Here is a 144179-nt window from a genome sequence, read left to right on the forward strand (position 1 = left end):
GAAACTTTTCTAACAACTTTTCTTTTTAAAATGATATGTCTTTTTTTCCTCTATCATCTACAGCATCTTATCATTATCACATCTGGACACAAGGATATAAATTGGTCAATGTGTAAACCCAGCCATTCCATTGGACCTTGTTAATCCAATCTACGAATGAACACATGGTCTTGGTTTCAACATTAAATGGAAATGCTAATCCAAACTGCTGATATCCTGACATCATGGAGAGGTTTTTAATGAAAACTGCAGGAATTTTCACTGAAAGTTTACAGTAAGCAGTAGGTGAATGGTGTTTTAGAAACCAGTAAGCCGTGCTGCTTGTGGACAGGCTTTTAAAAATATATCCCCCTTCACAAATGCTCAAATGGACCATTTCTCCAAGGTCAAGAGGTGAACGCCTGGAGGTGTAGAGAAACAAGCAGAGCCTGCAATAATATTGAGACTTTCACTTAAGTCACTGTTATTCTTCGCAGTTGTGGGGTCTTGGGCAACTTTCCTAATTTCCATTTTGTCCAGTATTTTTCATTGGAATGTCAAGGGTAAAAGAATTTTTGTCTCATGTTTTAGAGAATAAATAAGGAATCTTTTGTTTGGAATCTTACAATATAGCAGTGCATGATATAACTGCAAAGGAAGACATGGAGAAATAAAACACCTTTCAATTGTCCTCCTGGTCAGTAATAGCTGGCCTGCACACTCGCATGAATCTGATTTGTGTCCAGGAGAGATGTCAAGCATGGGGGAATCAGGCCTGATCTATGGGTATGTATGTTAGTTTAAGGCTCTGCTGCTGAGGCAAGGAGGCACCATGAAGGCCAGAAGCTACACATGAAATTCCTTTTAACCTCGCAAACCATAACAGACACCGCCATTACAGGTTCAATTTCTAATGTAATGTATATATCCATTATTCTGGAGGCCTATTACATTGTACAAAACTCAATAGAGACATTAGCCCCAGGCCTGCATCTAACCAGTGCTGCTAATGAGTAGGGTAGTACAGTGAAGGCCATTACATTTGACGAGCTGAGGAAGTCCTAAATTCGTTAATTAGCCCCTTCCACTGTGTTCATGCACATGCCTAAAAAAACACTGGGAGTTGAGAATCCCCTGCCCACCATAACGGCTTCGCTAATGAATGGTGCTAGAGCCAAATCAAATACAGGGCAGCCTGAGAAAACACACATATCATTTGTGCACACGTGCACCCCCCCCAACACACACACCTCTCTCTCACTCTCTAAAGGAATTATTGGACCTGATGTGGATCTGGTCATCAGGCTTTTGTAACTGTTCTTAACACATGCTTGCTGCTTCACTGTGTTATTTCATGTGAGGTTTTCGGTTTCAAAATGTCCTGTTATTTCCGAAAAAAGTAATTAGAAATGAGTACAACTCAACCAGGACATGCATAACAGGATTCTGTCCAAGGTGCATGGTTTGTGTCCACAGCTTTTTTTTAAAAGCCTCTGAAGAGAAGGAGTATGATGAAATCTGCATGGCAGGGTGGGGTGTGCATACTGTTAATAAGAAACAAGGATGTCACGTCTTTATTATACTTAAAGTTCATTTTTTACAGTGAAATATATTTTACAGACAGGAGACTTATGTACTCATCCTTCTTAAATGCAATGACCTGTTATCTGTGTTAAAACAAAACATAATGAACATCTGGAGTTAAACGTGATTTTTATGCATTATTATATTAGCCATTATATCCCACTGGTAAATTTAAATTTAAAAATAGTAATAATGTTAAAATATTTTCTCTCTGCTATGAACAGATTACAATACACCAATAATACGCCAACATTTTATATACAATGTAGCATATTTGTAATGTTGTGAATAGTCACAATTCATATTCATATTCATATGCACTGTAAAAAAAAAAGAACTCAAAAAATTAAGGCAATACATTTTAAGTTCATAAACTCAAATGTCAGAAATACGCATACAAATGTACTTTAAGTGTCTAAAACTTATGAAAAAATATGAATTTCTGGTAGTCAATACTATAATCTAATTTAACCATAAATTTATTGTAACCAAGGTACACCACACACCCACTCTTGCACTGCCAGTCAACCTACCAACTCCTCAATGCAGTGACCCAATGTGGGTCTCAAACCCATGACCCCAGGGCTCCTGAGCTATGTGGCAGTGATTCTACCTGTTGCGCCACAGTCCCTCGCACTGACGTTAAAACATGACACTGTTCAAATTAATTAAAGCAGTGAATCCCAAACCATCCGCCACCTCGGGCGAAAACTGCTGCACTGGTCCTATGTCTGTGACTTCAGACGTTTAAGTTCAATTAAATCTCTCATATCCATCTATTTATACTTAAAACCAAAAATGGGACTTGGCTAAATCAAAATTGTACAGTTTCACAAAATCAAAAAGTTTTTGAAAATAATTGTATTGTTTAATTGAGTGAAACCTTTCAACATATTTTAAGTTTGAATCACTCAATCCAGTTATTACTTTGAACATTAGTTTTTCCAATGCAGTATGTTTATAACCTCTTTCTTTTAATAGCCTTATCTGTAACCACTTTTCCAGTTCAGGGTCGCGGTTCTTTTAATAGCCATTTGAGAAAATTGTTAGAACAGGAATGTCTAAGCTTTATTTATTTATTTATTTATTTGTTTGTTTGTTTGTTTGTTTGTGTGTGTGGGTGGGTGTGTTTTTGAGATGAGATGTCACACAGAAGGGCGGCACGGTGGTGCAGCAGGTAGTGTCGCAGTCGCACAGCTCCAGGGGCCTGGAGGTTGTGGGTTTGATTCCCTCTCCGGGTGACTGTCTGTGAGGAGTTGATGTGTTCTCCCCGTGGCCGCATGGGTTTCACCCGGGTGCTCCGGTTTCCTCCCACAGTCCAAATACACTTGTTGCTAGGTGGATTGGCGACTCAAAATTGTCCGTAGGTGTGAGTGAATGTCTGTGTGTGCCCTCCAGGGTGTATTCCTGCCTTGCGCCCAATGATTCCAGGTAGGTTCTGGACCCACCGCAACCCTGAACTGGATAAGGGTTACATATAATGAATGAATGTCACAGAATATACATACAGCTGAACTATCAATTTCTTTTCCAGGCTTGCTCTGTGGAGTAAGAGCTAATGATCAGAAGGCAATGCAAAAAAATGTTCAATCCCCATGCTGGATTCCTCCATAGGCCTGAAGATGAAACTGGGGGACTGAAATAAATAAATTATATATTGATATACAAATAACAATTTGCAGGTCATAGTGGAGATTAAAGCTGAAGTGCCCACCTTGCTATATGTCTTCTTTATGTCAGGGTCAAGAGGTCATATATCAGAAACACACTCAAGTACATAATGGTTCCTCTGCCCTACTCCTCGCTCTCTCGTTCCTTCTGTGTCCAGCTCTGAACATAACTCTACCGAGCTTTATTGGAAGACATTCTGCAAACAGCATGTGAACACTTGCTATATTTGTAGTCTGCATGTTATAATTGCCAATTAGTGATTTTGCAATGATGGTCTGCTTAAATTACACATGGGAAAGTGTCGAAAAAAAAAACATAGCTGGGCCAGCTGTTGGTACATGCAGTTCAGTACATACACAGCCAAAAGCCATGAGATATAATGGCAAAGACATGATGACATTTAAACAGTTGGGGCCAATAACAAGATTCACGTTTTCTTGTTTCTTGACAGATGTATGTGGAGCAGTATTTCAAAAGGAATTAAACCATGGACTTATTCAGCACAGCTGCTATATACATAGCCTCAGTCTACAGCTAGTTTTCCCAAAGCACTATGGGATTAATATTTTGAAGTATTCTAATAGTAAGTCAACATAAGAGCTGGGAGGGGAAGCTGACGGCACCTTAAGAAATGCCCTTCTGGCAATGCTCTGTTTTTCTGGAAACCAGAAATATATTGGATTAAGCAATGTGCTGGGCAGTAGTATTGCATTAAGCCCATAAAAAAAACAAGTCTTGTGGTTTCTGTATTTACAATACTGCACTAGAAATAGGGACAGATCAAGTTGTCACAGGGTGGTATAAATCAACATTTTGTATCATGTTTTTTACAAAAATACAGTTTTTCTTTTTTGATTTATGTATTAATTTTTCATGGGTGTGCAAATATAATATTATCTTTGATGAAACGGGTGTTTTTTACTGAATCTCCCAAGCACAGAGATATAATATGTTTCTGTGGACAGTTGTTTAATGAACCATTGTGTTATAGTAATGAGGAATAAACAGCAATACATCACTATTTAATCTCTCTGTAACTTTTTTGAATGCTGTTCATTTTGTATTTATGAAGTGCTGGTGACTCCTGTTCATAATAAATAGCATGGCTACAGCCTAACTACCATAGGTTAATTATTAAGAATGTCATAATATATCACATCTTTATAATCACAACTCAACGTCAAGCCCAAGCCTTAGTTGTGGCAACAATTTAATAACTCTCACTGATATCATGCCTTAGAACGTTCTGGATATGCATTATTGTTATTAATAAGGACCGTGACCCTGGACTGGATAAGCGGTTACAGGCAATGAATGAATGAATGTTAATAAGGGCTGTTACCAGTGAGGCACTGTAAATCTCACTGATTCGGAGGTGGCAGTTGCAATTGTCTTGCATTACCAGACGAGTGGGCAGAGCGTCTTTGGCTGAGACTACTGTAACAAACCTAAACATTTCTTTTAAGCGAAGACGTTATGACTGGTGACACTAGGATCCATTTTCTTCCCCCCCTCCCCCTGATATTATTGTGATACCAAGCTTCAGTGTTTCAACACTCTGTAGCTAATCTGTCTGATTATATATTACTAGGTGCACTACAGAGGATGGACTTTTCATTATGTCCGCATTATCTGAAAAGAAATTTGCCTTATATTGTTCAAGCTGTTTTTTTCTTGTATATTAATTTTCTGTTTACTCTGAATTTCTTTACTAAAAGACTCTCTCCAGAGAAAATCAAGATATTGACCCTGGCAGCATATCTGTATTGTGCTGATATATGTAGGTATGTTTAATGTATCATAAACTAAATAAGCAATGCCATACTGTTAAAAAAGGTGCTACAAAATGTTCTTTGGATGATGCCATAGAAGAACCACTTTTGGTTTCATAAAGAACCATTTTTGTTTAAGAAATGCTGGTGTGAAAAAACTTTTAAAGGTTTCAAAATCCAAATTCCATTTGTCTTGAGGTTCTTTACCTTTTAAACATATTAGCAAAAATGGTTCTTTATGAAACCAAAAGTGGTTCTATGGCATCACTCAAAAAACCTTTTGTAGCACCTTAATTTGTAAGAGTATGGCATTGCTTATTTAGTTTCTGATACATTAAACAGGGTCAATATCTTGATTTTCTCTGAAGAGGGTCTTTAGAGAAGAAATTCAGAAATTTTAAGAATTTCAAAGGGGTGAATTTAGACAACCAGGGTTTCTGATGTCATATACCTAAGGAACCAATCATCTCAACCACTTGTGGGGTGGGGCTTTCAAGCTGCAGGCAAGTGGCAGAAGGTCAGGTGTGGATAGATTAAGGGGCTAATTGGATATTCATACATCCTTGAATATGGAATGAAGGTGAAGATTCAGAATCCCACCTAAACCACTTTTGAGGAGTAATGGTCTAAATATGTAACTCTGATAAACAGATATCAGAGAGGCTTGTTGGGTGTTTTGTCCATTACTGGAGTTTACTTTAACCTTCGGGTATTATTGTTTTCATAGACACTTCATTTAAGGCATTTAAGAAGAAATGAGCACCTCGCAGGGGTTTATCCTGAGTTCATCCTGTGGGAAGTTGAGGAGGAGACTCCTAACCTAAAGGTCCGAATCTGAGCCACTGCCCCCAAGCATTTTATGAACGAAAGGGGTGGGTGAGCAAGTCAGTCACGGGAGGAAAAGGAAATGATTGTAAATCCATTCAGATCTCGGTGAATTTTGTCTTTCTCTGTCTTTTTTTACAAAGGAAAAAAGTGTCCCCAGTCGGTGCTGGTCGTCGCCCTGTAGCCCTAGTTTTCCCGCGCTGATGAGAGAGAGGCGCGCGAGCCACCTGAAGACTCTGAGGACTTTAGGTCGCTGCTGTAAATGACTCCAGAAACAGTTCGGCACCAAATCTGAAACTTTCGAGGACTGGAGAGCTGGAGATGAAGAGAGAGTGTTCACTCTTCTGTGGGATTTGGATCGGGATTGCCTCTTTCTCAGGTGAGCTGCTGTTTTTGGAGCCCGCACTCTCGGGAAAGTTGTCCTCGCATAGAGAAAGTTTAATCGGTTGTTCAACTCTGGGCTGAGTGTGTGGGTGGGTGTCATGGTCCATGTGGTTGTTGTTGTTCTGCGGCGGATTTTCGCCTTATTGTAGCTGTTTCCAAGTTTACATTAAGTGTGTACTGTGCAAAAGCCAAGCTGTTCATTTTTCACCATCAGGATAAAAACAGAAGGCAGATGTTTAAGAAAAAAGGCACAAAAGACTGCAATGTAATATTAGAATGTACATTTTTTAGTTTGTCCAACTTTCACCTTGATTAAAGTTTGCATTCTTTTCAGGAAAGGTTTCTGTTTCTCAAACTCCTTCAGAATTCAAATAAGTTGGTTACATGTTCAGAGTTGAGCAAATTTCATATTGAAGCACACTTTTTAAATGTGTTTAACATTCTTCACTCTTTGGAATCACAAAGTAGACCTAGTGTTTATCTGTCAGATACGTTCATTTGGGAAACTTGTAACGTACCACTTTTTAATTATGTCAATTATCTCATTGTCTCCTTAAAAACAGACTACTTTCCAGGAGAAGAAATGCTTTGAAATAAATGAAGGATACTTCATTATTCCTGCACTAAGACAGGATGTTTATAGCCTATAATTTTCTCTCTCTTACACTTTCCTAATTTCCCTTAATCTGTCAAATTTTGTCACATTGTTTTACCTCACCAGAATGAAGCGATCCAACTGGTCTACGTTAGAAAGTACGTCAAGTTTTCAGTAGCAATAGACAGCTATAACTGTGAGTGGTAACAGTTTATGAGATGTCACTAAAAGTATTTAAGGTTATTTGGGATTGAAGACTTCTCTCCCACACTGAGCAAGCTCCATCTTCAGCTGCCATGAAAAATATATCACTTCATAGACCACAGCCTTTGCCTGCACCATTGCTGGCATATATATGTTCAAAGTCAGTGAGCCTAGCCAACTGTGTGATGGTCTACAGAAGAAGTTGAAAGAATATTTCAGAGCAGAGAGCATCTTCTCACACTTTCAGTGTCACTAGAGGGAGCCTGGTCTTTAATTTAGTCAGCTGAGGATGGAAATCATCCAAAAATGTATTAAGATGATTAATGGTGGTTGAATAGAGTTTAATCAGGACATAAAATCCAACACATGAAAGCGTGAAATACAATGCACAATCCAAATGCCTGTCTGAATACACATTGGTCAAGTGCCCATCCCTGTTGACTGTATTTGACATTGCTAGTGGTGCTTTAACTCAGGTTTACACCGCTTCATTATTGTGATGGTCTGCTAAAAACATCAGCTTGTAACAACAGGAAATTATTTGTTGGCGGCTTGACATACGACCTTTATTTACTTAGCCGCCCGCTTTTGTCACTTTATTGTTCACTCATGAAGTGATAATCTGCTTCTGGTAGATAAAAGGTCACTCTATTTGTGCTTACTTCCTACTAGATGCTTTAGTCCATTATCGTTACCATGCAGGAAAGATTTGCTCTGGTACTCTGTACTCAACCATGTCAGAAATTAAACACTCAGTAAGGGGTATACTGTTCACCAGTCATAATACCTAGTGGCTGTTTAATAAAACAACAAAAGCCTCATTTCTTCACTTGCATCTGAGGAATCAGAGCATGCGCTTAAGGGAACGTTCCTCTGCGCTCTAGCTCATATGACTGAGACTGTGGAGCATGTGGAGAGCTGTGGAGGGCTCTAGTGTCTGGTGTGAAAGGTTCTCCTTGTTGAATTCCAAATAAAAGTTGAATTGAGAGAGAGTCTGTCATCGCAGGTGTCAGTTGCTGACACCCAGGAGGGTTCAGAGGAGAACTTGCTGCTTAAGTAATTTACCAGGTTATACACACATCCCTACACCTTGGGTGGAGGCTTCTGAGGAATGATGGTCTCTCTCAACGTCAAGAATCCACAACCACAGCAAAACCAGATATATATGTCTCCTTTAAATATCTCCACAAATGAAAACCACATGGAGGCTTGGTGGCCTAGGGAGTTTTGCAGTTTTGTTGTAGGATCCAATTATTGGAAATGGTTCCCATTTACTTAAGCGAACACAAACTTTAACTGAAGCAAAAATGTGAAAATTGTTGACCTGGAGGCACAAAAGAAATTACTGTTATTTAATCAGAAACAAAGCTTGTTCTATAAACAAGTGCCTAGAAGAGCAGAAGAAAGCTGTCCATTTTTATTGATTTCAGTTAGCGCCTGTTGGCTGTTAACGTAATTACCCCAAACTGAAGACGATTAGATTTTGAGTTAGATGTTTTTAACATTACCGCTATTTCACTTTTGGGATCTCTCACTCTCTCCTCTTTCGCATGTGTCCTAAAGTTTAAATGACATTGCACCAGTTCTGTGGTCTTGTTATATCAAAAGGATATTGCTTAGGTCAGAACAAACCCTTTTATATCCATTTTTTGTAGTTTTTCTTTTTTGACATTTGAAAATAGCAGCTGCCCTTTACATTGTGTGAAAAGTCCTTGATGATGAATGGGCCAACAGAAATGGACTGGAAATTCTTGGAATAAAGTCCCTTTATTTGAACTTACATTAAACTCTACGTTGAATGAAAGCTATGAAAGTTATGAGATTTTGATCAGACAGTGATATGTAAAAGCACTCCCAGCAATGAAGTACTTGCTTGTCCCTCTCCCACAGTAAAGCTGGCGTTCACATTTATCTTGAGCCTCCACTTGTCCCTTTCATCAAACATCGAACACTGACTGCAATATGTTTCATGTTACCATTCTGGTGATTAAAAACAGCTTTAGACGAGCTCATTGATGTTTCACCAGGCGTACAGGGTGTGTTTAACGTTAGAATGTCTTTATCAGAGTGGAGAACAGTGGAATCTCCTAGAGTTTAGAGTTAATGTACTGTAGTCTGCTTTGAGTGGTGAGCTAATGCTTGTTTCTGCTTTAATTACCTCCAGGGGAGAGAAGATTCAACACACACACAGACACACAGCCTCATGCTGATATTTATTCCCACAGAGTCTTTTCCCTTCTGTAAACTTTGTTCAGAATTTATGTTGAGATTCTCCTTGCAGCTGTAAGCGGGGTATAGAAAAGCACCCCTTGGTGGTAAACATAAAAGGCAGATGTTCTTTCTGAATGCAGACCATAGTGATCTGTAAATGTTGCTTTCTTGACTAAAGAGGAGCAGTGGGATTGTTCTCTATTGTTCAACAACTGCTCTCTATTGGAAGAGCTCAGTCTCAGTGCAATTACATTTAATTAACTAATGACGGAAGAGAGTCCTAATTAGTAAATGGCTGAGGAATGTCCTTAATTTGTTTATTTCATCCCAATTGCAATCTAAACATTAGCATGATTCAATAAGCTCAGAGCTAATGTTTATTTTTTAACAATATAATATCAGACCATGAATGTATGCAGCAAACTTTGTAAATTGTGAGTGCTGATTTAGGCTCAGTTTTGATTTTTCAAGTTCTATTGAATTAACGTCTCGGATACATGAAAGCTGATCTCAGATGAGCTTGTTTAAAACTACAGATTTTTAATTTTCTCTGCCTTTCATCTACTCTAATGATGCTTATGGCAGCCTGTTTCCCCTCACATAAAGTAATAATAAAAAAGCACCATTTTTTATTAATAACTAAGTTTCTATCTGAGTATTTCAAGATACTTTCTCATTATTCTAAGATACTAAGTCAATATATTGAGATAATTATTTATTATTTTGAGATACCGAAAACAAAATATTGAGAGCTGGAACTTGAGGTTGTGGGTTCAAGTCCCGCTCCGGGTGACTATCTGTGAGGAGCTTGGTGTGTTCACTCCGTGTCCGCATGTTGGTAGGTGGATTGGCGACATGTTGGTAGGTGGATTGGCGACATGTTGGTAGGTGGCTTGGCGACATGTTGGTAGGTGGATTGGCGACATGTTGGTAGGTGGATTGGCGACATGTTGGTAGGTGGATTGGCGAAATGTTGCTAGGTGGATTGGCGACATGTTGGTAGGTGGATTGGCGACATGTTGGTAGGTGGATTGGCGACATGTTGGTAGGTGGCTTGGCGACATGTTGGTAGGTGGATTGGCGACATGTTGGTAGGTGGCTTAGCGACATGTTGGTAGGTGGATTGGCGACATGTTGGTAGGTGGATTGGCGACATGTTGGTAGGTGGATTGGCGACATGTTGGTAGGTGGATTGGCGACATGTTGGTAGGTGGATTGGCGACATGTTGGTAGGTGGCTTGGTGACATGTTGGTAGGTGGATTGGCGACATGTTGGTAGGTGGATTGGCGACATGTTGGTAGGTGGATTGGCGACATGTTGGTAGGTGGATTGGTGTGAGTGAATGTGTGAGTGTGTGTTGCCCTGTGAAAGACTGGTGCCCCTCCAGGCTGTGATCCCACCTTGTAGCCAGTGATTCCGGGTACCCACTGGACCCACCGCAACCCTGAACTGAATAAGCAGTTACAATGAATGAATGAATGAGATAGTATCTCATTATTTTGAGATACTAAGTCAATATACCGAGATACTCTCTAATTGGTTTGAGATACTAAGTCAATATATTGAGTGTTTTCGGTGTGTGTACACGCACTGTCTGAAATACTATCACAGTAGTGGTACCTTTTGCTGTCACTGTGGTGGTACAATTAAGGGTACATATCCAGTACCTTTATTTAGGGAACATAACTGTAGGATATTCTATTATAATATTTAAGGACTTATATTGTTCTTTTATTTTTATTTTTATTTTAATAGTCACCTCTCCTTCTGGAGAAGAGAATGTAATGTGCCTTTAGGGAAAACTGGACTTTAACACCACTGTTATACCTTTAAAAGTACATTTTCAATGTTTGTACTTTTAGACAAACAAAAATAATGTACCTCTACGATACCTTGTTTTCTGAGACTGCAGCTTGGCGTCATAGTTTAGAGTGTTATTTTTGATACAGATTTTTCTATATTGATATAAACTGAATTTCTGTACATTTTCAAGGCCTTGAGAAATTGCAAATCGAAGCTTATTAGTTCCAGTCTCCATGGTCTGGCGTGGTATTACGCATCATAAGTGTTAGGTTTCTCTAGTCACCAATATGACATGACCTGTCATTGAGGTCAATAAGGGTTCATGGGAAAGCGAATATTTGGTGGGCTGTGAGGAAACCGCCAGTTTCCTCATGACCTTCCATGCCCGTTCTATTATCCATCCCCTTACCTCCTTCCGACCTTTCTGTCTGTTCTTTTCTGTGGCTACATCAGCACCGCCATGCCTCATCAGATTTATTTACTCCACAGGGAATCCCTTGTTATTTGACATGTGAGGCAATGACTTGGAATCTTGCCATTTTAAATTCCTGCTAAATTAATGGGAGTGTCGTTACAATATATTTCTCCTATCTTTGCCTAGTGTAAGGATGACATAACATTCCCACTGGCTCACACCAAGGAATTATCTCTGCTTTAGGTCAACAGGAGACCTGCGTGCAAATTGGGCCCAGGCGTGTGTATATAGTTTTGGCTCAGGACCCAAGGTGCCTGAGAATCTTCCGTCCTGCCTCAGTCGCAAGTGGAAAACACTCTTCCTTCTAACCTCGCAGGAGGAAGTAATTTCAAGCCAAATGTGATGACAATTGAAATGGCGCAGTGGAAAGCGGAGTGTGTCCTGTGTGGCCGCCGGCACAGGTACAGGAAACTGTAGTCAGGGGACAAGCGCCACACGTAGGAAACACACACTGATGTCTCCCACCAGCACCCCCCCCCTCAAAACATCCTCCCTTCAAGTCCAGCCAGGAAATAGGAAGGGCACTAGCAAGCAGATAAATGTGCATAAAAAGGACGTACAGCTTCTCTTTGGCATCCATCCTCCGTGAACAACAAAGGAATCAAAGTCAGTGCTGGCCTTGTGTGCAGAGGAAAGAGGAATTAGGCCCAAAATCTTTAGTCTTGCTCTGTTTTGCTGTGAAGTGTGTGTGTGTTGTACATCCCCACCCCTGTGTTGACTAAGCTCCTCTACAGGGAGCAGGGGATGCTGACTCTTCAGTCCCGGGAAGAGGTCTGTTCCATGGCCTAGCTGCCCCTCTTGCTGACCGGACACACGGCTATTTCAGCGCATGGCGATGCTGGCTCTTATCCCCATTGTCTGATGGAGAAGTGGGATTTGGCCTTGTCAGAGAGTGCCCTTACTTTATAAAAAGCACAGTGTTCTTCTCTATGCATCTCCTTCCTGATACCTTTGTTATCTGAAAAAAAAAGTACTCACGTACGTATAGACTATAAAAGTGTGCACTTTTAGCTCAAGAATCTAAAGCTATTTAAGGTACACAGTTGGGACTAATGTCTGTCGTTGTTTTGTACCCTGATGAAAAACAGCCTACCTCTGTTTCTGAGAGTCTTCCCTTTGACACCTTTTATGTGAAGTGGGCCTCACTAATATCTCTGGCTATTCATGTTCAAGCAAATATGTTGTTCTCCCAGAAATCGTTCTCCATGTTTTGCTGTTCTGCTCCAAATCTGTGGCTGTGCCCGGAGTACATTTACAGAAAAGCCATTTCATTTTAAAAGGTCTTTTCCACTTTCTTTCATCGTTCTTTCCAAGACCCCAGACTGAACTGTGATTGGATGGCATTTCTAAAGACATTTGTGCTGATCTTCAAAGTTTGAACGTAACTAAAATATATTGGACTTAACTATGAACTTTGTCCCCACCTGTCAGAGTAAAGGGGTAAACGTGGGCGAGTGAAATTCTGAAAAATATGTGAACCTTCCATTGACTGTGAAAGGGAAAATGCAGAGAATAGAGGAAAAGCTAATCAAAAAAATGTCACTGTCTCCCTCAAACGGAAATTGTGAAGTGAGAACTGAGGCAGGAAAACAGGAAATTTACTGGAATTGACAAAAAATAAATAAAAAATCATGGCCTATCGAAGCTGCCATGTTTCCGTTCATGTAGCACGAAGAGAAACCCTTTCACTTTGTTTACTGGCAAAGGTCTAAAAGGGCTTACTGCTGTATATCTTTAGGAGATAAGCAGTGCAAACATGTCTTCAAAGGGTGAAAAAATGGCAAACTGTCCATTGCTCAGGAGTGCATCTGATTTATCTCTTTTCCCCAGGACTCTTTGCTGTCAGAATAGACGACAGCTTGACTTAGGCTTTTTTGAACTATGACAAATTGATGCTGCCAGCCGTTTGTTTTAGTCAGCTAAAAGAATGATGGGCCAACCACACAGCTGTTGCATGACTAGTTTTGTTTGGGGCAAGGTTGGGGAAACCTCCAGAAATGTGGCCCCTTTAGAGATACAAAGCTCTTTCCCTACCACAGATTTAGATCCATGTAACTTCTCATTAGATTTTATCTTGCAAAACATGCTTATGAATATGCAATGGTATTGCTTCAGTAATTTTTTTTTGTTGTTTTCTTGAAGACTTGCCTTAAATTAGGGCAACTTGTGCCTTGAGACTTGGAAAGGTGCTCCCTCTGAGTCATTTGCTTCATCTTAATGAAACATATCCTGATAGCACAGTCTGTGTCAAGCTCTTATTGAGCATTAAATAAACACTAATCTACTGAGAGAAATGCTTAGTTAATGTCTGTGCAACCCACACATCTTGCAAAACAGGCAGTAAAGTTAGCTCAGGGAGTATTAAATGCTCATATTCAAATAGAACCAGTGTAGGGTCTTCCAGCAGTGGGACTATCACATTCAGCATGTTCTTAGATCTGAATCTGATAGACATGTTATGGTCATGATCAGGAATTCTTTGTTTCATCCAAAAGGAACTTGTGTGTGCTTAAACATTGTGCTAACGCATAATGATGTCCACATAACTGACATGAACCCAGATACATCTGTACAGGCATAATCAGCTTGTCATAACTCTTTCTGAAGTGAATTGACATCAAACTTGACAAAAGCAGGATTGTCAAAATAAGCCTATATTCTTATATAGGCGAGGAGCTTTATGAATGATGCCCCTCAGTTAATTGTCGCCCTATATTTCTAACTACAGATTATTAGTATTCAAAACTGCCTGTATTAAAAGTTAAAAACTGAACACAAAAAGGGTTGCATGTGTTTAAGAGTTCAAGCCATTTGCTTGTAATGCTCTACATGTCATATAGGGAATCCATTTGGATTTGTTCAAGGCTTAGCTCAAGTGAACTTTCTCCATGGTAAGCATTCCTTTGAACACTGTTCATGAACGCTCTCTAGGCCAGAACAAATTAAAGGCTTCACAGCCTTTAAATATTTATTCTAAAATTTGTGTCATTAGCGAGAGGAAGCTTCAGGCCGACGCTTGCTTTATATAATCTGGAAAATGACTGGATTTAATTTATTGCATCATTTGCTGACTATGACAGATTAAGTATTTAACATAGAGCACAGTGAGTGAATAGAACCAGCACAATATATATGCAGCTTTCAGCGCTTTTTAAATATATGGTATACCCTTTGAACTGGAATGAGTCCAAGGGTAGGCATGGTTCCCTTTGCCATATGCTTTCAATTACAGTAAAACCATGCAGCCTTCAGCTGCCACTACCTGTCAGTTAGCCTCTTAATCGCTTATGTATTAGTTTGATTATGTATCTCATTCGAATCAGCTGTGAATGTACTCCAGGCTGCAGACACATATAGCCTCTTTGTGTGGTGGGGGGAGGTATAGTCATATGGAAGAGATTGACATCTGGCACACAAGACATCCATAACTGTCCCACTCTGAGACTAAAATCCCATTCCTGATGGAGGATCCTAAGCATGCTAAGCCCCATCTGTATCTGGGCTCAGATATCCCACATTTCCCAAATGCCTGCGATTTGCTTCATGCCTCACTGGAGTCCAAATGAATCTATAGTCCTTGTTTTGGCACGAGACAAACTTTCAGGAGTCTGACATTCTCTCAGGGTCAGCACTAGAGAGTTCAGCCATGGAGCTTTTTCAGCACAACCTTCACATCTGGGAGGAAAACTATAAAGGAGGTCTGCAGGGAAGGAGATGTGACAGTTCACACTGAGGGCTTCTTATTGTTCACCATAAATCATCTCCAGTCACCATACTGGGCCCAGCACGAGCTCTTTTTTTTAACAGCATGGGCTCAGGTTCGGATCTATATGTGGATATAGATCATCCTAAATCACATGGAGCCACACCAGCGCAGTGTGAAATGGCACAATGCCCACTTTCTTTAGCCTGGGTTCCTGCATAAATAAATGTTTGAGGCACAAGGATGTGTGAAAAGGTAGTTCCAATGTACCTCATGCCTCACCCCAGATGTCAAATAGAGACGCATTCTAAGATATATAATGGCTTATGTCTCGTGTGGAGGGTGAGGCATGCACAGATGAATTTTATTTATGATGCCTGCACAGTACTTCCATCTAGGTAGCAGCACCACCTCATGTTATGAAAAGATGTGGTGAAGCTCTTAGAACAGCAACAGACACTCTCCGACCAAAACGTTGGCACTGAAATTTGAAACATTCTGTGGTGAGCAGCAAGGCTGGTATGTCTGTACAGCAGCAGCTGAGCGATTTGAAAAATCCATCAGCAGGCTTTGGCTGCTGCCTGCTCGACATTATCAGCAATCATTCAACACTGCCCTCGGGGTGGACTCCCTCTCCACCGCCACATTGGAGAGCAAAGTCTCATTCCCTTCATTTCCCCGCTCCTGTTAATCCTCGCTCGTTCGTAATGTGCATTATCATTGTTTGTCTGTGTGTGTGTGTCTGAGTAATGTGTGCCGCGGTCAGACAACATCATGAGCCTGCTGGGAGCATAAATAGCCTTTGATGATATTTCATAAATCGAGAGTGCATCATCATCACAAACATCTGTAGTGCTCCTCAGGAGGCAAAAATGAACTGTACCTAAGCCCCTGGCTTGTGTTCATCACCAGCAGTGCTTTAGTGAGAGTTTTCAAATGAACCGCATGAATCAATTTGTAAATTAATAATGAATAATGCAGCTATTACGCACTGCTGGCTAAGAAGTCATCATTGTTTTTGCATACTTTATGGAGCCACAGAGGGAGGATTTTCATGATATTATTGTTTGGTTTTATTAGACAGCGTAACCTCCACACCCTTGATGCCTTCATATTGTATAGAAAAACAGCTACCATTTTTCTTTCAACAGAGACGAAGCCCTTATTGTGTTGGCACACTCCTCTAAACTTGGCCCTGCTTCAACAAACACGAACCCCCACAAGAACCGCTTCCTGCCCATGCTTCATAAAAATCAATTAGAGCGGTTTGGGCTGGAGAAAGGTCCCGGCTTCCACTGCGAGTGCTTTGGTGTTCAGACAATTGAAAGGAAGATGTGAAGCTTAAGAGGTCAAGGTGGTGACTGCAGACAGTGGGGCCTGTCCTTTTCTCTGCAGGAAAGGTGTCCTCTCTCTGTCTCTCTGGTAGAGTTTTGAAAATTGTCCGTTCCCAAAATAGTGGAGGAGAGAGTCTGTGAGGAGGGGGTTTCCTCTGACTTATTGGCCTCTGTATGGCTCTGTTTGTTTGAACAACCACAAATGAGTGAAAAGTCCCTGAGACAGAAGGAGACACTTGGGTCCTATATTCCCATCCTAGAACAGTTACAGCACGGCTGTCTGCAGCGAGGCATGTCACTAGGCTTTTGAAAAGGAATGATGACAGTTGGTGCCCTCTGGGAATAAGGTTTGGACTCAGCAGGCCTTCGTCGCAGTTACAGTTTGGGCTGTGTCAATAAGCAGAATGCATCTAGGTATAGCTTCTCATTTTTAAACACAGCACATCACACTGCCCATATGCTTGGTTCCTGGTGCTGGATGAAAGTCCATATTTCGGAGAAGAAAATAGTCTGTTCATTGATGAGTTAAATGTAAAAGTGTAACAGCTTTAATATGAAACAGAGTGGTATTTAAATATTGTGTTGCAATTCAAACTTTGTTCTTTTCTGAGGGTTACTCATGTATCTTCTTCCATGGAAACCACTGCAATTCAAGCAGCTGGGAGCACCCTATCACATTAAATTGGACAAGGAGGGTGAGGGGATTAAATTATTTATGCACTCATTCTGAATTTAGGGAGCATGGGCTTGTAGACCAATGATCACGTCTGGGGGTTGTGATTTATGGGAATTATGTTAATAGTGGGTGGAGTAGCCTGCACTGTAAAAGTTCTCTAACCTTTCATATAATTAGAGCACTGTAAAGCCTTCAAATAAACATGAATCTTCAAGGAGTCTTCAGTAAAGACAGTGGTTCTAGGTAAAAATATGAACCTACAAAAGCAGTTAGCATGCTTAAATCATTCCTTGCATTATGCCAGACCATATTGACAGCGATTCTATTTAGCACCAAATAGGTTCTCCTACTGTTTCAAGCACTGTAGCAACAAAAGGAGCTATATATAAAACTACTTTATATACATTTTCTATCAAGCTGAAGAACTCTTTCCCAACGTAAAGAATCCTTAAACATTGAAATGGTTCTTTGAAAATTTCTTTGAAGTATTTGTGGTTCTATTTAGAACCATTTTGTTTATTGAAGAACCATTGAAGAGTGCAGCCTTATTTCTTATATCTTTCTAATAATAAATATAAAATATTATACATTGTGCTCCAGAGTGTTAGTCCTAAAATTGTAAGATTTTGAGTTTGATCCCTGATGATGCCTCAGCCATCCAAATCCGGAAGTCGATTATAGCATAGATCTCACTCTTTGGGTGGGTAGGCTGGCCTTCGTCTCTCCCTTCTCTGCTCATAGTACCAGTGAGCATGGGTGGCTCTCAGCTGCTGTGAGAGATCTGGTCAGTTTGCATTCTCCTCCAGCATGTTAAACTGTTCAGTGGCGCTATGTGAGCAACAGTTTCAAAAGCAGCTGTGGTTTGACCACAGCTTTTTTTCAGGTTTTTTTCTTTTTGAATACCCACCAGATAGGTCCATCAGTCCACCATATCTTTTAACTTTATGGCCAAATGTTTAGTGATTCACAGCATTCCAAAGAGAAAACTAAGTCCCAAAACGTATTAAAAGGTACTGACCACAGCATTAGCTTGGGTAGTGAGTAATGAGAGAAAGCTTTTTTACTTTCTGTACCAGTGATACTGTGGCCAGCTGCATTCATCCATTCTTCTATGGTTGGGGCAATGACTCAAACATAAATTTTGGTTATCTCTGGAGCCAAGAAGTTTACAGAACAGTCTCCATCATCATTTGTGTCATGATCATCATGGTAGCAAGTGATTATGCTGACATATCATTACTGTAAACCTGTACTTTATTCAAAAGTATGTCAACACACAATAGACTGGCTTTATATGAAAAAAGATTATATGAATAAACCTTTGTGCTAGTGTTATTTTCACTCAATTGATGTTCAAGAATAAATATTCAGAGCTTGAAATATCTGCAGCAAGAAAAACTCCCAGCTGCCAAGAGGCTCAAGTTGAGCTATAAACAGGTAATGGGCCCAATGTTGAATATTTACAAAATCCTATTGTGGTCTCTGGAGGCAGGATGCATCTGAAGAACTTGGATTGTGTACACGAAACACAGTGCTCCAGAAATGTAGCTTCTGATTGACATGTGTGCTGCTGACCTGTCAGGAAGAAGGCAGCAGTAGACAATTTGCTTTGCTTTGCTCAGCACATGGAGAATCTACTTCCCCATTTTTCTTCCTGTGTCTTATCTCTGATCGAGGGCACTTGTGAATTTCAATTCCAGCAGCACTCTATGCATAAAGTGCACATGTAATTTCCAGAAAAGTATGAATTATTCTGCTTGTCTAAACACCTACAGTGAAAAGCTGCATATCCCCTCAGTTCCCTTGAAGAAAAGTTCTGCTTTGTTAATCAACTAAGCCAGTTTAAAGTGATTTCTCTAACACCCCCTGATAATTCCTCTTCCTGGTTGGATTTAGATGATAAGACTGTGGGTGTTAGTCATTACTGAGAGGGTCTAGGCTATTAGCACAACTGAGAAGATGTGGTATAGAGTTCTGCAGTATCTTTTCTTCAAATTAAATTAAAGAATCTAATGCTGGAAGGCTATGAGTAATGTGTCCATTATGTAAAAATATTCAATTAGTGGTTAAAAGTTTGTTTATTTTCTGGTGATTTTTCAGGTGTTTTATGTACTCCATCGAGATCCACTGGTCACATTTGTGTGGTTTCATTTAGCAAAACCAGAAATTCGTTTTTATTAGATCATTTTACACAACCAACCACTCTTTATCTCTTAGAATGGTAATGGCAATGTTCATCACTCTGCTTTTTAAGACTGATATATGTAACAGCTCTGTTCTGATTGGCTGCCATGTATAGCATCCTCTTCAAGAACCAAAATAGGATGAAAAACACCTTATAAATACAACATGAATGTGCAAGTCTAAAGTGTTGTAGGTCCATTACACAAACATGTTGTGTATCGTGTATATCATGCAGATATGCGTATGTTATCAAACATATTTCAATATTATTACATAGTAAGGCTGGGCAGTTAATCGAAAATTAATTGAAATTAATGTTCAGAACATCTAATCAACATTATCTTGCCTATATCGTTTATATCGACTTATATATACGTTTTTTTAAACTTTTTTTTTAATTCTGTTATGTCCCCACTGTGTGTTCATATAATGCCCCTTTAAAACCACACAACCATGCTGTAGTCACGTGATTCTGCCCCTATCTGCAACACCTAAACCCTGAGGCCGACTTGAGCAGCGTCTGTGGTCTGGCTGTGTTGTGTTTTGACTTTTATTAAGACAACATTACAACAGTAACAATAATATCCCAGCTTTAATACTGGAGAATATTTACAGTACAGGCCTCATCACTGAACTATGAGGGTCATAAATACAAAAAAAAAAGAATTGTTCATTATTTGTAATCATGGTAAAATATACAATGAATTGGATATTGGTTTGTGCTCATATCGCCCAGCACTGTTACATAGTATTAATCTTTAATATTACTAGATTTTTAGCTTAAAAAATTACCTTTGAAAGTAGTGATATGTGTTCACATTTTAATTTAAGAAGGGCTTGGCTTTTTATATCTCTAGCTATTTCCAGGAGTTCCAGGAGACATCCCATGGCATTTTTATCAGTTTCATGCCTTTATATTGCAACTGTGAAGATGCTAATACTGGTCAAAGGTCACTTGACAAGTATGCAGTGACCTTGTGCATTGTCCTGCTAAACCCGTCTGAGACATGCCTGCCAGTAGAAAAGCTTTAATAGGATCTTGGAACATCAAGCACCACCAGCAGTAAAAAAATCAAAATCACTGTCTTGATTTAAACACAAGACTACATCTGTTAATGTTTGCTCAGGTAATCCCACATATTACTTTGGATTACCTAGCGGATTGATAGCAAATCTCTGGTAATGAGAAATAGCATCTAAATTTTCTCCACGACTGATGATGGGTGCCCATATTATGTCACAGACATTATGTGTAAAAAAAAAAGGTAAATCCCCTTAAAAACTTAAAAAATCTCTCTTGTCTTCCTCCAGGTCTGGTGGCTGGGTATTATATGACCCCACCTACCCTCGACAGCACCAAAGACCAACTGGTGATTGACTCCAATGACACACTGACTATTACATGCAGGTAGGGTCCAAGTTATCACACAATGAAGGCCATCAATGACAGTTTTGAAGTGTGTTATCATTGTGAAGGCACGTGTTTAAATATTAAAGGGTCATGTTGATTAATTGGATTATTGCCTGAAAGTTCTTTGCACATACAGGGAATATTATATCTGTATGAGAACAGTGGAGGGAGGATTAAATTCATTTTCAGGAAATGCCACTTTCATTGTGTGTCTAAGAACATATGTGAAGAAAAAGGCAATCCAACTCCATTTATCTCTGATCCTTCCTCAGCTGCCTTGGCAAAGAATTCAGTGGATAAATTGTTTTCCAGCAGTAGCAAACATGCGCCTAGGGAAGGAAAATATCTATTTTGGCCACATCCCAGTGTGATTAATGAGCAGCATTATGTATTATATATAGCCGTGGCTCAAGTTCAGAACATCATTGTTCTTCTTAATCTTGTTAGGAAAGAAATCAATGTTATTCCTTCGGCTTTCACCATATGCAACCTAGCAATCAGACTCTTTGCCAGGGGAGTCAAAGATAAGGGAATGAAGCCATATAATACATTATTAGACAGGAAATGGGTCATTTGAGAATTATTACTCTATGCTGCTGATATATATTAATATTTACAGCCTCAGGAGGTATAGTTCAGGCAATGTATGCATACATTGTCTTTGGGAGGACAGAAATGGGCTGAAGGGATTGCCGTGAAATTTATGATACTCTAGAGTTATGGAGCAAGTGTGAACGGCGTACAGAATTTCAATGAGTGCTGTGCAAATAGTGACGCCAGTATGTCAATAGGTCAGTAGGTCATTATGATGCATGCTTAAAGTCTGAAGCAGATGTGTCTCAAGAGGCTTGCTGTAAATAAACTTTGTGGATGTCAGTGACCTGTGCTTGACCTCTGCCAATCCCTTGACCCAGGGGAGAGCGCATTCTGGACTGGGACTGGCCTGAGCAGTCTCTCAGCAAAATTGAACTTAGCGAGCGAGAGGGGCAGCAGCCGGACACCCACAGCCCAGCCAAGAGCCAAAGAGCATTGTGGGTAAGAGAGTGCCAGGGAGAGTCTGGAAAACCTTACTGCAAAACCCTTGTGCTGACTAAAACCCACAGCAATGACACTGGCTACTACCGCTGCTTCTACCATGACATTAAAGCCATCATCGACGGAGCCACAGCCACCAGCGTGTATGTCTTTGTACGAGGTAAACTGTGAGGTTTTTTTTATTTATTTATTTGTTTAAATATAAATACCTTGCTCTGACAATGTAACACTGTAGAGATACATGTCCAGCTCATTGTGTTTACTTGAATGGGTTTAGGTAATGACCACAAATATTTTTCTTTCTTCATATCACATTTAATGGTTCAGAGGCCAGTTGTCATACCCAGCCCATTTCCGATCCAAAACAGTTTTGCCAAATTAAGTCACTGACATCATTGTAACTGAATGCCCATTTCTGGTCCCTGCGAGAAATTTATGGCTCCATCCTAGAACAAACAACACTATTAGGGCATACAGATCTAAGATTGTGCTTTTATTTGTCTTACCCCCGACAAGTCAATGTTCTGTGCTTGAATACCACCTCATCCTACGCTTTCTCTTTTCTTTGGGAGTCAGACAAAGACACACAAGACATTTTATTCTAAAGTCATGCCCTTTTTCAAACCATCAAAGGAGGCAGCGTGGTATTACAGCTTGAATTTGTTTGCTTTGCTTCAGAGATAGATCCAAAAGAGACCTAATATTGAATAAACGAAAAGATAAAAATGTAATAAAGCAAAGCAAGCCAGGGCCAAATCTGCTGAAATTGCCATAATGCAGATAGTGCCATTCTTTGTTTTTGGCTTTGTGTCTTGAGAGGTATTAAGAACTGTTTTCTTTATTTCTTAGTTTTCCCTCATTGCATAGTTGTGATAAAAACTCGCCTTCCCTTCATTTCTCTAGTTTTAAAGAAAACTCCCATCTGCATTATTTTGGCAGGTAGAAGAGTGTACTTCATAATTTAAACATTTGACTGAGATTCAGTGTTTTATATTTTTAAGAGATCTAATTACTCCACATTCTCTAACTGAACAGGAACAGATTTATGATATGCAAACCACAGTATGAAGATTTAAAGGAACTGAGTGGGTGATTTCAGTGAAAGCCTGAGCTACTCATTAGACAATGCACACAGTTGAAGGGCTATTGCAGATGCATATGGTGCTAATTTGACTCCTGGTGAACCAATTTGGACCAATATTCGTAACCAATTGTTTCATGAGCGGCTGATATGAGCACTGCTCCAGGTTCAGGTGGACGCCGACAGAGGCCTGTCTGGTTCTGCACTCTTGCCTGCCGTCAGGGCTTTAGGAGCGTAGGTGCAAAGGAGCCGGTGAGAGTCATATTAAGACGCCCCACTGGCTCGTCCACTTGTGTGAAATGGTCAGTGATTTTTCTTGACAAGGTGCCGAAACACTTTTCATAGATCTTACCAGGGGGCTGATTAGAAGCAGCTGAAATTGCAGCTATAAATTAGGAAGGAGCGTGAAGCAGGTCGGGGCGAGCCGCATGTGGCTTTGGTTAGTGTCCCGTACCTCCCCTCATGCTCCCATCATACTTCACACTCTCAACTTCCATCGTTTATGCCATAAGGGCAGATATGAGTGCCCATGCTTAGTAAGGAGAGCCCTTGAGAAGACACTTCTCCTGCTATGCCCTAATTAGTTGTGAAGCAACAGAGCTCTGCAGATTTGTGTATTTTTCCTGTTACGCCTGCGTATGTGGGCCAGAAATATAAGCCTCCAGATCGGGGCATTTGCTTGGACCCCGACAGACTGGAGTGATTGCTTCAAAAGCCATGAGGAAAGTATAGCGGGCTCGAAGAATAACAGAACCTTGTAGAGAACACCACCAGGTGATATTCTAATAATTCAGGCCTGATCCCCCCCTGAGGAAACAAAAGCTGGGGCTGGTTGTTTTAGCAGTCCACCACATTTGGCCTCTGACTAACACAAGACCATGTCATTAAGAGGTTTGAAATGGGTGATGTAAAATGTTGACAGAGCTGTAATAAGCCCTTCTCTCTGATATTTAATGAAAAGATGAGTCACAGGTTAATCCGCTCCAGGAGTCAACAGCTTCGTACAAGCACTCTGTATATTCAGCTGGAGACAGAATTGCTGGACAGTGTCATTTTTAATAGCTTTTATAGACATAAGTTTGAGTGACACCAAGCATGGTTTTGGAATTTACAGCACCGCACAAAAAATCTGAGATCACACTTCATTTATTCAGTTTCCCATCGCAACTGCCATTAAATTCAAGTTAATGGTTTTTCATAAGGATGCAGAAGAAAACAGCAGGAACACACGGAATGAGCTGAAAATTATCCCGAAGTCTCAGCGACTACATATAATATCAGTACTTTCTGTGTTTAGTGTCCCCATCATTTGCTTCCATTATAGCTTCCATTATTTTTGTGAGAGAACAAAATTTTTCTGTTTTCAAAGAAGGGACATTTAAATCTTGTCGTCTTAGAAGCTGGTTACTTTTTACAGTTTTGGTGTTCTATCAGGATTTCACAAGCTGTCAGGATTTTCATTTTTAAAAAATATTTTAATTCATTCAAAATGTTTACTTATTTGACTGATTGTTTCTCCTTATTCACGTACTTCATGCAAAATTAATAACTTGTACTAAATATCTGTTCTACCTGAAAACCAAATAACTGAAAGGGTGTTTCTAAACAGCATTGTATTATAGAAGATGTTATGTCTCAAACTGTATAAAATTTATACACTATTCATGTGAGAATGACCTTTGGTACTAACTTTTCTGTTTTCAATAGACCCTAATCGGCCATTTGTCAAGAGAAAGGATGACATGAATACCATCTTTGTGAGATCCTCAGACACACACATTGAAGTCCCATGTCTGGTCTCTGATCCTGACCTGAATGTCACCCTCTTTTCCGTGAGTATGGCAGTATGTTACAGCAAGCAAACAGAGATCAGGGGTTGGCAAAAAATGTAAATTTAGAGACCAGATCCGGACCACATTTCACACAGTATAAAGGGGCAGCAGGTATTGTCAATTTATGACAACAGTTGTGTTAAAAACACAAAAATAGAGATACAAGCTTGTGTTCTGACAGCAATGACATCAAAGTCTTAATGAAATGAAATAAAGAAGTGAAATATATTTGACCAAAAAACAGCTTCATGACAACTGACACGTATAGGAATAAACATTTATAGATGTTAATGTACTAATATATCAGTAATATTATAGCATTATGATTGCTGAGCTAATAACACATTACCTACAGCAAATGCAAATCAATCTGGCTGTTTATAATAAGGTTCCACTTAGATTACTACTTTACTCATATAGTTCCCTAGAATGGGGTCAAAGTATCATTGTGTAGAATGAGAAGCCAATTCAAATGAGAGTGCCAGGGCAAATGTAATAGGCTTTAATATACAGGTTATTAAAAGCGAGTTTCAGTCTGGCACTGATAGCTACTCTCCGTTCATCTTCACAGAGTTTAGGTTTTGCTAGAAAAGATATTACACATAGATTATTTCACTGTCCTCCATCAAACCCGACAGCTAGGACGTTTCCGGCCGCCTGCTGTTCTCACCCTTTGCGTCCTGAGGACATGTGCTGTGATATGAGAAATGTAATAAATCCATGGCACCAAAAATCTTTGTCCTGAGGCAAAGTCTGTCCCTCATTGTTTCACAGCCATCTGCCAGACTTTTATTTTAGATTAAACTTTTTTTTGAGTCCCTGTGTTTATAATAAAACAATGCAGTCTCTCTCTAATCAGTTTGAATGATATAGTTGTAAGATGTTGAAATTATAATACAATGGACATAAAAATATATATTTGAGCTCTCTGGGGTGAAGTACTAGAAGAACCAATTAGTTGTAACAGTCCATTGCACAAACATGATTTTCTTTCATTAGATAATGTTTAGTTATTTTATATTTATTTATTTATTTTGTTTAATTGAACAGGAGCCCCTTACATCTTTGGAAATTAGAGACATTAGATGGAGCAACAGGAGAGGATGGTCCATCCCCAGATACGTTGTGGACCAAAATTCCCTGTTGTTTGGCTTCTACTGTTCAGTGAATTTATCCGGCAAAGAGTACAAGTCTAATGTCTACTTCATCCTAGATATTGGTAAGACTCCATTTGGACTTTTGAACAGGTTTCTCTTCAGGATTCATGTTCCTTGTTCATGTGCAAGAAATAATTGGCATGTTTTATATTGACATATTTCTACTTCAATAAATGTGTGAAGTTTTTCTGCTTATGAAAGTTGGCCCTGGGTTTTTTCCCATCCCACTTTACCAAAGCACTCAAAAACATTCATTATATTGCGATTGTAAATGAAGTCAGCCCTTATTCTCTTTTGATCCGAACAGTAACGTATACATACAGAATGCCAAGATCAACAGCGTTATCTGTTGTGGGGAAAAAATGAAAATGCCCCTGAGACATGATGGCGTAAAGCTAACGGAGCCTAACGCTAAATACTGGCTCACTCCATGCATAAATATTGAATCCAACATATCAGATAATAGTATTTTAAAGTGTAGCTCAAGTTCTACAATATGGGCTTGAACTCAAACAAGCAAATTGCCAGTGCCCAAAATATTGTCTTAACACATTTTTATTCAGTTCAGTGTGATTACTAAATTGGCTTGACTTGTAAAGCGTCACAGGCAAACAGACCATGTAATTAAACTCATCAGTCACTGTCGGCCCTCTGAAATTAGCCATAATTAAAATATCCGTGGAAACGTGTCTAGATGGATCCCTGCCCTAGGAGAATCTATTGACATGTAGTCCCTGTGAAAAAACAAAAAACCTGCACTGGATGCTTCTGTGCCTCCTTGGGTCAGACAAAAGTGTTGACTGTCCATGTGATGATCCACAGGAGCGAAGTTTTATGAGCTCAAGATGTTTCCTGAAGAACCAACCCTTGAGCTGATGCAAGGCGATGTCCTAGTCCTCAATTGCACAGCTCTGGTGGAGTTCAATACTGCAGTGGAATTCAAATGGTCCTATCCAGGCCAAAAGGTAAATAAGAGGCATGAGTGACTATTGCAAAATTCCTGTATTGTGAAATCTCTTTTGTGTATTGCAAGAAATAGAGTCATATTGACTAAATCATGATGAATTAGCTTCATGTGAGATGGAGCTGAGAAAGTTGTTTGATTAATATATCGAATATGAGACTGAGTATTGATCTTTAAATAATACACGCCCAGAAGCCATATTGCAATTGCATTTAGAAGTCATAAGCCCTCAGTGTGATTATTTTTATATCCCCGACCCTGTGCTGGGCCTGTGGTTGTCACAGTGATGGCTTTAATATGTCATTAATATATTGTCTTATTATTTTTTCTTTCATTGATGTAATTTATCATTCCTTCTGAAAAAAATGGAAGAAATACATGCATAGTTCTAATATTATAAATGTGACATCTCTGTTTACCTGGTGTCCAGAGTGATCAACTTGTCTGTGAAAATGTGTAGCATCTGATGAAGCGCAAAGTATGGCAATCAATAACAGATAGGTGTTCTTAAAATATGTTGAAAAATAACCCAAAATATTTTAAGGTAGAGCATCAAAAATCTCTCTTTGATTCTATTAGCACTAAACAAAATGTCCTTTTAGGACTGAAGTATGCAGAAAAACAACTAAGGAGATTATGGCCACAGTTATGCTTATTTGGAAAGTACATCATAGCTCCTACATATTTAGTGCAATATTTCATCATCTAAATGCAATCTTTCATCATCTTGTAGCAGCATAGTTGTGTAGTAAATATATACAGACTCTCATGATTAACTGAAGCCATGTTTTGCTTCATTACTCCCAAAATACTGTAGATCACTGTTAAGAAATAAATGAAAGCATTTGAAACATTAAGGACTCAATCATTTTACACAACCTGCATGAAAAGTAGTACTGCAGGTAACTGCACTGTGTGGTTATGACTGTGTTCACAGGATAACAGGGCAGTGAGCTTTCAGTCTGGTCGCCAAACCATGGAACAAGCCACAGAGGCTAGTAGTGTTCTGACCATACGCAACATCAATGTCAATGACTCTGGCTACTACATCTGCTCTGCTAGCAGTGTGGACGGGAGTATGGAACGCATTATGCGAGTCACAGTGCATGGTAAGTCTATAGGGACCAAATTTAGGGATGGACTGAAATTCATGGAAGACCTTCATTATACCTCGTTATGGCTAATAAAGATACCAATAATTGATATTTCTCATATATTAGCATGAAACTACTATGTTTAATTTCAGCTGTATTTCAAGTGTATAACAATCAAAAGATCAAACAGCCATTTTCATCACCAGAAGTAACAAATAATAGTTTCTAAAGTGATTATACTCACGTATTCCGTAACCTTCACGTGAGATTAAGAATCAAATTGCTTTGTAGTGCCCGAATGGCTCAGTTAATTCTCTTTAGGGCAGGCCCCTCCCATGGAAGCAACCATGCTTAAAATAGGTTTAGTATTAAATCATTGGAGAAAATAGCTGGCTGCTGCTTTAAATTTTTATGTGGGAATTATTTCCATATGTATATACTATGCATCATTCATTTAAACAGTGTTTTATTCTGTCCTTAATCCCTCAAATTTTAGAGAATCCTTTCATTAGTTTGGACTACAGAAATGGTTCCATGGTGGAAGCTACAGTTGGACAAAAGTCAGTCAAGTTGTCTGTTAGAGTGTCTGCATACCCCACCCCAGTAACCCACTGGTAAGATTGTGATCTTTTTTTCTTTTTAAAGTTTAAAATTTATTTAAACCAGTGGGGGAAAATATATATATAAAATATTTTATATTTAAACATGACCAGTGCTAAGAGAAGAAGAAAATACAGTTTCTGCCACTAAGTACTAGAGGTGTTTACTAGAAGTGTAGAAGTATATCTTTGAAGATTTCTTTGAAAAACTGTAACAATGTCTCCCAAAAAATGGAAGCTGTAATAAAGCCAACATATTGATACATTAATTACAGAACAGTTATTAGTTGTTGATGCTTCTCTGTCAATTTATGTTATTACAATTTAATTTTAATGCATTTTTTAAAATAATAATTCAGAATTTTCAAGGCAACTGAAAACTGAATGACACGTTTTATAATACTGCAGATAGCCGAAAATTACTCTGTAACATTATAAGAATTATCTTATATTGCATGTATCGAGATGTGGCAAAGCAAAGCAGAGTGGAAAAATTAAAGTGGCAGCATGTGTGCAGGTATAAAAACATGACGTTGATAACGAGACGGCCGGAGTTCAGCAGATTTAAGTCTCAGGATCTTCACCTCGAGATCAGAGATGTGCGTAAAGAGGATGCAGGCAAATACACTCTGCTTCTGAAGAACAGTGCTGCTGGCATAGAGAAAAAACTCCACTTCGTTCTCATAGTCAATGGTAATTCTCTTTCCTTTCAGCTTCTTTAAGATGCACCCACCATTAACTGAACGTTGATGTACAAACACCTTAGAAAAGCTTTTTCAATATAATGGGATGCCTTGGAGTAGTCTTTCATGAGCAACATTCACCATGTGAGGAGATGGCTAGAGGGGTGTAAAACCTCTCAGCATTGTGCTGTAGATCAATGGAACTTTAAGAATGAGCTGGAGTGGTGTTTATGATCCAGAACTGATCGTCTGACATCAGAAATGTACCTCATTAATGTTCCTGTGACTAAATGCAAATTGTCACAGCAATTACAAAATCAAGTTTAAAGGCATTCCATATGAATAAGGGCTGTTGCTTCAGTATTTGTAAATATTGTGCATGGGCAAACTGGTCATTAATGATGGCCTGCATTATGTTGTTAGAATATCTGCACCTAATTATGGGCATTAACCATGACATTTCTCACTTTGTCTGCAAAGCGCCACCTCAGATCCATGAGAAGGAGTCAGCAGCACCTACAAATCCCTACAGAAGAGGCAGCCGACAGACTCTCACCTGTACCGCCACTGGTTACCCTCCACCTACATCCATCACCTGGCAGTGGAGACCGTGGAGCCCCTGTGGCATGAACTCCACCCAGAGAACAGCGTAAGTAAGGCTGTACTAATATTTTGGTTGCTTAATAGTACTGGCTGATAATCTGTATGTGAAGAAATATTGAAGCATATGAATATAATCAGAATAATATGTTATAACAAAAAAACTACAAAAAAATATGAGCTGCTGAAAATCGAATACTAGGGTATTCTTCTTGTTTTAAAATAATTTTTATAAATAGTAAAAAAATGTGACCATTAAGTATAGGACTTTCCAATTTCAAAATGGAAAACAAAGTGTAAACAAAATGATCTCATAATATTGTGTAGTATTACAGTAAGTGCAATTCACAGTATTCATTCATTATAACTAAGATTTCAAGTCTGTGTGTCCTGGACTTAAGGCATGTACAAATAAATATTACTATGCCAACTGTATTAGATTTGATAGTTTGTAACCCTTCACTTTCAAACCTTCAATATCGGACTATTTATTCAGAGAAGCAGACATAGGTACAGCCTTTTGTGGACATCTTGTCTGTTGAACATCATGAAGCTTCAGTCCTTCTCCTCTTTGCTGAACACGTGCCTGTCGAGGCTGAAAGAGCTGGAGGTTAAGATGTACTCAAAACAAGTCTAAGTCTCAGGATATTGCTGCACTGAAGGGATTTTCGCCCTCTACCACAGGCCTGTGTTGATGGGAGTATTAAGTTCGTTCACAAAGCTGTCAGAATCATTTACACATTAAATGCAAGACCTCTGCAGTTCACTTTAAGTTCAGGGCAGATAGTCTTTGTCCCTTTTGGAGCTTGGCCAGCCTTCACCCGCCCAGAGGGGACGCTCTTGCCCCTGCAATTTTTTAGAGTGCACCGTTTATTTTCTCTGTACTAAGAGAATATGCTTCTCAAACATTCCAGTGATGCGGTAGCCTCAGACAGAGGCAAGGCAAAAACCTTGGCAAATTGCGTTATATAAACTGCTCCATCCCTGCCAAGAATCCATAGATCTCAAGTTGTGTCCTGACCTCATTTTTTAACATGACCAAAGAATTTTCAGTGGGCTATCAATATATCTGTCTCTATGATGACGAAACACAGCTTTACGAAACACTACTTTAAGTTGCACAAAGCTCCATTTTTTTAGTTGGAAAGCATAAAAACGGGATGCTCTGGAGCAGGTGCTTATGATATTAAGGCCACCAGTGCAAAGTGCAGGCCAGAGGGGTATAACATTTTGTTGTACAGTTATCTACAACATGTGAAAGTACAGTGCAACCTACATAGTAATAGTTAAGTTGGTGCTGAGGAAATCAAAGCATTTCCAGGATAATAAGCTTTATGATAACTAACTGAATAATTAGTTTATTGTTTAATGGGTATACCACTGTATACACCAGCAAATCTAGAGTCAATGCAATACAAATTACACTTCTTTATGAGTTAATCATAGTACTGAGAAATGGAAGCCATGACCTAACAGATGCCTAACCTTAATAGTTCCAAAGGCAACAATGAGGGTTGTGAAGCAACAGAATAATGAGGGATAAAACAGAAGTGGAATAGGTGACCGTGACAACCAGCGATGAGGGACTTGTCATGTCTGACATCGAAGCTGTTGACCTCACCAGGTCCAGTGGGCTCCACCTGTCAAAATCACGCTCCCCAACCCATGCAAAGAGCAAAAGGGCATCTAAAAAACACAAATCACAGCAGTGGGGGGCATAGTCTTCCTTTTTCCACGTTTCACACGTCTTTGCTGTGACAAGTCGACCTCATGCAAACTCAAGGACATTTCTCTAATTATCGTAGAGAATCAGGCTACTCCCTGACCACAGTGTCACAGCTGCCTAAATCTGAGTTCATCTGGGACATCAGGTGCCTGATTTTTGTAGATAATAACTAGCTATTGTGCACGTGTAACAATTCAGAGCATTTAAAAGATATTTATCCAACTTCCCAACATTTGCCCAAGTAGCAAACAGACACTGACTTTGTCCAGATGGGAGTTATTTTTGCAACAAAATGTGGAAATATCTTTCAGCGTTTATAGTGGCTTTGCTGAAGTGTCTTGTCATGAAGGTGCCTGATTATTTATCTTTAAGCTTTATAATATTGTGGATGGATGGGCATTTTTGCTTGGCTTTATTCATTGAGGAACATTTTGCCTTAATTGTTGGCTTATTGACTGATTTTTTCATTATTTTTCATAAAACACCAATACAGATTCTGTCCCAGTTGGTCTCAAATTTCCCATCTTCACACCTTTTTGAAGCTGTTTTGCATATTTGCTGCTCTCTGCATTTTACAAACCATCCCCGCATTTTTGTAACTGAGTAAATCCACAGCCTGAAAAGAGAAGTGGTAGGGAGCAGGCTGAGTCTAGCCATTTCCTCCGGTGGGCTTTGTCCATGACTTTGTGGCCTGCTGAGTGGTCACGCTGCGCTGCTGCAGTTGCTCCCAGAGCCTGCTTTGGCTAAATACAAGTCTGGACGCAGCTGAGCATTGTGGGTCGTTGTGGGGTGAGCCTCAGGCGAGCCACAGCCTTCCTCATCATCCACATCACGCCCACACACTCACAGCTGAGGCCCAGAGTACCTGCTCTCTGTGCATCCACCTACACACATACACTTAAGTATTCCATCATACACAAAGACACACACACTCACACACAGACACACACAAATATGCCTGTGAAGCACATGCCTGGAAGGCTTTTCCACACCTATCCTGACCAGTCTCATCAGCCCTTTATGCATTTATCTCAAGTCACTACATTTCCATTCCCCAGTCTATATTCCCCTCACCCCTCTTCCTTTATGCTGTCACATAAGGATGAGATTTCTGATGTGGCCCAGCCCTGATTTACAAATGATTCAGGCGCCAAAGTTTGCATGTGGCCTTCACGCGAGTCCTTCATTAGTCCTCATCATCCACAGGAAGACAGAAGTGTTGCAAAGCACTTCCTTCATCCATCTGCACATCCTCTCTACCTCCTACCCACACACACTCACGTGCACACACACACAGACAGACAGACGCACACGCACAATGGCAATGCCGGATGTTGGGATCATCACCAGAAAACCACATTTCCTCTCCTTGCCTTCGAAATCCACAAATATTCCTGCTAGTGTCTTGGATTTAAGAAGTTTTATACTTAGATTTCCTCACTAATGATTACCATCTGGTATCTGGGTTTAAAACTGTAAAAGCTTTAAATAGCACCAGACTGTTCAAGGACCCTCATATTAGGAAACTGAAGTTGCCTCACTATTTTCATTGTTTCAAATCACTCTGTTCACTTCCCAAATGGAACCTAAGCTGGAAATCCAGCCTTCTCTGAGTACTATTTTGTGGAACCCTGTTGGTGCTCTCCCTTCACAATAAAAGAAAGTTAGCACATTATACGTGTGCTTAGCAATGCAATGAGATCTCATTCCCACAGCTTATTAAATTATTCCCATGATTTATTATGTTGTTTGCACACCTTAATATATTTATGAAGTGATATCGCCAGCAGGGCTCTGTGCTAACACACTGATGATACATCACGAAATACATCCGATGAAATATACACTCAAGCTCAGACTGGAATAATTTAGCCCTATCATTTTATGCTGAATCTAAAAGAAGTGTCAGTCCAGACACTTTTAATCTGATTTAGCCTAGATTTAACAAAAAGATTCTGAAAAAATGGTCATGTAAAACTTTTTAAATGTTGACACACAAATGTTGTAAATATTAGGATGTTAACCTTGGAAAAATAAAAGACAAATTTTGGAAACTGATCCTTTAATTATCACTCAATGCTCTCTCTAGTGTTATCTCGGTTATACATATTTTTACTGTAGAATATAAAAATATTTTTCTTATATAAAACAGATTATTATTGTTGTATGATCTTTTTCCTATAATTTCATTTCCAATATTATTAAGAGGCACTTGAGAGAGGACAGACCTGCTTCAGAAATGTTATCCAGCAAAGCTAGACTAAAAATGCTTGGATTTCATAAGGCGGTTTCAAATGAGGAACATTTGGAAGAATGCCAAATACGGGGGCTGACTACAGAGTATTCAAGTGACTAACTGAATTTTAACCCTGTGAAATGTTTTCAGAGCTCGAAGAGGACAGCGAGACAAAGTCCCTGTGTGTCAGGACTGGATTGATCTGGACCTTAACCACACCGTGAACGCCATTGACAGCATGGTCACTTGGCTGGAGCCGGTGGATGGCAAACAAAAGGTTTGTGTTTGTGATTCCATCTACTTTGTTTTAGTATTACACAACAGTACCTCAGTGACAAAGACAGAGCCCACAAACCTCTGAGCCTGAGCACTTATGTAAGTATCCCCAAACCCGACCCCTCCCCCCACCACACCTTATTTTTTATGTAAGTGACCCAAATTTCTGAACCCTGACAGTGCTTGTCAGTCATGAGATGCGAGTGAGGGGGCAATCTTTGCTGTTTCCACATTCGAAATATTTAAACCCTTCTTCCTCTCCACACTTCCTGGAGGGAGTGGGAATAAACATGCATGCTCTGAACACTCACTTCCTGTTTTCTGTCACACGTGTGAGGTCATCTCCTGTGTGTTGGGGTGAGAAAAGGTTTGTGTGTTGTTGGTGGTGCTGGGCCACAAAGGAAATGTTGACCATGGACCTCATCAACATATGTGATCCCAGCGCCTGGAAGAGCAGTGCAAATCCTGAGTTAACCTGCTTTCTGTTTTACCCTGCAGACAGTGGGCCGTGTGGTCATTCGGAACGCCAACGTGTCGGCCATGTACAAATGCTCGGCTGAGAACAAAGTGGGCAAAGATGAGCGGCTCATTTACTTCTACGTGACCAGTGAGTCTCGCCCACGCTGTGGGAAAGCACTTGTCCCTACATCAAATGTGCATTTTTAATCATTCAGTTGCAGTCATTAACAAGGTCATTGATCCTGCTTCGGGAGTACCCCCTTAGTGTGCACATGATTCTACTCATCAGTTAATTATTAAACCATTCATAAGATGAATAACATGTGTTAGAACAGGGAACAGGGCTGAAATTTTCAGAGCCAGGATTAGGAATTGCTGATGTAAAATATTATGTAAGGTTATTACAAAAAGCATGTCTCTGTGTATTTAGTATTTCATATCCACTTTTCTATTTCCTTTAACCTAATCTGTCATAACACAGTATAACAGACAGGCGAGAAGAGATTAAGACGAGTTGCAGATTTTCCGGATGTCCTCACTGACACTCTGGTTCACCCAAGCTTAAATTTGTACCAACCTCTTGTTCTTATTGCTACACCAAATCCAAACGGTCTCTGCTCTGACTCTTTCTTTCAAACCTTTATTTATTTACCCAGCCATTCCAGAAGGCTTTGGAATTGATATGGAGCCCACCGAGGAGCCCCTGGAGCAGGAGCCAGTGCGTCTGAAATGCAGTGCTGATAACTACACATATGAAAACCTCCGCTGGTACCGGCTGGACCCCCAGGCGGTGCCCCCAGAGGACTGCAAGAGCCTACACCTGTATGCCGAAGCTCTGGGAGGAGAGCTCTCTTTCCAGGCTTCCACTAACAACTGGGTCTTAGAGCTCACCTTCCCCAGCCTTCAGCTCCAGGACGAGGGCAACTACGTGTGTGAGGTGCAAAACCGGCGAAGTGGGGAGAAGCATTGCCACCGAAAATACATCCCTGTGAAGGGTGAGGGGCATTTTAAGGATCTAGACTAGTGGTGGTTCACATCCCTGGTCCTGTAGTACCCCTACCTTGTACATTTGACCATTTTCCTTATTTAAACACTAGGGCTGCACAATATATAATATGTTAAATGGCATCATATTATTGGCTAGTGCAGTACTGATATCGCAGAGGCATGCACTATGAAATCAGTCCCCTAACTAAACAGAAAGTATTTTATTGTGTACTCTCTGTTGTGACACTATATCTTCATCCAGATTTCTTTTGAAATCAATGGTAATAAAAGGGAGCTTGGTGCCCATTTACTTTTCTGAAAAGGCTGTACTCTAGTTGGAACATTGTTGTGAGAATGTAATAGTAGCAACAAGAACTGGTGCTCCATTACTCCAGAAAGCACAGTTCCAATTCTCTATGGTCCAATTCTCTATGGTCCAATTCTCAACTTTATAACCCTCAAGCCAATGCTTAGCATTGGGAACTTAGCTTCATGTTTCCCACTCTGCTAGCAATGCATTTCTGTGAACATTATACAAGCCGTGAACACAGATGTGAGAACATGATCATTTGTACATATTGTGCGGCCCTACAACACACATATGAAAGTACTTAATTAGTTGGTTAGTTAAATCAGATGTGTTAGAGAAGTGAAACCATCAAAACATTCTGCTCTTGATCAGTCATGCTGAAGGAATGTAGGAATGTGTATGTATGAGCTGGACTTGAGATAATAAAATCTGGACCTTGAATGACACTTTGCTTCTTACCAGTGTGTTCCAGTATGAGCTCATGGACTAGTGTAACATCAGCCTCTAGGGAAATCTTTCAGATGAGCTCATGTCTTACAACTGTTTTTGAAACCAAAATATGTTTCTCTTCATCTTTCATATCTGTGATGTTGGTGTGGTTAATGGACAACAAAATAATTCATCTCTAACAAACTCCCCATTTCACATTTCAAATTGTAATAGGTTTATTTTTTATCACGTCCTCGAAAAAGGCATTTCACTGCACATCATTTTCACTTCTATATTACTCTGTAAAACCCACAGCTCTACACTAGGCACACCCACAGAAACAGTCGCAGTAAACACCATTTAAATAGCCTTTCACGCTCCCAGATTTGGACCTTAACAACATGTTATGTTTAACCAATATCAAGAAGTGATAATGCTGTTTTGGAACCCTGAAATAATCAACAGAAACTGTCCAACATCAGCAGCTTCAAATTCAAATTTGAAAGCTTACAGAGGCTGCTCCAGAATGGAAGTGGAGCCAGGTCGGTTTAAATGAGATTGTGACGTACTCTTCTTGAGATTAGAAACCATCTGTCTAGAATAAACGCTTTAACAATTGCTTGCCAAATTTATGGTACTTCCCATGCTTGTGCTGCTTGGCTCATATTCCAGAGATGTGCAATCTGCTGACCCAGGTAGCACACACACCCACAAGTTATGTATGAGGAAATGTATGTTTTAAATGCATCATATGCATTTAATATTTTTACACTTAGAGACATATGAGTAACACAATAATGCGCCCAATGATTCCAGGTAGGCTCTGGACCCACCGCGACCCTGAATTGGATAAGCGGTTACAGATAATGAATGAATGAATGATGTGCCATGCTACTAAAAGAAATAAAGTAATCACATTACTGTAATGCCTTATCTTTCCCTCAACACTGTGTATGTGGTAATAGAAAATTGATTTTCACTTCTTTGCCCAGTATACTTATCATTCACATAGCTCACTCATTCTTCAGTATGTCAGTGATTTTCTAACAGCTTCCCGCCTCGCCAAGATACTTTTGATGTAAGTGGAACTTTTCATGCCCTTTTAATCCCCTGAGGTCACACATGAAGAAGAACAGGGCTAAGACATTAACTGTCTTAACTGTGAATGCGCATCGATTTGTTGTAAATGCTGACCATAGAGTGATGACCCTTTCTCTCTGCATGTCTTCCTCCATCTCTCTATCTGTCAATTTGTCATTCACTCTCTCTTTCCCTCCACTCTCCCAATTCTCTCCCCCCTTCTCTCTCCAGCCCTAGAGGCCCCAAGGTACCGGCACAACCCCACCAACCAGACAGTGAATGTCAGCGCGTCTCTGCAAATGGAGTGTGATGTGGAGGGCACTCCTTCTCCGAAGCTTTCTTGGTTTAAAGACCACCAGCCCCTCCACCAAGTATCAGGTTAGTCTTCCTTTTCCTTCATTAGAGATCAGAACTGATGCAAGGTTATGATGCAAAAATGACTTCCAAGTCAGGTATATATTTATATATAGAGTGCTGCAGTGTTTCTGCATCAGCGATTGTTTATAGCTTTTGGTGACATTAGTTCCATTTAATACATGTTCTCTCTCCTTTCCAATTTCCTATTTTCACACTCCTATCCTTGTCCTATTCAGCAGAGTTCAAATGATCGCAAATATTACAATTTTCCAGCCTAAAAAATTACTCCATTAGAGCTTTCTACACTTGAATTCTATCAGTGCTAGCCAACACGCTCGCACATTCATTCAGCGAGCAAAAGGCTCATATCCTGCTCACTCTAATGTAGCTCTGCTTCGCATTCAAGTGGTTACTAGAGTTTCATTTGGCAGCTTGATTGGCAGATGCTGGGCAGGCCACTGGAGCGAGGCTTTGGGGGCTGTGGCTGAGGAATAACGCAGAAAAGGGTGCTCTGCATGAGTGATGGCTGGTGGCTCAGAGAATGCAGGTGCTGTAGGAATATGAGTCTGTATCCCCTGTTATGGAATATTTAATGCTTTGGGAATATAGGGCTTACTGTTTATATCCGTCCACCATATACAGTATATACATATATATGCCTATACTCTCTCTCTCTCTCTCTCTCTCTCTCTCTCTCTCTCTATCTGTCTTTCTCTCAACACCTCTTCCAGAAGTGTTGGAGCATTTTTAAAATGCAATAAAAAATAAAATGAATTTTTGTTCATTCTTTTTAACATTTATTTAACAGACCGGCACAAGGAAGAGATTTCCAAAGTGTTTGCTGACCAAGTAGTTTGTACTGTGTAAATATAAACAAATTTGTGTTTGATGCCTGCAAAAAGACACAAGCAAGTTTACGAATGTGTTACATCATTTTTCCTTCTATTGGCACTTTATAATCTATTGGGAATTAAGAAAAAAAATTAATAGCAGTCTGTGGTCTCCACTGTCTGATTCCTCCCTTCATGATGCACCATAGGACACAGAACTGGCTAAGCACATGCATTCGTTGTTTTGAAACTTGCTTTCGTATAATGTGAAAAAATAGGCCTTGCACTCTCTTGCTGAAATAACCATGGACTTCCCAGGAAATATATCACTTTGCCCAAGTCCCAATATATATACATCCACATCAATAAGTCCGTCACAAATACTGTCGCTGTCCAATTAAAAATATGTATTTCCCAAAATAGCAACTTTACAGGAGAAGGGAAAGACCTTCTTAACTTTCAATGGAAGTCAATGTAAAAAGATCTAATTCCAAGTTATTTTGGACTGTTTCTATTGGTTCATTCATCATGGGATTTTCACACAGTGTGAAGGAAAGCTACTGTGTTCAGATTTTGTAATAAACTAAAAATCCACAAAATGGAGACACGTGTTTTTAATTGGCCACTGACGATATGCCATGCTGTGGGGACAGGTGAGACCCTATACCAAGCTGAGATACTGTGTTTCGCACCAGTCGCTGATAACATTCTGCATGGTCCTTTTCATCTGTGTCCATTATTCCCAAAAACAAGCAGAAAAATGGACTTAACTACAGCACAACTTTCCAAAGTCTTTCAGATCATTTGAGATGAGCTTGTGCTCCAAGAACTCAACAGTGTTTCTGTATTGGAGAGATGCATGCTTTTCTTCCTGCAAAATAGAATTTCAGGTACCACTTCCTGATGAAGTAGTGGACTGTTAAGTGGCAACTGAAGTACTCTCTGAAGTTCTCTGAAGTACTCTCAAGCCCAGGTGGCTATATTTATCACAGTACCTTATTACAGTTTCTCATGAAATGCCATCTTTGGGCTTAAGCACAGTTTTTTACTTTTATATATTTTATATTCTCCGGCTTATTGTGCAAAATACTGTAACATGAATACTGTATAAAAGTTTTATTCTGAGGAGTTTTTTGTGTTCTCCTTGTGTCCACGTGGGTTTCCTCCGAGTGCTCCAGTTTCCTCCTAAGGGGCAAAAACACACGTTGGTAGGTGGATTGGCGACTCAAAAGTGTCCCTAGGTGTGAGTGTGTGAGTAAATGTTTTCAAGTTTTGTGCCCAGTGATTCCGGGTAGGCTCCAGATCCACCGCGACCCTGAAGTTCAATTCTTCCATTTTTACTTTAAATTGCAGCTTCATAATCATTGTGATGCTTCGGTGACTTGTAATATGTAGAATGTAGTTCAGCCTTGCAGAAACTGCACTATTTAACTTCTGGAAGATGATGTGAAACCACCCCCTCTCCCTCCCACATCTTTGTTGATTTCAGGACAGTGCTGTAAAAAGGAATCACACGCCCTCAACTGTAGGGGAAGCCCACGAGCAAACGTAACAAATCTTACTTAGTGTTCTTTTAAATCAAGTGTGTTGGTAACAAATTCATACGATCAAACCAACCAGTTTGGAAATAAACTTTGTACTTCACATTAGCTCACTCACACTCACACTCACACACACATACACACACACACAAGCATACACAATCACACACACATGAGAGAGAGAGAGAGTTGTATTTTGAGCCAATTGGAGGGAGAGAAATTGCTGCCAGTGTGCACTGCTTTAATGTGTACTGAATCTAATTTTACTTCTGATTAATTACACTTTATTGCGGGATCATATTCATTTTTATAGAATTTTTATCTCGTGAACCTGTCCTGACCCTCTGGTTCTCATTAACCTAATTGGACACATAAACACATAAACACTCTGGCATGGTAGTCATTAAAATCGTCGACTATTTGTAGGTGAAGGGTTAAGCTCCTCCAGGGGCCCTAGCCTGCCTATCTGAGTGCTTTCCATGTTTTAACACCACCTGACCAGCTAATTAGATAATTAACAAGCCATCCCTGAGCTAAAGTGGGAATGTTAGAGCAGAAAAACACTGCATTGCTCAAAGGTTGGTCAAGGACCTCACAGAAACCACTTTGCTACATTGATTCTCTGTTGCTACAACTTACAATTAGTAATAACTGGGAGAGTGGTTACTGGGGATGTAGCTGTGTGTTGTCTATGTATTGTACTTAATTGCAGTGTAAAAAATCAGAGAGCATTTTTAATTTATTTTGTTTTCCAGTCAAAATGGCAGGTCATTTGGAAATCTTGGTTGCGATTAATCTTTCAGCATCAGACAAAAGGCAGAGACGTTTATTTATCTAAAGCCACAATAACTTGCTTTCATATATCATATGTGATTCACATTTACTGTGTTCGCCTTTGTCTTTATCACAGCTTCTGTTTTTGTTTGGTATTCACTTCCTTGCTCTTGGCCCAAGTAATCCCAAGTACATTCATTATAGTCCAGGTCTAACATCGTTTCTAAGAACACCAGGAGTTCCTTAATTTAATTAGCACTTCCTTCTATCCACTTTAGTACAATTCTTAAGGATGTGCTTTGAAAATTATGACATAATTCCAATGGTTCAAAGGCATTTTCTGAACATAGTCTTAGACAACTCTACAAGCATGTTGACTGATTAACGCTAATGGTTACTAGGGTTGTTTGGGTGTTTAGGGTTGTTAGGTTACTATGGTTGTTAGGGTGCTTTGTGTTAAAATGTTTTGTGTAAAAATCTAAAGAGGCAGGAGTTCAGCATCAACTGCTGCCTCTTGAAATACACACAAAGACAGACCCCTGGGGGTTAAGAATTAAAGATAGCCTTCATGCAGTCATGGTGAGAGCTGAACAAGAGACAGACCAACACAAGGACATCCAGTCTTATCTTCACAGAGCTGGTGTGGCAGTAGTTTTTATTTCCAACAAAGAAGGGCACATGATCAATTGTTTGACCGACTGAGACAGAATGAATAAACAAGCAGAATGAGGTGTGCTCCAGCTTGGTTGGAATGAAAGCCTACAGCCACACCAGCCCTTTGTGGATAAGATTGAATACCCCTGGATTAAAGGTACGTTCTGAGCATAAAGAATAAACTGATGCCCCCTGGTGGTACCCTTGTGTGTGGTGCTAGTTTAAGTATCTTTATAAGGTTCCAGATCAGGAGCATTGGTGCAGGTGTTCATGTTGAAAACCTTTATTACATCTGTGCATATTTTCACACAAAATTACCATGTTTGAAAGGGCTGTTTTTTTACACATTTGAAGGATGCACAAAAACGACTTCAACAAGAATTGAGCTTGATATTTGTCCACATACATATAGACATATGGACGTACATACACATTTGTACATCCTTTATAAATGAGCCCCTTGTACCAGAAATCATGTTTACCATTTTATAACTTTTAGTTGGCTTGTTTAAGAATATTTGGTACTCTAATACGTGTCGTGGCTGAAGATTTATTTGTAATGACGCTGCATTATTTTCCAAACAGTCTGGAACAGCTCAGGGGACTGGACAGAGAGCCAGCTCATTAGCAGACAGGCCACTAGACAAAGTGGCACAGCTGGCGGGCAGCGTGGGGTTGTCTGGTGTGTAAATATGACTGGCAGCTTTGTGGTTGTGTGCAGGGATTCTGCTGCAGGACTCCAACAGGACACTTAGCATTCAGCGTGTCCGTGAGGAAGATGCCGGTCTGTACACTTGTAAGGCCTGTAACCAGAGAGGCTGCATCAACTCCTCGGCAACTGTGTCTGTTATTGGTGAGAGACTTTACACCATATAAATAAGTCATGTTGAATGATGATGGTTAAGGGAAAGCCATTCTATTCACCCAGAGAGAGAAAGAGAAAGAGAGATGCCCATTATGTTATCTTGGACTCCCAGCTTTCGAATGGCTGAATTATCCCCGCTGCTTAAACCTGCAATTTTTCAAAGCCAAAGCTTGCATAGTTGCTCTATTCTGGAGATTTGGATATTTATTTATTTATACAGATGATGAACTATTAAGCTTTCTATGTACATACATTTAAATAAGCTTCATTTCATTTGCACAAACAAGATAGTAGGACTATTCAAAATGCCCAAAGGCTATAAAACACCAAAGACAAATTCAAGATATTTATCTCTATCATCTCAGTATGACCTCCCACAGTTCAAAAACACACGTTAGTAGGTGGATTGGCGACTCAAATGTGTCTGTAGGTGTGAGTGTGTGAGTGAATGTGTGTGTGTCTGTGTTGCCCTGTGAAGGACTGGCGCCCCCTCCAGGGGGTAATCCGCCTTGTGCCCAATGATTCCAGGTAGGCTCTGGACCTACCGCGACCCTGAATTATATAAGCGGTTACAGATAATGAATGAATGAATGAATGAATGAATGAATGAATCTCAGTATGACATCACAATATTAGAGCTGGATTTAGGGTAAACATTATTTTTATGAATACACAATAATATTCAATTTCAATGACTTATTCAATGACTTCTTTAACAAAGATCTTTTATTTGCACCAGGTTCTGACGACAGCACAAACGTAGAGATTGTTATCCTCATTGGCACCGGGGTTATTGCCATCTTCTTCTGGGTGCTCCTCATCCTCATCTTCTGCAATGTGAAGCGGGTCAGTAAAGATTTGCATTCAAATCTCTGGTGCATGTTCAGTTTTCTTCTGCATCACAGGTATTTGGATTGCACTTTACTGCTGTGAACTGACCTGGACTCAGGAAACCTCTCACCATTTCGCCAAGCTCTACCTTTTAGATCAGCCTGTGCTGCCTTCAGCTTTAAGCTGTCCATAACTTTTACAGGAATGAACTATTGATAGCCAGACCCAGGTAGAGATAACATGCCTCGAGCAAAACGAATCAGCAGCACCATCCGTGTTTTGCTGAGCAGATTTGAGCAGAACACTGCCGTTTGTAAGCAATTCCTCAAGAAGCAGCTGCTGTGGAGCTCATCCTGTTGCTGGCTGACCTCAGGCTGGCTGTTTCTGAGCTACAGAGCCTTGTATCTCATACCTGCAGTAATGATGTGATAATGTCCCACAGTTGAACCCGGCTGATATCAAGACCAGCTACCTGTCCATCATCATGGACCCTGGGGAGGTGCCTCTGGAGGAACAGTGCGAATACCTGCCCTATGATTCCAACCAGTGGGAAATCCCACGGGACCGTCTACGCCTTGGTATGTTAGGAAGACATAAATAAACAATACTTCAATACAGAATACAGAGATGAAGGAGAATTAAAGGCCTGGAATGGTTCACTTGTGAACATTAGAAGAATGTAAAAAAAATGTTTTTCTAGAACATAGTAATTTGACTTACTCTACTCAATAAAACCTCTTCGAAACATATAGCAGAGTGTAAAACAAGCACATGCCGTATTGTGAAAAATTTGATGTGTGTTTGGGATTACTTAGATAAGGAGAAACAGGATATGCCAAGAACAAATAAGACAGAACTTTAAAATATTGCCAGTAAACTGCAAGCAAATGGACACATTCAAAAGGAAATGCTAGTCACATTAAATACAAAAATATTTTTTGATAATATTTAGATGATTAGGCTTCTTTTCACTGTAAAATTCCGAGTGCTTTTATTGACTGGATTATTACACTTTTGTTGCTGATTATTACACTCTACTGTATACAATGTGTTTGTTTTAACAGGAGAAAAGACAGACTAGTAGTAAAGCTTCTTTGTTTTAAACATTTGCAGGTTTGAAATATTGCTTGTTTTTTCTTTTTTTTTTTGCTACATCTGCAGGGAAAGTGCTTGGTCATGGAGCTTTTGGGAAAGTGGTGGAGGCCTCCATTTATGGGAATGACAAAAAGAGCAATTTAGGCACTGTGGCTGTCAAGATGCTCAAAGGTTAGATCCTAATCTTATGCTTATCCCCTGCAGGCAGCAATTGTAAAGATGATAGTGTTTATTCAAAGAGCCTTGATACTGTGTATTACAGAGGGAGCCACAGCCAGTGAACACAAAGCCCTGATGTCAGAGCTTAAAATCCTCATCCACATAGGGAACCATCTCAATGTGGTCAATCTGCTAGGAGCTTGCACCAAAGCCCACGGTCAGTACAGCTGCTGTATTAAAACAGTCACAGCTAATGTTATTGCTTAGCATACCTTCAGAGACTTTGGCAGAGCCAGGTGCATATCAATTTAGAATGCAGTTTGTGCTACGATATTCTCTGTCACTATGTAAAGAAAGTATAATATTGCCTTTATAGTTATGTGCATTATGATATTTACAAGATTAAACATTCAGAACAGAAATCTACATATAAATGCTTAGAATTCATTATTATGACATGCTTTTTCTGCACCTTTCTTTATAACCACCTCTAATTTTTTTCAGGCCCTCTCATGGTTGTGGTGGAGTTCTGCAAATATGGAAATCTATCCAACTACTTAAGGGCTAAGAGGGAATTCTTCTTGCCATATAGGGTAAGGTTTGACTTCTGCAGCTACTTCCCAATAGCCAAGTAAACCCTGTTGCTCATATATTAGTGGTGGTAAAATTCCAGCCTCAATGCCAAACCTTAGTGTATTCCGCCTCACCTTTATTATATGCTGTAGAAACATATGAAATATTTTACTGGGCCATTTAATGATAACATTCCCATTTGTCAAGGAGAACATGGAAGTTTCTACATAGTGCTTGGAAAACCCATTAGGAAACATGAGAACTATGCATTGAAAAAGGGTCAAAGTGCCCTGTAACATGGTACATGATAATGGGAAATGTTGCACTCACAATGTCATGTGTTTTCAATCCTATTTTTCCATCACAGAGCTTTAATAAATGAATGTAAAGTAGTTGCTGACAGCAGCACTAACTGAATTTGTTTGGACTTGGTGCTAGCTGGCGAAGGATTGTTGTCACTTCGAGCAAGGTCGGATTTGTTCTTAATAAATGCGCTGGCACAGGACAAGACGATTACATAATTGTCCTCAGGATATCAAAAACAAATTAATTTATTCCACTAATAAATTCGCCCTGATATTTAGAACTGAATTAGGCTGTATCTGCTATCTAACAGACAGCTAACCTAATGTAACTTTCCACATGTTCATGTTCAGTGTCAGCCAGACAGCTCTCTATATGATACTCTTTTTTTTTTCCAATGGAAATGTTAAGCCTTTCCTTTTGGCAGGCCATATGTAGTAGGCGTCCAGGGAATTCAACCAGAAAAGCATTTCAGCTAGTTAGGGGTTAATACAGCAAATTCTGTCCTAATTACAGTCGTCTCAGTAAATGTGTTATAACTGTGTGGGCAGTGACCTGTCTGTTGGTGTGTGTGTACTGTATAAGTGCTTGTGAGTGTGAGAGACTATGTATAAACAGATCTAGTTTGATGTATATAGGACTGCACAGTGCAGGCACGGTCACTGCTACACAGCTCCAAGGTCCTGGGCATGTGGGTTCAATCTCCATAATGGGTGACTATCTTTGAAGAATTCCCTGTGTCCTCCAGCTGCTCCGGATTCATCCCATAATCCCAAAACACATAATGATTGGTCAATGATCAATATGGGATAAACAGTACCTAAATCCTCCAGCTTTGTTTTAAGATCTTCCCACTACAGCATATTAGGAATGTAATTCTATAATATGTAACTGTATTGTATGAAAGGATTTGTAGGACATCAGTGTCAGTAACAGAGTAGCTCTATTAGACCCCCTGTCAGTCTCGCTGATTAATAGCAGGCTTGCCTGTTTTCATTGTAGCTGAAAATACCCTCAAAATATCTGGCGTTAATAAGAGAGTGCTATATATATATATAATGGCATGGCTTTGGATGCCTGGAGGCATGCTGTGTTTCATGACCCACTATTTCTTTTTCTACAGGATCGTTCTCCGAAAACACAAAGCCAGGTGAGGAGGATGATGGAGGCTGTGCAGATGGAGCAGAGAAGCCGGCAACATTCAAACCAATCTCCACCATCCAATATTAGCTCCCCGGCCCAGCTCAGAGGCAAAGCCAGTCCAAGCAGCTCCCCCTCAGTAGAGAAAAGTACGTTTATAATGGCTTCTGCTAATGTATATATTCAAAATGCCTGGCAGATTGAAACATGACCTGGTCTGAATATCTGCAGACTTACAACCTGTATAATTTACTATACACTGCCAGAAAAAAAGAGCTCTGTACAATCACATTTTATTTCACTAAAAGTATAAACAGTTAAAATATACCCTCAGTGGCAGAGCAACAGTGGTCATAAGGTCCAGCTGTACGATTGAAATTAATCGTTATATTCATATTTTTTTTCAAATACAGGATGAGTCAAAATTCGCAGGAGACCCTTTATTTATTTATTTATTTATGTGGGTTTTTTTTTTTGGGAATATGCTACATGACCACCTTCCTATTCGAAAAACATGTCTTGCTCTGGGCGGCACGGTGGTGCAGCAGGTAGTGTCATAGTCACACAGCTCCAGGGACCTGGAGGTTGTGGGTTTGATTCCCACTCCGGGTGACTGTCTGTGAGGAGTTGGTGTGTTATCCCCGTGTCCGCGTGGGTTTCCTCTGGGTGCTCCGGTTTCCTCCCACATTCCAAAAAAAACACACGTTTGTAGGTGAATTGGCTGGTAGGTATATATATTGTGCGTGTGTGTGTTGTCCTGTGAAGGACTGGTGTATTCACGCCTTGCGCCCAATGATTCCAGGTAGACTCTGGACCCACCACGACCCTGACCTGGATAAGGGTTACAGATAATGAATGAATGAATGTCCTTGATCCAACATGGTGGCTTTCAAGATGGCGGCCATGTTCTTGACATAGACTAAAATATAGGTCCCCTCACCCATTACTTGCTGGAGTATGGAGTAAAAGGGTGTCCTGTAACATTTGACTCACCCTGTAGTTTTCATGACATCATATTTTAAAAGAAAAATATCTAGGAAGATTAAATAGCCGCAACATAAAATGATAAAATGTTGAAGAGTAAGTGATACCATACTGTTTCCTCACTGAAGGAGTTCGGTTCGGTTCCTTTGCTTTGAGAGTCTGAGAAGGTGCAACTTCTGATCAGAGTTGTTTGGCTGTATAAGATATCTAAATGTTTTTTGTTCCTTTTTCTCTCCCTTAAGCTGATGACCTCTGGAAGACCCCTCTTACAATAGAAGATCTGATATGTTACAGTTTCCAGGTAGCACGAGGGATGGAGTTCCTGGCGTCCCGCAAGGTAAGCCCCGGGCAGTTTTCAGAAAATCTGCCTTTGCTTTTGCCTTGATTTCAGAAATCCAACTCTTAGATTCTGGAGTCCCATAACATGAGTTATAGACGTTATTGACTGGAAGGAATAAAGTCCTGTCTGGAACCCATGAGAATTAAAACAGGGAACAGGGAAACCATACTAAGCTCAAAATTTAGGTTGTTATCTGGGACATAGATAAAAGAGTTATAAAAAAAATCTGTAGATTCTCAGTGCAGAAACATAATCCACACGACACAAATGTCTGCTGTTTTTTCTCCTGGCAGTGCATTCATAGAGACTTGGCAGCTCGGAACATTCTACTGTCGGAGAACAACGTGGTAAAGATCTGTGATTTCGGGCTGGCTCGGGACATCTACAAGGACCCAGACTATGTGCGGAAAGGCAATGTAAGAAAAAAAAAAACAATTGAGGTGAAACCATTTGATTCTAATTGCCCCCTTTATAGGCTTTTACCACAGCAGGTTTAACTCCAAACAGATGAGCACACCCCAGCTTCAAGGTGAAATCCATTTCAAATCAAAATGGTGCTTCAGATGGAGCAAATGATATAGGAGAAGAGTGAAGATCATCAGCCTTTGACGTGAAGTGTCATGCTATTCCTTGTCAGATGAAAAAGTCAGTTGGCTTCAGGCTTTGGTACAATCTGTGATCAATCTCTGTGTAATGTGTGCTTACTTCTGCAGGCCAGACTGCCACTCAAGTGGATGGCTCCTGAGAGCATTTTCGACAAAGTGTACACCAGCCAGAGTGACGTCTGGTCCTTTGGCGTGCTGCTTTGGGAGATCTTCTCATTAGGTAAAGTCAATGCATTTTATGCACATCGGTCTGAATAAAAGCTGATTGACATACAAACTACTCAATTATTTTTCATGGAAATGTCATATCATATGGAAATGAGCCACAGTGTAAGTGCAGTTGATGAATGGCATAGAAACAAGTACTTCAGCTAGTCCAGTTTTTACATATCCTTTCCAAACGATAATGATATACTTCAATTTATCCATTTACATGGAATACCCCTTAATTCATGCAGATGTGAATCAATATAAGGAAACAATTTAGCCCACTAGTTGATCTCCATAGAAAAACAGTAGTATGTTTGAAGAACCCCCAGATATACAAATTTCAGTCCAAATGATCTAATCATTCAACCCCGAATGAGCAAGTGATTTACTGATTCCAGAGCCAACAAATGGTTATATTTGCATATATAATTATAATTATATATATGACTTTGATGTATATGCGGCTGTTAAATGGCTGCTGGTTTTGTGTGTGTGTGTGTGGTTTTTTTTTTTTATATAACCTCCTTAACCATGAAGACAGCTTTTATATATTCTTGTGTATGTTTTTCCCTCTTAGGAGCATCCCCTTACCCCGGCGTTCAGATCGATGAGGATTTCTGCACGCAGCTAAAGGACGGCACCAGAATGAGAGCTCCTGACACCGCCTCCCCTGAAATGTGAGAATGATTACACTTAAAAGGCAATTTTACTGTTTAAAATATGAGTTAACTTCCTAATTAAATTCGAAAAAAATTGAAAAAAAAAATAAAATAAAAATAAAAGAAATCAGTGGAAACAGTGCTGTGATACTGTGTGTGTGTGTGTGTGTGTGTGTGTGTTTCTATCTCCCTCTGCTGGTAGTTATGGAATCATGCTGGCCTGCTGGCAGGGCGAGCCCAGGGATAGGCCCACGTTTCCTGCTCTAGTGGAGATACTGGGAGACCTTCTGCAGGACAACAGTTTACCGGTGAGAGGTCTTAATGAAAGGAAAGCTCAGTGGTGTATACTGTTAGGATGATTAGGATTACTCAAACATCATATCCTCTTAGCATTCATTAGCCAGTGAGTTTGTTTTAAAGTATTAGGTTTTAGCTTTGACAGGTATTGTCTGTTTCCTTTCACAGGACATTCCCCTCAATGTCTCACAGAGTTCCTCAGATGATGGCTTCTCCCAGGTCTCATCAAGACCTCCGTCAGAGGAGGAGCTGAGACTGGCCTGCAACACTATGCCGGCCAGGTACGACACATACACAGAGTGTGTCGCCAGTGAGATATTTTAAAATGTGAAACAAAGTACTTGTGTCTGAATGTAGGAGATATGCAGTAAAAACTAATGAGTACTATGGGGTGGTTTTCCATACAGGTATTAAGCCTAGTCCTGGATTACACAGCATTTAGAATTGTGATTTTCTATTGGGGTGGCACAGTGGTGCAGCAGGTAGTGTCGCAGTCACACAGCTTTGGGGACCTGGAGGTTGTGGGTTCGATTCCCGCTCTGGGTGACTGTCTGTGAGGAGTTAGTGTGTTCTCCCTGTGTCCGCGTGGGTTTCCTCCGGGGGCTCCGGTTTCCTCCCACAGTCCAAAAAATACTCGTTGGTAGGTGGATTGGCGACTCAAAAGTGTCTGAGTGTTTGAGTGAATGTTTGAGTGTGTGTTGCCCTGTGAAGGACTGGCGCCCCCTCCAGGGTGTATTCCCGCCTTGCGCCCAATGATTCCAGGTAGGCTCTGGACCCACCACGACCCTGAACTGGATAAGGGTTACAGATAATGGATGGATGGATTTTCTATTGAAAAGAGGATACTATAGACAGCGGTACTAATTAGAAAATTCAGCTACTTTAATCTGAACAGTTTGTGTTTGTGTCTTAGACCAAACTAGTAATGGGTTGTGGAGCATTCAGTACTTTTGGATGAGAAAGAGTAGCAGAACTAATCATCCAACATCAGAACTAAAATTCACCATTACTTTTCCTGCAAATCAAATTCTTCAGTTATGGCCCAACATCTAATGTCATTCTTAACAGCTGAATTTGAATTGAAATTTATTTAAACACTGAACCTGAATTTAAATCTGAATTTTCAGGTTAAAATATTTACAACAATAAATGTTACTGTGTAGTCTGTTCCCCTCATGCCACAGTCTTTTACTCAGATACTACAACTGTGTCCCGTTCTCTGGGTGTGTGATGGTGAGCCCTTCTAAGACATGTCACTCACGTGTGAAGACGTTCGAGGAGCTCCCGATGGAGATGACCTCCCACAAGTCACATCATGTAAGAGCCTTCCTTGAACCACAAAACAAAACACTTCAGAAAGCTGCTAATGTTACTAATGGTACATTAAATTAAAAACAGAGCAAGCAGAATTATGCTAATGGGGCATGATAATTGGTTTGCACTTGCTTTTAGTGATTATTAACTAAATTAACATATCTAAGAGCATGGCTTCTCCCAGGCCTCATCCAGACCTCCGTCAGAGGAGGAGCTGAGACTGGCCTGCAACACTATGCCGGCCAGGTACGACACCTACACATTAGGACAGAGTGTGTCGCCAGTGAGATATTTTAAAATATAAAACAAAGTACTTGCGTCTGAATGTAGATGAGATATGAAGTAATTAGGAAATAGGAACTAATGGGTACTATGGGGTGCCCTTTCAGGACAGTCATAAAACATTTCATTTCATGTATGCATTGTAATGTACACTTACATGAAGGTTTTTTGGCACAATCTGATCACAGTTTACAGGGCAAAGTACTGTTCATTTACAAATCATTACTAACAGTTTGGACATAATTTGAAATCACCAGCTGTTCTTTATATTGTGTCAAATGTTCATAAGTAATAGACCAAAAGAAATGGTTCAAAGTGATGAATAAATCATATTTACATTCATTTCCATTCAAAGTTATTATTGTCAAGATATGAATTTGGCAGTAATAAAATATAGCTAAAGAATATTGTTCCCTTATAAGCCAAGTCTCCTTTTAGACTGCTTTATACTCCACACGTTTATTTTTCCTCTCTGATAATGTACGGCACTGGCATGAGTCTGAGGCATCATTATCTTTGGTTTGCACCTGTACTGTAAATGTTTTTAGGTATTTATATACTCATAAACAAAATATACAGCTTGTGTCTGCTCTTTTGTCAGAGGCAGGTCACGTTTGATGGAGGCCATTGAAAAACACCAGCCAGTTAGTGCATAGTAAAAGACCTGCATACCTTCTAAAGTGGTCAGTAAGTGTACAGTGTTTACAGTAGTTTTAATACAGTGCTGTATCCCTGCAGGACAGCCAAACGGACAGTGGGATGGTGTTGGCCTCTGAAGAGCTGGAGAGGCTTGAGCACAAGCACAGAGGAGCCATGCTTAAGAAGTGAGTTTAAATGTGTCTGTACATGTGGGTTAAGAACATTAAAGGAACACTATGTTATACAGTGGAACCTCTACCTACGAACTTGATCCGTTCCGTGACCCGGTTCGAGTTCATTTCTCGAGTCAATTTTCCCCATTTAAAATAATGGAAAAGCAATTAATGCGTTCCAGCCCCCACCCCGAAAGTCACCCTTTTTGCACCGATACATGTTTACAACACTCTCAAATTAGTAAAAAAAAATATATGTAGAGTTACTAAAAATAAAAAAGAAATACAGTGGTAACAGTAATAAAAAAGAAATAATAAAGTTTTAAGTGGTTACATATCGCTACTTTGAAGACGTGACGACTGGCTGGAGGAGTAACACAGTCATGGTTCGCTGGTGGAGGCAAAAAATATTCAAATCTTGGAAAGTTCGTTAGTAGAGGTTCCACTGTATTTTACATTAATATTGCGGCTTCAAAATCATTGTGATGCTTCTCTGGCCTGTAAAATGGAGAACAGGGATTCTGTCACTGCTACTCTGGGCTCAGCACTGCAAAAACTGCAATATGTAATACGGAGAGTAGGAAAACACCACCTTTCCTCACTCTCCCCATTGATTTCAATACATTACTGTAAAAAATGAATTACACTAGGGGGAGCCCTAGGAGCAAAAACACAAATCTTACCTAGTGTTCTTTTAAATGTATTGACTACTAAGGCTGGGGTCACCAATCTTATCTGCAAAATGGGCCCATTTTCATTCCATCCAACCAATGGCTTTTAGTAAAATCATTTTAAGTGTCTTCTTCTACCACTGAACTTCTGAATATTTGTCTAAACAAAGAAATCCAACCTCATGGGACGCCCCCCCAGGCCTCTTGTGGGTTATTAGATTTGAAAATAACCAGAGAACTGGAAAACAAAAGGTTAAATTGATTTATCATGTCACAAAATCAGTGTACAGCCCTGGATTTCTTCACCCAAATTATAATTTAATTTTCTGTGTGTCTGTGTAGTTCATTAGCAGGCACAAGTACAGAGCGCCTCTTCAGCGGTTCAAGCCAAAGCAGCTGCAGCAGCAGCAGGCACCGGCCGACCTTTTTCAGCCAGCTCTCCGGTCAAACCTTCTACAACAACGAGTACGGTCAGCTCTCTGAGGAAGGCATGTGTGACTTCTTCTCCACTCCAGACCTGGCTGTGACTGAGGGTTCGTGCCCAGCCACCTCCAACCTGTAATATCACCCAAATGGTCCACATGCGTCCATCACAGCCCCCAGCCCCCTGGACACCCAAGCCCTTCAACCCTGCCTCACAAACCGAACTGATCTTCCCTCTTCCCTGATTCTGTGTTCTGTCAGCTGCCACTGGGTGGCACCATTATGTCAGTTGCAAGTAAAAAAGTATTTTAACGCCATTGTTACATTAATCTTAATATGAAGTCAAAGCTTCTTTTGTTTATTTGTACAAAAAATTGCCCAACACTGGGAAAAATAAAGCAATATATCTTCTTTTACACTGACTCACTCATTGAGAATACAACACAAAGAAAAAAAATAAACAAACGTGAAACCATTGTCAGAAAGCATTCAGATATTTTAACAAAGGTGTATGCAACAGTAACCAGTCCAGTTTTATTTTATGCTGCACATTCTGGCCAGATACAAGGTTTGTTTGTACCTGATTCAAAAACAGAAGTGGTTGAGAGACAGCAATAACCTAAAGGAATTGAGGTCAAGTTTACGAAATACAACAGTGGCAGGTTGTTTGTGTGATTTTTATCTGACCGAAGTGGAAAAAAGCAGTGGCAGACACCAGTGCAAAGTCTACGTGGCAATATAACTAAGCAACAAATCAGTTTTATACATCTGAATTTCCTGTTAACGTATAGATTTGTGTTTCTGTCTGTACCATCATGTTTTAGGCTACTTTAAAAAAATAAATAAACACTGTAGATTTTGTCTTAACTGGAGAAATATCAATGTTGCCATGTATAACTGAGGCAAACACTGCAATATGTCATTTGGAAATGACTATGCCACACACAACAAGTTTTGTCTGGTTTCACAAGTTCCACTGGAATCTTTAGAGACAGTGATTGGAAATGGTATAATTGCAGCATTGACAAAAAGTAAACACAACACACAAGCTACTTCTCAAACTCCATGGACTGAGGATGAAATAATGACCAAATCCATCAAGTGAAAGTATGCTTTTGCAAAGTAAAAATACACTTAAAAATACCTTCATTCAAAAATGCAAGTTAGGCAAAACATAATAAATTCCCTTGACACAGTATCAAATATACGTATGTTACTTAAAAAAAAATAACAATGAAAAGAAAAAAAGACTGGCAAGCTGGTTTTGTCCTCTTTAAGTAAAAGGGCTTGAATGATTTTACCTTCAGTGACAAGAATATCATTTTAAGGCACATGAGACCAATTGTGGAACCAAGCTCTCAGTTTCCTTGCATTAAAGAGTTGAGCATTTCATCTCATTCAAAATAATATCCAGCAATGAATCTCAATCTTTGTACAATTCATGAAGGAATAAACCCTGTTTTACGTTATAATCAAATCTACACTAAGTTGCTGAAGACTGCAAATCTTGAAGAGACATCGATGTACTGCCAAGTCATGGTAAAGTCATGAATAAAAATGACCAATATTGTGTGGTGCTACAGACTGCCTTTTGTAACTTATTTAAGGGAGGGAACACTGAATTTTACAAAAATACAAGAACACAATATCCAAAAAAAAAACAGTAAGTTCTGACCTTTGCAGCAGATGAACTGAGAACTGCTGCAAGCCTTTTCACACAAAATAAGTAACTGGAATCTTCCTAAAGGGAACATTGGGCTTGTAGTGTGATACAATTGAAATATATAGACAGTCAATGTGGTATAAATAAGATGTGTCTTGGCCAGTGAGGCAGCTCTCAGGACATCTTGCCTATCTGGATTTTCTTCCAGGCCTCAGAGGCTGTGAATATACAGGAATCGATAATGCCAGCTACAGTAAAGGTTCCGCCAATAATGGCACAGATCTAAAAACACACAAAAACAGGCATTAGGATAATGCAATTACTAAAATTAAACTCGTAATATATATATATATATATTAGCCCTAAATCGTGTAGGGTGAAACACAAAGTTATGAAGCTGTTGGAAATTATTGACAAATTTTTCAAATTGTTCACTCCAGAGCTCATCCACTAAATATCTTAACTGCCAAAACTTAATTGACTATTCAGCATATAAACAATTATAAACAACACTTTGTTTGTGCACTCACTGTCAATTCTTTTAGTTCCAGTGACCAAACAGGAGCATGGTGTAGTTCTACAATTAAAGACTGTAGTTCACCTGTTGTACTGCATACTTTGTTTGCCCCCTTTCACCCTGTTCTTCAATTATTGGGACACAACAGGATCACAACAGAGCAGGTATGACTTTGAAGGTTTGATTCTCATCACTACAGTGGTGGTGCTGTGCTAGTGTGTGTTGTGCTGGTACAAGCAGTTGGAGCAACGGATGGACTACAGTCGGTTATTGTAGAACTACAAAGGGCACCTTTATGAACAGAGGAGCAGAGAGATCGGAGAGTGAGTGTTGAAACAGGGAGGTAGTGACAATGTTATGGCTGAGTGAGAGACTCACTGTTGTAATAAAGCGGTAGATCGGCTGTCTCCTCTCTGTGTATTTCACTGTGATAGGACTCAGATCGTAGCGGAACCAAATGGCAGGGATAATGCGTCCTGTGTGACTGTAAGCCACATACTCCTGAAAATGAAAAACAACAGGCAAGGTTTCTGGTTTATGATACTAATCTGGGCTCAGTTGGGCACTTTTTTCACATTACTTTGGCATCACTGACGCTGGTGGAATCATGCTGTAATTCAGGTTTGAAGCCCATTCACTTTATCTGGTCATTTCATTCGAGTACAACACGCTTTTACGGCCAGTCACAGCTAACACTTTTCCGGTCACGTATCTGTCCCCAGCCTCCAGCTGTCACTGGGGTACATGTCCTCTGGATTCCCAGAGCCCTGTGACAAATGTTTGTCAGCACTTCATAAACACAGCGCCGTAATTCCAAACCACTCTCAGTGAACAGGTTGTGTCTATAGTAACCACTAGAGGTTTTAGGAGCCCATAACTCAGCACGCTGGCTGGAAATACATGTATGTTTATAGAACCACGTTTTACAACTGTGTTATATAAGGCTTTCTCAATAACACTGAGCTCAGTGCCTTGGGTTACCTTGTTGGCCACAGTGTACTGATAGGAGAACCTCTGCTTTCCTGATAAGTCCTCGTACACTGTAGGAACGATCTTCAGAATGTAATCATGGGAGGCCAGAGCTGTGAGAGAGAGAGATATGAAACAGTGAAGAGAAAAACAGTGAGAGGAAAATACTGTCATGGTTTGTTTATATGAGAATTTTTACATTTATGATATTTGGTATATGTTCTTTTCCAGAGCAGCTTACAGTTTTAAACCTTGGTCTGCTGAAGGCTGTAGTGTTACCCACTACACTATAAAATCACAGTTGTGGGAACTGGATTATAACTATTTCCACGGTTACATGGTTAATGCATAAAAAGCAGCAAACAGAATATCAGTCCACTACACGTATCTTATTTGTATTCATTTTTTTTAAATACATTTTTGTGATTTCTGGTTTCCGTTTTTTCTTTGTACCTTTGCAACACTTGTGTTCAAACTAAAAACAATTCCAATGGAATAAGTTAGTCTCAGTAGATAAGACAGAGCTATAAAGGGATTATAATCTTTGCTGTGACAGCAAACTCTCAGATATAAATTTCCACAAGATCATAAACGTTAAATCCAAGCACTGAGCTCAGTTTTCTCATGTAAATATGGAAAAAACAACTGCCTGGTTTTATTAATGACTAAAAAAAGTTATGTAAAACTATTTGGAAAAGGACATTCTTAATGGACGCTTTTTGGTCAGGCAGTTGTATAAAACTGGCCACTAGATGGCCTACAACTACACAATTTATTGTAGCAGGACATCCTAAAACTAAAAGAAAAGCTCTTTCCTCCTTAAGCTACTACACAAAACTAGTTTGAAATTGTTTATAAATTGGTCGCAGCCTCTGCATTGCTTTGTAAAGAAGATTGGAAAAGGCTCTCTGTCTGTTTGCATTTGTGATTCAAGGTGTGGCTGTTGTCATTTAAACTTTCTATTTTGTCATTGTGGTTTTACCACATTATGTGTCATGGAATGTAAGCGAATCATTATATCACTGATGAATTATAGCATTATAACTTAAAATAATGTATTAAGGCACATTTATGTAGCTTTAAATATTTTCGAACTGAATAATACATTTAAATATAATATTTTATATGGAGTTGTAAAGCTCTACGATTATAAAAGGTCAAGAAGGATCCCTTGTCTTCTAGATTGTAGCAGATTATAAAACAGGAAAATAACATATCGTTTTCTGCACTAGATTGGAGTGTCCAGGAAAAACAACACATATCAGGGCTAATCATTCTGTCACTGCTTACAGTCAGCTGACTCAAGACGTAAGATAAACAGGAGCGTTAATCCTATTGCTTATGTGTGAAATCTATTTCCAAATTTAAACGTAAGAAATCGAGGAGGAGAAAAGGGCCTGTCATGGCAAGTAGAACCATCTTAAAAAGCAACACTATCTGTTTTAACCAGACCTCCTCCTCCATGCTTTTTCAAGATTCTGGGTTAACTTCCACTGGTTGTTGTGATGTAAGCACGAGAGGCACACTTTCTGATACATCCAATGTTCATACCTCAAAGGCTGTTTTGAGAGATTTGGAGGACAGTCCCGATGTATCCTTTTCTTACTCATGACTGATGGTACATGCAGATCACAGAGTGAATAATGTACTGTACACTTGAGAAGACACAGCCTCCAATTTGGAATTCATCCCTTTCAAATGGCTCCTGCATTTTTGTGAGGAATTTTTTGTTGTTGTTTTTTTAGTTTCTTGCCTTAGCCATGAAAGTACAACCTTCCAATAACGGCACCATGCAATCTCATTACAGCTTTTCGTTTCAGTAGAGAACTGTGCTACTGAGAACCGCTCATTCAGAGAGATCAGGCAAGACTTCAGTCAGACGAGGACTCCATGACAAAGGCGTTTTTGCATTTTTAGATCTAGCCACCACTGATGTAATTACATTCGTTTTAAACCTAAAGCTACCTAGTAAATTCATTCAGAGATTACTTAGATTAGATATTTCTCTAGTCAAAAAATCCTGTATTTACAAAAACCTCTCAATGAGAAAAATGAAACATGGCTACCTTTAACATTTTCACACAAACATTATAAAGCAGACAGTTTTAATTTAAACCCAAAAAAATAGTTTTCAATTCATTCTTTATGTTAAGAAAGTTGGACCAAAATAATAACATCATAAATATACCGCGTGTCTAATAATATTTGCCTTAGACATGTTTCAGCCAATCGGCTGCTTTATGAAGTAGACTCTATGAAGTTTGGACTCGCACATTACATCATCCCTTCCTGAGGCACCAGCCAATCACTGATGTCACGTACCATTAGACTCGAGTCTGTTTGCTCCAGCAAGGGCGTTGAAGGCTCCTTGGACGTGTTGAACCTGCAATATATCAAGTTTACATTGACATCTAAATGAGCTACATTATCTTTTTCTGTGGTCTCATAAAATGAATGTTATGTAATAAATCAAAGGGCCACCTGAAGCTTCTCTCCAAAGGCGAGCTTATGAATGATGTGGGTCATGTCGGGGTTCTGGGGCTGTGCTGTGGCACTGTGCGTGGAGACATGGAAATTTCCAGGAACCTGAAATGAATGGAACGCACACACTAACGTCAGTTAACCAGATACTTATTTAACAAAGCTTTATTTATTAATTATTTTTTTAAGTCTGAAAAGGACAGCAACCTCTATACAAGTTTAACTTAAAAAAGCTCAAATTGCAATCTAAAGCATTCTTTCTTTTCATTTTATATAACAAAATGACTGAAAACAACACTTTCATTACGTTTTAAGAGCGAACCTCTGTTTAGAATACTGACATTTGTGACAGACCACAACTGTCAAAAAGATTTCCTTTCACCCAATTACAGCTGCGTTCAACATGACTTTATTTGCATAATGCAGTCTGGGGAGAGATTAACTAAATTTGGTAGGTGGTTTTCAATTTGAAGGGTCATTACTATGCTGCCCCCACACTGATGATGTTTCCTTCTATGTCATTATAACCATTAAGTTCCTTATGCATTATATCCAGTGCTGTGTTCTCTATGATTACGCCAGTGGTCTGTGTCTATGTAAAACATCAAGGTGCGAGTTTCTTACTTTATTAATACTGAATTCACCCTCAAAGCGGCAGCCGTAACCGTTGTTGAGTGGAACCTTCATAGAGTTATCTATGTGACCCACTTCATGTCGTCCCATTTCATCTTGGATATCCAAACCCACCACTAAGAAAATATAGAGAGATAGAGAAAAGAAAAAGAGGGTGCATTGCTTAGTAAAAATCAATAATCAAATCTCATATAATAAAATATTAAACAACGTTAAAAACCAAATAGTTTTGTATTTTTCCTCCAAAATATCAACTGTGCTTAGATTATGTGAATATTTTATGCACGAGGACAGACCCAAGAAAAGTGGTCCAAAATAACCTGGTATGAACATTTGTCACATTAAAATACATATTTTTGTATCTTCATTCTTCACACAATGGGTTTTATAAAGACAAAAATGCATCTCTAAAGCAAATTATACTTTTGTTTCCATAGTAACTGCCATCATATAGAGCCCAATGTATTCAGACTACGTCAACTGTAGGGAAAATAATCTAACACTTAACACTAATCTTCATCGACACGACATTAACCAGCACTTACTACGTGTAAATGAGTTAAGCCAGGTCTATGTCAGAATGCTGACAAGACACTATAAAAAGACCTTTCTAAAGGGGTCACAAGGCTGTGATGGGGCAACACTGACCTTTTGCTCAGATGAAGGCAGGTTCCAGCACAACACTTAAGCTAATAAAGGGAAGAATGACTGAGAAGACCTTTTCTAAGTCTTCCATATAAACCTTTCCATGAAATGGAGTAGTTTCCATTGCATCAAGATCCCTCCTATCGAGAAGAACACTTGCGGTGTATACAAATCGAATATGAAATAATTTTAAATCTTTTAATATAATGACATCTATCTAACAAGTTTCCGTAACAAGTATCCAAATAAAACGATAAAAAAACCTCAGTTTTCAAAGGGTTAATAGCACAATGGAAAGCAACCACTTTCTGCTGTTTATGTACAGTCAGACGTGTGCCCAGAATACTAAATCTTAATCCAAAGCATTTACAGCAAGTGCGCAAAGGAAAAAAGCTCTTCATGCCACTTTTTCCAGTCAAGCATAAACTAAGTGGTGAAGCCTTAGCAAAGGTCAGCGGCGGCAAAAATGAGTACGTCACAAACAGCAGAATTAGGACCCGGGCATTGCTTATTGAAATGGTGTTGACGGAAAATATTGTCAAAAATGAAATACTATTTTATTCTTGGCAAAAGGAAGAAGCAAAAAGATATATGAAAGTAGACAGTATGACCTTCACATCCAACAATGTGCATGGAATTTACAGTCTCTAATGTCACCGTAATAATTCTTTAAAAAACATTTTGGAACATTTCTGTGAAGATTTGAAGGCATTTAGCCAGACAAAGTTCAGTAAGTTCAGGCAAATGGATCTTTGTAAAGAGGAGAGAAAAATAAACAGGTAAATAAAGAAAACACTCTTTAAGGCAAGGTTTATATTATAATACTGGTTTATATCGCAGCACAAAATCTAAAATCTAAATGTTTAATTACATTATAAAATGAAATATAACTGACGTAGGCCTTTTTGTTTCTCTACACCACTATTAAAAACATTCAGAATTAAGGTGAATCCAATTTCTCTGTTCGTATAGGTGTAGGGGGTCTCAGTTCTTGTTCTTCATAACAAGCAAAAGTCATCAGTAGTACTAATGTCTTGATCCGTAACTACTTAATTTCCAGTTCCACGTTAATTGGTGACAATTACATTCTAGCACCTGACGTTACTGAGAAATTTAAGGTAGAACTGGAAGTTTTAAAAAGGAGAAAAAAATTGAGGTAAATTTCATATCACAGAACAGTTTAATTTAGGATTGTTGAACACGCCTGAAGGTGTAGGATGCCTTAAATTTACTTAAAAGTGCATCAGTGCTCTGATATCACTGCAGACCAGTGTGCAACTACCTTAAGAGCACCACTAGAAGACTGGATGACGTATAAGGCTCTTGAAGGATCGTCCTGTTACAGTGCTGGTTATACTATTCAGGTGAATGATTAGCGTTGGATATAACAAAGTTAAGCTCATGTGCAGCTACTTCAGATAATCCCATTTCACATCATGCTCTTCCAAGGAGATTAAAATACAAGAAGTGTCAAAAACTGGTGTTAAATATTGTAAGATTGAATCAAGAAGATACAACTCCAGATGAACCAATCCAAAAATATCTTAGAGTTATAATTCATGGATCAAGTAATTTTATCATCTAGACAATGTAAATCCCCGCAAGCGCCATTAGAAGCATACAGATGTGCAATGAGATCACTATTTAGAACTGATACTACATTTTCTATAGCGAAACTTTTGTAGACAACTGAAAATTTCAGAATGTCACCAAGATTTTTCGCAAATGTCGTCAACATATACGTTAGCTAACAGACACGTTTCAGTGTGCTTTTTCTGGGATGTAGTTACAGTATATGAGGTCATAGTTGCGCAGTGAATTTTGTGATTATGACTCATCATCAAAACTAAAAAGCCAGAAGTTCCGTATGCTATTATTGTAAAAGGAGGGAAAAAGTGCTTATTACGGTATTTAGAATGAGCACATTTCTACTTTTGGAAACCGAGTCCTGCACAGATTTGTCACTGGTCATAGTTTATGTGCTGTGTAATGTGTAAGAAATAGCCAGTTACTTTTAAGACATGGCCAAAAGCCACAGAAGGTAACAGGTTTTTTAGTTTGTAAAAAAATTATAATAATAAAGTAATCAGTTCTTGGCTTTTAGAATTAAACTAGGAGCCAGAGTATTTTGCTATACACATTAAAGACCTAGCACCACAAAACAACTGCATGTATCCTGAAGAAGACAATAAGTAATTTCATATCAAGACTATTTTCATCATAACAACATTAACCCAACACAAACAACTGTCTGTAATATTTAAATTTAACTTTACATATTTAAAAATAAAGATTCCTGAGTAAATCAAAATTGTTTCAGATGAATATTAAATGTATAAAAGGAACACGTTTCAATCTTTGCAACCAAAGATAGGTCTTGGTAACAAACATTGTGAGAGAAAAATGGCAACATCTGCCTTGGTATGTGGGTGCATCAGTATCCACTACAGCATAGGTGACTTATGTGTGTGTGTGTGTGAGCACTAGGGCTATGCCATATCTTATTGTTCGCAATAATATCTTCATAATTTTTAAACCCATTTTAAAAAGTCAGTATCGTGATATTCTAACATGTTTACCTAACGACGTTATGCAATTAGCCATGATATAGCATACGTCCTTTACATGAGTCAATTAGGCACAGTGAAGTACAGTGGAACGTGGCCCTGAATGATTGAAATAACATTTGTAATAAAATTAAACTTTTTAATAAATAAAACCATTTAATGCTTTCAAAATATATTACATATATTTAATATAATTAATATTAATACAACTTTGCAATAGTGTGTTCTTGAAATTAATAAAAGTATTTTTCATTGTTTCATCATAATCGCCAAGCATATCCTTATCGTGAAAATACTGCAAAATATCGTGGTATTATTTTAGGCCCATATCGCCCACCCCTAGTGACCACACTTCAGAGGTTCTTTTTTGTCGTTATTGAGCCAGCAACTGGTAAACAAGTGTGAACAACAACTGATGACATTGAAGTTCAGAACGGCATCATGAAAACATACACTATTTGCTCAAGCTCTGGGTGAAACATGATTATTAGCAGTAAAGTTTCCATATAGATGTGGAAAAACTGCTCACCTAGAGAAACTCTGAAGCATGAACAACAAAACCATTAAAAAAATTCACAGAGGGCTATGGTAAATGTAACCGCCCTTGGTTTAGAGAAGGAAACCTTAGTCCAGTAATCTGTAAACAACAGACCTTGGACCTGACACTACCAAAAGGAAAGTAATACTCAAACCAGATGAAGAAGTTGTGGGTAGAGCAGAAAAAAAATATTTTAAATAAAGACTCTCTCACACAGTAACAGACAACCAAGTCACAAGGAGAATATTGATGTATTTTATGTATATACTCACAATCACAGTGTAAGTTTGGCAAACTGATGTTTAAACTCACTTCAATCTTCCCTCCACTGTCCTTATCTGGATCATCAACATAGAGTTCATTTACTCTGCAAACAAGAAGGTATGTCACACATTGGCAAATTCATTCAATGAACTATACGACTTGAAATTTTAAAACATTATCTGCGTGATTGTGGAAATAGCACATAATACAATTAACAGAACTAAAGAGCCCACAAAAGCCACTTTATTGTATTAAGGTCTATTCATCATCTATGACAAGTTGCTGATTAATAATTGAGACAGAATTGCAAAATGACAGACGAGCATGAGATATTTGACTGTTTGTGTGTTCATTTCCTCTCTTTCTCTTCCCTCCCCTGCTAAGCAAATGTAAAGAGGCTGACACAAGTGGCCAAGTCAGTATCCTGTGTGAAAATCAACTTCAATTGTCACAAAGGTTACAACACTACGGTGGCAGCCAGGCACTTTGCTACATGGACATCTACAACTACATCCTTAAAATTCCTATTTTAAACATGGCAATTTTAGAAATCTGCTTCAGTCCTACATATTAACTGCATTATATTCTTCTCCTCACCATGGTACACAAGTCTTCTAAGCTTGTTTATGAGGCCGCTGCAAATGTGACCTCAATGAGTCATAACTAACTGTTACATTTTGTTCTTATACACTTTTAACAGTCACATGGTGTAAGCGAGGACCAAATGGCAGCAATACGTACATTTCTGTAGCAATAAATCCCGTCAGCTCAGAGAGGAAGAGGAAGAGCATGAAAACACAGCAGCAGATTGAGACTAGAGAAAGAAGGACAGTAAGAGGTCATAGACAAAGTCAGGAACTCTGGTTTAATATTCACAATCACATGAGCTACTCATATGTAAATGTACAAATAGGACGGTCACTGCTAATTATATTTAATAATCTCCTATTATCAAATTTTTTTACACTTCATCCGAGGCCACATATTAAAAATTACTTAAGCAATTGTACACATCCTCAAATGAGTCAAAATAAGAAAAATAAGGCTTCACTTTAAAGAAAATGTTATACACATATACACACAGTTGAATCCTTGTATAGATGTGTATATTTTATTTTTTACTGTAAAATGGAAAAACAGGGTTTTAGAAATTACTTTGTTGATATTATAATTACTGTTGATTCATAAATATGACAGAGAATAATCTATATTCCTGCAAGCTCTATATTACAAAGAAAAAATAACTTTTCACAAATAGCTACTTTGTAATTGTCCAAAAGCATAGTAAAAATAATTCTTCAAATCATATTAACAACAGTTGTTACTGTTCACCAGGAAAAAAAAGCATACCAAAGACATTCAATTGTTTTGTTCTGGAAGTGATGTGACACTGCATATTTCACAGCTGATTAACTTTAATTTCACATTAACAGTTCACATATCAGCTTTCCTACGGTACTCTGATTATATTCTAAGAGGAACCTCAAGATTCTTAGACTTTGAGATCTCAATAAATTTACTTATCATATTCTATAATTGCTAGCCTATTTTCCTACCCTATTTCACACTTTTTTCAAGTAAAGTCTGTTGCAATTAATACATGTCAAGACACTGATTTGATCTTTTCTGACGTGGTTTCATGTAGGCAACACATCTAAAAAAAACACAGATAATACAAAATTAAACTGTCACATTTGTTCATGACACAAATCTAGAGGTGAAAGATACGTGTGTGTGGTTGTGCTACCCATATTTTTTTTAACGTGTCATTAGTCATGTGATCAAATGAGTAAAAAAAACAAGAAAAAAAAACAGCCTGAATAAGCAGGTAGAGTAGGATCTATTTACATGGAGACGGTCTCCACTGACTCAGAGATCACATGACTTTATGGTAACCACGTCATGCTCTGGCCAGTGGTTTCTTCCAGTTTACACAAGCTAATGTTTAGCTACATCACAAACAATAGGGAGTGTCGCTATGACACATACGCCACCAATTTAGGTTCAGTGGTATATACATCAATACTTACATTTAGACAGAAAACAAGGTCTTTAAATCAAATTTGTAAGAAACATTTTGCAGTTGGGTAAATAAATTAAAACAAAACTATACAAACCATTTCTTTTCATACTCTAGAGTATTCCAACATCAAACCTGATATTAACTTTATAACTGATATAGACTTATTAACTTTTTTCATTTTATGATGTAAACCAGGCTAATGTTGAAATCTACTGGAACTGTCCTAGTTGTTGATGTCATGAATACTCATTTATTAAATCACATGCTAATGACACTTCTTAATCATAAAACCCGTCAGCTTGTCCAAATATTTGTTTTTTGGGGTGGCTTCACTGGTATGGGTTTCAGGCCATATGACTAAACATGACCTAATCCAACTTAGGACTCACCAACAATGGAGCAGGCCACAGGAACGCAAGTTTAAATGACATGAGCATAAGTAAGCTCCTCACTTCACTAGTCAAAGAGTATAATCTATGATTACATAAAGCTATCTCATTCCAACTGCTGCCACGTCATAAGTGTTGGAACAATGAGCAATCAGCAAGGAAGTAGCTGGAAACTTGGAACAGTGACAACATATGAAATAGATCGCAGGAGCACAAACTGATCAATCACTGTGAAGAACACATTGAAATCATTGGGGGATGGTGGCGAGGGCAGACGGCAAAAGCCACACATACATAGGCCTCGCAGCCAAAGTCCTGTAAAGGAATTACCATCTTCTCTAATTGGCTTAGGTCTCTGTGTTAGACCTGTTTCATCTCAAGTCAATTTGTGCTGCATCTGTTAAGTCTGGCGTATTACCTTGTTTTGGTGACTTTTGTCATTCATTTACACATTGTTTTAGTGCTATTTTACAAGACAGACATTCCTTACACTTTACTATTTTTACTATATTTGTTTACATTTTTGTTTGCCTCTTTGTTGGTTTAAATATGCTTCATAAATATTTTTTTTGGCTTGGCTTGATGTCAAAAGATGTAAATGACCATACTTACTGAAGGCTCCAGTGTATGTGGGCTGGGTGAGGTCTTTAGGTACTTTCCTGTAGATATCGAACCTGGAAGGAAGAAAGAGAGAAAGGAAAGGGGGAAGAAAAAAGAGGAAGAATGGTCAGAGGAAGCTTGAAGAGAGAAAACGTAAACACAAGAAGCGCATGGGAAGCAGACATGTGAAGGCACATTCTGTTCCCATAATGGTGAAGGCTATGACAAGAGGCCTGAGGAATGTTAACTATGGCAGCGGGCCACAAAAAACTCAGACACAGAGCGGAGCAGTGCATCGCCTTCGGCCTCTGGAACTACACCTCTTCCTCTGCATTCCGGACCTCGGCCTGCGACCTCCGCCTTAACCCCTCAGACCTGGGGCCAGTTCTCATAACAGTGTGACTGAGGTCATTGCAGAGTTTGTCTACACTGTCTGAATGGCCCCACTCTCACATAAAAGAAAGTAAACAATCACAATGGCCCCCCAATTCTCTACAAAGTAAACTTCAGAAAGAATGGGTTCCTCTTAAAAGGGCTGCTCTTAAAAGTAAGAAGAGGTGAAAGCCAGTTTATTTATTTTGACTAGCCAGACCTGCACTAGCAAATTCCAGAGTAATAGCTCTGAGTGGCCACAGCGCACATGATTTGCGAGACAAATATGCACTTAGGTCTGTCCTTTGCCAAAAGGAAAGCATTCAGAATCTCATACATGAAATAAGTTGCAAGATTAACTTCAGCTAAACACCAACGTTTTAATTTAAAAACATACATGTATACACATATACATACCATTGAATATATATAAATTATTTTATTTATCTTGTTTAAAATGAGTTAATTTATCCTGCAACACAAAACCTGCATTGTGCAAAATCTCTTTATTTCAGTCTCTAATTGCTTATAACTTATTAAGAAGCATTATAACAGTTTGTCTTATGTCACATCATGTATTTAAAGAAAAAAAATCAAGCAAATGCCACTTAGAATCCTTGTCAACATTTCAGTATTTCTTAAAAAAAATAAAGGTTCAGAAATTGTGTTGAAAGTTGTATTTAATAGGTGTGAAAAACTTAATCTAACTCAAATGTATCTCTGAAGTAAACAAAAACATACAAAGATAGAGTGAACATGTATCTGAAACATCAGTGAGGCCGTTTATATGCAAAACCTGCATGCAAAATAGATGACTTCATTTTTGATAGTGGAGAAGCTGATAAAAACGAGTTTCAAGATCACACACCCATTCATTTCTGAGGATTATATCCTTGGCAAAATGTTCCTGTTCTATTTGGTTTACCTCCCTTAAAACTAAATAATAGATAAAAAGTTTGGAAATGGGGACCTGAAGGAAACAGGATACAGCCTCAGCTCTCTACGAAAAATACAATCTCCCCTGCAGCGAAAGCATGAGCATTGCCTTTTTTAGGATCTTTCTTGAGCGCTGTTGCTCCGCAGCCAAACTATTCTGCTTGTGGAGCTTGCAAACAGTATCCAAAGCCAGAGTCAGGCCTTTTTCGGCATCAGACCCTTTCTCCACACCTCCATCGCGGTCTTGGCCCAGCCCTCTTGCTCGTCAGCCCTGCAAAAACACGAACATCTGGGTGCATTTCTCCACCCACCACGAAAATCACAACTGACGCAATGCAAGGGGGCTGACTTCCTGCCGTATAAAATAACCTGATGTGTCTATGTAACTCCATCAGCCCATCTCACATTCCAACTTCAGTAGTCTCTACTCTGTTCTAGTAGCATGTAGAAAACATCCAACCTCGCAAGAGGAAATTCTGGATAGAGGTACACTGTCATTACATGATTGACGGCAGAGTCTCATTTCCTGTCCTTGAGTAATCTATGGGGTTAAGAACATGTTATTTGTAGCTGGAAGGTATCTCAGAATAAAAACTTGTTAACTTAAAAAGAAAAAAATAGGTTTTTATCATCAGAAATGCCACTTTTATTTAAACTATAAATACATAAAATATTTCTAGCACCTATTACCTCATTCATTTATTAACTGATTAACCTACTGATCAAGTAAACTACTGAGTTTGTTGTTTAGCCTGCTTTTGGGAAGGCACATAAAGTGCAGATAAGCACTTACTATCATGATGTGACTGAAATAACTATGTTATTATACCCATACTGAAAAAAGGGGATGGGTAAATACTGATCTTGGAAATCATGGATTTAGGCGGAATGGAAACAGAGCAGGTCACAGGTGTGTGTGGTTTTATTGCCCCCTTTCTATTTGGCTTAAAATCCAAGTTAAGCATACCTCATTAATGGCACATGTATCATCACGTCACTGATTCATCAAAAGACCCATTACCTTCCTTCTCTTTATACAATGCAAATGGGCATTTCCCTGAATTTGCCTGCCAGAGCAAATAGGACATATGACTCCATTTGCTCAGCAGTCATTAGTGTTGTACGTGCGGTACGTGTCCAAATCATTCATTCAAGAGTCAAGATTAGTCGAACCTGTAAACAACATAAGCGCTATACTACAGCCCATTTACCTGTTTACTTACAAAAGCGACTGTTCCAGCTGATTACATCTTTTCGTCTCAGCTGACTGTCCTCTCTTTGTTACCACTATCCCCAATAATGAGTCATGCTTTAGATCAGCTGTTGACACTGTAACACAAAACTCTGACCCAGTATACAAAATGAGCACATTCCATGTAGAAAGGCTTCCCACAGCACATTCCGTACCAACACTAAAACCTATGAAGCGTAATATTTACATTTGCTTTAGCTGGTTCAAGAGCAGAGCACTTCCAATTTCCTGTACTTTAACATAAAATTAACATCCCTAGCTGTTCTCAGAAGTGTTTTAGTCCAGGAACCAATGAGCATTTACTGCTAATGGCTACGTGTCATAAACAAGGTGATCTAAGAAACAAACATAGAAAAAACTTTTGCAGTAAGTTACAATTAATCCTAATATAGATTGCAATTAATATTAACAGCTCTTTTCAGGAGTTCACTGAGTACTGAAAAAATATTAAAGGTAACATATACGGTATGATTTTGATATGATTAAATCAGTTATGGTGCTTTTCCACAGCATGGGTCTGGCTCTACACGACTCGGCTCGACGTGCTTAAAGCTTGTCACTTTTCCACTGGCAGGGCTCCCCCGCAAAATGGAGCAGGTGATGCCGAAAAGTTAGGCGCTGTTTACTCATCATGTATTCGCGTGTTGTACATGGCAAGTTTGTGCTGATTGACATTGCTCTGGTCAGTCAGCGCTCTGCAGGGTTTACACATCACAATTTAGTACCTACTCGGCATGGTTGGAACCCGAAGCATGCTGGGACTGAAAACTTACCCGGTTCCAGGGACCAGGCACCAGTTTTGGCCTGTGGAAAAGCAAAAGAGCCGTGCCAAGTCGAGTTGAGTTGTGTAGGTTCCATGCGGTGGAAAAGCACCATTAGATGTAATCACTGTATGTCGAAACATTTTACATTTTATCTATAAAGCCACTTTTTTAATGGCAATTAATATGTTGTAAGATTACACAGACTTTGCTTTAGGTTAATATTAAAATAAAGATTTGCCCTAAAATTCTATTATTTTGAAAACACTGAACAGCAGAGATGGCAACATGTTTGCCCAAAATTACATTATTGGCATCTGATGTGACTCATTTACCTTCCAAATAACAAAGTGCTTTAAGGTTCTAGGAAAGTATATATATATTTTCTGTTATACAGCCTATATTCTGACACAAGAAACCCACAAGAATTTTCCCTACATTACTTGAAAAGCTTTATTTGGAAAGAATAAATAATTCTAGAATAATCAGGATGATTTTATAGGAAATGCATCTGCACAAAAAGGTAATAAAAAATAACTAACTAACTAAATAACTATAAATATATAGTAATATTGAAGGACACTTCCGGGATGTGTTCCTGCCTTGTGCCCAGTGATTCTAGGTGGTCTCCAGACCCACCATGACCCTGAACTGGATAAGCAATTACAGACAATGAATGAATGAATGAATGAATGAATAATAGCAGCTCAAAATAACTCTCTCTGAAAACTATCAACACACCAAACACAAAAGCAAGAGATTTTGAACATGGGCAGTTGAGTAGTTGGTAAGACACCACTGAATTAATTTTATACTCTTCTGTCCAGACTATCAACTACCAAGAATGACTGTGATTGGTGGTTTGTTGTGCATCCAGAGCTCCTAAAGAGGATAAAATTATGATATACCAGAAAATCATCTCTTGTGGATTGTAATGAAAAATGACAAAATTGGTTTTCTTTTCAGCAGCAAAAACAAGTAGCATGTTTTTTTTCCCTTACTTTTTTATTTGCACATCCTCCAACATGACTATTGCTCATGTCCATATCATGATGATGATGCTAAAGCAGTGTATTGTGTAGCCTTATTTGACATGTGATGAAATAATGCTTTCTATCTAGGTGGCACTTAGTAACCAATGCAGAAAATCACATAATTACAGAAAATTCATAAGAAGCTTTAGAATGGTTTAATATCTATCCAACAAAATTAGTCATCAGTTAAGTAAGACTGTGACAATACAATAATTGTGTCTAAAAGAAACATTGTGACACATTGTGTGTTTTAATCTGTATTCTGTCTACATCAGGCAGCTGTTAACTGAAAAGCAGCACTGTAACTGAATAAACAGTATCTTAAATAAACTCACCACCAGCTAGATAAGTGAAGCACTTTAGAGAGCTATTTGGCAAATTGAAACATTTTACTGAGAAGAAAAAGCTAGAAATGCTAATCTACAAAAAGTTTATACGCTTTTATATTGTTTATCTAGCCCACATTTTAGTTTTTCTTTAGACTAGGCCCTCATCTTGAGGCAATGAGTCTGGTAGTGCTAAATCCCCTGAACATTTGTAACTACTTGTCCACCTGCTTGTATGTTTTGTATTGTATTTCATTTTTATGTCTTTTTTTCTTTTCTATTCTCTTCTTTTGTCTTGTTGTTTTATGGGGTAAAATAATAACACCATATTGTTGCTGCCCAAAGGAAAACCTGTACCTTCATTATTATGGATTTATAGTTTACTACATCATTTGAATACAAGCGTTTTCCTTTGCATTTTATGAAAATTTCATGATCAACTGAAATGCTCCAAGATTCATTGGAATGTAACCTTTTTTTTTTTTTTTACAATAACTTCCATTCCATTAAGAAGCTTTTTTCCTTCCCCTACAAAGTTACTATTTTGGAGATACATGTTTTTAAGTGGACGGTGAAGATATATTTGTTGGTATACACTACATTTCCAAACTACTCTGCCATATTGCCTTAAATTAATATTTTTTTAGTGTTTTATTGTGGTATAAAAGTGGCTGTGTCCAAAAAAAACAGCATATACTGCCAAATGCTTTTAGCAGTTTTGGGTGCAGCATTTTTCAGTATTTTTAATTTAGCCAGAATAACAGGTTTTAAAGGGGATAACATGCAAAAAATACTCATGAGCTCCTACCAATCCACACACTGTGAGATAAAACAACCCAGACAATTATTTTGTGATCTGAGTTTGAGTTGTTCTCTTTTTGTGCCAAGTCATACATACATAGAAGGCCCATTAAAAAGCTTAAATCTGACCATATTAACAGAGCGTTTGTTCCTCATTGTTGCAGTAACATTATCAGCTCTTTAGGAAAGCAACAAAAGCATGAGGAAGGTCAGCGGTGGATGTTGCATGATTAGTTTTGGATCAAAAATACCACAACAACTAATCTACAACGCTATTGAATGGAGCTCTGTTGCTCTAGAGAATGCAGTTCCACTGCTTCACAGCACAGTTCTCTGGCGTTATAACCCTTTGGCCAGTACTGATCATTGGGCATGATTCACATAGCATGATTACACAATCACAGCATGTACAACTGAATGACTTTACAGAAAATGGGTGCACCTTATTGTAGCTGAATAAACTAATTAAAGGGATGTCTACAAACATTTGGACATAAAATACATGATATTTCATTGATGTTTTGATCTTATGCAACAATACGCTTTTATAAATATAGATCAGGGATACCGTCACTTTTTAAAGAACTGAATTTAATAATACTTTAATAATATTTACTGCTTCACAATATGTCACTGTTAAATTTAAGTTGTTAATAGCAATTTTTAATTGTCTCATTCTGTCTTCTGCAGTGAGGTATATACATATATATGTATCATGGAAACCACAGGATTGTTATTTTATTTAGTCATATTACACACCCCTAGGACACACCAAATCCTTGTAGTTTAAACTGGATGGTTTCCCAAACTCAGATTAAGAGATTACACCTAGTATTTAGACTAAGGAATGTATCTAGTGATGCATTATTGTGGGTTCGGCACTTAAACCATAGTTAAGCTTGGTTCATGTGTTCCCAGAGTGTGGTGGTCTATCACTAATTGTCTAATCAATTAAAATGACCTAAGAGAAAGTGATGAATATTAACAGAATTTTTTCCTTTATTCAATCTCAGTTCAGTTGCTCATTGAACAGCCACACCACAGGTCGACTCCCATTAAAAGCTGAATTAACATCTGTGTAAAAGCCCCTGTTAAAGAGATTGAGTCCAGAGTGACACACTGTAGAGCTGCTGTGTCCTCAGTCTCACTGTGGATGTTAATGTTATTGTTGACAGAACAGCGACCAGGCAGGACTCCACACTCTCGGTTGTACTCACCTCCGGACATCGAAAGTCATGGTGCACGGTTTTTAATCAGCTCTAACGGTGTTAACGGTGCGCGCGAGGCCACGGAAAACCGCTTCAGTCTCACCGGCGGTACAACCGACCGTACGTGACGTCCGCTAAGGACGCTTTGCACAATCCTATTGGTTCGTGTAGAGCAAACTCAATGATTCTGCGTCCGCTCTCTGAAACTGGTGTATCTGGGACTTGTAGTCCGTTCTGCTTCCCACTCTTTAGTTCTGAATGCCAAACACAAGTGATTGTTTTAAACACTACATATATCGACGGTCTAAAATATTAAATACATTTTATAAATTAATCCAGACTTTATTTGTACTTCATTTAAATTCTAACAAACATCATGCTGGCCCTAAACCAAGGAGAGATATCAAATAGGGTTATCATGTTCTTAACAGAAGTCAGAAGTGAGGTATTGTACTATAGAAAACACACTCTGCTTGACAAAGCATCAAGCCAACATTAGTACCATGTAGTTCTGACAATGTGAGGACAGAAACGAAACACGGTGATTCAGGGGCACTTTTAAATAACTGTGGGCAGCTCTGGAGCCAGTTGATCTGAAATCATGTTCTTCTCTCTAAAATGCAAAGAAGGAAGATGACATTAAACAGGGTATAAACCAATCAAAGGATGAAGGTGAATTATTACACATCCTCAGTTTTGATTATTTTTCACAAGCACACAAGATTCCACTTTAATCAGTTATTCTCAGGCTGAAATTTTTACAACCTACACAGGAAGTAAAGAGCCATCTGAGATCCAGTCTCTCAGTCTTTCAGTTGATACTGTGTGCTCTTGCAGCACTTTAGTGAAAAGAAACCTGTGACCACACCAGCCCCTGTGTATGACTGAAAATCCCTGCCCTAAGCCCTCTTCCAGGGATCTTCAGTTTCAGTCGGTTTGGTGATTTCCCTTACAGCATCTCAACGTCTGTCTATTAATTAATGGATTTTGTAGATATGTTAGAGCAGATAAATCAACAAATTGGATTTGACACCAGCCCTCTAGGATAGAAATGTGATATTCCTGATCTTTTCCATTCTCAGGGGGGGAAGGTACAGGTACATTACTGTCAGTAAAATGTCCCTTTAAAGATACAGCTTTGTATAATATAAAAGATATGGACATGACATTTTGCATATGCAAATTAGCACAACTTCTACAATTGATGTAGAAATGGTACAATTAACATCCTTATTTAAAATTAACTAATATGTACCCTTGTGGTTACCGCCACAGAGTCAGATTTTCTGTACTACCAAATCTGAATGATGGTGAAAACCCCAAAAGAAAGAAAAAAAATATCTTTTTTCATGGGAAAAATGTAAATAAAATTTCAATAATGCAAAATTTAACACTAGTTAAACTAGTTTCAGCTGTACTTTTTGTTATTTATCAATTTAAGCAAATTTTAACCGCAAAATACATAGTTTTTTTTTTCAGTTAAATTTAAAAAACAGTCTGTGAAGGGTAGCAGTGAACATAAATTCATAGTAATAACATTGTAATACATCAATTTATTTATCCCTTCATTGGCATTCATTTAAAGACATTTGAAGCAATTTTCTACACAGCACACAGCAAATTCATCAGTGCTAAATCAACACTATCAGTGTTAAATTAACACAGAGAGTGTTGACAAGTTTACACGTTTTACACTAATGGTGTTGATTTAACACTGGTGAATTTGCTGTGCATGTTTATTAATGGCCAAAATCCATATTACTGAACCCTGCAAAATTAAATTTTTTGTGAAACTTGCAGTGTTTTCTAAACTAAAGTTTACTATACTGGTATCTTAACCTATCTCATTTAAACATGGTAATATCAGCTCCACAGTTAACTGTTTATATCTGATTTGGGATAGACATCTTAGAAAGTCAGGAAAAACATACCTGTAGATTCTGGGCAGGGAGGAACTATATACTGGAATTGGGAAACATGTCTAAGCCAGATTAGTGAGGTTATTAGTGGATTCATAACAATTTCAAAAGCCTTTTGCTTACAACTCCACAGGTCTCCAGGAAACAATCCCTTCACCTCTACTCACTGCCCCACTGTATTCGTCTAAGCCTGTAGGCCTGAGATGTCCTTTGATCCCTCTGGAGCAGTTTCAGATGAAACTCTTGACTCTTAATAACGTTTTTTTGGTTGGTTAGAATCTATATTTATTTTGTGAGTGACTCTTAAAGTAGTCAAGATTGTCTATTATACATGTGCATATTTGTCACTGTTTGAATCACTACACCAATGAATGGAAATTGCGAGAAGTTACACATTATGAAACCTACTAATTAGTGCAGTACTTAAAAACCAATAGAAAAAAAATTCCATTCAGTATTACATATTGCTTAATATAAAGTGATGTCATGTGCCATTGTGAAAAATGGACATTTGACAAACACAGACCTCTACACTAAAAGAAGTTATTGCGGTAAAAAAGAGAAGAGAAAACAGGATATACCCTGTAGATTCCCAGGACTGTGCCGGTCACCCAGACACATTTCTGTCAGTAAATGGCAAGTGACAGCAGAGGTAAAGCATTATTCTAACTATATATATACAGGAAATGTGTTGCATATATCCTTCTTTCGCTTCCTTTTCACACTTAAAGCAAAAAGAGTGGTAAATAGAAATACAGAGAGAACATTTGTGACCATTCTATAAACACGAGTCACATAAACACACGTGTTTAATTACTGGAAATGAATAGTCACAGGTATGGTTGCTTTCTAGGTTCTTTTTAGAAGTTCCTTAAACACAATATGAGAAAGGTCAGTATGCAATACACGAAACAATATGACTTTCCAAAAGGAGATTAAAGATGGGCCCCCTTAAAGATTACCAACACTCCATCAGATAAACAGTACTTAACGCTGACATCTTTAACAGACAGGAGACTATCAGGCTGCACACTTCAGATCTCAGAGGTTTCTATTCATTCTTCTACTGTGAGAACTCAGAACAGTGGGTCTAATACTAAGAAACGTTGCAGATCGACCCCCAGAGCCCAGACCTCAATATTATTAAATAGATATTGGATAACATGGTCTGAGAACAAACATCTTAGACTTCTTAACTTTGTTTATAGAGCCAAATAAATTTCAAAGCAGATTTTGTTTAACCTGAAACCAACACTCCAGAACATGGAGAATGGAAGCCATAATGAACGACAGAGGTCGTTTATAACATTTATGTTGTATTCCGTTATTGAGGCTTCTGTGTATTTTGGGAAAAACTTGTTGAAGTTTTTGTCTTCATTATTTCAGGAATTTTATGTCTTCTTTTTATATAACTATTGAAAACAAAAGACATTTTGGTGCGCCTCACAATGTTCAGTTTTGAAATGTGGTGAAAACCTGAAGAATCTGGGGTTTCTTAATCCACATCCCCCAAACAGATACTTACAGTAAGTGTATGACTACAGTACATTGTGTTGCCAGACCATCCCCTACACACTGCAAAAAAAATTTAGTAACATTCCCCTTCCGTGGCTCAATTTTCAGGCTTGACTCATCTCAGTGGGGTTTGGATCGTGAAATCCAGATCACTGGGCAGATGTTGCTGCAACTCGAGCCGTTGCCAAGTTCCCCTGTCTTGTTACTTTTTGTTTCTTCCTCTGTTTTGGTCACACTGGCTTCTAGCAGCTCTTCAGGAGTCCATCTTCCTGACTCAGACGCCAGAAACGCAGTACGTACATCAGCAACTTTACTCTACTGCTGTCCTACTTTCAATTCATATACACTCTGTCTCAGTGCAGCAGGAAACGTGATAAATATTTTAACCCAGCATACAGAGTTTAGAGAACTAAAGACGTTTCTATGCAAGCATACTTCAACAAAGCACAAGCCCTGGTGCTGTATTAGCTGGAGAGGCAATGTCACTACTTCAAGCCTTGGGAATACAGTATCATCCAGTCATGGGCTATTTCCAGACTTAAGAGCTTAAAGGGTTATTAATGAATCTGAAGCAACCAGTAAAAGAACACGTGTAATATTTGGATACATCACGTCATAGAATTTCCAATTTTATTTTCTACAATTTTGTGGAGAAGGAAAAAACACCAGATGTTCAATATAATATTATGCAAAATGTTATTTACCATCCAAGACGTTCTGGAGCATTTCTGCAGAAGCATTTCACTCTTCATTAGATTCTGACACTTTTAATGCAAGAGAATTCTGATGATATCAAAACTTGACAAACATACATTTGAAGATATAAGGGTTTGTACCAGCAGTGAATATATATTCCACCATTTATACACCATTGGGCAGATTTGAAAACTACAAAATAACTAATTAAATTTTAGATGGTGATCAAAAGAAGTGTCAAACTAATCAACAACACATTTAGGGCTAGTTTAGATTCCTCAAACAACCCCCAGTTTCACAAAGGAAATGTAAACATTTTCTTACAGGTTTTGCCAAATGTTGCTGTTGGAACAAAACCTTGCCAAAACAATTACAAGACAATTAATGGTTTTTTTTCAGGGTGTGAAGGTGAGCTTGCATTTTCATATAAAGAAAATAAAAATGACAAAAATGAAGACAATGTACAGTAAATACACTGTGCCGTGACGGCTTCTGGTTGTTACATTATAACATCACAATATATATTTAAAAAAAGCCATCTATAAAACCTGTCAAATTCTAATAAAAACATTTTATTATGTGGCTTTTAATTATATAAACAGAGCAATTTATTATGTCACTGTAATGAGCAGATTGTCAGCTGTCTTTAACAAACCAAAAAATTCAATGTTCTCAAATAAGTGTATTGTAAAAATAAATTATCTAAGGAGCAAAAGATATTGTCACACATGCCATAAGCCAGATCATAAAATAATGAAAAAGCATAAATTCGGTCATGTCTACACTTTTGCCTTCAACTGTATTTCTCAATGTGGTGTAACCCAGAAGTAAGCCATAAACAAGAGGAAGTAACCCACACGTTTTTATCCTAACCACATCCATAGCAACATGGCTGATGAGGCCTGCCCTGAAAGTTTACACAACAAAACAAAGCGTCAAATACGTCTGCATTGTTGTGGGAAACACCAGTGACTAGATTAAACCTGAAAGACCAGACTCCAAAGCAAAGATACTTACAACGAACCCATGAAGCCCTTTCTACAGTTGTTTATTTAGTGATCTTGAGCATTTTTTTTTTTTGGTTTCTTGAGGCTCAAAACAGGTCTAACACAATCAACAAACATCCCGCTTCATGCTGTCATTCCATGCAGCTGAACCTGCATGGTGTTTTTCAGCTGATGGAAATTTACCAGACCTCCAGTTTCTATACAGTGATTAACTTTTATGGTTTGCCTTTGCTCTCGCCGCATTGCACACTGCATAGGCCTGTACAATAAAAACAAAGTATAAACTTTTATGAGCGCAGTGACAGGTATTCGGTAATTATCTTGTTATTTGTTAGAACTCATCAAAAGAGGAGAGCAAAGATCACCTCCACAAACAACCACATCATGGAAAATTTGTTAAATTCCTCGACTTATCAACTGTAGCCTGAAAATACTCAGACTGACATCTTTATCTTCCTAATATACAAAAATAATTGTTTTTCATTAATATTTCAAATTTACTATAGCTTTAACAGCTTAGTGTGATATTTATGACATTTGGTATTATTCTATTGTTATTATTTTTCTAATGATATGAAAATAGATATGTATCTTTATGATCATTCAGAATATTTCATGAAGGTTAAATATTAAATGCTGAATAACACTGAATTGAAAGCAATGCTAAATGTAAGGTCAAATTATCTGAAATAATCAGAGCCTCCAGAGCCTTGGGGTCCTGGGTTACATTCTTACCTGGCTGTAGTTTCCGTGTGTTCTCAATGTTTCTGGGTGGGTAAGATAAGGTGGACCATGTGTGAAAGGCTGGGGACCACTTATCTGATCTGTTATAGGAAAGGTGGACTATGTGTAAAAGGCTGATAAACACTGTTCTGGTCTAGTAATGTTAAGGTGGACTGTGTGAAAGGATAGTCAATGGTCTGATCTGGTGAATTTAAGGTGAACTGTGTGTGAAAGGGTGGTCAACACTAATGTGATTTGGTAAAATTAATGTGGTCTGTGTGTCAAATGCTGAAAAGTTGGTCGGATGTAGTAAATTTAAGGTGGACTGTGTGTCAAATGCTGAAAAGTTGGTCGGATCTAGTAAATTTAAGGTAGACTGTGTGTCAAATGCTGAAAAGTTGGTCGGATCTATTAAACTTAAGGTGGACTGTGTGTCAAATGCTGAAGAGTTGGTCGGATGTAGTAAATTTAAGGTGGACTGTGTGTCAAATGCTGAAAAGTTGGTCTTATCTATTAAACTTAAGGTGGACTGTGTGTCAAATGCTGAAAAGTTGGTCTGATCTAGAAAACTTAAGGTGGACTGCGTTTGAAAGGCTCTCTGGTCTTTAGGGTTTGACCGCTGTCTCCGCTGCTCATGACGTAGTTGTGAATTCACGCGGGCAGCCCGCCAGTTTGGGCGGGGACGCGACGTCACCATGCTTCCCCAACCCCCTCCAAACAAAAAATAAGAGTATAAATAGCAGCACCGCGAAGCGGAGCCAGAACGACAAGGAGAAACGACAAAAAACGACGAGGAATTTCTGGATTTGTACTGAGAAATTTATTTTAATACCACATCGGAGAACTTTTCCGTGAGTTTGAGGACTTACCCCGGTGCCGTATGTTGTTAGACTTCTCTACTATGGTGATGATGGAAGTTGTGTATATCGAGAGCGCGGCGCTGCGGACGCTGCTCGAGACAGAGGCCGGTCGTTGTCTGCTGCTCGACTGCCGCTCCTTCTTCTCCTATAGCGCCTCGCACATCTGTGGCTCCGTCAACGTGCGGATGAGCGCGCTGGTGCGGAGACGCGCGCGCGGTGCTCTCGGGCTCGAGCACGTGGTCCCGAGCGCGGAGACGCGGAGCGCGCTTCTGAGCGGCAGGTTCCGGAGCGTGGTTCTGATCGACGACCGCGGCGCCGACGTGGCGCACGCGCAAAAGGACGGAACTCTGACGCTCGCGCTCGCGGCGTTGCGGAGAAACCCGTGTGGAGCCTCCGTTCTCTTTCTCAAAGGTGAGAACAGAGCCCGAGTAACGGGGTAAAACAGTGTTAATAATTGTTATAGAAAATTGCTTTTTTCACAATTAAATAAGTTCATTAGTAAATAAACCCATTACATTTTATGGTTTTAATTCTGTTTTTACATATTTATTGTGAAATACTGATTTCACTGAATTAAAGAATAAACTAAAACGGTAACCTCAGTAGCCTCATGTGGTACCGAGCGGCTGAAATGTTTTATTCCACTCAAACACGTTATGTCCCTCTTTAAACATGTCCCAGTCAAACTGATTAAGCCTATTTTTGTTTGATTAAAACAGTTAATTATCGTTTCTTGAATTCAAGTTAACGTTAAAGTTTCCGCTCTTACTCTTCTGTTCGGCTGTGGACGCTGAGCTTGAAACAAAATGGAGCTAAGGCTCTCTTCCTGAAAGTTACTTGGTCTGATATAACTAAGCTGGTTTGTTTGTGTTTAAACGTGAATTCTGTAGCGTAAAAAAGTCTGTATTATTTAGGTCATGCTTTTTAGCTACCAAAGAGCACTGAATACATTTTATTAGTATGTTACTAAATAAACGTACATGTCCATAAACCTCTTACCACCAGCGTCTGTAAACAAAGGAAGAAGGGATTAAAATAGATTGTTATTTTAACATTATTGTAATTATTGTTATTATTTCTATCTAAAAGTTCAATGACACTACAACACTGACCAACCTATGTTTTATTACAATAACTGAAACTGAAAGTTTAGTACAAAGGTTGACTAAAGACTATAGGTGATTTTGATATATGTAATTACTAGACACCTGCTCTAATACACTGCTCATCACTACTTTACAGCCTTTTTGGTTATTTGTGGCTGTCTGACCTTGTATGGTGACTCTGCTCAAATGTTTGTTTCAGCTGTCACCTTCTCAACTGTTTGGCCAGGCTTTGTGTCACGGCAACTGTCACCTACAGCTGACACTTGTAAATTGTAAAGTGTAATTAATGCCAGTTTCTTTTTTTGATTTCTTTATTTTTAGGTGGATTTGACGTGTTCTCCTCTGAATATCCCGAAATGTGCACCAAACCAGCCCCCCCTCAGGGACTCAGTTTGCCCCTGAGTGCCAGTTGCCATCCAGACAGTGCTGAATCTGGTTGTAATACATGCACTACCCCCTTGTATGATCAGGTAAGCCTGTACTACCTGCCTTATTAGGCTCTTACTTCACTGGAGAATTACATTCAGTTTTGTTTTACAGTTTAACTTATGTTCATAAACTTTATTAATTCCCAAACTATTTTTTTTTTCAGGGTGGCCCTGTTGAAATTCTACCCTTCCTCTATCTTGGCAGTGCCTACCATGCCTCCAGAAAAGACATGCTGGACATGTTGGGCATCACAGCCCTTATTAATGTATCTGCCAACTGTCCAAACCATTTTGAGGACCATTATCAATACAAGAGTATTCCAGTTGAAGACAACCACAAAGCAGACATCAGTTCTTGGTTCAATGAGGCCATTGAATTTATTGGTGAGAATGTTTTGTCATTTGCTATTAATGATTCCTTGTCACAAAATATTAACAGATGTTACTTTTGGAAGGCTAGAGCAAGCGAGCCCCCCCTCCTCCTCAGCCAGTGAGGAGTGAATTAAAATTTTCAAAAGTTCCCTCCAAAACGACCAGCTGGATGGACCAAGCTTGACAGCTACAATGGCTTACATCATCCGCTCTCATCCCATTTAAAGAGCTGCCCTCTTTTCATGGAAAGCAGCAGGCCATGACCCAGTCTGCTTTTTAGGGAGCAACTGGCTCTCTTTGCTTGCTTGGCTCTCTTTGTTCGATCCAAACAAAAGAGGGTTTTCTCTGGCTCTCCGCTGGCCTTCCTCCCCAGATCAATGCTCCCAATAGGGGGGCAGCCACTCCCCATTGTGTATTCAGACCTGCCACAGAGAGAGTGCTACCACATCACCCACCCCCAGCCCTCATTTAACTTCTTCCTGCTTCTCTAATGAGATGGCTCCTTTAGTAAGCTGTGCTGCAGTGTTTGTGATTTGCAACTGAAAGTGAAGGGAGGCATCTGCAACAGAGAAAGAGTTGCTATTAACCGCTTCAGCATAGGGTTCTGCAATCTTTAGAATGCACCCCATTCTTCAGCAGAAATTAATTGGAAAAATAACAGTAAAAACAAAACTATTGCCAGCACATCTTTTCACCTGGTGAACCTAGCATTGTCTTATTGTTAATGTAAAAAAAAGAAACTTAAAATGATTCTCTGTGCTGAAGCAAAGACTTTGGTACAGACTTGAACTAACGACTCCCTCCTTTTTTCACACAGACTCAGTACGGAACAATGGTGGTCGTGTTTTTGTCCATTGCCAGGCGGGCATCTCACGATCAGCCACAATATGCCTAGCCTACCTGATGCGAACCAACCGTGTCAAGTTGGATGAGGCCTTTGAGTTTGTCAAACAGCGGCGCAGTATCATCTCCCCCAACTTCAGCTTCATGGGCCAACTCCTGCAATTTGAGTCACAAGTTTTGGCCTCCTCCACATGTTCATCAGAGGCAGGAAGTCCTGCACTCGGCAAAAGCAGCACAGTTTTCAACTTCCCTGTCTCCATCCCAGTCCACGCTGCGGCCAGCCCACTCTCCTTCCTGCACAGTCCTATTACCTCATCACCTACCTGCTAATGGGACACTCATCTGTATTCAGGCCTGTGGCCTTCTGGCTAAGGAGACATATTTGGTTCAGATGATCTCTTTGTGTGTCTCTGCATTTATGAACAATTACGATAACTTTTTCCTCTGTTGCTTAACAACAGTATTTCCACAACATTCAGGAGAAAAGTGGCTGGCCGGACCAACCTTGCTTTTCTAGATTGGCTTTTGAACACAAGACGGCAGTCACTCAGGCTGACTGAACTGAGGGGTTTGGGCATTCATAAGAGAGAGTATGTGTGTTTGATGTTTGTGTACCTGAGGCGCTGAATTTCTGAATGCATGTCAGTGTCAGTTTCTAGAAATTGAGCATCGCAATTGATAATCACACTGTTTTTATTTATTATTACAATATCAGCAGCAGGTCTTACAGTTTGCTCAGTTTTCCACTTGTCAGCTCCTTTTATTGTTTTTGTGGAATAAAACACAGGTAGCCTGTGGGGATCATGTGTTGCTAAACTTGAAGGTGCTAATCTTAGTGAATGCCCTCCTCTTTGGTTTTCTATTTGTTTGTGAACAATGAATGTATTATCATCTCTGGCAAGACTAGCTCTGCCTTAAGACAATGAAAGTTTAATGTATGGCTCACTCAAGGGCCATTCATGCCTTTCAGAACTTAAACCAACTCACCAAGACATTTATTTCTTTGTAAACAAGCACAAAATACCTCATGTGTATAATGTTGTTAGCCCTGAACTCTCCATCAAGCACTAATGGGAGTAATTTTCAGGAGATTGTTTTGATATGTGATATTTATTTCATAAATTAATATATTTCGTATGGTATATTTTTACACATTTGTGATATGTTTTGATACTGACAAATAAAACATTTTTGATACAGTTTCAGCAAATGTTTTATTACTTGTGCGATGATATTTTTGTGATCAATAATCACTATTAACTAAAGATGGTTTCATAGTGAAGTTCAGTCATTTATCACCACGGTGAATTCAGGTTGTCTTAAACAAAAAAAATGGTCTTGGCGTTTCCATTAAATCAGTACAGCCTCATAAAAAGCAATAATAAATGAGTTCATTATCAACAAGCTGGAACTCAGTGCAGTGAAAACAAAAAACTGTGCCATGTGTATGTGTAGGTTTGGCTGACCATAGTTTTGAAAGGAAATATTTGGGTAATCACCATCTTGGAAAAAGGCCTCCAGGTCAGGACCTGCTCTATATCAAATATCAACGTCAACACTGACATAGGATCTTGTATCATCAGTTGGGGTGCAGAGTCCAGAGGAAAATTCTGTGAAACTCAATACTTGTGGACTCTGACCATGATGTTTCTGAGAGCAGTGGTAGCATAGCTTCTCATTACATTGCCTTTAAATCTGTGCTGTAAGTATGACATAATGTAATTCAATTATAGTTTTTCAGTAATCAATGGCAAAAGTTTATTACTAATCAAATGTTTTAATAATTGCTAAAAACATTTTGTATGAAGTTTGGACTATTCCAATTTTATGAAAGTTTTAGGTTTTGGGGTTGGAAGGCTCCCATGCCATTACTCTGGTCGTTAAGATCTACTTCAGATTCTAGGTGCGCTTCATATCAAATCATCCAAAATCCTGATCTTGTTTTATGTTAGCAATTTCTTGAGCTTTTTTGACTGCATAGTTTGGATCAAAGTCTTTACTGGGATTTTCAGAGCAGCACAAGGCTAATATAATATTTAGGCTAGCCCCACTTTTCCATTTTGCTTTTTATTTTGACAACATTTTCTTGGCCCACTGACTAAAATAACCCAAACATTCCCATCATCATACTTGACCATGGATATGGTATTTTTGGGTTGAATGCTTTTTCCTGTCTTTCAACAAAAGAAAGCCACATCCTTGTGTTCAAACAACAACATTTCTGACCATGGAACAAAACAGTTAAATATATTGGTCATCAGTGCTTTGGTCAGATTGGATGAAAATTAAATTGTTTTAACATAAGGACATGGCATTCTTTGGCAACAGAAAAAAAGCATTCCACTCCAAGTACACCATCCTCACAGTCAAGTTAGCTGAAGAGATTAGAATGCTTTGGTCTTGTATTTTAGCCAAAAGGCCAAGGGCACCTTGTCAAGGTAAATGCCATCATGAGAAAACATCAGGCAGTCTGCAGAAAGACTTCACCTTGGGCAGCACTGGTTCTTCCCACAAGACAATACAGCTGAGATTATACAAAACATACAGCCAAAGAGGCTAAGCAATGGTTAAGAGGAAATAATATGAACATTAAGCAGTGGTTCTATTAAGGGAACTAAAGACCCGTGTGATGGTATATATTTGTTCATTTTAAATAATATTTCAATGAAATTATTCACAATCATTTCTCTAAATCTATTCGTTATTCAAGAAATGGCTTTATTTCTTATTATTATTCATTAGCATCCAGATTATAGTTGTGTAATTTACCCATATATTTTAAACCATATTATTATTATTATTATTATTATTATTAGTAGTAGTAGTAGTAGTAGTAGTAGTAGTAGTAGTAGTAGTAGTAGTATCAAAAACAGTGATTGTTTAAATGGTGATTCCAATATTTTGGAAAGTTTTATATGCAAAAATGTAGAAATAAATTCAAGTTGAAAAAACTATTGTTATAACTTTGTGCCTCAGCTGGTATACCACTGTTCCCAGTAGGTCAGGAAATCTGTTTTGACCTTGTTTATTTAAACCAAAAATTTAGGCTGCATCTCTTGCTGAGATATTGGTGGGAAAAAAAAGGACCCTTTCATATTCAAACCAACCCTGCCATATGTAGTGGCACTCTGCCCTGCCTTTAACTGTGCATTGGAATTTGACATTGGCAATGTTGGTGGGGTTACACCGTATAGAATCATTATCAATGTCCCCCATTGTCTGAGGAGCAGGGTCTCAGCAAGTTTCTCTGATCACTGTCAGGCGGCAGGAGGCTGGCCGGAGAAGTCTGGACGACTGCTTGGTGAGGCCCTTCTTTGAGCACAATAGGAGCAGCTGCAAGGCGTTTGGGAAAAGTGTGACAACTATAGCAGGCTTAGTGTTTGGGCAAACAGCAGCATTGTAAAGCTGGCCCTGGGAGCCATGAACGATGGAAGGCAAGAGTGCTTCAAAGGCTAATATAGTCTCAGCTTGCAAATTAGCACAACACCCATCAGTGATAGCGTCCAGCTGATCCGCTCTGTTTTACATTTCCATCGAAAAGGTTGCTATGAAGAAGAGAGATTTTCTGGCTGTTTACACCATCGCAATCATCCACAATATTATTTTAAGCTTATATCTACTGAAAACAACAACAAAAACATAACACAACCTAAATTATCAGATTATGGTGTAATCAGATATCAAATCTGCTTAAGCCTTGTTGTTTGGTCATAACCGGCACCAGTTAAATCTGGTTGATTTTAGTGGCATATGTTCTCTCCTACCCCCTTTCACCCTGGTCTATTGTGTCTCTGAGAAGGGATCTGTTTGTTGTTCTTCATTAGTCATGAGCGAAAGCGGGAGTGGGCAACTAAAGAACCAAAACACTGCTTAATCTCAACCTACTGCCAATATCTTGGTTGTTTTAAAACAGCTTAGAAACTTAGACATAACATTGTATCCTTCACCAATGTTAATATGTTCATACATTAATAATGAATATATTTATCTACAACCAATATATGTTTGGCCAAAATAATAAATGGGCATTTAAGGTTAGGAGCCCACCATATTTAATGTGAAAAAAAGCTTAATCCAGAGTCTTAAATCAGAAATTCATCATGCCAACTAGAAATATGGTTGGGGATATTCATGGAATTAGTAGCACACAGGAAATATCATAATAAAAGATTGCGAATACTGCTGTGGATAACTTGTCAAAAGAGTATCATTCAGCAAGTTTATAATAAAAAGAAAGAGACTTGGGCACACCTTTCCCTTCCTTCCTTTTTTTTCTTGGTGTTTGCACTCTGAACTATTAAGCAAGTACTCATAACCTCTCATGAGGAGAGAAAATGAAAACAGCCCTGAAGTGAACCCGACACTGACAACTCACAAGCTATCAAAAAGAGGCACAAGTATAGTACTGTAATGCCGGTGAAAGCCAGGTTGGCTGTCCTCATAAACTCACATTTAATCAGTTATGATTAGGTGATTAGTTTTTCCTTATGAAATGTTGACCATGAAATATCACTGGTTAGTAACTGCTAAAATTAATGGAAAGGGGAAACATTTTCAATCCCTTATCATTGAATGGCCTATTTAGAACAATGGCTGGCTTAGTACATCGCACACACCCCTGAGAGGAAGAGGGGCAAAAATAATCTCACGCAACAAATCCTACACACGTAATTGTGCGCACATAGACACGCATTAAGCTAGCAATCCAGACAAAGTCTGTGAATAAAATCTCTAGCAAGGTCTCACAAGAAAGAGGAACTGTTGTGTCTGTGCGGCCAATGTTCACAGATAGGAGGAAGCAGAGGTCACACCAGTCTCACTAGCCTTCCGACCCCTACTTTGAAAGTGTGGCTTTAACCGTTTCTCAAAATTACAGTGTTTGGTGTTTAGCTAGTGTTAGTTTTACACCCTACAAGCCTTTGTTTTAACAAAACAAGCAGGCTAGCCTGAAGGCCACTCTGTATTCAGTGTCTATACTGCCACTGTCCTATTTGGACTGTTGTTTTTAAGGTATTCACACCTTATCCTTATCTAATACATGTCTTAATCCGCCAGGCTGTGGAATGACGAGGCAGCTTTGAGAGTAATGCTGTGATGTCATGGGAGATGAGAGCCTAAAGTAAGAGGATTACTACACCCACAAGTCTTTTGGTCAGCTACTCTATCAGGAAAAAAAGCCGGAAATTATTATTGAGAGGGCTAAATCTTGAAAATGGCGTTCTCCGTAGAAAATCAACCATTCTAGGTAGCCAAATCTGAGACTACCTAATCTTGTCATGATGTGACAGCTTTAATGGTTTAAGCCAAAGCAAGAGATTTCCTGTATTATCAAGCCAGTCTCCTCATAATTTCTAATTTTTGTTATATAACTATCATCCTTTTCTTTCCTTTCTTAATAGCTTCAGATATAAATTACATTTTTACAGATTATGAATGAATGAATGAGTGAATGAATGAATATAGCAGCAAAGTTTCGGTTAGTCAGACAAAATAATGAAGAACACATGGTGTGGCTGATCTAATTTTGACTTAATTAAATCAGAGCAGAAACACAACCATGTTTTGTGTTCAGATGAATGGAACAGGAACTGGAACACTTAAATGTATCAGTGGAAAATGTGTTTAAAAAAATGTTGCGTCATATGAAAAACTGAAAGAAATAAGTGAACTGTCAAAGTTCACTGACATGACAAGATACACCATCAGAAATGTTAAACTGTGACCACAAAGTCAATAAAACTGTTAAATATGATCTTTTTTTTCTGTGTCTCAAATATGTTCCTATTTCAATCTTAAAATATTTAAAACATTTCTTGGCCTACTCTGTAGACCTTTGGGAAAAGTTTTAATTGGAACATGACATTTACAGTGTGGAAAAAGTTTTAAAAGGTCATTCACATTCGAACATCTCACTTCACAATTCCAAAGTACATTACTTGACTTTGAGTATAAGGTAAAACACAAGACAATGTAAGATTAAGTAGTTTTTAAAGGCAAACTGTTTTATATTGTGTTTCCAGTGAGAGTACCCTTTCTGGGTTTAACTGGGTGCTTTCCATTTTCATGGATGAGTGTACTATCAGGATGCCTGACTCACAGTGACACTTTGAGTTTCCTCACAGGAGGAATACTCCTTCTTTTCCTCAAGGAAGCTGAAATCATCCCAGTGATGATGAGCAGCAGCCCTTCACACAATCAAATACCCAAAAATAATTGCATCATATATCAGTAACAACCACACAGAACAGCAGAGATTATGATAACTGTTACCTATGGCTGAGTGCAGTGTTAATTTAATAAGTTCACCTTGTAAAAAAATGAACATTAGAATATAGGCTGATTTGGCTTGATATAATAGAAACCGAAATACAACATATGCTGAGAAAAGGACAGATATGCAAAGAGAGACAGACAGACAAAAAGATGTGAATGACATTAGAGGGATATAGATTTATAGATGTAAGTATAATGAGAGAGAGAGAGAGAGAGAGAGAGAGAGAGAGAGAGAGAGAGAGAGAGAGAAAGTCAAGAAGAAGATCAAAAGAAGAAGGTGAGATGTGATTTGGAAGAGTGATAAAGATGTATTTTTGTAAATTGGTAAGCGACAGATCTAGGGGCTAATGAGATATTTCAAAATTTGAGTTAAGACCGCCCCCTGCTGTCCATTGTAAGACATTTTACTTTTACAAATTAATTTGTAAGAGTAAGAGCATGGCATTCATTAATTTTATTTAACCACTTCATCCCTCCGTCCTCAACAGGGTCGTGGTTTGTCCTGAGATTACCCAGAATCACACTGGGACAGTAAACGTCTTCCAGTAAATTTAAACTCTACAAAACTAACCAGGGAAAATTACACCAAAGATCTTGTGGCCTTTTTATTAGGTAAACATTGGTTCAGTGTACTAGGTTAGTCAGGATACTGCCCAATGAACTACCCATTTTCAAGTACACCCCACTGTCATAATCACCCCAGTGTACTGGGACTTTTCATTGTTATAACGCCCTGTAAACTTTTTGAACTTTTTGCCTAGGTTCCAAGCTTGTTCCATGTCGTGCTTCGAAGCAGTTCAAGGACCTGTGAAGTGCCTCAGGTAACTGAATAATCATTTTCCCTAAACAGTTTTGAAAGGAGACAGTATAAAATGTCTTTTTAGTCCAAGTCAATGGTACATAGACACCTCCCCCTTGTTTATTACGTCATTGCCCCATTCATCATGGAAATGTAAAGGACACGAGAACACAGCACGAACATTATGATTTGATGTGTTGGTTTTGGTTTTGGCAGCCTCCCCTGAGGGTAACGATCGAGAGAAAACATGCTGGTAAATGATTTATGTCCAGCAAGGTTATTGCTAATAAATATAAAAACTTCCACTAATACCTTCTATAAAATAGTGAGTACAGCTGCGAACAAATATCAGTGTTTCATAGGGGTTTTCCGTTATTTAACCGATAAGCTGTGACTTTAAGGAACATTCCGAACCTTAATTTATAGACAATAACAAAAAGTAACTGCTAACGCAATTAACGGGTTCATAATGTCCTCGTACATTAGTGTGATAAACATGTCCTAAAACCCATAATATAATAATAAAGACTAATTTTGAGATATTTGGCTAGGCTCTTTCATCCACAAGTCGCTGAAGTACCCCTCGGTCTATAACGGTTCAATGCTGGCTTTCTCTGCTAACACTAATCCAGAACACTGCCCACTTTCTAACGCGACTGGAAAGGCGGCAACTTTCCCCAGCGTTTCGAGGCGCAATTGGACAGTGTTGTGGCGATAAGGGCAGTTAGGCATGAGTTGACTGGTTTTATATTTCAAACTGAATTCAGGCGGGATTTTTCTTATCACATCAGACGATACCACAGAGTTGACAATGTGAGCACTTCAGGACGACTGGGAGTTGGGGAAAAAATAAGCAGTTACACTGGACTATATTCTCACCCAATATTAGGGCTGTGTTTCTCTTCACACTTGAGGGTGAAAAAGAGTCATATGGGGAACAACGAGTCTTCGCTGTTGTCTCAGCAGCTCTCTACATCAACAACAGCTGCTGGATTGCAGTGTACCTCCATTAGGAAAGGTGAGTTCAGTTTACAATTAACACCTCCAGGCTCCAACCGCAGCCTTGGCATTTCCCCAGGACTCTAATTTTCTTTTTATAATATACACTAGCAAAAGCACTTTACTAGGCCATATATATGGAAAAATATATATTAAAACCAGCCTTTATTTCCTGGTATACAGGTCTGGTGTCAGATACAAATGTCTCAGCAAAATATTAAAACTAGCTCTCGAATCAATCTGTAAAATTTAAGGCAAAATTTGAAAATGTAAGGAGCAAAATAATTTGAGGTAAGTGGTGGGCAATATGACCACATTCAATATCTTGATACGTACATCACTATATATATATATATCATATATAAACATCATCAGTATAATAACAATCTCTTAACACATGCATTTTAAGTTAAAAGTACATAATTGTTATCTTTACTATTATTTTTGGCACCACTGTTGTTTTTTTTATTTTAAATGATCACACCTCACTAGTGTTATTGTGACTTTATTGTGAATTTCTTGTGCAAGAATATACAGCTAGGAATTCATAAATATGTCTTGAAATAGGTACTAATAGGAACTAATGCATTGGATGTAACCTTTGCCAATTTTATTAATATATCTGTATTTATTCTTCACAGAAATTTTTATAGTTACATATAATTGAAAACATAAATACCGATGGCAAACTATGTCTCTTTTAGTCTCCCTCTTATTTTATAATGAAACATGAAATTAATAAACAAGATCTTGTCATAATATAAAAGCACTGTTTAACATTTTCATGTCATGTCTGTATGGTGAGACTTTACGTGATGTACCAGATGTTTCCAGACTGAGACAGGAAGTATTGCTCCCAGGATGATTGAGTGGTTACTATTGGTCACTGAACTATGCAGAGTTGGTGGAACTATCTTTTCCCAGGACCTCTGTGGATGCTGAGAGCACTGCAGTGGGAATAATTATGATGTGCAGAGAGAAAAAATAGAATGGTATTTGACCCCTGAAATGGATCTTGCTTGTATTTATTTATTTATTTATTTATTTATTTTGGAGAGAGGGGGTGTCAATATCATCAGTTATGACAAAAACCCAGTAGGATCCTTAGATCATCCTTTAGGTTTTGCATAAAAATCCTAATAATGTAACCGTTATTGATAACAACTTCACTTCTGTTGTTTTTTAGCATTCTTGTAAGATTTGGCACATCATGTAGTTGAACTTGGGAGGGCACTATCAGCCAGCAGAGGGCATCTGTGTTCCTGTGACTGAAGACTAGTTACTGTACTGTAATGACTTGCTAATTTGTTTAGCAAAGTTGGAAAGCGTTTCCCACTTGTCCAGATGTCTTAATGTGTTTTATATATAGTCAGATTTCACAAGAGTGCATGTATGATTATCATCATATATCCCATTAATATGAGAAGAGTACAGCCACTATGACTGCTTGTGTTTACTGTAATAGATGAGGACATTGTTTTTCAGAGCACATAACTCTGTTGTGTGGTAATATCGTTCAAGTGATACCTTCAGTTCTCGACACATTCGTCAGCAGGAAGGCATAAGGTTGCATGCTTAAACATTTAACACTTTCTGTATTATTGATGATGTTGGCTTGGTTTGCCTGTGTGTTCTCTTGCCTTAGGGAAGCACCTAAGATTTGGCACTGCTTCCTTTACCAACCTGTTTGACACGCAGGATCTGTAACAGTTGCTGAACGAGAGCCAAGTTAGCACATTTCATAATAAGGTGGATCTAAATATGACAAAAACAACAACAACAACAACAAAACCTTTCACATGTATCTGGGATTGAATAGAAAAAAAACTCCCAAAACTATAGTTTTTAACGACTATGTCCACTATATAATCAGAAACGCTTAATGAGACATTTTGTACTATATCCCAACAACATTTGTGAATTGTAAATTTATGTTAGCCAGCTTTATGTCATAGGAGGTTGTGGGTTCGATTCCCGCTCCGGGTGACTGTCTGTGAGGAGTTGGTGTGTTCTCCCCGTGTCTGCGTGGGTTTCCTCCGGGTGCTCCGGTTTCCTCCCACAGTCCAAAAACACACATTGGTAGGTGGATTGGTGACTCAAAAGTGTCCGTAGGTGTGAGTGAATGTGTGTGTGTGTTGCCCTGTGAAGGACAGGTGCCCCCTTCAGGGTGTGTTCCTGCCTTGCGCCCAATGATTCCAGGTAGGCTCAGGACCCACCGACTGGATAAGCGGTTACAGATAATAGATGGATGGATCTCCTCTGCTTCTTATATAAAATATATATTATTAATTGAAAATGTATAGACTGCAATTTTTAAATGAAGATTTCTATGCCTTTAAACTTTTGAAAATCTACTGAAAACTATGTAACCAAGTATTATTCCTCCTCCCATAAAATATATTCCCAAAAACAAAAATGCTCATATGATCATAAGGTTTACTGTGTTTATTCAACATACCACATGTTGGGCAATGCAGTCCACAGCCCAGACTGTCAAAGTGCTTTTAGTTGTATGAAGTTCCAGAAGGATGTGCCCTAGTGCGAAGGCCATGCACCCTTGTCTCATCTCACAGTGGAAAAAACACTATTTCACCTTCAGAAGAGTTTCTGTTTTCATTCTTTCCGCTTCCATGAATGGGTGGACACATGGGTGAATTGTGCATTTTACAGCACTCACTTTATAGGCCTTACAGCAGGAGGGCAGTGAGAATTTGTGCGAATACCTCTGCACACCGAGCAGCACAGTGCCACAAAAAGCATGTAACAATGTGGACATCTCATCCTTCAGCTGTCCTCACATTCCGTGTGCGGCACCAGCAGGAAGCCTCCGTTGGTGCTGCAGTCACACCCAACAATTTCATATTTTAAGTGTACTATATATTACAAGCTAAGGCTATAGAAGCAGTGAAATGTAAAAAAAATAGTAGTAAATTGTTACAGGAGTGTATGAATATTCATACAGATAATATTTGTCAACAAACAACACAGTTATACCTGCCACACAATACATGTAAACACTTAGTATATCCTAAGAAATTTTTCACAATATTCCAGTAGACTCTGGACCCACTGCAAACCTGTACTGGATCAGTGGTTACAGACAATGGATGATGAATTTATGTAAGGTTTGCTGCAACCAGTTAATCAGGTTAATATATTTCTTGTCACTTAAATGTAGGATTGCGAATGCCAACTAATGTGAAAAATAACTGTCAGCTGAAAAAATGTGATCAGCTGAAATCATTTTTATTGAGTGATTATGTATTACTTGTGGCAGACTCTTATAATGTTATAAGAGCCTGCCACAATTACTTTAAATCATTTTTAATCTTAATAAAGTAATTAAAGAAATTAATCGCTTGAATTACTTTAATTCTTCTAATGTGACAATAAATTGTTATACTGTTCTGTTTTGTATTATGCAATACAAAACACCTTTATTGTATTGTAGATGCCTTTCCTCCAGGCTCCACGAATTTATCTGCAGCTAGTCTGAACAATTGTTCTTTATATTTACCTCTAATATTTTACAGGCTATTGATGCAACACAGATTCAGTTCTTTAGTGCTTCAGGAGCATCTGAATGGGGGAATCGAGTGACTGATTAGAGCTACAGTAAAACACTGAAAGAGGATCACCAGTAGGACACTATTGCAGCAGATATTGAGTAAATTCATATTTCTCTATTAATAAACAAATAGTTTTTATTAAAATTGCACATTAACTTATAAAGTTAGTTTTGTATCTGAATGTCTGTCCTGCAGTGTATCTGTATAATAACCTGTATACTCCATACCCATGTCCTCCTGGTGTGTGTAAACAGAGTAAGAAGGATATGGAAATGCTGCCTACTCTGCTTGCTGCTTGTTGTTAATAATGTAAAAGGATCCTTCGGGATATAAGATCCACTTTCGGGGAGGAAGTTCCCATATTTACAGCACCTCAAAATAGCCTCCTCGCCCAGCACTCACTGTATCAGTGTCCCCTTCAGAGGCAAGGGGCCCAGGGATATTTCTCACTCCACATGGTCTAATGTCTTGACTAGAGTTGGAAAGAAGTAGAAGAGAGGAAAGGCAGAGATGAGCGGAAGTCAGAAACTTGAGACCTTGGAGGTGACAGGACCCTGTATGAAAGCCGTCAACCTTTCCTGCTAAATTGGTCCACAGAGGGGAAAATAAAGTTTACGTAATGTGCTGTGATCTGTCAGTGAGCTCATAGCTCATCCTCTTTCATCCTGGATAGCTTTGTTAGGGGGAAAAAAGAGCAGTGAACTAACAACGGGTGGAACTGCCAGTGTGTAATTGCCTGTCAGCCTCGTCTTGTGCTAGAATTGGGTTTCTGTATGTTAAAAGGGGGAATTAGCCTACCGCATCTCATTTGAATCTAAGGCAGAAGCACCAGAAGTGCCTGGATGTCTTTGTGGCCGCAATAACGAAGAGTCCGGTTCTGCGTGACTAATATGACTTGGAGCCGAAGTTCAGCCTAAAATAAGAAAATAAAAACAATAAGCCATGTCTAAAAAGAGCCTTCCTCTGACTTTTTTGCCCTCATTAAAAAAAAGCTCCCTTTACAATGCTGTTTGTGTTGGGGTGGAACTCGGGAGGAGGGAGCCAAAATAAGCAGATTTAATCATAAGAAAATAAACGGCCTGCCTTGGGGTTTCCACCACCGCACTGGAGCTGGCTTCTGATTGCAGCTGCTGCAGTTTGTAGGACGTGCAAGATGCACCCTGGAAAATACGAATACAATCAAACTGTATCTTTAATTCACGCTACAGTCATTGTGTTTGACCTTCCTAAGTGGACTTATTATTTATAATGTATTTCTTCTTCTAGGATTCATTATGTTTCGGAGACCTACGCATACATTCATTCATTTTTCATTCATAGTAATCTCATAAGCTACTTTATCCCAGTACTACAGTACCATACATCATGAATTTGGGAAGCTCTTGTGTATTGTCTATAGACATATATATCAGAAGTGATACACTTTGCTGTAAAATCCAAATGCAGATATGTGTAAAATCAACCAGTGTATCAGTTGCTTTTTGGCTCTTGTAACTCTTCCTTCAGGGCTCTCCTCACACTGTAGTCTCTGATCTGGTTACCTGCCCACAGGAAAGACTGGGTCCTCGCTTGTTTTTTTGTTTTGTTCAATGGCCCTGGAAAGAAATCTGAAAGGAAATTAAGAAAGTTAGATTTCTGATGCACAGAGGAGATAGCTTTTAAGAAAGACAATTGTAATCAGCTTGTCTCAAAATCTTTTTTTTGTTGTTGTTGTTTTTGTTCTCAGAAATGTTTGGTATGAAGATATCATTTATGTAGATCATAGATATCACGTGGATATAATTTCATCAAAAAATGATCAGTCTCATACACAGTATTGGGCTAATACTAGAAAACTCTCAATAATAAACAAATAAGGGATGTCCTTAAGTGAGTTTCAGTCAAGTCAATTTAAAGAGGAAAAAATAATTGCTTTTTAAAAATATGAGAGTGGGAGCAGTATTGTGGAACATGTTTGGAAAAATGGCTCAGTTGAGTAGCCAGTATTTTTCAGGGATAGGCACTTACAAATGTCAGTGAGTCTTTTTAGGTCGTCACATGGCGGGGGTCCTATGGCCATAAATTTTTCATTTGACATACTTAAGCACATGATATTATGCTTCATAGTGTATGTTTGTGCTCTCATAGATCACTTCTTTCTTTGTTGTATTAATAGTGTCAGATAACCGTTGAATGAGGTCAGTCATATGATTAGCAACATGTGGACTAGATGCATGTATTTCATTGTGTTTGGCTCTTGGTCAGTAAACAATTGCTGTCCAGAAGAGTAGCAGAAATGCAGCCCATAATATCCCAAGCCCACCATGAGACTTAGCCCACCTCCCTGGAGGGCCTCTTTGCTATGGAAACAGCTCTCTGTGTGTTGTTAACCTTGTAAAGAGGAGATACCACAAGGCTCTACTGGGCAGTTTGGATCTGCTTTAGAGAGTATTAAAATAGCATTTAAAGATGGAAGAGGACAGGGCAGCTGGGGATGGATATCAGGGAGTGGCCGTGAAGACTGCATCTGTGACAAATGACATTAGTGTCCAGAGGAACTCCCAAAGTGCCTACTCCAGCATATCTCACTGTGCTTTTAGTAGACCTTGACAACTGTGTGGAAAATGTGCCCTTTAGTATAACTATGGGAATAAATATTAATCATAAAATACAAAAGTTTGGACTAATTACTGATCTTTAAGAAAGTCTTAAATTCCAAATTTCATATGATTACCATATAATTTGATGTTGCTAACATTAACTCGTTATTATATCACAATAAGTTAAACAAGTGCCAAAATTAATGTCTTTTTGTCTTTGTTAAAATGCCATATAATTCTCAATATTTCCCTTTATTTATTTAACACTGACTTATGTACTACTATTTTTAGGTAGTGTCGCTGTCACACAGCTCCAGGGGCTTGGAGGTTGTGGGTTCGATCCCCACTCCAGGTGCCTGGAGTGAAGAGTTGGTGTGTTCTCCGTGTGTCCGCATGGGTTTCCTCCGGGTGCTCCGGTTTCCTCCCACAGTCCAAAAACAAGTTGGTAGGTGGATTGGCGACTCGTGAGAGTGTGTGTGTGTGTGTTGCCTTGTGAAGGACTGGCGCCTCCTCCAGGGTGTGTTCAAACCTTGCACCCAATGATTCCAGGTAGGCTCTGGATCCTGAACTGGATAAGTGGTTACAGATAATAAATGAACTGTAAGCTTTAAAAATGACATCATCGCATACCCAACAACACATATTGTTGAATGCCTTTTGGAAGGATTGTAATATAGATCAGTCTTTGGGAATGTGTCATTGATCCTAAATTAGTGCAGTTGCATCTTTACATTCAGACTAATGTAGCAAAGGATTTTCACACCTCTAACTATACCATGCAACTAACTGTGCATGAAGATACATCTTATTTCTGTAGCTGTTTATTACTGGAAAAAAATTACAATTATGTCCTATTGTAAATGGAAAGGCACAGAGTACTAGTGTGATTGTGAAGAATTGTCTTGTTTTCTTCTGTGCCTGCCATACGGTTTTGGAGTAATTAAGGCTGACTAACCTCTTAAAACAGACTGCAGCCTGATGAGATGTTGCAGACATAGCAAGCAGGGTTCCCTGGCCCCTCAGCAGAATCCTCCACTGACTGGATTACCCAATGATTGAATTCACCTCTCATTAATCTCAAATTCATATGGCTCCCATTAAACCTTACGATGTGTAAGCCCTGTTTAGAACACATGGCTGCATTCCACTGGTTTGCAGAAACAGAGGTCCATGGAACAACAGGATAACATTACACTGATAGGCGCAGGAAAGCCACCAGCAGAGGCTTGTCATCCAAATAAAACAGACTGTTAGTTCTGATGTATGGTGTTAAACATCTCCAACATTCCCAGCCTCTATGTTTGAAATCTACTGTACTCTGCTTTCTAATGCTTTGGGGCATCATCATCAAAACACAAGCAAACAAGGGTGTAGCAGATGAAGGAGACACAATGAAGTTTTGCCTCATCATCTGACAGAGCAACTCAGAAAGGCACTAAAATTCAAAATTAAGGGAGTGAGTAACTTAATGTGCGTATCAAAGCTATTAGGACAGAAAGCTTTTATTTTCTTTCAGTCGTTGAGTCCAAACACAATTAAAAAGCCATAGATGTTGAAAGTGAGTGCTGTGGAGCGAGCTCAACCACAGTCACTATCTAATAAACCAGTGAGTAACCAGTGAGCTCCAAAATCATCCAAAATTGAAAATTTTTTATAAAAACCAAAAAAAAGTGTGTTCAAAATTCCAAAGCTGTACCCAATATCTTAGGATAATAATGGTTAAAAAAGTTTTTAAAATAGTAACACTGTATTAAAATATTTAAAATAAAAAACATTTAATAATTTATGTTTTAAGCATGTGAATATATTAACGTCCATTCATTCATTCATTGTCTGTAACCGCGTATTCAATTCAGGGTCCCAGTGGGCCTACCCAGAATCACTGGGCACATGGTGGGAACACAGCCTGGAGGGAGCACCAGTCCTTCCAGCACACTCACACGTTCATACCTATGGACACACTTGAGTTGCCAATCAACATACCAACATGTGTTTTTTGGACTGTGGGACGAAACTGGATCACTCGGAGGAAACCCACGCAGACACAGGGAGAGCACACCAAACTCCTCACAGACAGTCACCTGGAGCAGGACTCAAACCTACAACCTCCAGGTCTCTGGAGCTGTGTTACAGCAACACTACCTGCTGCACCACCGTGCCGCCCAATATATTAATAGATTGTGCTTAAACATTTCTTAATTAAAGATTGTAGAGAAATGTAGACATTACTTTCATCATGTGTCAGTAGTGTAGTTCTACTCTAGAAGGATATTTATCAGTCAGGTGGTGCAAGAATAGATTTAATGTGTGATTTCCTCTACAACCTCCAGCTAACTTTGTGTATGTGGATTTTGAATCATGTGTGTTATGTCTCCTTTTGTCCCCACTGGAAATTAAACCTATGTGTTTATGTGTGTCATTGATCTGAGAGGTTAGCTCTGTGCTACAGTAAAGTTGTTAACGTTGAGTCCCACAACTGGCTAACCTTTGACCTTAACAGATCAAGCTCTTAAGGCTATCAGTTTCCAAGCCTCTGGCCTTTTGGCGATATGTCTGCATTGAAAAGGACTAACCAACTAAAGACAGGGAAGCTCAGTAACATCTCATTGTCCAGTAATGCAACTTAAAAAATAATACATTTTCTCTCTCTTTCATCTCGGTGTTGTATTTTCCAGAAGAATGCTACATATGCTGTTTTGAAATGGCTATGTCACATAAAAGACACTGGCGTCCAGTGCTTGTAAGCTAAGGTTCCCTGCACAAATCTTTGCTACTGACTGACATTCATTTTAATATTGTGACACGTTTCATCAGTGCATTATATAATTACTTCATCCTTGCTAGAAGGTAGGTCACGCTCATATTCTTCCAGTCAATGCAGTACAGCAACCTTCTTTCCAGGCGAAAGTCATTGCTCTTGTCAAAAAGCATTACATTGGTGCCCTTTGGTACATAACACTTTCAGATGTAAGATGGTAGTTAATAATAGCTGTGGCAATCAACTTTTTTCCCATGGCTCTATGGCATTTGACCCTTCTTGACCTTAGAGCTTTGCAAAAAAGGTTAACTGCTGGTGCCAAGGTTCCCACTATCTGTGGTTGTTTATGTGCTGTAGAACTTGGAGAAACCTTACATGAAAGGTCAAGTGCATTCATTGCTACCTTTGAAGCACTTAACCCTAAATGTCTGGGCAATAAGAAGATTTAAATAAAATAGGCCCATTGTCTAAATTTGTGAACAGATTTAGTGGTTTGTCAAGCAGTGTCATTTAGGGTTTATAGTTTTATGTACCATTTATGTATCAACACATTTCTATTGCTAACCCAATACTGTACAAATTTAGCCACAAACAGCAAAAGCATGCATTGTTAAAGAAACAGTCATGATGCTATGATGGATATTGTCACATGGGATAGGTCAGTTGGTCAGTGAAAACTGGAAATCTATTCTTTGAACATTTGTCAATTAAATAAATGTTTAAGAGAGTTAACAAATCACAAACTCATTTTTATTTAATTTTACAAAAATAAAAAATTAAATTTTTCTGGAATTGTGATTCAATTAAATACGGTTTTTAAAAACATTTTACCCATTTATATAGGGATCATAGAAGAAAAGTGGTGAAGTACCACCTTCTACCACATTCTTACCTTCCTCCAAAAGTTGCAGAGTGTTGTTTTTGCAGTGCTGAGCCAAGAGTAGCAATGACAGATGCGCTGTTCACCCTACTACTGGTCAATGAAGAATTACAATAATTTGAAGCTGTAATTTAAAGGAAAATATTGGTGTTCCTTGAAATATAATTGTGCTTGTTTTACACATTTGACAGGTGAAGCTGCATTAATATTTATATTTTATATTAATGTGATTATTTCTAGGGTGAGGCTAGGTTGGCATGAACATTGTTGGCAGAGCTAAGTTATAATTTGCACTGCTGTAGTGGTGTTAAGTTCCAGGTTGTTATGTAGACAACCAAGATGCCCTTTTGTACCTTGCCTTGTATGACATGTTCAAAACCTGCTGTTAGAATGAGTATAATCCAACTTAATTGCTCTGGTAGTTAAGGGAACTGTGCATTGATTGGGAAAATGACTGAATTACAGGAACTATGTAGAGGAGAAAGAAAATGGTAGCAGAAAATGGTTAACCACAAGAAATCTACAGGAATCCAGCAAATCCTGCTCCTAACCACTGGCATAACAGGATTTGGGATTTTTTTTCACCCCATTCCAGATATCTTTGGAACCCTTTAGAGGTCACATTGTAAGAGTTGAGAAGTGATGCGCAGAATGTGTGGCCCCAAAATTCTTTTTGAGCTATTTCCTGAATTGTGCTGTAAACTTTTAATGATGTGATGTGGCTAAAATAAGCATTTTCATTAAAACAAAGATTGCTTAGTTGATATTTACCACTGAATACGCCCTACCACAATGCTGTACTTTAGATTAATTATGGTTTAATAATGGCATATCTGGACATCTTTGCCGGCACCTTGGCTCAACTTTCAAAGAGTGGTGTTTTTATTGAAGTTACATTGGGACGTGTTTGACCTGAATGCAGGAGAAAACAATATTCTAAACAAGCCTCATGCTACTTGCCGCGTATATATGTATACATTCATCTATCTGTTTTTCTTTTTTGTTGGCTGAACAATTATTTAAACCAAGAGTACTTTTTTATTACTTCTATAATTTTGACTGTCCTCTTAGGTTTTCCCTTCCATTCTTGGGTTTACTTTGTTGACATGGTGTTACCGTGCTATGGCCCTGCAGGTATTACTGGGCTGGTGTGGCTATTCTTGGTGCGTGCTTCTGAGGCACCAGCCGCAGCCTGTGAGAACATATTTTTTGTGTTTGTCCATGCAAAGAAGACAAGACCTTGACATTGATACCAGACATTTGCTTTCTACTACAAACAAATCCCTTATATACATTTCACAGTCACAGCAATCGGAGCCAATACCTGCTATTTCCTCAGCCTGAGTTATATATAACACTTTATGTTGAATATGTATATATACCTGCTCAGCCATAGTTTCTTGACAGCTATTATTAGGACGTTTGTCCATACTTCTTCTGGAAATGCTTTTAGAACATTCCAGTGAGGATTTGATCGTATTCAAGAGCATAAGGTATTTCAGGTGATGACACTGTTTCTGAGTGATTAGGGATAAAGCAGTCCCAGTATAGAGCTGTTTTTTTAACCTTCAAGCCAGTTGGCAAACCAATTAAGAAGTCATGTGCAGCTGCCCCTAAGGAAACCATCCTATTGGCAATATCTGTACAGATTATCTAGCTTATGGCGGCAGTGATGGTAAGGACCATGTTGTGAAATTAATTTAGATTTGTTACGTTTTGTAATGGTCCAAACTGATTTCTGAAGTACAACTTTGGAAAAATATTGTTTTCTTACTTATTGAGCTTAGACAGTTCTCTTATTCATTCAAGCAAACTATCTTATATTTGATGGCATTACAAATGTGTGGGTGCGCGTGCCAGCATCACATTTGTTATATTTGTTAACATCATTAAAATACATTAAGATACATTTCTTGTCCCATGTCCTGCTCAATATGTGTTACCTTTCACACATAAGAGAAACAAGCTTGTTGTTCTCTTTTTACATGGTTGTATGTATTTCCTTAGACTTAGGTAGCTGTGCATCCGTTTGTCCTGCCAGAGAATGCAAGCACAATAGCACAGCTGGGGGAAATGAGGCCAGTGGTCCACATCTGTTAAAGACACAAACCCTCTATTCTGAGACCTGTTGGCAGGACCAGCCATGTAACTAACGTCAAAAGAGTAACCACAACATTGAGATCTCTTCTCCTTATTGGTTGGTTGGTCTTCGAATAATGCAAATGGAAAACTTTATTAATTATAACTATGTTAGAAGCCAACATTTACCTCCGTGAGCATTCCTTGCTAAGTATAAATGACTGATATGGATCATGCATATAAATATGTTTTTTCTTGTCTTAGAGTGTGTAGGGTTCACATGACTGTAGTGTCTTCAAGTGTTCAACTGACCTAGTCTAATCGTTTGCTAAGAGATACTTTCAAAACAAATAGGTACCATTCTATGACTCTAAAAATGTTCAGAACATCACAACTAAGTGGTCTGTGGTACTTGGTTTCTCCTAAAATCAGAAAAACCTGCTAGGCACAGAGCACATGGCAATAATTCCCATTTTAAAGAACTCAGATTAGACACAAATGCTGTCGTTGGATTTCGTACAGACGTTGGCTGGCATCAAGTGTTTCAGCTGACAACTTCTTTAGAGGCTTGTATCTGTGTTGTCCAATAGAACAGAAGACAAATGGCCTTTCCTTCGCTTGCTCACTCAACAGGTCATGCAAGCACTGTTTATAAAATCATAGATCACCCGAGGAGAAAAAAAAAACACGCAGTCCGAATGAAGTCATATTGTATGGATTTCTTTTTCTAATTAGATTTAGAGAATAAATTCTACTTGAGGTATTTGCACATGTGTTTAATGAAAATGCTGGGTCCTCTTGGAGGGTGCTTATGACTCACATTGTCATTAGATCTGTGAGTACGGGTTTGGACAAAAGCTCCCTGCTGCTCAGACAACCACATGCAATCCTCCCAATCGGCCATCTGCTTAGCATTTCTGCAGCGCCTTGGAAACCGAACGGGAATTAGAAGACTGCAAATCTAACACTTCGCAGTCCAAGGACCAGTCACTCCACCGCATGGCAGCAATTTCGATATGATAGGCCAAGTTTCCTTGCACATTATGACAGCTTCATTCCTCAGAAAAGCATACTGCTTCATTAGAAACAAAATTGCTCCATTCTATAGGAGCTTTAGCCAAATATGTGTTGGCCAGAAGCATTTGTCTTTTCAGGGTATAGTGGTGTGGGCTGCATTTACACAGATTTTGATCGCGGTCTGTCAAAGACTTCCTCAAATGCCCTTTTCTTGTTTTATCCTGGGATCACTGAGGGAAATGTCCCATGTTTACTCTGATGCTGAGTCATGTACTTTTGCTTGACACTAATGACAATGGCCTTAGTGTCTGGCCTGTTGGTAGAGCGATGCCCCCTGTTAACTGTGATCAGAAGAGATCAGAAACAGACACTGAAGTTAAAGGAAAATTCTTAATCTTCAGCTTGTTTTAATGGAGAACAAAGGGCTCATCTCTTCATTATCGTGGGACCGATAGATGAGCAGTGTTAGAGTAATGCCTTTGGAATTAAAAAAGCATTCAATTAAACTCGGCAGGAGTCTATTTAACTCTGCAGAAGTTAATTTACCACTGATGATTTTGCTGTGTGTCTAATGAGAAGACTGGCACGTGCCTTTGTGATCAGAGTCTATGCTTCAGTTCAAGCTTTTGTTGTCTGATAGCAGTTGAGTTATCAAACCTATTTGTTCTTTAACACCGAGGGTAAAAGAACAAAGAAGTGTTGTTTCTTAGGATATTCTGTTTACACCATAAGCAGTACTGCAACCTCAGACACTGCCTCATGCACACTTCCTGTGTAAATCCCCAGGGTCATTACCGTCCTTTCTTTTTAAGCCATGACAAGGATGTCAAAGAATTTAAGTTTTGCTCGGGTCTGTGCTAATGTCTCCTGTGTGAGGCAGAAGTGCTTCTGTTTCCTGCTACGACTGCAGAAGGAGAATTGTTCTCGGTAAGCAAAATCCTGTCAACCATCTACTGCGACGTCAAAAGGCGGATTTGTTGAGACCACCTGCCAGGGCCAGCTTCCGCAATCCCACCTTGGAATTGTGGAGCAGTCACTTGACCAGCAATCCTCGATGTTGGATACGTCTTCACTTTTTCTCCTATTTACATGAAGACAAGTAACTGAAAGCAATGAAGGCATTAAAAAAGTATGCTTTCCAGTTGTTTTCATGCAATTCTGATGACACCTACTCCAAAGGCTTTGGAAATTAAATAACATGTTGCTTGTCTTCTAATTTTGTCTGAGTCCCTGCTGTGTGGTGTACTTTTCTTTGTCCCCAGTGCAGACATGTCATATTTCTATCACTTACATCAGCAGGAATGGAGCGTATTCAAAGCAAACTGGATTTCACTCCAAGTGTGAATATGAAAAACGGGGCATTTCTCCTGCCCAGGCACACACTGTGACATGCAGGGTCTAAAGTGAGTGAATAGCCTCCCACCAGGCGGTTTGGCGGTGGACTGGACATACGTTGGCACGTAGCCGGCAATCATGGACCCAGCCCGTTTGCACAAAGCTCCTTAGAGACAGTATAAGTTCAGAAGACAGGAAACAGCTTGCAAGGATCCCAGCGGTCAAGGCTGTGGAAGGATAGGGATGGGGGGCCGGGGTGGGGAACAGAGGGAATTTCCTCATAAGGGTTTGTGTAATTCCCAAAAACGTCCACCGGCAGCATTTTTGGAGTGTTTAAAACTTTCAGTGTGCATTTAGATTTATGCATTTGGCTGATAGAGCAATCACTTTACAGATGCAGGCGACTGAAAGGTTGGGAGTCTGGCCTGAGGACTTATCCTGTATTGCTTATTGTAAATTTATTTTCGCCTACATGATGATTTGTCCTTGGCTTTTGTGTTGCAGGGCTTTTGTCCTGGAAGGCTGCTGCTTAAATTAAGAGGGGATTTGTCTTCGTTCCCCAAACCTGACAATCACAATGAACTTCTGTTAGCTATTTCAGTATGAAGAGTGAAAAGCCATCGCCTGGCTGGTCTTTATGAATGTGTCGCTTTGTGACAAGTGCGTGAGCTGAGAAAATGCCAGTGTGACCACAAAATGAACGAAGGCTTATTGACTGAAACGTGCTTCCATGTGTTTTCCATGTGTACATCATAATGCACATAATTTTGGGAAAATACACCAGATGTGTTTTGAATTTGGCAAATAAACAGAAACTGAGGATTGCAGAAACATTTCATGTCATTTTTAATTGGGATGAGCCCTTTTGCTTATTTTAACTTCAGTAAAACATGCAGTTTGATGTGTCCAAACATTTGAGTTTAACTGTATCTTACTTTGTCTACAGTCAAATGAAATATATTCATCACTGGCCTCAAGTATCAAAAGATGAAAACTGAGTGTCTCGGTTGACACAAGGTTTAACAGCAGGCCTATGGATGAAAGTGGACGCACTATTTGGCAAACAACATGACCCTGTTTATTTTTATATGATTTGATGGTGTATATGATGTAATTTAGGAGACATGGTGGCAGTGCAGAGAGAGCATCATGGCCACACAGCTTCCTGGGTGCTGGGTTCAATCCTTATTCAAATTCCTGGGAGTCAGCAGTTTGGCGTGCTCTCACTGTATATTCATGGGTTTCCTCCAGGTATTCTGGGTGGGAAGTTTGTGAGTGACTGGGCATGTTTGTAGCTAATGATTCTGGATAGGCCTAATGCTATTACCCAGGATGCAATGCTTACAGATGATGAATGAATGAATGAAAATTATAACAGCTAATAAACCATTTGTAAACCTTGTGTGTGGCCAGGCTTGTTATAAAATAGGCACTGTGAAGTCAGAGGTGTTAATTGTGGTGTGTGATGAGTGGCATTGTGTGTGTGGGTGGTGTTGCTTTAAAGTTAAACTGGAGTGAAGGGTTTGTTCTGTCACTTTGAAGGAAGGAGGGGGCGGCAGTGTGCCAATGAGGGCTAACGCTGTGGAGAGAGCTTCTCCACACACACACACACACGCCCGCGCGCTTGACAGGGAGGATGAGCATGTTCATTGCGGTGGAGCAACAGAGGCTCACGGTCCTTGTCGCCGTGTAAACGCGGCTAGTTTCTCTCGTCTGTCGCCTTCAATACAGTTCGCTGTTAGATGGAAGGACGACGGGCAGCTGCATCTGGAGTCCACTTGCCGCTGTGGGAAGCCAGTCGCTGGCAGTAATGGGGAATACTGCACACAAACCGCTCATAGGTAAGAGACGCTTATCTAGCACCAGAGCTTTGCTTTTTTGTCGTTTTTGAGGTAAAGGCTGCGAGCGAGTTGCGTTTGTCCGTCATTGGCTGTCGTTTCTGCGTTTTCTTCGCAAACTCTGTGGAGATGAGGAGTGCGTGGGTGAGGAAGATGAAGACGGCGGTCGAGAGAGATCTTGCGAATGTATCATCCAGCTCAATGCAAAATAGGAGACTGCCTGTCCAAAATTGTGTAGACATCCCTGAATTCAAATACGCTACTTTAAGGGAACACCAAGCGTTCAGCTGTGCGGTTCGTTTCCACCCGGAAACCCAGTGCGACCCTGAAGCTGCTGCCCGAGGCTAAAGTCACCATGCCCAATGCCAAGCGTGGGCTAGAGGGGTACAAAGCCCCACCAGCTTGGGTTGCTGGAGCACCTGGGGTGCGTACCCTGGAGTGATATATCTCCGTCCATTACCATTTGGGATGAGCTGAGGTGGCGTACATTATTCAAAACGAATCATCCAACATTTATCGGAGCCCACTATGCTAATGTTCACTGCAATCAGATCCGCACAGCAATGTTCCAACATTTAATATAAAGCTTTGCCTGAAAATATGAGGCTGATACTGCAGCACAAATGGGTGGACTCCCTATTAATATCCTTGATGTTGTATAGTCAAGTGTCCACAAATCTTTGGCCATAGTGTACCGCGATAGAGTATACATCTAACTGACCAGGATTAATAATGTTTTTATTTTTCAGATAAAGAAACTTCTACCTCAGTCTGGCGTTGATGAATAATCATATGGCCATAAGCATAATTTACTGTAGGATAGGGAGGGTTCAGTGTCATCTAATAATTATAACTGAACAATATAAGCCAGTAATTCATTGTGGTGCTGAGACTGGAATTTTGAAATTGGTATAATTTAAAAATCTTAGGTCCATATTTTGGAGTAAAACATGACTGTTGTTGATTATATTACTTGAACGAAAATCTAAAACACATTTTTCAGCATATAGCTAATATAGTTTGATTAAGTTTTATGTTAATTCTGGCATTTCTTTCTCATAGCTATGTTCAACCCAAATTTATGCCCTGGACAAAATAGACTTTTTTAATTTTTTAATGTTTTTTGTAAGAAACACTCCAAGAACTTAGAACATCGTTCAGTGCCAGGATTATTGTCTCTTTCCAATAGATATGTTTTAAAAAGTGTAGAGAAGTAAAGAATGTTTTTGCCTTCTCGAAAAATGTTATGGTTTTGAAGCTACATGTTTTTATTATTTTTAAATGATTTGTTTTATTACTATTATTATTATTTGAAGGAGATTATATATTCTTTTTAGATTGATATGGAGGTGTTTGCTTATGCGTTTGTGATATTTGAATGAAGATTATTGAGCTGGTTTTGTTTCACTGGGTGATGAACAGGTTTGCGAATCATAAGGAAAAGCACCAGGGCGAATGTCTGAAGAATTTCTTGTTTTATCATGAATGTCACTATTGCGTGCACCTTGGGGGAATGACAGTTTTTTTTCCCTTGTTGACATGAGGGGGCCAACTCCCTGTCAGGTAGTAAAGAACATTTTCTCACAGGCCTTAACAGGGAGTGTTTTTAAGACTTGAGATACCAGTTTTATATTACATACCATTCTGTGATGTTTTGGATTGAATTACATAATGAAAAAAAGCTGCTGTCCATGAACATGAATCAACAGTGTTTTTGATTAAATTGCAGTGTCATTGGTGAAGACCCCTTGTATATTTCCACTGTCTAATATATCTATTTCTACAGAGCTATTTTTATGGCAGATTCCAAATCCTTTACATCCAAATTGGCTGGTCTTCCCACAATCATCACAGTACGTTAAATAACAACCTAAGCTGGCAATGTGAATAGCAATGTCTGCTCTTTAATGAGGAATACCGGCATTTAAAAAATTAAAAATATGCCCCTGCTTGATCATCACACACTGCATTTATTAAATGATAAAGTTGGACCTATTAGGCACAGCTTGTGCCATTCATTCTCTCGTCCATTAGGTCAACATACGTAAGCTTGCAAAAACAGCACATTTTTAGTTTTTATTGTTATTTTTTCAATATCTATTTTTTTGTTTAGCTGTGTCACAAAACCATCACACTGTTTTATGTTTATCTATGACAATTCAGTGCCACCCATCCATGGTCATATTATAAGGAGGGCATCCCTACTGGAACTGAGTTTTTATATGTATAACATCCATAAAGACAGGTGTCTCCATTACTGTAATCCGAGAATTACAATGAACTTCTAGAAATTCAAGTGCATGGAATGAAGAGCCATGGCACAGCTGGTTTTTATGAATGTGTTGATTTTTGACAAGGGCAGATGCGCAGAAATGTCAGGATGACAACAAATGATCAGATGGATTTTGACCAAAACATGCCCCTAACGGTTTTCTGGGCAGACTTTGCTTGCAACATTTCATTGTAAACATATTGTGTCATTTGAATTTAGATATGTTATTTGTAAGGGGCAAAGAAAAACAGTAAATATAAATATAAAAATATACAAATTAAAAGTCCACAGAAAGTGAATATAAATGAATACAGAAATAAGGCCATTTAAACACTGTGAATAACATTGAACATCAGAAGGAAGAAGTAACTTTTTAGCACAATAAGTTATGTGTAATTATTCTACAACATTTTAGTCAAGCTGTACCAGCAGCAGCAGCAAAATACAGCATTATGTCAACTAAAATTGCAAAAAAATAAAAAATAATGGATGGTTGGCGAAGAGGGCTTGGGACTGGAAGGTTGCGGGTTCAATTCCCATGACCAGCAGGGGTGGTGGGAACAGCGTTGTCCTTCACCCTGAATCCACAGCTCAGATGCCCTTGAGCAATACTCTTAAGCCCCGACTGCACTAGGAGCCCTGGAAAGTGCAGTATTCAAAACGTATACAGAAAATTTTACAGAGATATTTAGCTTATTTCTTGTTTTCTTTGTGCAGCAGCTCTCTAAGCCTTTTGAAATCCATTTATCTGTGTATGATATTGACAGGTATGTGCTGCTGACAACGCTTACATTACATTTGCCTGTATTTTTAGAGCAGCTATTGTCACCTAACTGAGTATTTGGTTTTCTATGGTGATTCCTCATGTTGTTTATAGAAAACAGGACATAGGGACACGTACATCCTGGAGCCTATCATGTGTCAGTGACAACATCAGCGCTGTATTGTGACTTATGTATTAGTTACTCAGCTGCCTTAGCACGCATATGAAGTTTAGAGACATCCCATTCTTAATTCATAGGGTTTAATATGATGTTAGGAGGTTTAGGAGTGTGTTTAAAGGAATTTTTGACCATTCTTCCAGAAGCACATTTGTGAGGTCGGACATTGATATTGGACGAGAAGGCCTGGCTCGCAGTCTCCATTCTTATTCATCCCAAACATGCTCTGTCGGGTTGAGGTCAGGATTCTGTGCAGGCCAGTCAACTTCCTCCACACCAAACTTGCTCATCCATGTCTTTATGGACCATGTTTTGTGCACTGGTGCACAGTCATTTTGGAACAGGGAGGAGCCATCCCCAAACTGTTCCCACAAGATTAAAATGTCAACAATTTCTTGGTATGCTGAAGCATTGAGAGTTCTTTTTACTGGAACTAAGGGTCCTGAAAAATAACCCCACACTATAATCCCCCCTCCACCAAACATTACACGTTTCACAATGCAATCAGACAAGTACCGTTCTCCTGGCAACTGCCAGTCCTAGACTCATCCATTGGATTGCCAGGCAGAGAAGTGTGATTCGTCACCCCAGAGAACACTGCTCTAGAGTTCAGTGGCAGCATGCTTTACCACACTGCAGCCAACACTTTGCATTGTGCTTGGTGCTATAAGGCTTGGATACATATGCTCTGAAACCCATTCCATGAAGCTCTCTACAATCTAATCTGAAGGCCACATGAAGTTTGGAGGTCTGTAGTGATTCACACTGCAGCAAGTTGGCAACCTCTGTGCACTATGCCCCTCAGCATCCACTGACCCCGCTCTTTCATTTTACTTGGCCTGACACTTTGTGGCTGAGTTGCTGTGGTTCCCAATCACTTCCGCTTGGTTATAATACCACTGAAAGTTGACTGTGGAATATTTAGAAGCCATAAAATTTCTTGACTGCGCTTGTTGCATAGGTGAGTTCCTGAGAGCGACACATTCTTTCGTAAATGATTGTAGAAGCAGTCTTCATGCCAAGGTGCTTGGTTTTATACATCTGTGGCCATGGAAGTGATTGGTACATGTTCAATGATTTGGATGTGTGAGTGAAGACACGGCAATAAAATGTATTTTCCACAGGTTAACACAGCTAGTAGTCTATGAAATGTCTGTGATTTTCTTTGGTCATAAAACCACAAGGATCAAATAAAACAATACCATTCTCACACATTCTAAAGAACACTGTTTAGATGTTTCAGTGCCTGTTCCTCTGAATGATAATAAGCCCTTGTTTTTGCCATTTATTTAGTTACATTGTTTCTGAACTCTCATATTTACTTAATTCTATTATTACTCTGCTCTTGTTTTCATGCTTGTTTTAAAACCTTACTCTTGTTTTTGCAGATTTATTCTGTTCTGATTTGGTTCTCTCTCAAATTTGCTTAAAGCAGTTTACCCTCACCTTTGCACTCTCTGGTCCATTGCTGTAATTTGCTGATATTTTTTCTGAATTATTTGGGATCAAGAGATACTTTTCCAAGGTATTAAACGTTCATAAAGAATGGAAATGATTTTTAAAATCTTCTAAAAATAATCTACAACTGCAGGAAAAGTAATACAATTCAATAAAATAATTAGCTGATTATTTAAAATCACCAAATGCAATTTTTCTCTCAAACCACACATTATTCCTTATGATATTCAACATAATCTTTAAAACAATTCTGAAATGAATGGCAGAAAACACTTAAGTAATATTAAAAATAAAAGTAATACATGAACATAAAAACTTATGATCATAAGTTTCTCGACTAGTCAAAGAAAGAAATGCTACAAAAATTATAGCATGATTATGTAATAACACAAATGATCTATAAACACAAGTCTTCTTCACAGGAGTTGTTATATTAGTTATTTAATAAGAATTAAACCCTCATCCCCAGGAACCTGGAACAGTGTGAATGTGACATTGGCAGTTTCACTGCAGTGCTGCAACAGTAAAATAGTGTTATTTTTGAAAATATGCCCTGGGTGTGTTCCTGCCTTGCACCCAATTATTCCAGGTGGGCTCTGGACCCGCCACAAACCTGAACAGTATGAAGCATTTGCAGTTAATGAAGGAATTAAAAAAAAAAAAAAAGTTCAATACGAATCCGTTTCAAAAACGTGATGCTATGTGATGTTTGCGATGCAATGTACAAAAACGTGTTTCGGTACTCAGTAACTTCAGTAGTCCAGTCCACTCCACTGAATTCAGTCTTTGTCTGAATGCCTCTGAATGGAACACATCTATAGACTGTTGTTCATTAGCCCTTACTGTATACTGTCCACACCCTCTAGTAATCAATTGTGCATGCAGCAATTGCATTTAATAGTCCCTACTGATATTTGACTGATGAAAATATTTCCCCAGTACACAAAGGACCATTAAGTGACTTAGCTGGTACGTGACTAGCCACATTGCATTCAAAATGATAAGCAGATGTGCATTAGGGTCACAATACAATGGTTTCTTTGAAGATTTTGCATTTGGAAAACCTTGTGATAGTCCTCACTCATGGATAACTAACGCGCAGATATGGACAGAATGCTTTGAGTCAGGATTTGATATGACAGTAAATAAATATGCATAGCCAAACCACTGGACATGCTCTGTAAAATACAAAACCTATTACCTAGCATAAGAGGAGCCCACAGGACTGCTTTAGTGTCCAGTTTATTTCCGAGGTATGTCTGAGGTTGATTCAGATCACAAAATGTCACATGGGCCATTTTGTCATGCAGAAAACACACCAAACCCATGATGATTTTCCCACTTTTCCTAGGGGTGTTTATATGATAGCCAGTGCTACAATGTTGTGCTGTCTCTAAAAATAAACAAGACTACATTACATCTGTTTTATTCCTAAGAGAGGGCTCATCGCAGACACTAGAGTGCTGGCCAGTTCCTCTCAACCAGATTACTCTTTCACTCTCTGGTGCCTCTTTTGTCATATTCTTGGACTGCTCACACCAGGCCTGGGCTACTAGAGGTGGATAAGAACTGCATTAAGTATTGCGCTTCACTGTTTGTTTATGCTGGGAAAATATGTACTCAATCTGTCACTGGGGTGGTACCCCTCATATCTCCTTCAGTACCTTTTGAAAGAAAATATATAAATATAACAAATCTTTGGTTTTAAACATACTTCAAATGTATCAACACTGAATGCGCTGCCAGAGGGACTGTAACATTTATTTGGATATTACCTGATTGCAGTTGTATTAGTTAATTACAGATATTCCGTTTCCAAAATCAATCATATGCTTATACATGTGGTAGTCTTCCAGTCTGGGCTTGTAATTTAACAGTTAACAACAATTTAATTGTCAATCACAATTACTCAGTCAAGAATAAATGTATTTACTGTTCAGCATTGTGAATTGCTGCTGTAACAGAAACAGTTTTCTCATCACGAGTTATTGAGCAATCAGCTTTGTTTCAGTTTCATCATTTTGATCTTAGTCCATCTGTGGGAGCAAAAAATGGCCAAACACTCCAAGTTCTCTTGCAAGATGTTTTTTCTCAAAACCGAGTGAGATATGCCAACTAGGGCATAATGCCTTATATGGACTAAATGTTACGACAGTGAAGCACTTGAAGGGATCAGACTATCAAGGACATATAGAATGTGCTTTACCTAAGCGTATCATGTTACACAGTTGGCCTACTTACTACAAAGTGGGTTTTTTCACACTTGGTGTGTAGTCAGGACATTAACCACATGATTACCAATGGAATTTACCAATGCCATTTTGAAACATGTGATGGACACTTAAAGTCTTGATTTCCCTATTTTCTTGCTCTGGACATTGCTTTCAGAGCCTGTTTTTGACATAAAGCCTGTTGAAGCCTGCAGCGTTAGCTCCTGCAGAAATGTGACTAGATGGCATGAGGCCTTTGGTGAGTGTGCTGGAGGAGTGGACTGCAGCATCGCCGTCTGCCACAGCACAGAATTGCCGTCAGATCAGGCAGATCTATATTTGGAAGGCGAGCAAGTGCAGTTCACGGCTCTCATCTCGCCTTCGCCTTAGCACAGAGCAGCGGAAAAGCTCCCTAAATCACACACGGCTCACGAGGAGGCCACTCCAGTATTTTATGTCTTTGCCTTGGCTCTGTTTATGAAAAAGACCTTTTGGGCTTCAACACCATTCAACAGTCAGCTGGGTTTCATCTAAATCTGTTCCTCACCATGGAAAGTAAAATGTAAAAACACCTATCAGTGCTAGCTTCTCTGTTTTTATAGTTCATGCACTTTAAATGTGAAACTAAACTGCAGAAAAAACATGTGAAACTAGCTATGATTAGCATCAGCAAAATAGAAAAAACAGTATCGAAAGAAAAAATATGAGCTGTAATCAGAACAGTAAATTTGTTGGTATTTTTACTGGTCTTTTGTTTATAAACGAGCATTGTTTCCCTGGTCAATAGATCAGCCAGTGAAATCAGCTGATACTTATGACCATTGATCATCATATTGTGTAATCAGTGACAAGTTGATTATTAGTAACTATATTGGTGGCAATATTGCCTGGATTCAGACGCATGTTTCCCAAACGATAATGAGATCTAGAACAAGCCCCCTATGTTTAAATCTACAATAGCATTGGCAAATGCACATACATACATTAAAAATAATAACATGTTAAATCTACAATTTGAGAATGAAAATAACATTATAATAATAGGTTTTCCTGACTTTTACTGGTGAGGAAAGGTTCATATTAGTAAAAAATGTACTCCATGCCCAGAGCCATGGTTTACATTCCTGTGGCTTATGGGAGGTTATGACGTGTGACAGTTGAAAATTTACAATAATATTTGTCAGTAATGCATACAATTTTAATCAAAAATAGAAAATTATAGCTGTTAGCAGAAATTTTAGACCCTCGAAATCCGTATTGGCGCTGGCAACAAAATCACAAGATCACATATCTTTCAGCAACTAACTAGAAACCACACAAAGGGCCAGATCTATTCTGTAAATTTTGATGGAACATGACATACATCCTTCATGTTTCTTAAATTTTATGTGCTATTATTTGTACATGAGTGAACACCCTGACGAATCCAACTCTATACTGTGTTCAGTTGTTATGGAGATCATTAACACATCAAACTGCAGTGCTTGTCTGAGCAGGTGTGTTTAATTTTCATTGTGCAAGTGTAAATGGCAGAATGACAGCACCTGGAGAGCACATTTCAAATCCAGAGGTGATCAGTACCAGCAGCTATTGTGTTTACAACACACTTTTACTGTCAGATTGACTGAGATGTTGCAGATGCTACAGGTGTTCTGCCCGTTATGACAGCTACATCATAGTTTCTAATGTAATTAACAGTAATGTTTAAGTAAGTGGTTTGTGATCGACAGAATCCAGACTCACCAAACTATCGCCACATCAGGAAAGTAACAAGAATTGCTCTGGAATTCATGCAATCAAAAAGAATTCAGCTATGTCTGATAATCTAATGTTAATTTAATGATGTACAGCAACTTGTGTTCAGTATTTACCCAGATGTTTGGATGTGTGGCACATATGGAACAATATGCCCGTAATAAAATATCACAATGATGATATTGTTTTACGGTGCAAAACAATAAGGATGTTTGAATGCCGTAAACATTTGGTTACATGAAGAACCATACTTCAGAAAAAAAAGCTGAGGTTGAAGAACCATTTATTTCTTTAAAGTACACAGTCTTGCCAAACATTTAGAAATCAAGAGTATCAGTGTTTTTGTATGCCAATGGTTTTCTGCTGCATTAGCAGCCTCTACACTTTGAGGTTAGGCTTTACACCACATATTGTGTCTTGTCTGTGAGGATTTGATTTCATTCAGCCTCATTAACTTTAGTGAGACAGGCACTGATGTTGGATGATTAACGCCACTCCAACTGATCCAAAATAAGTCCATCACTCCAAGAAACAGTTCTACTTCGCCATATCACAATATGTTCATCTACATATCTATATTCACATCTGCAATGAGTGTAGTGTGATATAAAATATCATGATAACAAAAATATTTTACCCGTATTACCTGTAAAAATGACCCACACCGATGGCACAATAAATGTTCATAGCGTAAATGAACATCAGTGTACTAATGTGCCCCTGCATTATTGGATTAATGTGGTTCGTGAGTTGATCCTGAGTTTGAGAATGTTTCACCTGTGTTTGATGGAGAACACGGTTGTCCACAGTGGACAGCATAATTGCTGATATTTACTGATTCATGATTTGTTGTTCTTTGATAGTTATATTTGCTTTGGCTGGTAGAGAGCTGTCAAAGCTGTCATTACTGTAGCCTTTAGAGCTGCCACTGGTATGTTATTGTTCCAGGGATAATGCCTTTTCCATGCCCTTGAGCACCAAGTTCATTGTCAAAGGCAAATGCTCTCCTTATGTTGTACATTAAAGCAAAATTTAGAGGGTGTATTTATCTAGCTGCCATTAGCAGATGTGTGGGCTATCAGAAGGGAGAGGAGTGACACTGTGGGAACATTCTCCACCCTCCCTACTGGCACTTTAGAAGAGGGTTACCGGAAAAGGATTTTTCTTTTTTCGAATACAATGCAGTGTGTTTTGGTTAAAGGCCCTGTGTGGGAACAAGTCTCCAGAGATTTGGAATTTAAATATTTAACGTTAGAAGACTAGAATGAACCCGAGATTGTTTTCTCTAAGGAAAATCCATCACTTCTTGTTGGATTCTGTTCATTAAACAAAACATTTAACCCCTAACTGCAAGTTTAATATTTAGTTTTGTGTTCTAAAAGGGAATGCTGCTTCAGACCACTGTGAATGAATTGTTTTACCTCCCAGCTCTTGAATTTTGAGGCTTAATTTTTATTATCACCTTAAGTCTACTTCTGTAAGTTCTATGAAACTATTATAGAAGAAGAAGGAGAAACAACTTTATTGATCCCCTTAGGGAAATTGCTTCTCTTCTTTTGACCCTTCAGTGACTTCAGTGAACACACAAACACACACACTAGTGATAAATTCTTCACAAACACTGTGAACACACACACAACCGGAGCAGGGGGCTGCCAAACACCTCAGCACCCGGGGAGGGGGTTAGGAACCTTGCTCAAAGGCACTTCAGCCATGAATGAATTTTTCTTTGCCGGTCCCAGGAATTGAACCAGCGACCCTCTGGCTCCAAGCTCGCTTCTCTAATAAGACTCTATGGTCGTCCGTCAGTACGCAATAAACTTAAATTTCATTATTAGAAAGGAAGATACTAGATATTTGTAATAATTTGAAATATTTTCCATTGCTCCATGTAAAACACTTTAAAAATGTGGACGTTTTTTCCCCAACAGTGACTATGTGAACTGAGTTCTTCCTTGTGTCAAAGGCACAACCTGAGGTTTTTCTTCTCTTTCTGAAATCTTAATATTTTTCTCCAGCAGATGCAAGCCTGCAGCACCGCCCTGTGGCCAGTCGTCAATACTACGCCTTGCAGCATGGAGCGGTGGCTGTGGAACGGAGGACATCCTCCCAGCAGCCTTCTGGCCTGGAGTCACCACGCTTTCATCCACACGCCAAAGGCAAGAACATCCGGCTAGATGCACAACTAAGAAGAGCCACACGTAAGAATAGCTTCTGTAATGGCATCACCTTCAGCCAAAGACCCGTGCGGCTCTATGAGAAATTGCGCTTACGGATCTCTGGAGTCCACAGTGGCTGGAGCGGAGCACTGCGCTTTGGCTTCACAAGCCTAGACCCTGGTGAACTCGCATCAACAGACATCCCAAAATATGCGTGTCCAGACCTGGTCACACGGCCAGGATATTGGGCCAAGGCCCTGCCGGAGAGGCTGGCATGCCGGGACAATGTGCTGGCCTTCTGGGCTGACCGGCACGGCCGTGTCTTCTACACCATCAATGAGGCTGAACCCATCCTCTTCCACTGTGGCCTGAGTGTGGGCTGCCCACTATGGGCTATTATTGACATCTACGGCATCACGCAGGAGGTTACCTTACTGGGTGAGTTCCAGTAGCTGCTACTGTATTGGAATCTTGTGTATTTTACTAATGATACGTCATTATTATAAGTTGTTTATGTCTTGAAAATACACTAATTAATACTAATACACTATTAATTAATTATCTTACATACATCACATCAATAATAATAAAAGATGTAGAGAAACTCCTCTTCCTATTATTAATTGCCCTAGAATTTGTTAATTACATTAATTATCTTTATGGTAGTGACTGAACTGTCAATTGATAATTTAAAAAAATGTCAAATTCTTAAGTAATTAAGTAATTATTAGGCAGGTGATTAGCAGGTGACAGGTGATTGGCTGATAACCTTGTAACTAATCTGAGCCGTCTCTCGACTCCCCTTGAAACAGTGCTTTAATAGTTACTTACAAATAACATCCAAATCTATTTCTTAGCATAGACACATTTTAGGGCTGCTTAGTTGGTTAGGTGTGTTAGAGCAAGGAAAAGTTGGAATACCATATTCCAAGACTAGTGACATGTCAACTGCTCCAACTCAGTGTAGTTACCATCAGTAGGACTCTCGTTCATTTTTATGAAAGTAGCAGCAAAAGCTGTGCGACACAATCTAAATAGCTGCCTATTCAAGAGCTTATTTTTGCCCAGATAAGATAGGGCTCTCCAAGTTGAGACCGAACTACTTTGGAAGGGCCCCAGAGCAGAGGTGTAGGGCCGAAGTCCAAGGGAACAGACTTCACAGTGACAGAAGTGCCTCGGGTAGCTATCAAACCTTGATAGACGGACGGCTTTAGTGTGTGTGGCAAGGCGATGAATCATATCCTACACACTTGCCGAAACACACTCACATAAACACATACAGATCACGAAGCACAAAAGGCACACCAAGAAACTAGATACAGTCCAGCAACTCTCTTTCTCTCTCACCCTGACACTCTGTGACGTTGTTTATCTTCTGTCTGTTGGGAGCCCTGGCCATATTTGGTCAGGGCCGCATCGGATCCCTGAAGAGTGAGTGTTTCCGCGTTGCTGAGACCGATATTCTGGGAGGCCACAAGCCTGTCAGTGGAGCAAAACCAGATGCATGCAGATGTTGTGTCTAGCTTGTCTGTCAAAGCGTGCGCCTTGATTTACTCATCAGACTTCATATGATATTTTGAAGAAGTGAGAACTAAAGTACAGTAATTTAACAGCAACATCAGTGAAAATACTAAATGATGAAGAATACATTGTAGCATGTACTTTTTATTATTGTAGGAAATTTTGTGTTAGATTAATATGTTTTCAGATTCTTACCTCAGAAAGGATAGTGGTATATTTATGTCATGTTCCAAAGGCAAATGTCTCAGTTAAACACATATCCCTTTTTTTATTAGGTAAATGTAGGTACCAGTACCCTTTTAGCTACAGATCCTAATACTTATACCCTACTGCTCATAACTTAGCTTAAATAACATAATGCATATGTCATGTATAATTTAGACCCCTGAAAGAATGGAGAGTTAATACAAGGCAAATGGAAGAGGTTGGTGATATTTGTCTGTAAATAGAACTGGAAATGTGTGTGTGTATTTTCATAGAGACATGTTTTACAGCTCCTGAATCATAATGGTTATTCTCTTAAAATTCCTTAGGGGAAATGGCACCAAAAACAAACAAACAAAAGATCAGAAAAAACACATGTTATTGGGCTCAGATAAAATTATAGTTACTGCATCAAAACTGGCTTTTAGTGTTTCTTGAAATTTAGATGAATTCAAGTCTATAGTTTATTTGCAGATAAACATGACAGTTAAAGTGTGCCTTTATTGAGATTTAAAACTGTACTAAAAGAGATGTGTAGCATTGGCTGTGGGCAACAAAACAATTTTAATAAACATTTTATTGCTGTCATAATAAAGTTTGTTATTGTTATCAACAATAAATATCTCTGAGCCTATCGTTCATTTTGTAGCTGCTTAAAGGACACTGAGCCACTACACGTCTTTGCACAGAGAGCATGTATTTAACTACATTAATTAGATATTTTTTAATCATTTGATCCAGATTTTTGAAGTTTGTGTTCAAGTATAAACGGAGGAATATTTTATCGTTAAATATTGACAAAATATCTTGAAGTAAAATAATGTGGTATTTTTCCATACTGCTAAACCTATGACTGAACCACTGACTTACTTTTTTCCAGACAGCACATTCGCCGAGAGCGTGGGCACAAGCTGCCTGAGTGCAGCCCGACTCAGCGCTTACCTTCCCCAGAGCAACCATGACTCAGCCAACTACAGCAACAACCAGCTGGAGACCAACCAGGCTGCCGCAGCCAAAATGGCCAACCTTCAACTCAGCGGCTACAACCAGCTTAGCCCCTGCTGCTCTTCCTCTTCTTCGTCCCCTTCCCCCACATCGGCCTCTTCTTCTTCCGCCTCCTTTGGGATCCAGAGAACTCCCCGAGGCCAGCTCCCAGCCCTTGACACCGATCTGCACTTTCACCCTGTACGGGGGGCTGACGTAGTGCTGTCCAATGACAGAGCTGTTGCCTGCGTCCACTTCCTGGACAGCAGTAGGACTCTGGTGTTCAGTGACAGACCTTTGCGTCTGGGTGAGACCTTGTACGTGGAGGTAGGTCACCTGGGGCTGCCCTATTTTGGAGCTCTCTTGTTTGGGATGACATCCTGTGACCCAGGCATGCTACATGCTGGCGAGCTACCTGCTGACCCGGATGTGCTTCTGGACCGTAAGGAGTATTGGGTGGTGTACAGGGGCTTCCCAGTGCCCGGTCCAGGTGATGTGCTCAGCTTCACTCTGCTAGCCAACGGAGAGGTGCATCATGGAGTAAATGGAGCGGCTCGTGGACGCTTGCTGTGTGTTGACTCCTCGCAAGTGCTGTGGACCTTCTTCGCCCTTCATGGTGCCGTCAACCGACTCAGGATACTAGGCAAGTGTCAGCACAGTGTAATGCATCAGTTAGATGAGCTGATGTACTGGATGAGCTGTATTGGGAAAGTAAACACAAAGCATAACAGTGGCTTTTTAAATCTTAATCTCATCACTGATCTCAAGATGGCCTTTTTCCAAGGGTTTCAGAGTATCTTACCTGAGGTATCGCATAATCAACAATTTATACACATTGTTCTTCATATGTTCTTCATATGAATTTTCCATGCAGCTTTACACATTCTGTAGAAAATAATCAGCAACAATACTGATGTGAAAAATAGCATTGACACGTTTTGACCAAATCTTTAAGCCTTAGCTCAGCATCTCCCAATAAATCCTAATGTACTTTGTGATAGGACTGAGCATCTGCAGGACCTTGAGATCGGAGCTGATCAGAATAGGGGAAATAAGAATCGAAAATCTCTTAAGTTCCTTCAGGTATTTCAGTGTTACCATATAAAAAATAAAATAAAATATATAAAAATTAAAAATAGCAGTGCAGATGATAACTAGACAAGTGTTTCAAATAGAAGTTTAGGAGTGGGAATTTCTGCAGGCCAGAGCCAGAGATTATTTGCTAAGCTTTTCACCATATTTCTGCTTGTCTGAAATGGACAGTGAGCACTCCTGCCCAGTCTCATTAAGATATTTCTCTTCCCAGGCTAGTTCTTGACCCAAAATAACTGCTGGCACATCCTTCAGTCTGTCTTATTTTGGGAGGTGATTTCACTCTGCAGAATTTCTTCAAAATAGAACCATAGATGTTCTGAGCCCTATAACATGATTTATAGCAGTGTGACAGGCTGTAAGCTTATAAAGCCTGGTGTATTGTTCAGTCAACAGTGCATACAAAGGGAAGACAGTTAAACAACATGACAGAAGTCCTGTATGATATTCTTTGGTGCTGGATTTCAGAAGGAGACACTGTCAGCACACATTGGACGCGTGGCGCTGAAGTATAACGCGCACGGCTGCTTAGACTGCTGATAGCTAGTGTTGCAGTGTTCTGGATAACTAGTACATCCCAGGGAGTAACATAAAGACCAAACAGTGATTGTGTGCCCCAGGTTAAATTACATGGCTTGTTGACTGAAAAAATGTACATGCTATACAAGAGAAAACACTTAACATTTTCACTTCAGCCTGGACAGCACTAATACTCTTTGTTTGATTAGTTAAACATACTCATTTGGACAAACGTGAAAAGTGGCCTGATGAACATATTTACACTTGTGGGTTAAGCTTTATTTTGATAAACAATGTGCAGAAAAATACCATATGTCTGTTCCCCTTACTTAGAAATCCAGTTGTGTCATTTGACCATGGGTTTTCAATATTAAGGCTGTATGTATGGAAGGACATTCCAACAAATTAGAAGGGAAAAACTGTCTTTTCTTTCTTCGCTTTATCTGATATAAATTGTCACAAAATTGGTGTATCTGAATAATAACAGATTGTTTCTAATCTAATAATGTGTTGATTGGAGTTTGATTGCTGTTTCTGAGTTTAAAGTGAATAGAATGGTTGCACAGCTAGAACAAGCTGAATTCTTCTTAGAGAGACAGATGCCTGGGGGAAAATCATGAACTGAAGCCATCTCTATCTACCTTCCAGGAACTCTGGCAGCGAGTCCCTCGACCTCCCCCTCTGTGTCCCGAGGCACAGCATCTGACGACAGTGACTCTGACCTGGCTTTCAGCGTCAACAGATCCTCGTCTGCTTCTGAGTCCTCTCTGGGTAAGCAAGAATACACAAGGCTTCTCTTTTATGCCCAGTGCGATTGCAAGAATTTGTTGTTTTCTCAATTTGGCTTCTCTCAGTTGCTGGGAATAAACAGGAAAAAACAGGGAAAAGTGTTGCTTTTTTATATTGTTCATTATCACCCAGCCATTTTGTTTAAATTAGCAGGATTTTTTACAGTTAGCTATAACATTTAGTAAAAACATGTTTTTTTATCAATAATTTCAATAACTCATGCAAATCCAGAATCAAAATTCTGGAGGCATTTTAACCATTTCAACATGTTTGCAAACTTAAGAACAACTATATTTTGTTGTAGGCTTCGGGTTTCTTGTCACACAGCTGATGTAGTTGACGAATGATATATTTTTGTCATGTCGCCAACACTTAAGCTCTAGCATAATAAAGGCTGATTGTGGAATGTGACAGTTGTGTGTATTCCTCGACAGTGACAGCCCCCAGCTCTCCCCTGAGCCCCCCTCTCTCGCCAAGCCTTGCCTTTCCAGAACCGCTGCTGGGCAGCAAGAATGGCGAGTGCACCGTGTGCTTTGATCAGGAGGTGGACACCGTCATTTATACCTGTGGACACATGTGCCTCTGTTACGACTGTGGACTTAAGCTGAAGAAGCAGATAAACGCCTGCTGCCCCATCTGCCGGAGACCCATCAAAGACGTGATTAAAACCTACAGGCCATAGAGGGGTAGACACGTTCCCTCTACAACAGACTGTCTGTCTGTGGGTCCATCCTGAGCCTGAACTTCTCAGTATTTCAGGACTGCTCTGTAGCTTTTTCTTCTGTAGCGAAACTTCATTTCATGCTCGTTTTAAAAAATCTGAAGCCAAAGGCAGCCGAAGTTACATGATTTTTTTTCCCCAGTGACTAATGGTGTTTGTCTGAATTGTGCTCAGACATTTCAGTGCCTTTGTCTATTGCCTCTAAACAAGCTGACAATCATATTTGATATGTTTTGTATAGATAGAAATTATGGAATATATGACTATCATCAGAGGGACAATGATGCGAACATTTTAGCAAATATAAAAACACAGAGGGACAATGAGTACTTATTTTTGGTCAATATTTTAAAGGTAAATGTATGTTTCTGATTGCTGTGTTAAAGGTATATAAAAATATAAAAGAAAACCCTTTATGTGTGCTGGGACATCTGATGCATTTGGACATTTATTGCACTTCATTGAGAGTAGGCTAAACCTGCAAGGGACACAACATCGCCCTCTACAGAAACCCACTGCTAGAAGGCACTGAATCTGGACTGCATTTTAGATAAACTGTTTTTTGCTTTTTTTTTGTAAAATCTGTTTATTTTTAAAGCTGTGTGATTGTGTAGAATTGTGTTTATGTAATGAGAATGTAAATGGTAAATGCATTCTTTTACTATAACTGAATAATCCGGGTGTAATTTACTACAGATTCAAACAGTAATTCTAAACGGTTTATTGGATACTTTAAGATAGGCACAAACATGTGTAAATCATACAGTACAGAAAAATAAAGTAGAACAGATTCATCTTATGTTGAGGTTTGTAATATTTATAATTTAGGATCAGGCTAATACAAAAACATTCAAATTATTTTAGTATTTTCAAGGGGAAAAAAACATAATTCAGTTATACACTAAATATAAAAGAATAAAATGTTTTCCCCCATGATCCAAATTTTGTGAAATTTTTTTTACAAAGTGAAATTATTTTCAAATAGATTTAATTTGGAGCGATACTTTCTGTAGTGCTGGTGAGTATTCCAGAAAACTGTTTTATTTGTGTGTGAACTAATGTCTGCAGGGGACTCTGTCAAATCCTTGGTTGTGGATGGCTGGTTTAGAAGAAAAGCCATTATTGTCTATTTGGATACCACTTGAAAAATCTAAAATCTCTAGCTTGATAAAATCCCCAAGGCCCAGCTGCACATTTTTGTTTATTTTTCTGTGCTCCTAACACACCTGGTTCAGTTCTGCTGGCACATCCTGGTGGATTAATGGTTAACATACTTTCATTTTATTTAAAAATTCCACAGTAAAAATTCTTCATCTTCAGGATATTAATAGTCTGTTATATTGTGTCTTCAGTGAGCCTTTTAGATTTTTGAGACTCTGAAAATAAAGAGATAATATCCACGGAATGACGCTAAACGTGTAGTTTTTCCACAGTATGGAAGTTGTGTATGTACTTTGCCATCTAGCGGCGACAGAATGCAACTACTGCCCCATTTAAAGAACAGAAAATCCGAATAATAAACTGGGGAATAAGTAACCAACTTCAGCGTCGGCATTTTTCCGTTTTAGGGAAATGTAACTGATCTTTTCTAGGCTTATTAACTGCTAACAATGATTGCTGTTTTTATTTTACATGGTAAAGAAACTGGAAAAAAAGACTCTACATACTGTGTAGAGATACTATTCTGTAATACACTAATGCAAACAAAATTCGTGATTATTCATTCATTCATTCATTATCTGTAACCGCTTATCCAATTTTTATTTATTATTTTATCTTGTCATGCTTTCATCCATTAGTGTTTTCTTATGAAAGTACCCAGTTTAGATCAGTTGTTAACATACTTTCATTGTTTTCCAAAATCCTTGTAGTTCTCTTTTCATTAGTTTTTTTTTTAAATGTCTCCTGCTCTCTACATTGTAAGAACATTTCATGGTGAAGGGATCGGTAGCTTTGACCCTAAATTCAAAGTCACATATTAACATACAAATCCCATTTTCAGGAAAGTTGGAACATTTTGTAAAAGGCTCTTTACAATCAAAACAAGGTTCAAAATTTGTGAGAAAATTATCAGATAGTTAAAAAATATTTGAATTGTTCAGTGCAATCTTTCAATATATTTCTTCTTTTAATGTGACACTGCAAAAATACTGAGGTAATCCACAGAGAAATGTCTATCTGTTTAGAGCATCACTACTGAAGTGAATGAACTTAGAGCACTCAGACAGCATGGTATGTCAAACTGTCAGGTTACCATTATAAATGAATCCAAATGGACTTGGGATCACCTTGGAAAACCCGTGCCACACAACACAGTCCACAGCTACATCAAAGACAGTAGAAACACATGACTGAGATACACAAGCCCATGTTTCAGCATGTTTTTATAAAAAATGTCATGTGTTCTGTTCTAATGACAAAAAGGACCATCCAGACTGTACTGGATGCAAAAGCCAACATCTCTCATGATGTGGGGGGTGCACCAGTGCCGACAGCATAGGTGACTTTCTTATATAAGATGTATCCATTGATGTGAAGGCAAACTTTGGGTTTTTAAAGAGATGTATAGCTTGTCAAGACAATGCCAGGCCTCATTCTGCTTTAACAACATGGCTTTCTACACACAGAATGCCTCTGCTTAACTGACCTGCCTGCCATACACATCAGTCTCCTATGGCACATCATGAAAAGCAGAACCAGGCAGTGGTGACCATGGATATTTGAACAGCTGAAGTCTTGTCTCAAGCAAGAAAACACAAGAACTCCACCTGAAATCCTTTAATCTTCAGTTCACAGCTGATAAAGCAGTGTAATTAAAAAGAAAGGTGATGTAACGCAGTCTTAAACATGCCTTGGTCCCAACTAATTTCAGAGTGTGTTGCAGGTGTCAAATTTGGTGGTGCAGCACGTAGTGTCGCTGTCACACAGCTCCAGGGTCCTTGAGTTGTGGGTTCGAGCCCCACTCAGCATGACTGACTGGGAGGATTAAAATTGTGTTCTCTCTGTGTCTGCATGGGTTTCCTCCGGTTGCTCCAATTACCTCCCATGCTCCAAAACATGTTGGTAGGTGGATTGATGACTCAAAATTGTCCACAGGTGTGAGTAAATTTGTGAGTGTGTGTGGCCCTGCGAAGGACTGGCGCCCCCTCGAGGTTGTGTTCCCACCTTGCGCCTTGTGATTCCGGGTAGACTCCTGAATACAATTGATCATACTATTCTGCTACAAAGTCTAAAAAACATGATTGGAATAACAGGAAAGGCCCTATCATTGTTTATGTCTTACCTTACAGATCACTACCAGTTTGTAAAAGTAAATAATGTTTCTTCTATTCATAAAAAAATGAGATTTGGAATTCCCCAAGGCTCCATTTTAGGACCTTTATTATTCATATTATACATGCTGCCACTGGGCAGAGTTATTAGCAGGCATGGCATTACCTTCCACAGTTATGCAGATGACACACAGTTATACATATCAGCCAAACCAGACGACAAACCAACACTAAAGAAAATGGAGGACTGTGTTAAAGATGTGAAGCGTTAGATGTCATACAATTTCCTTCTGTTAAACAGCGACAAAACCGAGGTTCTCCTTCTAGGTCCCAAACTTGCTATAAATAAGGTATCAGAGTTAATACATAATTTTGACTTCCCTGTTCTCCCTAGCTCATCAGCTAAAAATCTGGGTGTTATAACTGATTCAGATCTATCATTTGATCATTCATTCATTATCTGTAACCGCTTATCCAATTCAGGGTCGCGGTGGGTCCAGAGTCTACCTGGAATCATTGGGCGCAAGGCGGGAATACACCCTGGAGGGGGCGCCAGTCCTTCACAGGACATCATTTGATCAGCATATAGGTAACATTACAAAAACAGCTTTCCTACATCAAGAATAGATTATTGCAATGCACTTTCATCAGGATGCTCCAGCAGAAACTTGAGTAAACTCCAGCTAATTCAAAATGCTGCAGCCAGGGTCCTCACTAGAACTAGAAAATTTGATCATATCAGCCCAGTCTTATCAGCCCTTCACTGGCTTCCAGTTAATTTTGGTATTGATTACAAAATTCTTTACTCACGTATAAATCCCTACATGGTCTCGCCCCTGAATACCTGCGAGACCTCATCACGCACTATGAACCACCAAGCTTACTCAGATCTCAGGGCACCGGCCTCTTACTAGTACCCAGAATTCATAAGACTTCAGCGGGGGGAAAGCTTTCTCCTACAAAGCCCCTCAGCTCTGGAACAATCTTCCAACTAGTGTTCGGGACGCAGACACAGTCACTATGTTTAAGTCTAGGCTCAAAACACACCTGTTCAGTTTAGCTTTTAGCAACTAACCTCTTTCTAGTTTAAGGTTGTTGTTTCAGGAACTCATGGACATGGGGAATCAGGGTAAACTCGTGTGATGTGCTCGCAATTTCTCTTGTTTGGAGTGGAAGGATGTCTTTGCCTGAGTTCCTACTGGTTTCCCTCCTCCCAGTCTGTTACAGTCAGATCCGTCACTACACTAATGAAAATATTCACATGCTCTTTTTCTCTGCCGCACTCAACCAAACTAACTGCTTCTCTTTACTGTTTTCTGAGAAAATTGTGGCCCAATGATGGAAGATTCTTTGCTGGACTCTCCTTATCCAGTAACCCTTATCCAGTTCAGGGTCGCGGTGGGTCCAGAGCCTACCGGGAATCTTTGGCGCAAGGCGGGAATACACCCTGGAGGGGGCGCGAGTCCTTCACAGGGCATGATGATTATTATTATTATTACTATTATTGTACTGTAGCATAATGACACTTAATTGGTGATCATTTAAAATTCAATCTATGGTTTGATCAGAGGAGGATGGATCCCCTTTGTGAGTCTTGGTTCCTCCCAAGGTTTCTTCCCCCAGCCTCGAGGGAGTTTTTCTTTGCCACTGTCGCCTTCGTCTTACTCTCATTGGGCTTTGATTTAAATGTTCTGTTCTGATACTAACTATGTGAAGCTGCTTTGTGACAACGTCAGTTGTAAAAGGCGCTATATAAATACATTTGATTTGATTTGATAATTGGTTACAGACAATGAACGAATAACTGAATGATGTTTTGAAATAAAAATATTCAAATATCCTTTTTGCTTTTGTCAGTTAAATACAGCTTCAAGAGAATTAACCACAGATTCTTATTTTAATTTCTTTTTACAACGTGTCTGGAATTGGGGTTCATACATTCTCATACATCAGTTTCTTATCATTTAGGAGATGTGAGGTTCTTACAACAGTGACAAGCCACCAAGTTATGACGTAACTTAGAATATTGTAAAGACAATTCAAGACACAGATGTCCAAACCTGCTCCTGAAGAACTGTTACCTCTTGAGTTTATTTACACTTAATTAAGGTGTTAATCCCTTATTTACAAATGTAGATCAGATTTCATACTATTACTATATTAACCAAAGAATTAAAGCAGGCCTGCTCACAATGTCCATCCCCCTCCTCATTCATCAAACAATTTCACTATAAACTATATTATTAACATTCTCGTCCTTGTGAATACATCAAATAAACAACAAATGTCTTACAGATCATCCATGTCTGGTTTAGGGAATACTACGTATGAGTTGGTAATTTTGTTCCTGGGATCACCCTATAGCTGCAGAGTGGAATACACTTTTACAGCACTGTCCTGAAATCAAAGGAGAAGGGGTTCTTACTCTCCTCCAAGAGTCACATAGTGCAGTTTCTGCAGTGCTGAACCCACAGCAACAGCTGAGGCTCTACTCTCCCTTTTACAGCTCAGTGAAGCATCACAATTATTTTGAAGCTGTAATTTTAAGGCAAAAATACTACCTAGTATTCCTTTAACACAGAACCTAAATAATGTCTGTTCCTCTTATTGTCTGTTAGCTGCATCACCGTAACTCACCAAAGAATCAATTTTGTAATTATTTGGACATTATGTTCTTAATAATTAATAATAACTTCATAAACAATAAATTTTGACCTTATTTTTGTTACAACTAACCTATGTTAAAGGGACAGTGTGATATTAATTTTATTCTGTTGTTATATAACTCAAACCCATCATAAGTTATGCTCCTTATCTGTGATCTAAATGTGACCCAGAAGATCAAATAGTTTAAGTTCTTCCAGAGCGCACTAGAGCCAGGTGGAGTACATTAAAACAGGTGTGGATTATGCCAGGCTTGGTATATGAAATCAGGCACAGCAGATCAGGGCAAGAAGTAGAAATCCAGGAGCTGATTTGGGGATCCTGGTCCACGATATGGAATCAAATCTGCTAAACATTTACAGAAAATAAATGCTTCATCCATTTGTGGTTCTGAGCCTGTATAAGCAGCCTTTTTACATAACTCCATTTATTCACAACATAAACCTCTCAAAGATGCCTCCAGAGACACATGTTGCTTATAAACGGAGGAGTATTGTACTCAATGTGATATTTATACAAACTTGCTTTTAAAGGTTTGTGTACTGACTGTAAGTAGCTGCTGTACGCACAAAAGAACCTGTTTTAATGAGCTCCAAAATATATTGGTTTACTCCAGGTCACCATTAAGAACACGCAAAGCCTTTTGCAAGTGCAAGCAGGAGTCTTCAAACTCTTTATTCAAGATAAAGTAAAGAAGAATGCAAAATGGACAAACTTAAATCTGCAACAAAGGAGTATTTCCCCTGTTAAAACACAGATTTAAAACCATATTTAATGCAGGAATGCTTTAAATAGCACAGCTGGTGAAGCAGACATTTGCCTCAACATGGCCCCTCATGAGCTACGTAGATCTGAGTCCCTGTTTCCCTGTGGACAAAAAATAAACAAATAAAAGGGAGAGGATGTTTTTTCAATAACATTTCCAAAGCAAAATGTTTTCATTCAATTTTATTTGAACATTTAAAGACCTCTGAAATTAATTCTTAAAAGAAGAAATAAAGTTTTTTTTTTGCTCTTTGACTAGTTAAGTTCGTGTGCATTTATATGACCAGTTCCAGCCTCAATTCTGCCACTTAAAGGAACACACTGTAATACTTAAAATTACAGCTTCAAATCATTGTGATGCTTCGCTGACCTGTAATAGGGCCTCTGCCATTGCTATAGGCTCAACACTGCAGAGACAGCACTTGGTATCTTTAGTGAGCAATGACAGCTCTGTAGCAATGACAGAGGCTTCAATGAATTTTGAAGCTGTAATTTTAAGGTAAAAATATTATTTCTATCAGTATCAGTATCAGTGCTGGCAACAGAGAAAAGCAATGCCATGAAGTATAGTAATGTTTTCTTTGGACTGACAATTTATTCTGTGCCAGTGCCAGTAGCTCTGTCAAAACATCCAACATACTACTCCTTGGAGATATAATGGAATCACCAAACTTAGAGGATGTTTAATATGAAGAACTGGTGAGAGTTTAATAAACCACCAACAACTGACACAGACAAGAGAAACGTATGAATCCCAACATGGGAAGCCAATCAGACGATTTAAATGGAAGCAATACCAAAAAACACCTGTGAGCAGAGTAAAGTCCAACAGTTGCCTAATATCTTTAGTGCTCTCTTTTACTGCAGACTACAATTTGAATGTGTGCCAGTATTCGTTTTAGAAACACAAATTACAAAGTGATCATTTCCATCATGCCACAGTGTGGTTTGTTTATATGCTACTATTAAGTAAAATCTGGTTAAACATCCAAGTGTGGTGATTCTTTCACTTTTGCCAGAGGTAGTATATTTCTTCTCTTTTTTAATTTATAATTATTTTGGTTATAATTATTGGGATGCTGGTCTTCAAAAGAACCAGTTTAGCATTTGACTTTAAATATAAAACCTTGTGGTCAATCCTTTACACCATCAATGCATTACAAAATCTGTAACAGCATTATGTCGAGAGATGGAAATATATTACATTTACTTTATGCATTTAAAGATAAACAATGCCAGTGAGCAGAGCAACGTTTGATAACTCTGATATCATTCAGGAACAACGCTTTCCAATAAGTAATTTACATTCATTGAAGTTTTAAATTCAACACTTAGAAATTGTGGATTAAATATGAAGGCTCTGTAGAGGGTGTGACCTTCTCACTTTGGCTAAATCTGATGTTGCTCCCTAGTCCCTATACAGTGCATTTAGCTCACTGGCTCAAAGGGGCCATTAGAAACATTTTCTTAGTGCACTATAAATGGAGTAATTAGTCTTTTGAGATTAGAAATGTATAAAGTTAAAAAAATGCTGGCATTTTACCAAAAGACCACAAAGTTTACTACTAATTTACGAATTGAAAATGTCTGAAATAATTTAAGATATTTATTTATTTATTTATTTATTTATTTGAGGACTTACAAGATTTCCACGCAGAGTTCACATTCGTTAGTGTAGGTTTTCCCATCAGAGCCACACACAGGATTGTAATCCCGTGGACATCCGGGGAGGGGATAAATCTCACATTTCGGCTGCAAAAAACCAACAGACTGTAAACTCTAAAACACACAAATGAACATGAAGAGTTAAGTAATTTGTTAACTCACCGGTCTCCTCTTTTTCCCAGCTGCGACTACATTTGTCAACGCTGTGAAGGCAAAGGGAACCAACTCACGTTATTTATATTATTACTTAACCTTCTCAGATGATCTAACATTCCTAATGATCTAAAATCTCACAGAATTAAACTTTGTTTCATGTTGATAACTAGCTAATTAAAGGGTCTGAATTAAATCTATCATATAACCGTCGCAATACTCACCAACCACGCAGAGAAGGACGAAAACAACACGGAGAATCATGATGCACTGTCACTGAAATGTGAACTGTGAGGGAGAAGCGTTCACCTTTTATTATTATATCTCCCAGCACTTCCCACAACAGCACTTCATAGGCGGTGCTTTATTTCTTCGGAAGTGGAGGGTGTTAGACTTTGCCCACTTTACGCCGCTGTAAATAAATGATTTGATCACGAAGGCACTTGATATTGGAACATATCTATGAGGATACAGTGTATTAAACCAAAACCACACCATAAAGTTTTACTAATTAAAAACATTATTTAAATATTCTCATTCATTCATTGTCCACCTTGGGCTTCAGGCAGAACACACCCTGGATGGGGGCACCAGTCCCTCACTAATATTCACCTCTTCGTCTGGAGAAGGAATATAACTGTACAAAAGACTATTAATTTACATTTTTTCATGCTTCAAGTTTAGTATGCATGTAGTTTAGCTTTGTATGTAGTTATAATTTCCGCCACTAGGTGGCTACCCGAATGCACCAATGTACCAAACGTATGCTAACAAACTATGGAATCAGATTTGTGCACAAAAAAATCATCTCAAACTTAAAACTTATAATTTTCACACAAAATATCCAGCTTTGACCTTTGTGCTCCATGGCTTTAGTGCGTGAGCTCTGAGCTCTGCGCGTGCTCTCTGAACTTTGTGTGTGAGCTGCACGAGTTTTTTTGCGCCTGATCCCTGAGATTTGCGAGCAGTTTTGGCACAAAGCTCTCGCGTGGGCGGAACTTCTCAGGGGTGCCTTCCCATTGGCTGAGTTCTCAGAGAGCTCGCGCACAAAACTCGTGCAGCTGGCGCACAAAACTCAGAGAGCACGGGCAGACCTCAGAGCCCAAAGAGTACAAAGGTCAGAGCTGGATATTTTGTTTGAAAAAATATATTTTTTTTATTGAAAAAGAGAAATATTTTCTTAGTAATTTGTAAGTTAAATGAAGTTTCAAGAGAACAAACACCTCATTATTGTTTTTACTGGAAGAGGACAAAGAGCCAGCGTGGTTGTGGGGTGTTAATCTTTGTTATGAGAAAGTGAGGGGAGAGGAGTGTTTTTTATAAGGTGTGTGACAATAGAAAGGAGGAGTCTGGGAGTGGTCCTTCTCTCAAATTTTAAATGTCATTTATTTAACCAGTGTAAAATGTCCTTGAATGCTTGTATAGGGGGAAAATATGTTTTTAACGCATATTAATTAAACATTTCCTTGCAGTCACTGCATTAAATATTACTTTATACAGGTTTTGGAGTAAGCATCCCACTACAGTTGGTTATCAGTGGAGTTTCAGTGTAGTTTCTCTAGAACACCTACCAAACCCAGTTGTTAGCTGACGTATTCACTTAGGTGTGTTTCAACAAGAAGGTCACTAACCTGTGCTGGAAGAATGGTGTTCCCTGCCTCAGCTCGACCCCATAGTGTACAAAAGTAGGGATGGACTGATCAATTCTCCCGATCCTGAGTGTTACGTTTGAAATATTATTATTAAACTTAATGTGTATTTGATGTTGAAAGATATTTAGTTTATGAATCTGTAGAACAGGTTAAAAGAATAATAAAATCATTATTAATTAAATAAATGTTGAAGCGACTGTTAGGTTTTTGAATAGTTTACTTCATGGCATTGGAACAACCAACACGTATTTTGCAATGTAACCTAAAAATATAGTTGATAATGATTTTGTTTTTAAAAAAATGTTGTTTGCTGCGTAAAAACTTTTAGTTACAATTTACTTTTTACTACTTCTTAATGCTCGTAAAGATAAATATTTAACGGTAATGCCTTTATATAACAAAATATTAACAAGCTTTTTAATATTTTTATATATTGTTCATATATATTTTGTTTAGATCTAAATAAATTTAACATGAATACAATATTTACAATGTTTATATGGTTGATAACTTAGTAGTTCTTACTCTTTTTTAATAACAATAATTTGTAACAGTCACCAACAATAACACACTAATAACTATGGGTGCCAAAGAAACCATCTGGCAAAAGCCAAGCAACTACATATCATCATTGAGCAACCCTCAGGGACATCTTTGTAACCACCTTTTTAGTCCAATTCATATCAACAACCTGTAACACCTTGGTCATAGACAAGCAACTATAGCAACCTTAAAGAAACACTCTATAGCACCCTTTTAGGACCACCTTAGCATCAACCGGGGACTCCCAAAATACTATTACAATAGCAACCAACTGAAATACCACAGCAATCAAATAACAAAAACAATTTTGCCCCTTCTGAAATGTCTTAGCAGCACGGGAAACCACGTGAGCTGCGAAAATAGTTTAAAATGTATTTTTTAAAGCCATGGTTTAAAAAACATATAAAAACTACTAATCGTCTCGAAATGCTCTGTGCTTTTATTTTGAAAGGCGCCAAATTGTCTGTGGCCTGTGGAAATAGCACTGTGTTCGCACACAGCGAAACTCAAACTGTAAATACTTTAATATGCGACCGTTTCCATCCAACCATCCATTATTCACCGCTTATCCAGGTCCGGGTCGCGACGAAAGCAGTCGGAGCAAAGAAACCCAGATCTATCTCTCCCCAGCCACCGCCTCCAGCTCCTCCGGGGGTATACCGAGGCGTTCTCAGGCCAGTCGAGACATTTAGTCTCTCCAGCGTGTTCTTGGTCTGCCCCATGGCCTCCTCCCCGTTGGACATGCCCGGAACACCTCACCAGGAAGTCGTCCAGGAAGCATCGGGACCAGATGTCTGAACCACCTCAACAGGCTCCTCTCGACATGGAGGAGCAGCGGCTCCACTCCTAGCCTCTCCCAGATGTCCGAGCTCCTAACCCTGTCTTTAAGGGAGTCCAGACACCCTGCGGAGAAAACTCATTTCAGCCGCTTGTACCCGCGATCTCGTTCTTTCGGTCACTACCCAAAGCTTGTGACCATAGGTGAGGGTTGGGACATAGATTGAATGGTAAATCGAGAGCTTTCTTTTTCTGCTCAGCTCTCTCTTCACCACAACGGACCGGTACAGAGCCCGCATTACTGCTGATGCTGCACTGATCCGCCTGTCAATCTCCCGCTTCATCTTACTGACCCGTGAACCTGAGACCCTGAGGTATTTAAACTCCTCCACTTGAGGCAGGATCTCACTTCCAACCTGGAGAGCGCACTCCACCCTTTTCCGACTGAGTACCATGGACTCTGACTTGGAGGTACTGATCCTTATCCCTACCGCTTCACACTCAGCTGCAAACTTGTCCAGCTGGAGGTCCCGGCTCGATGAAGCCAACAAGACCACATCATCTGCAAAAAGCAGACATGGAATCCTGAGACCACCAAACCGGACACCTTCCGCCACTTGGCTACGCCGAGAAATTCTGTCCATAAAAATTATGAACAACGGACAGCCCTGACGGAGTCCAACTCCGACTGGTAACCAGTTGGACTTACTGCCAGCCTTACAAACCAGACTCCTGCTCTGTTTATACAGGGACTGGATGGGTCGTAGCAAAGAGCCCAGTACCCCATACTCGCCGAGCATCCCCCACACAATACCCCGAGGGACATGTTCGAATGCCTTCTCCAGATCCACAAAACACATGTAGACTGGTTGAGCAAACTCCCACACACCCTCCAGGATCCTAGTGAGGGTAAAGAGCTGGTCCTGTGTTTCACGACCAGAGCGGAATCTGCATTGTTCCTCCTGGATCCAAGGTTCAACTATCAGTTGGACTCTCTTCTCCAGTACCCCCGCATAGACCTTAACGGGGAGGCTGAGAAGTGTGATTCTCCCTATAGTTGGAACACACCCTCCGATCCCCCTTTTTAAAAAGGGGAACCACCACTCCAGTCTGCCAGTCCAGAAGCACTGCCCCCGATGTCCATGCCATGTTGCAAAGACATGTCAGCCAGGACAGCCCCACAACACCCAGACCCTTGAGGAACCCAGGGTGAACTTCATCCACCCCCGGGGCCCTACCACCAAGGGGGTTCCCAAACTCTACTTCCTCTGCAGAAGACGTGCAGGTGGGATTGAGAAGATCCTCGAAGTATTCCTTCCACTGCCGAGGTCAACAGTTCCCCACCCCCACCATATACAGTGTTGGTGGAAAACTGCTTTCCCCTCCTGAGTTGCCTGATGGTTTGCCAGAAACTTCTCAGAGCCAACCGAAAGTCGTTTTCCATGTTCTCAGCGAACTCCTCCTACGCCCGAGTTTTTGCCTCTGCAACAGATGAAGCCGCGAGCCGCTTGGCTCCTCAGTACCTGTCAGCTGCCTCCGGAGTCCCCCGAGCCAACCAGGCTCGATAGGACTCTTTCTTCAGTTTGACAGCCTCCCTCACCCGGGGTGTCCACCACCGAGTGCGGGGATTGCCACCCCAACAGGCACCGACAACCTTGCAGCCACAGCTCCGTTCAACCGCCTCAACAATGGAGGTCCGGAACATGGCCCATTCGGACTCAATGTCACTGGCCTCCCCCGGGATGCAGTTGAAGTGCTGCCGGATATGGGAGTTGAAGATCTTTCTGACAGGTTCCTCTGCCGAATGTTCCCAGCAAACCCTCAGCACACGTTTATACCTGCCAGGTCTGTCCAGCATACTCCCTCGCCTTCAGATCCAACTCACCACCAGGTGGTGATCAGTTGACAGCTCAGCGCCTCTCTTCACCCGAGTGTCCAGAACATATTGCCGCAGGTCCGATGATACGACTATAAAGTCGATCACTGAAATGCGGCCTAGGGTATCCTGATGCCAGGTGTATGTGTGGACACCCTTATGCTCGAACATAGTGTTTGTAATGGACAAACAGTCATGGGCACAGAAATCCAATAACTGAACACCACTCGGGTTCAGATCAGTGGGGCCGTTCCTCCCAATCACGCCCCTCCAGGTCTCACTGTCATTACCCACGTGAGCGTTGAAGTCCCCCAGCAGAACAATGGAGTCCCCAGATTGAGTGTTCTCCAGCACCCCCTCTAGGGTCCCCAAGAAGGCATGGTATTGTGAACTGCTGTTCAGTGCATAAGCTCAAACAACAGTCAGAGCCCTTTCACCAACCCAAAGGCACAGGGAAATTACCCTCTCGTCCACTGTGGTGAACCCCAACGTACAGGCACTAAGCCAGGGGGCTATGAGTAAGCCCACTCCTGCCTTACGCCTCTCACCCTGGGCAACTCCAGAGTGAAAGAGGATCCAGCCCCTCTCAAGATTGGTTCCAGAGCCCATACTGTGTGTCGAGGTGAGCCGAACTATATCTAGCCGGTACCTCTCAACCTCGCACACTAGCTCAGGCTCTTTTCCCACCAGAGAGGTTACGTTCCATGTTCCAAAAGCCCGATCCACAATGCATCAGACCTGGATTACTACCTCTCCCACAGGTGGTGGGCCCATGGGAGAGTGGACCCATGTTACTACTTCAGGATGAGCCCGGCCGGACCCCATGGGTGAAAGTCTGGCCACCAGGCGCTCGCCAAAGAGCCTCTCCCCCAGGCCTGGCTCCAGGGTGAGGCCCCGGTAACCCTACTCTGGGCAAGGGAGGCTGTGTCCCTGTTCTTGATCTGTTCATCTTGGTCTTTATGGATCACTCTTTGTCTGGCCCATCACCTAGGACCAATTTGCCTTGGGAGACCCTACCAGGGGCTATTGCAGCCGACAACACGCAGGCACGCAAACCCCTCCACCACGTTAAGGTGGTGATCCATGGAGCTGTTTCTCAGGAATATATTTATTATGGTAAAATGTTACTGTAGCTCTTCTTACTGCAGGTAAACAAAATTTACCAAAAGAAAAAAAAGTACTATCTGTGATTTTGAGTAACGTGGGACTCTTATTAACATTACACCGATGTATTATGAATAATATCAGGCCAGAGGACGAATTCTGTTTCTTTTGTACAATAAAACGTTACCAGACAGACTTATATTATATGTAAACATATTTTTTTTACAGCTTTAAGAAAATAACTAATAATAATTCTCTCCAGGCTTAGACATATTTATCCAAGATGTTATTCTAGGTGTCGACGAGACTTGAATTTAACATACTGTAGCTGGTTAAGCAGTAAAGGGTTTTCCTTCCTAAATGAAGCATTTGCTGTCTTATATGTCCTATAACTTTGCTAGGGATAATATTCTAGCACCCAAATGCAGATAGATTTCACGTTTTTATTCGGTTTGTGCCTGTTTTCTTACTACAGTATCCAGAATTTATTGCAAAGATTCATCACACAGCTTTCAGAAATAATAAGTCCTTACTAATAGTGTAATCACTATGTCGGATAATACATACATATATTTGGTGTCCTAACAATAATACAAACCAGGACAACTTATGACTTAAAACTGCAGACTTGAGGCTAAATAGCGATGTGTTGTTAAGGTTTTAAACATTGACCAAAGTGGGACTTTAATCAAAACATTGAGGACTGTCCAGTAAGAAGACCTTTCGCTTTGGACACATCTGATTTCAGATTAGAAGTTATCTTGATAAATTGAGAAATCATGCTTTGTGAAATGCCTTCTTGGCTGCAGAAAATAGACCCAAGTTAACAGTCGGTATGACTGTGACGTTTTGTTTCTACTTCTGCATCGTCCATTAGTGATTCATTAATTTTACAGATTATATAAAGTTCACATTTTGTCACCTCCCTCACATATTGTTTTCTTTGCTCTAACATGACTAATTCAGTTTAGCAACACACTATATCAAATTCCTCATCAGTTCCATCATTTGTGACATAAAACTATGACATTCTACCAAACCTGAACCAAGGCCCTGGTGTTTTTGAGAAACTTGGGGCTCTTGTGGTTATTACACTGATGTATTTGTTATTGTTTCAGGCAGTAAATTTTTTTGTATGTTCATGTGTATCAGACTGATTATATTACAGTGAAAGACACATTTTACTGTTTTAGGGAAATGTAACTAAGCAGATCGTCTTTTCTAGGCTTAGGAACTGCTAACAATTTTATTTTACATTTCAAAGAGACTGGAAAAAAAGAGACTCTACATACTGTGTAGAGATGATATTCTGTAATACACCACTGCAGACAAAATTCATGATTATCTTATTTTTATTTATTATTATTTTATCTTGTCATGCTTTCATCCATTAGTGTTTTCTTATGAAAGTACTCAGTTTAGATCAGTTGTTAAGGTTGTCGTCTCAGGAACTCATGGACATGGGGAATCAGGATAAACTCGTATGATGTGCTCGCAATTTCTCTTGTTTGGAGCGGAAGGATGTCTTTGCCTGAGTTCCTTCTGGTTTTCCTCCTCCCAGTGTGTTACAGTCAGATCCGTCACTACGGATCTTCACCTGCTCTTTTTCTCTGCCGCACTTAACCAAACTAACTGCTTCTCTTTACTGTTTTCTGAGAAAATGGTGGCCCACTGATGGAAGATTCTTTGCTGGATTCTCCTGCGGCCCACAGCAGAACAGACCAGACCAGCTGCTCACCTCCATCTACTGCTGCCAGCCTCTGACCACTCACCATGATCAACTACACTGAAGTAGAAATGGACTCAGATTAGCAACACTGACTGATTCTTCAAATCTGATGCATTATTATGCCCCAAGATTGTCACTATTATTGTACTGTAGCATAAAGACTCTTAATTGGTGATAATTTAAAATTAAATCTATAGTTTGATCAGAGGAGGATGGATCCCCTCGAGTCTTGGTTCCTCCCAAGGTTTCTTCCCCCAGCCTCGAGGGAGTTTTTCTTTGCCACTGTCGCCTTCAGCTTACTCTCATTGGGCTTTGAATTAAATGTTCTGTTCTGATACTAACTATGTGAAGCTGCTTTGTGACAACGTCAGTTGTAAAAGGCGCTATATAAATACATTTGATTTCATTTGAAAATTGGTTACAAACAATGAACGAATAAATGAATGACGTTTGTAAATAAAAACATTAAATTATCCTTTTTGCTTTTGTCAGTTAAATACAGCTTCAAGAGAATTAACCACAGATTCTTTTTTCAATTTCTTTTTACAACGTGTCTGGAATTGGGGTTCATACATTCTCATACATCAGTTTCTTATGATTTAGGAGATGTGAGGTTCTTACAACAGTGACAAGCCACCAAGTTATGACGTAACTTAGAATTTTTTGAAGACAATTCAAGACACGGATGTCCAAACCTGCTCCTGAAGAACTGTTACCTCTTGAGTTTATTTACACTTAATTAAGGTGTTAATCCCTTGTTTACAAATGTAGATCAGACTTCATACTATTACTATATTAACCAAAGAATTAAAGCAGGCCTGCTCACAATGTCCATCCCCCTCCTCATTCATCAAACAATTTCACTATAAACTATGTTATTAACATTCTCGTCCTTGTGAATACATCAAATAAACAACAAATGTCTTACAGATCATCCATGTCTGGTTTAGGGAATACTACGTATGAGTTGATATTTTTGTTCCTGGGATCACCCTATAGCTGCAGAGTGGAATTCACTTTTACAGCACTGTCCTGAAATCAAAGGAGAAGGGGTTCTTACTCTCCTCCAAGAGTCACATAGTGCAGTTTCTGCAGTGCTGAACCCACAGCAACAGCTGAGGCTCTATTCTCCCTTTTACAGCTCAGTGAAGCATCACAATTATTTTGAAGCTGTAATTTTAATGCAAACATACCACCTAGTATTCCTTTAACACAGAACCTAAATAATGTCTGTTCCTCTTATTGTCTGCTAGCTGCATCACCGTAACTCACCAAAGAATCAATTTTGTAATTTATTTGGACATTATGTTCTTAATAATTAATAATTACTTCATAAACAATAAATTTTGCTGTTAAGATTTTTGCTGTTAAGATTAACCTATGTTAAAAGGACAGTGTGATATTTTTTTTATTCTGTTGTTATATAACTCAAACCCATCATAAGTTATGCTCCTTATCTGTGATCCAAATTTGACCCAGAAGATCAAATAATTCAAGTTCTTCCAGAGCGCACTAGAGCCAGGTGGAGTACATTAAAACAGGTGTGGATTATGCCAGGCTTGGTATAAGAAATCAGGCACAGCAGATCAGGCCAGGGCAAGAAGTAGAAATCCAGGAGCTGATTTGGGGATCCTGGTCCACGATATGGAATCAAATCTGCTAAAAATTTACAGAAAATAAATGCATCTTCCATTTGTGGTTCTGATAAACTCCATTTATTGACAACATAAACCTTTCAAAGATGCCTCCAGAGACACACGTACTCATTGTACAATGTGATATTTATACAAACTTCTGAGGAATATGTTTTTAAAGGTTTGTGTACTGACTGTAAGTAGCTGCTGTACGCACAAAAGAACCTGTTTTAATGAGCTCAAAAATATATTGGTTTACTCCAGGTCACCATTAAGAACACGCAAAGCCTTTTGCAAGTGCAAGCAGGAGTCTTCAAACTCTTTATTCAAGATCAAATGAAGAAGAATGCAAAATGGACAAACTTAAATCTGCAACAAAGGAGTATTTCCCCTGTTAAAACACAGATTTAAAACCATATTTAATGCAGGAATGCTTTAAATAGCACAGCTGGTGAAGCAGACATTTGCCTCAACATGGCCCCTCATGAGCTACGTAGATCTTGTCCCCTGTTTCCCTGTGGACAAAAAAATAAATAAATAAAACAGAGAGGATGAGTGCTAGGTGTTATTTTCAATAACGTTTCCAAACCAAAATGTTTTTATTCCAACTCATTTTATTTGAACATTTAAAGACCTCTGAAATCAATTCTTAAAAGAAGAAATAACGTTTTTTTTTTTTGCTCTTTGACTAGTTATGTTAGTGTGCATTTATATGACCAGTTCCAGCCTCAATTCTGCCACTTAAAGGAACACACTGTAATACTTAAAATTACAGCTTCAAATCATTGTGATGCTTCGCTGACCTGTAATATCTGTCAGTGCTCTCCTTTACTGCAGACTACAATTTGAATGTGTGCCAGTATTCGTTTTAGAAACACAAATTACAAAGTAATCATTTCCATGCCACAGTGTGGTTTGTTTATATGCTACTATTAAGTAAAATCTGGTTAAACATCCAAGTGTGGTGATTCTTTCACTTTTGCCAGAGGTAGTATATTTCTTCTCTTTTTTAATTTATAATTATTTTGGTTATAATTATTGGGATGCTGGTCTTCAAAAGAACCAGTTTAGCATTTGACTTTAAATATAAAACCTTTTGGTCAATCCTTTACACCATCAATGCATTACAAAATCTGTAACAGCATTATGTCGAGAGATGGAAATATATTACATTTACTTTATGCATTTAAAGATAAACAATGCCAGTGAGCAGAGCAACGTTTGATAACTCTGATATCATTCAGGAACAACGCTTTCCAATAAGTAATTTACATTCATTGAAGTTTTAAATTCAACACTTAGAAATTGTGGATTAAATATGAAGGCTCTGTAGAGGGTGTGACCTTCTCACTTTGGCTAAATCTGATGTTGCTCCCTAGTCCCTATACAGTGCATTTAGCTCACTGGCTCAAAGGGGCCATTAGAAACATTTTCTTAGTGCACTATAAATGGAGTAATTAAGATTAGAAATGTATAGATTTTAAAACAAATGCTGGGGTTAGAGTTACCAGGAGAACACATAGTTTACTACTAGTTTACGAACTGAAAATGACTCAAACAAGATTTTTTTTTGAGGACTTACAAGATTTTCACGCAGAGTTCACATTCGTTAGTGTAGGTTTTCCCATCAGAGCCACACACAGGATTGTAATCCCGTGGACATGCGGGGAGGGGATAAATATCACATTTCGCCTGCAAAAAACAACAGACTGTAAACTCTAAAACACAAGAATGAACATGAAGAGTTAAGTAATTTGTTAACTCACCGGTCTCCTCTTTTTCCCAGCTGCGACTACATTTGTCAACGCTGTGAAGGCAAAAGGAACCAACTCACTGGTTGGTTAAACTTTGTTTCATGTTGATAACTAGCTAATAAAAGGGTCTGAATTAAATCTATCATATAACCGTCGCAATACTCACCAACCACGCAGAGAAGGACGAAAACAACACGGAGAAGCATGATGCACTGTCACTGAAATGTGAACTGTGAGGGAGAAGCGTTCACCTTTTATTATTATATCTCCCAGCACTTCCCACAACAGCACTTCATAGGCGGTGCTTTATTTCTTCGGAAGTGGAGGGTGTTAGACTTTGCCAACTTTACGCCGCTGTAAATAAATGATTTGATCACGAAGGCACTTGATATTGGAACATATCTATGAGGATACAGTGTATTAAGCCAAAACCACACCATAAAGTTTTACTAATTAAAAACATTATTTAAATAATTTCATTCATTCATTGTCCACCTTGGGCTTCAGGCAGAACACACCCTGGATGGGGGCACCAGTCCCTCACAGAGTATCACACACTCACACATTCTCATTTACACCCTCAGAAAAACTCACTTTGATGGTATCCTCAAGGGTACTTATCCAGTACGTTCAGTTAGTGAATATAACTGTACCATATTAGATATTAATTGTACATTTTTAAGGTGATTTCACATGGCCAACTTCAGCTCTAGGTCTTTTGTTGTTTTATTGTATACATTTCTGTAATGAAATCTTACAAATATTATCCTCTTCTTCTGGAGAAGGAATATAAGGTACCTTTAAGGAAAACAACTATTCAATAAAACCACTGTTGTACCTTTAAATGCACATTTACACTGTTTGTACATTTTAGTGACAGTAAAGAACGGGTACGATACAGTTTTTCTGACAGTGTCTTTGGACTGTGTCGTTACAGGAACAGCAGAGACGACTTTTACATTTGTAAAATGTAGAACAGAATGTGAAACACCTGTAACACAGAAACGCTTACAAATATGAAGAAGAGACGACAATAAAACATCTCAACACATTCAATTCAACACATTGTGATGTTGAGCGGAGCTCGGTTGAAAAATATGTTTTAACCGTAGTGATATACAAGAAGGCTCCCAGCTTTGACGCCTTGAACACTCGATTCCAGCCCCACTACTTGTTATGCTACTGTCAGGCCTCTAAATATTCTCAGGATTCTAAATTAATTTAATCATGATAATATATAAGCAACTGTAGTGTTAGGAGTCTTACACAAGGACTCTGAGTTATTTGTGCAAACAACAAAAGGGACCATCCAG

General features: G+C 39.1%; 6 protein-coding genes across 8 annotated transcripts; 3 read left to right on the forward strand and 3 right to left on the reverse strand.

Annotated features, from left to right (window-relative positions):
* Positions 1–5904: 5904 nt before the first annotated feature.
* Positions 5905–53250, forward strand: flt4 (fms related receptor tyrosine kinase 4). Its single transcript, XM_066648897.1, has 30 exons — positions 5905–6210; positions 20713–20809; positions 21727–22007; positions 24636–24760; positions 25811–25979; positions 26740–26882; positions 27819–27990; positions 28472–28589; positions 29092–29267; positions 29738–29906; positions 33970–34096; positions 34594–34702; positions 35211–35549; positions 37592–37738; positions 42238–42369; positions 43121–43227; positions 43655–43790; positions 44374–44478; positions 44570–44683; positions 44971–45059; positions 46466–46631; positions 47709–47803; positions 48100–48222; positions 48520–48631; positions 49199–49298; positions 49483–49588; positions 49746–49858; positions 50774–50894; positions 51912–51997; positions 52999–53250. Exons 1-30 carry the CDS (start codon positions 6153–6155, stop codon positions 53216–53218), a joined length of 4155 nt encoding a protein of 1384 aa, XP_066504994.1. The 5' UTR covers positions 5905–6152; the 3' UTR covers positions 53219–53250.
* Positions 53251–53545: 295 nt separating this feature from the next.
* On the reverse strand, positions 53546–73349 carry ergic1 (endoplasmic reticulum-golgi intermediate compartment 1). The gene is made up of 10 exons (XM_066648898.1): positions 73068–73349; positions 66381–66442; positions 64098–64170; positions 63365–63459; positions 59334–59458; positions 58710–58814; positions 58551–58611; positions 56241–56341; positions 55638–55760; positions 53546–55024 (listed from the first exon to the last, which is right to left on the reverse strand). The coding sequence occupies exons 1-10, from the start codon at positions 73085–73087 to the stop codon at positions 54917–54919; spliced, it is 873 nt and encodes a 290-aa protein (XP_066504995.1). The 5' UTR covers positions 73088–73349; the 3' UTR covers positions 53546–54916.
* A 6319-nt stretch (positions 73350–79668) lies between these two features.
* Positions 79669–83720, forward strand: dusp1 (dual specificity phosphatase 1). The gene is made up of 4 exons (XM_066649740.1): positions 79669–80189; positions 81206–81354; positions 81477–81696; positions 82502–83720. The coding sequence occupies exons 1-4, from the start codon at positions 79799–79801 to the stop codon at positions 82855–82857; spliced, it is 1116 nt and encodes a 371-aa protein (XP_066505837.1). The 5' UTR covers positions 79669–79798; the 3' UTR covers positions 82858–83720.
* A 6786-nt stretch (positions 83721–90506) lies between these two features.
* neurl1b (neuralized E3 ubiquitin protein ligase 1B) lies at positions 90507–124745 on the forward strand. 3 transcript variants are annotated; one of them, XM_066649953.1, is made up of 5 exons: positions 90507–90617; positions 117308–117886; positions 120054–120800; positions 122417–122539; positions 122992–124745. In XM_066649953.1, exons 1-5 carry the CDS (start codon positions 90530–90532, stop codon positions 123237–123239), a joined length of 1785 nt encoding a protein of 594 aa, XP_066506050.1. In that variant the 5' UTR covers positions 90507–90529; the 3' UTR covers positions 123240–124745. The 3 variants fall into 3 exon arrangements, with proteins under 3 accessions (XP_066506050.1, XP_066506051.1, XP_066506052.1); XM_066649954.1 differs by lacking the exon at positions 90507–90617 and adding an exon at positions 106443–106656; XM_066649955.1 differs by lacking the exon at positions 90507–90617 and adding an exon at positions 106443–106656 and having other exon boundaries at positions 117311–117886.
* Positions 124746–129864: 5119 nt separating this feature from the next.
* LOC136674091 (trypsin inhibitor ClTI-1-like) lies at positions 129865–132147 on the reverse strand. The gene is made up of 4 exons (XM_066649956.1): positions 132022–132147; positions 131807–131847; positions 131622–131731; positions 129865–130081 (listed from the first exon to the last, which is right to left on the reverse strand). The coding sequence occupies exons 1-4, from the start codon at positions 132059–132061 to the stop codon at positions 130036–130038; spliced, it is 237 nt and encodes a 78-aa protein (XP_066506053.1). The 5' UTR covers positions 132062–132147; the 3' UTR covers positions 129865–130035.
* Positions 132148–141387: 9240 nt separating this feature from the next.
* On the reverse strand, positions 141388–143140 carry LOC136673202 (trypsin inhibitor ClTI-1-like). The gene is made up of 4 exons (XM_066648528.1): positions 143033–143140; positions 142879–142919; positions 142695–142804; positions 141388–141627 (listed from the first exon to the last, which is right to left on the reverse strand). The coding sequence occupies exons 1-4, from the start codon at positions 143070–143072 to the stop codon at positions 141582–141584; spliced, it is 237 nt and encodes a 78-aa protein (XP_066504625.1). The 5' UTR covers positions 143073–143140; the 3' UTR covers positions 141388–141581.
* Between the last annotated feature and the right edge of the window lie 1039 nt (positions 143141–144179).

This window comes from Hoplias malabaricus, chromosome 17 (assembly GCF_029633855.1).
Source record: "Hoplias malabaricus isolate fHopMal1 chromosome 17, fHopMal1.hap1, whole genome shotgun sequence".
Classification (NCBI taxonomy): Eukaryota; Metazoa; Chordata; class Actinopteri; order Characiformes; family Erythrinidae; genus Hoplias; species Hoplias malabaricus.

What these genes read in the sequence shown, in the direction of transcription:
- flt4 (XM_066648897.1), top strand. Translation starts at nt 6,153, where the DNA reads ATGAAGAGAGAGTGTTCACTCTTCTGTGGGATTTGGATCGGGATTGCC. An exon ending in CCCACCCCAGTAACCCACTG is followed by an intron (nt 28,590 to 29,091) that starts GTAAGATTGTGA and finishes GCATGTGTGCAG; the next exon opens with GTATAAAAACATGACGTTGA. An exon ending in CATTTACTTCTACGTGACCA is followed by an intron (nt 34,703 to 35,210) that starts GTGAGTCTCGCC and finishes TTATTTACCCAG; the next exon opens with CCATTCCAGAAGGCTTTGGA.
- ergic1 (XM_066648898.1), bottom strand. Translation starts at nt 73,087, where the DNA reads ATGACTTTCGATGTCCGGAG. An exon ending in GTGAATTCAGTATTAATAAA is followed by an intron (nt 58,815 to 59,333) that starts GTAAGAAACTCG and finishes CATTCATTTCAG; the next exon opens with GTTCCTGGAAATTTCCATGT. An exon ending in CCTTTGGAGAGAAGCTTCAG is followed by an intron (nt 58,612 to 58,709) that starts GTGGCCCTTTGA and finishes GATATATTGCAG; the next exon opens with GTTCAACACGTCCAAGGAGC.
- dusp1 (XM_066649740.1), top strand. Translation starts at nt 79,799, where the DNA reads ATGTTGTTAGACTTCTCTACTATGGTGATGATGGAAGTTGTGTATATC. An exon ending in CTACCCCCTTGTATGATCAG is followed by an intron (nt 81,355 to 81,476) that starts GTAAGCCTGTAC and finishes TTTTTTTTTCAG; the next exon opens with GGTGGCCCTGTTGAAATTCT. An exon ending in TGAGGCCATTGAATTTATTG is followed by an intron (nt 81,697 to 82,501) that starts GTGAGAATGTTT and finishes TTTTTCACACAG; the next exon opens with ACTCAGTACGGAACAATGGT.
- neurl1b (XM_066649953.1), top strand. Translation starts at nt 90,530, where the DNA reads ATGGGGAACAACGAGTCTTCGCTGTTGTCTCAGCAGCTCTCTACATCA. An exon ending in GTGTACCTCCATTAGGAAAG is followed by an intron (nt 90,618 to 117,307) that starts GTGAGTTCAGTT and finishes ATTTTTCTCCAG; the next exon opens with CAGATGCAAGCCTGCAGCAC. An exon ending in CAACCGACTCAGGATACTAG is followed by an intron (nt 120,801 to 122,416) that starts GCAAGTGTCAGC and finishes TCTACCTTCCAG; the next exon opens with GAACTCTGGCAGCGAGTCCC.
- LOC136674091 (XM_066649956.1), bottom strand. Translation starts at nt 132,061, where the DNA reads ATGATTCTCCGTGTTGTTTTCGTCCTTCTCTGCGTGGTTG. An exon ending in CTGGGAAAAAGAGGAGACCG is followed by an intron (nt 131,732 to 131,806) that starts GTGAGTTAACAA and finishes GGTTTTTTGCAG; the next exon opens with CCGAAATGTGAGATTTATCC. An exon ending in GAACTCTGCGTGGAAATCTT is followed by an intron (nt 130,082 to 131,621) that starts GTAAGTCCTCAA and finishes TTTTGTCCACAG; the next exon opens with GGAAACAGGGACTCAGATCT.
- LOC136673202 (XM_066648528.1), bottom strand. Translation starts at nt 143,072, where the DNA reads ATGCTTCTCCGTGTTGTTTTCGTCCTTCTCTGCGTGGTTG. An exon ending in CTGGGAAAAAGAGGAGACCG is followed by an intron (nt 142,805 to 142,878) that starts GTGAGTTAACAA and finishes TGTTTTTTGCAG; the next exon opens with GCGAAATGTGATATTTATCC. An exon ending in GAACTCTGCGTGAAAATCTT is followed by an intron (nt 141,628 to 142,694) that starts GTAAGTCCTCAA and finishes TTTTGTCCACAG; the next exon opens with GGAAACAGGGGACAAGATCT.